The sequence below is a fragment of the Pan paniscus genome, chromosome 8 (genome assembly GCF_029289425.2).
Source record: "Pan paniscus chromosome 8, NHGRI_mPanPan1-v2.0_pri, whole genome shotgun sequence".
NCBI classification, from domain to species: domain Eukaryota; kingdom Metazoa; phylum Chordata; class Mammalia; order Primates; family Hominidae; genus Pan; species Pan paniscus.
In genome coordinates this window covers 55,280,478-55,386,229 of record NC_073257.2, presented here as the reverse complement: position 1 = coordinate 55,386,229, position 105,752 = coordinate 55,280,478, and the positions used below count along the sequence as shown (strand labels likewise).

Below are 105,752 nucleotides of genomic sequence, written 5' to 3'. Positions count from 1 at the left end.
AAAAGTGTTCCTATTTATCCACATCCTCTCCAGCACCTGTTTTTTCCTGACTTTTTAATGATTGCCATTCTAACTGGTGTGAGATGGTCTCTCATTGTGGTTTTGATTTGCATTTCTCTGATGGCCAGTGATGATGAGCATTTTTTCATGTGTCTGTTGGCTGCATAAATGTCTTCTTTTGAGAAGTGTCTGTTCATATCCTTCACCCACTTGTTGATGGGGTTGTTTGTTTTTTTCTTGTAAATTTGTTTGAGTTCTTTGTAGATTCTGGATATTAGCCCTTTGTCAGAGGAGTAGATTGCAAAAATTTTCTCCCATTCTGTAGGTTGTCTGTTCACTCTGATGGTAGTTTCTTTTGCTGTGCAGAAGCTCTTTAGTTTAATTAGATCCCATTTGTCAAGTTTGGCTTTTGTTGCCATTGCTTTTGGTGATTTAGCCATGAAGTCCTTGCCCATGCCTATGTCCTGAATGGTATTGCCTAGGTTTTCTTCTAGGGTTTTTATGGTTTTAGGTCTAACATGTAAGTCTTTAATCCATCTTGAATTAATTTTTGTATAAGGTGTAAGGAAGGGATCCAGTTTCAGCTTTCTACATATGGCTAGCCAGTTTTCCCGGCACCATTTATTAAATAGGGAATGGTTTTCCCACTTCTTGTTTTTCTCAGGTTTGTCAAAGATCAGATGGTTTTAGATATGTGGCATTATTTCTGAGGGCTCTGTTCTGTTCCATTGGACTATATCTCTGTTTTGGTACCAGTACCATGCTGTTTTGGTTACTGTAGCCTTGTAGTATAGTTTGAAGTCAGGTAGCGTGATGCCTCTGGCTTTGTTCTTTTGGCTTAGGATTGACTTAGTGATGCGGGCTCTTTTTTGGTTCCATATGAACTTTAAAGTCGTTTTTTCCAATTCTGTGAAGAAAGTCATTGGTAGCTTGATGGGATGGCATTGAATCTGTAAATTACCTTGGGCAGTATGGCTATTTTCAATGATATTGATTCTTCCTGCCCATGAGCATGGAATATTCTTCCATTTGTTTGTATCCTCTTTTATTTCATTGAGTAGTGGTTTGTAGTTCTCATTGACGAGGTCCTTCACATCCCTTGTAAGTTGCGTGAATCCCTTTTTTTACAGAAAATTATTTCATTTGCAATAATGACAGTTCTACTTTTATTTTACAGTCTGGACAATTTCTTTCTATCATAGAATTTCTTTGGCTAATACCTCCAGTACACTGCTGAATAGAGTGGTTAAAGTGGAAATTCTTGCCTTCTCAAACTTTCAGGTAAAGAAGCACAAGTCTGTCACTCTTAAGTATGATGTTAGCTATAGGTTTTTCATAGATACCTCTTGGTGGGTCTCACAATGTTAAATCTATTAGTAGTTTGCTGGAGGTTTTGTCAGAAATGGATGTTTGATTTTTGTAACTTTCTCTGTGCCTATTTAAAGGTTCATTTTTTGTTCTTTACTAGTATTGGGCATTATCTTGATTGAGTTTTAGATATTAAGTCACAACTGCATTTGCGAAACAATCACATTTGGTCTTGGTATATATTCATATTTTATGTGCCTGGATTTAGCTTGCTGATGTTTTCTGAGGATGTATGTGTCTACATGAATATGGCACATTTGCCCACAGTCCTCCTATTATACTTGTGTCTGGCCTTAGTATTACAGTAATACTGGGCTCTAGAATGAATTGGAAAATGTTTCCTCTTCTTCATTTTTTGGAAGTATTTTCTGCTGAAGAATTAGTATTAATTATTTATTGAATATTGGTAGAATGTTTTATACAGGTTATTTTGCCCTGGACTTTTCTTTGTGAAAATATTTTAAATTAATACTTCTGCTTTACTTGAGTGATAATTCATAATATATAAATATATATTTTATATTATACTTTTCAGTTTACTCTTATAATTTGTACATCCAAGATATTAATTTCTCAACCAGGCATGGTGACTCATGCCTGCAATCCCAGCACTTTGGGAGGCCAAGGCGGGTGGATCACGAGGTCAGGAGATCGAGACCATCCTGGCTAACACAGTGGAACCCCGTCTCTACTAAAAATGCAAAACATTAGCCAGATGCGGTGGCAGGCGCCTTTAGTCCCAGCTACTCGGGAGGCTGAGGCAGGAGAATGGCCTGAACCTGCGAGGTAGAGCTTGCAGTGAGCCCAGATCATGCCACCGCACTCCCGCCTGTGCGACAGAGCGAGACTGTCACAAAAAAAAAAGATATTAATTTCTAATTTGTAGTATTCTATGAGTAATAGATTTTCTAGGCTGTTAACATGAAAAAAATCAGAAATAATATAGAGTGAGGCTTCAGCCCAATCAATGAATGACCCAAAGTCTCTCTATTGTAGGATGGATCATTTAAATACAATTTATTTATTTATTTTATTTTATTTTTATTTTTTTATTTTATTTTATTATTATTATAGTACTTTAAGTTTTAGGGTACATGTGCACAATGTGCAGGTTTGTTACATACGTATACATGTGCCATGTTGGTGTGCTGCACCCATTAACTCGTCATTTAGCATTTGGTATATCTCCTAATGCTATCCCCCCTCCCCCCACCCCACAACAGTCCCCAAAGTGTGATGTTCCCCTTCCTGTGTCCATGTGTTCTCATTGTTCAATTCCCACCTATGAGTGAGAACATGCAGTGTTTGGTTTTTTGTCCTTGCGATAGTTTGCTGAGAATGATGGTTTCCAATTCCATCCATGTCCCTACAAAGGACATGAACTCTTCATTTTTTATGTCTGCATAGTATTCCGTGGTACATATGTGCCACATTTTCTTAATCCACTCTATCATTGTTGGACATTTGGGTTGGTTCCAAGTCTTTGCTATTGTGAATAGTGCTGCAATAAACATAACATGTGCATGTGTCTTTAAAGCAGCATGATTTATAATCCTTTGGGTGTATACCCAGTAATGGGATGGCTGGGTCACATGGTATTTCTAGTTCTGGATCCCTGAGGAATCACCACACTGACTTCCACAATGGTTGAACTAGTTTACAGTCCCACCAACAGTGTGAAAATGTTCCTATTTCTCCACATCCTCTCCAGCACCTGTTGTTTCCTGACTTTTTAATGATTGCCATTCTAACTGGTGTGAGATGGTATCTCATTGTGGTTTTGATTTGCATTTCTCTGATGGCCAGTGATGATGAGCATTTTTTCATGTGTTTTTTGGCTGCATAAATGTCTTCTTTTGAGAAGTGTCTGTTCATGTCTTTCACCCACTTTTTGATGGGGTTGTTTGTTTTTTTCTTGTAAATCTGTTTGAGTTCATTGTAGATTTTGGATATTAGCCCTTTGTCAGATGAGTAGGTTGTGAAAATTTTCTCCCATTTTGTAGGTTGCCTGTTCACTCTGATGGTAGTTTCTTTTGCTGTGCAGAAGCTCTTTAGTTTAATTAGATCCCATTTGTCAATTTTGGCTTTTGTTGCCATTGCTTTTGGTGTTTTAGACATGAAGTCCTTGCCCATGCCTATGTCCTGAATGGTATTGCCTAGGTTTTCTTCTAGGGTTTTTATGGTTTTAGGTCTAACGTTTAAGTCTTTAATCCATCTTGAATTGATTTTTGTATAAGGTGTAAGGAAGGGATCCAGTTTCAGCTTTCTACATATGGCTAGCCAGTTTTCCCAGCACCATTTATTAAATAGGGAATGGTTTCCCCACTTCTTGTTTTTCTCAGGTTTGTCAAAGATCAGATAGTTGTAGATATGCAGCGTTATTTCTGAGGGCTCTGTTCTGTTCCATTGATGTATATCTCTGTTTTGGTACCAGTACCATGCTGTTTTGGTTACTGTAGCCTTGTAGTATAGTTTGAAGTCAGGTAGCTTGATGCCTCCGGCTTTGTTCTTTTGGCTTAGGATTGACTTGGCGATGCGGGCTCTTTTTTGGTTCCATATGAACTTTAAAGTCGTTTTTTCCAATTCTGTGAAGAAAGTCATTGGTAGCTTGATGGGGATGGCATTGAATCTATAAATTACCTTGGGCAGTATGGCCATTTTCACGATATTGATTCTTCCTACCCATGAGCATGGAATGTTCTTCCATTTGTTTGTATCCTCTTTTATTTCACTGAGCAGTGGTTTGTAGTTCTCCTTGAAGAGGTCCTTCAAATCCCTTGTAAGTTGGATTCCTAGGTATTTTATTCTCTTTGAAGCAATTGTGAATGGGAGTTCACTCATGATTTGGCTCTCTGTTTGTCTATTATTGGTGTATAGGAATGCTTGTGACTTTTGTACATTGATTTTATATCCTGAGACTTGGCTGAAGTTGCTTATCAGCTTAAGGAGATTTTGGGCTGAGACAGTGGGGTTTTCTAGATATACAATCATGTCATCTGCAAATAGGGACAATTTGACTTCCTCTTTTCCTAATTGAATACCCTTTATTTCCTTCTCCTGCCTAATTGCCCTGGCCAGAACTTCCAACACTATGTTGAATAGGAGTGGTGAGAGAGGGCATCCCTGTCTTGTGCCAGTTTTCAAAGGGAGTGCTTCCAGTTTTTGCCCATTCTGTATGATATTGGCTGTGGGTTTGTCATAGATAGCTCTTATTATTTTGAGATACGTCCCATCAATACCTAATTTATTGAGAGTTTTTAGCATGAAGCGTTGTTGAATTTTGTCAAAGGCCTTTTCTGCATCTATTGAGATAATAATGTGGTTTTTGTCTTTGGTTCTGTTTATATGCTGGATTACATTTATTGATTTGCGTATGTTGAACCAGCCTTGCATCCCAGGGATGAAGCCTACTTGATCATGGTGGATCAGCTTTTTGATGTGCTGCTGGATTCGGTTTGCCAGTATTTTATTGAGGATTTTTGCATCAATGTTCATCAAGGATATTGGTCTAAAATTCTCTTTTTTGGTTGTGTCTCTGCCCGGCTTTGGTATCAGGATGATGCTGACCTCATAAAATGAGTTAGGAAGGATTCCCTCTTTTTCTATTAATTGGAATAGTTTCAGAAGGAGTGATACCAGCTCCTCCTTGTACCTCTGGTAGAATTCGGCTGTGAATCCATCTGGTCCTGGACTTTTTTTGGTTGGTAAGCTATTGATTATTGCCACAATTTCAGAGCCTGTTATTGGTCTATTCAGAGATTCAACTTCTTCCTGATTTAGTCTTGGGAGAGTGTATCTGTCAAGGAATTTATCCATTTCTTCTAGATTTTCTAGTTCATTTGCGTAGAGGTGTTTGTAGTATTCTCTGATGGTAGTTTGTATTTCTGTGGGATCAGTGGTGATACCCCTTTATCATTTCTTATTGCATCTATTTGATTCTTCCCTCTTCTTTATTAGTCTTGCTAGCAGTCTGTCGATTTTGTTGATCTTTTCAAAAAACCAGCTCCTGGATTCATTAATTTTTTGAAGGGTTTTTTTTGGTCTCTATTTCCTTCAGTTCTGCTCTGATTTTAGTTATTTCTTGCCTTCTGCTAGCTTTTGAATGTGTTTGCTCTTGCTTTTCTAGTTCTTTTAATTGTGACATTAGGGTGTCAATTTTGGATCTTTCCTGCTTTCTCTTGTGGGCATTTAGTGCTATAAATTTCCCTCTACACACTGCTTTAAATGTGTACCAGAGATTCTGGTATGTTGTGTCTTTGTTCTTGTTAGTTTCAAAGAACATCTTCATTTTTGCCTTCATTTCGTTATGTACCCAGTAGTCATTCAGGAGCAGGTTGTTCAGTTTCCATATAGTTGAGCAGTTTTGAGTGAGTTTCTTAGTCCTGAGTTCTAGTTTGATTGCACTGTGGTCTGAGAGACAGTTTGTTACAATTTCTGTTCTTTTACATTTGCTGAGGAGTGCTTTATTTCCAACTATGAATTTTGGAATAGGTGTGGTGTGGTGCTGAAAAGAATGTATATTCTGTTGATTTGGGGTGGAGAGTTCTGTAGATGTCTATTAGGTCTGCTTGGTGCAGAGCTGAGTTCAATTCCTGGGTATCCTTGTTAACTTTCTGTCTCGTTGATCTGTCTAATGTTGACAGTGGGGTGTTAAAATCTCCCATTATTAATGTGTGGGAGTCTAAGTCTCTTTGCAGGTCACTAAGGACTTGCTTTATGAATCTGGGTGCTCCTGTATTGGGTGCATATATATTTAGGATAGTTGGCTCTTCTTGTTGAATTGATCCCTTTACCATTATGTAATGGCCTTCTTTGTCTCTTTTGATCTTTGTTGGTTTAAAGTCTGTTTTATCAGAGACTAGGATTGCAACCTCTGCCTTTTTTTGTTTTCCATTTGCTTGGTAGATCTTCCTCCATCCCTTTATTTTGAGCCTATGTGTGTCTCTGCACGTGAGATGGGTTTCCCGAATACAGCACACTGATGGGTCTTGACTCTTTATCCAATTTGCCAGTCTGTGTCTTTTAATTGGAGCATTTAGCCCATTTACATTTAAAGTTAATACTGTTATGTGTGTACTTGGTCCTGTCATTATGATGTTAGCTGGTTATTTTGCTCGCTAGTTGATGCAGTTTCTTCCTAGCCTTAATGGTCTTTACATTTTGGCATGTTTTTGCAGTGGCTGGTACTGGTTGTTCCTTTCCATGTTTAGTGCTTCCTTCAGGAGCTCTTGTAGGGCAGGCCTGGTGGTGATAAAATCTCTGAGCATTTGCTTGTCTGTAAAGTGTTTTATTTCTCCTTCACTTATGAAGCTTAGTTTGGCTGGATATGAAATTCTGGGTTGAAAATTCTTTTCTTTAAGAATGTTGAATATTGGCCCCCACTCTCTTCTGGTTTGTAGAGTTTCTGCTGAGAGATCCGCTGTTAGTCTGATGGGCTTCCCTTTGAGGGTAACCCCACCTTTCTCTCTGGCTGCCCTTAACATTTTTTCCTTCATTTCAACTTTGGTAAATCTGACAATTATGTGTCTTGGAGTTGCTTTTCTCGAGGAGTATCTTTGTGGCGTCCTCTGTATTTCCTGAATCTGAATGTTGGCCTGCCTTGCTAGCTAGATTGGGGAAGTTCTCCTGGATAATATCCTGCAGAGTGTTTTCCAACTTGGTTCCATTCTCCCCATCACTTTCAGGTACACCAATCAGACGTAGATTTGGTCTTTTCACATAGTCCCATATTTCTTGGAGGCTTTGTTTATTTCTTTTTATTCTTTTTTCTCTAAACTTCCCTTCTAGCTTCATTTCATTCATTTCGTCTTCCATCACTGATACCCTTTCTTCCAGTTGATCGCATCGGCTCCTGAGGCTTCTGCACTCTTCACGTAGTTCTCAAGCCTTGGCTTTCAGCTCCATCAGCTCCTTTAAGGACTTCTCTCTGTTGGTTATTCTAGTTATCCATTCGTCTAATTTTTTTTCACAGTTTTTAACTTCTTTGCCATTGGTTTGAATTTCCTCCTGTAGCTCGGAGTAGTTTGATCTTCTGAAGCCTTCTGCTCTCAGCTCGTCAAAGTCATTCTCTGTCTAGCTTTGTTCCATTGCTGGTGAGGAGCTGCGTTCTTTTGGAGGAGGAGAGGCGCTCTGCTTTTTAGTGTTTCCAGTTTTTCTGCTCTGTTTTTTCCCCATCTTTGTGGTTTTAGCTACTTTTGGTGTTTGACGATGGTGACGTACAGAAGCGTTTTTCGTGTGGATGTCCTTGTCCTTTCTGTTTGTTAGTTTTCCTTCTAACAGACAGGACCCTCAGCTGCAGGTCTGTTGGAGTTTGCTAGAGGTCCACTCCAGACCCTGTTTGCCTGGGTATCAGCAGCAGTGGCTGCAGAACAGCAGTGGCTGTAGAACAGCAGATCTTGGTGAACTGCAAATGCTGCTGCCTGATCGTTCCCTCTGGAAGTTTTGTCTCAGAGGAGTACCCGGCCGTGTGAGGCGTCAGTCTGCCCCTACTGGGGGGTGCCTCTCAGTTAGGCTGCTCGGGGTTCAAGGACCCACTTGAGGAGGCAGTCTGCCCGTTCTCAGATCTCCAGCTGCGTGCTGGGAGAACCACTACTCTCTTCAAAGCTGTCAGACAGGGACATTTAAGTCTGCAGAGGTTACTGCTGTCTTTTTGTTTGTCTGTGCCCTGCCCCCAGAGATGGAGCCTACAGAGGCAGGCAGGCCTCCTTGAGCTGTGGTGGGCTCCACCCAGTTCGAGCTTCCTGGCTGCTTTGTTTACCTAATCAAGCCTGGGCAATGGCAGGCGCCCCTCCCCCAGCGTCGCTGCTGCCTTGCAGTTTGATCTCAGACTGCTGTGCTCGCAATCAGCGAGACTCCATGGGCGTAGGATCCTCCAGCCAGGTGCGAGATATAATCTCCTGGTGTGCCGTTTTTTAAGCCTGTTGAAAAAGCGTAGTAATAGGTTGGTAGTGACCTGACTTTCCAGGTGCCGTCTGTCACCCCTTTCTTTGACTAGGAAAGGGAACTCCCTGACCCTTTGCACTTTCTGAATGAGGCAATGCCTTGCCCTGCTTCGGCTCATGCACAGTCCGCTGCACCCACTGTCCCGCACCCACTGTCTGGCACTCCCTAGTGAGATGAACCTGGTACCTGAGATGGAAATGCAGAAATCAGCCGTCTTCTGCGTCGCTCACGCTGGAAGCTATAGACCGGAGCTGTTCCTATTCGGCCATCTTGACTCCACCCAATAATGTTTACATTTATTGTGTGAGGAAAATAAGGTAGTGATTCTAAAGGAAATTAGTAAAACTACCATTTAACTTTGGATTTTCTCAAGAGGGCAGACAAAGTAGACTTTCTAATTTTTTTTGATAATTATATAAGACATGAACACAGTTTTTAATTAGAACAAACAATATGCCATTTGAAGAATAGTATAAAGATGATAGTTTGATTAATTTGATTAGTACTTGCTTACTACATACAAATATGTTGGGCAAGATTGTAAGCCATTAAACACACACACAAATATATAGACATCATACATAATTGTTTAAAATAAGGAAACCACAGATTCATGAGCAGTGAAAAATTGACATTTTCAATCTTAGTAACTTTGAAACTATCATAAAAATTTACTATTTTGATTTATAATAACTAAATGTACATAAAACTATTAGAGAACTTTATTAGAAAGTTTGACTAGGCATGGAGATAAATGTGTTTCACAATTGAAAAGTAAACAAAGACACACCTTATTATCAAGTACCAAACAAAAGCATTTAAAGAAAGATTAAGACTAAAAGATGCCATGGAATTTGTCACAGCAAAAATACAACAGAGCACACTTTTAGGCTCTGTGATAGATTAATAGAAACTGTCAATTAATGTGTAAACACAGGCCAGTGTGCTCATCATTACATGAAAAAAATTTAGAACTGGTAAACTAAGGAATTTTGCGGGATACTATATCAATGTAAAGAAAATCAATTGCATTTTTATACTCCAACAACAAATATCCGGGAAAAAGCAAGAAGACAGTTACATTTACTGTAACATGAGAAAGAATAAAGTATTGGATTGGTAATGGCAAAAACCACAATTACATTTGCAGCAACCTAATACTTAAGAATAAATATAATAAGGTAAGAGATTTGTATAATGAAAACTGTAAAATATTAATGGGGGCAATTATAGAAAAGACAAATTTAAAAATACTTAGTGTTCATGGATCAGAAAAATTATTACTAAAACATTCATACTAAAATCGATGTATTATTTAAAGCAATCTCTATCAGAATTCCAATAGCATTTTCAACAAAAATTTTAAAAATCTACAGTTTGTATGGAATTATAAAAGACTCAAATAAAGCAATTTTGAGCAAGAGGGACAAAGCTAGAAGCATTACACTGCCTGATTTCAAGCTGTATAGCAAAGTTGTAGTCATCAAAACTGCAAAATATTGGCATAAACACAAAGACATAGACCACTGGAACAGAATAGAGAGCTCATATATATATGTATTTATATAGATCTATATCGATGTATATATATCTCAGATGTCTCCATCTGTATACAGTCAATGAATTTTCAGCAATGGCATAAAGATACACAATGGAAAAAGAAAAAAACTGCTCAGTAAATGGTGATGGGAAAATGGCGATATCCACATGCAAAAACAAATTGCACCCAGCCTTTACAGCATACATAAAATTAATTTAAAATACATTAAAGACGTAGACACTGGACTTGAAATGAAAAATCTTGTAGAAGACAACACTGAGGAAAATTCTTTGGCATTGGTCCTAGCCATAATTTTTTTGTATTTGACGCCAAAAGCACAGGAAAAAAAGTGGGACTTCATCAAAATAAAAAGTCTACTGCATAGCAAAAGACAGTTCAGTGTCTTTAAAAGGCTATTTACAGAATTGGAGAAAAATACTTGTACGCCAAATATCAGATAAAGGATTAGTATTCGAAATCTGCCAGAAACTCATAAAACTTAACCCCCCGAAATAAAAGTAACAATAAAAAGTGACACATTTTTTTGAAAAGTAGCCAAAAACTAATAGGTTATTTTTTTAAAGAAGCCATTAGTAATTATGAGAAAAATGCAAATCAAAACCACAATGAGATTGCATTCAAACAAAGATTAAGGTGATATTTATCAAAAATTCAAAAGAAAGCAAGTGTTGTCAAGAATGAAGAGAAAAGGGACCTTCGTACACTATCACTGGGAATGTAAATGGTAAAGCGATTATGGAAAATGGCATGGAGGTTCATCAAATAATTAAAAATAGAACTATCATATGAGTCATCAATCTTACATCTAAGTAAATATCCAAGGAACATAAAATCGCTATCTTGAAGAGATATTTTCACTCCTATGTTTATTGAAGCATTATTAACAATAGATAAGATATGAAAACAACCTAAATGTCCATTAACACAGAAGTAAGTAAAATATTATATAGCTGAGCATGGTGGCTCAAGCCTGTAATCTCAGTGCTTTGGGATACTGAGGGAGTAGGATTACTTGAGGCCAGGAGTTCAAGATCAGCCTGGGTAACATAGCAAGACCATGTCTTTACGAATTAGCTAGGCATGGTGGTGTACCCCTGTGGTCCTTGCTACTTTGGAGGCTGAGGTGGAAGAATAATTTGAACCCAGAATTCAGAGGTTACAGTGAGCTATAATCATGCCACTGCCCTCCAGCCTGTTGTATCTAACAACAACAACAACAAAAAGGAAATTATATATATATATATATATATATGTATATGTATATGTATAGGTATGTGCGTGTGTGCACGTGTGTGTGTCACAGTTCAGGTCTTGAAAAAAACCTTGCCATTTGCAACCACATGGATCATCTTGAGGTCTTTAGGCTAAGTGAAATAAACCAGGCACAGAAAGATGAACACGGCATTATTTCAATCATATGTGGAGTCTAAAAAAGGGTTTGAATTATAGTTACAGACAATAGAATGCTAGTGACCAAGGGCTGTGTCTTGGGGGAATCAGATATTGGTCAAATGGTACAAACCTGTTTTATAATATGAATAAGGACTGGAGACCTAATGTACAGCATGGAGGCTATAGTTAATGTATAAGTAAATTTCATTAATAAAGAAGACCAACTATTTACATGTAAATTTTATTTTAAACCCTTTAAAATAAATTATAGATTAAATGTAAAATCCAAATTAACATATTATTTCCAGTCAGGGAAGTTCTAATGAACAAGCTTAGTATAAAAGCTAAAATTGATATTTAGCTAAAGTGTCTTTCATAAATAAGAGTAAATTAAATTTTTTCAGAAGTAAAAACTTTTGAGAGATTTGATTACCAATAGAAGATTGTTAAGAGTATACTTCGAGAGAAACATTTTCTGCTACCAAGATAAAATGAAAATAAAAGTGTAAGAGACTTGATATGGAAATGTCTATCCATGGTAGACATTGGATGCATCAGTTTTGAAAGCATATAAATATTAATAAAAGTGTGATTCCATGCAATTTATTAAATAAGATAAAAAGAATTCCAAGGCTACTTGAACAATTTATAGGATAAGACTATTCTTTTATAAATGTTTTCCATTGCTAACTCGTTAAATCTTTATAGCACTTTGCATGTTTTGGAGAATGTCAGCTATCCTTTTATCAGCTGATTCGTACCAGTGGAACAACAGTGGCATAGACATTGCCCACAAGGTTCTGCACACTCAGGATGACTGGGTTATATGTCCACAGCAGGGTTGAAGAGCATGATATGATGAGGTCCATCCAGCACCCAAAGTAGCTCACTAACAGCAGGATGGTCTGAATGGCCCTTTTCTCTGGGAAGGCTCTTGGAGAGATCCTGGTGCTGTGAAGGTGCTGGGATTGCCTCTGATGCTGGGACAAAAAGATCACCATGTGTGCGATTGAATGCAGTGTGATTCCTATAATGAAGACATCCCCGGATAATGTCAGAGTAAAAAAAGGACTTCATGGGAGAAAGGGAACAGTATTTGCTGACCTTAAGTAGACTGGTATGCATCACATTGGAAGAAGCCACAGTGAAGAATATTATATCACTACTGAAAGACAAACTGACCAAAAAATAAAAACAAAAAAATAAAAAGAGATGACAGTGATAATGTTATTTGTGAATTTCTGTTTAAACCTTGCCAACTGGCAGTTGCTGGGGCTGATGGTGCTGGCTGGGTGTACACTCAGGAGACAGGTGTTACAGATACATAGGCCATCCTCACTCTGTTTATGTAGAACAAGGACTTAAGTTTGAACTCATTCTCTAAGTGCAGCGATTCAAGCATACCTGGAGACCAACCATCCACCACAGTGAGGAATATTAATGAAGGCCAAGTGATAGCTGATTAGGCCATGGTGCTTAGATTTGTGATCCTAAAGGAATGTGAAGATGTTGAAGAAAAAAAAAGGTGTTGGGTGAAAGTCCAGTGGAAGCTTGGGGAAAAAAAAGGCATTTTTAAGCATAACAGAAGCGGAAAGCGTGTTAGTCTTAATAACAAACCTATTTCTTGTATCTGGGAAAAACAATAGATCTCACATTATCAGTGTTCTTTAGTGTTCCAAATGATTACCATCTTCATATTAATTTTACCCACTTCGTGGTTAACTCTGATTATCTCATATACATTCTGGATAATCCAGCCTCCTCACTCATTTCCACATCAAATAACATATATAATATATATATATATTATATATATAATATCAACACATTCACAGTCATGCTGTAGAGAGTATACGATTTTGAAACTTTTGTTGTACCATCTGGATTTCAGACATTTTAATGTCAAAGCTCATTTTTCTATGTAGCTTCTGCCTAGTGGATTGTATATTCCCAGAAGTTGTCAACAAAGTATAACTCCCAATAATACAGCCTTCAAAATTAGTACAACCCAGTGTCACATTTCCTAATGTGTCCCTGTGAGTTCCGTACGGGTGATTTGTGGTGTTCTTTGTATATGTTCCTTAGTGGATTTTAGTTTTCAGAATTGAACTAGATCAAAATTACTTTGGGAGTCAGAAAAATCTTACTTCTTTTAAAGAAACATAGGAGAACTGCTCTGTCCTCCAGAGGACACATCTGTTGACACAGAACATGAGATACAGGGAGGAAAATGTAGGTTGCTTATTGCCTCTGCTCCCATCAGTTTGTCCAGGTACATTTATTGAGAACAGATGGATATGTTCATTCCAACCACTGTGAGTGTTGTGTCTTTTAGTGAGTCTGTGCCTGTGTTGTTATCTTAGAAAATGCTTCACATTTCCCATCCTCTTAGGTTTAACAGGAAGGCTAGAGAGAATGGGAGTTGGGTATGTCCCTTTGCTCACATGAAGGGCTCAAGTGGTCTGAAATTGAATATTTCTCTTCTTCCCAACTGAATACTGCAGCAGTTTGGTGATGGGTATTTCCCTTACCTCAGGTCATATAAACTCAGACAAAACCCCAGTAGGTCAGGCTTTGCTAAAATAGTTTAATGATGGCAGAGCTTGGTCAGAAGAACAGAATGCCCTGAGTGGCTTTTAGAAGGGTACATTTCCCTTCCCTATGCCAGAAAGAAAAGATTTTTCTATTTCTACTGTGAGAATCTGGTAAGGCTTCTGAAAATAAAACTCTCAAAAGTGAGGAGGAACTAAGACTGGCCTCCATGGAGATTTTAACTCTCAAACTTTTCCACTCTTAGGCTTCAGCAACTCCTCAATTACGGTGTAGGTTTTCTACCATAGTACTAATTGCTACTGAAGTTTTTTCTTACAGGTTTTTCTTCTGGTGAGTTGTCATTATCTTTATTTGTATGTCTTTCCATACAATTTGGGGACAGATGGTTAGTTTATGACCTCATTTTTTCCTTCTATAATTTTTTTTGAGACGGAGTCTCTATCACCCAGTCTGGCGTGCACTGGCATGATCATGGCTCACTGCAACCTCTGCCTCCCAGGTTTAAGCAGTTCTCATGCCTCAGCCTCCCAAGTAGCTGGGATTACAGACGCCTGCCACCATGCCCGGCTAATTTTTGAATTTTTAGTAGAGATGGGGTTTCACCATGTTGGCCAGACAGGTCTCAAACACCCGGCCTCAGGTGATCTGCCGGCCTAAGTCTCCCAAATTGCTGGGATTACAGGCATGAGTCACCGCGCCTGGCCTTTAATTTTGTTTTTAATTGACACAGTAATTTTACATACAGATGGAGCATAATGTGAGCATTAGATATGTGTATATATATGTAATAAATTATGGGATTTATCATGTTTGACATCTCATGTTATTTCTTTGTGGTGAGAACATTCAAAATTCTCTTTTCTAGCCGTTTGAAATATTTAATACAAAATTGTTCACCATTGTCACCCTACTGTGCACTTGAATATATTCCTACTATGTAACTGTAACTTATTGCCCATTGACCATTTTCTCCCCGTTTTGCACTCTCTTACACACTCTAGTTTCTAGTAACCACCATTCTACTCTCTACTTCAATGATACCAACTTTATTAGATTCTATAGATTAGAATGTGTAGTGTTTTGTTTTTTTTATGCCTGGTGTGTTTCACTTAATGTCCTCCAGGTTCATCCCTGTTGCTGCAAAGGACAGAATTTTATCTTTTTTAGTGACTGAATACCATTTCATTGTGGGTGTGTGTGTGTGTATACATATATATCACATTTGTAAAATCCATTTATCTATTGAAGGACATCAGATGATTCCATGTCTTTGCTATTGTAAATAGTACTGTGATGAACATAAGTATGCATGTGTCTTTATAGTTGAATGATTTCTATCTTTGGGGTATATACCAAAAAATTGGATTGCTGGGTCTAATGAAAGTTTGGTTTTAAATTCTTTGAGAAATCTTCAGACTGCTTTCCACAGTGGCAGGAAAAATTTACATTCCCACTGGCAGTGTATAAGCTTTTACTATTCACTACCCACCAGCATCTATTATTCTTTGCCTTTTTAATATGGCTGTTGTGACTGATGTGAGATGGTATCTCACGACTTCGATTTGCATTTTTTAAATAATTACTGATATTGAGTATTTTTATATGCTTGTCGGATACATGTGTGTCTTTTGAGAAGTGTATGTTAATGTTCTTTTTTCATTTTTAAATAAGGTTGTGTGTTTTTTGCTTGTTGAGTTACCTTTTTTATAGATTGTAGCTATTATACCTTTGCTGGATACATAAGTTTTTTCTCTCATTCTGTAGGTTGCGTGTTTACTGTTTGTAGTTTCTCTTGCTGTGCAGAAGCTCTTTAGCTTAATTAGGTCTCACTTGTCAATTTTGTGGTGGTGGTGTTTCAATTGCTTTTAGAGTCTTTGTCATGAATTCTTTGCCAGGGCCAATGTACAGCATGATATTTCCTGGGTTTTCTTCTAGGGTTTTTTACACTTTTAAATATTACATTTAAGTCTTTAATCCATCTTGAGTTAATTTTTGTATATGATATAATGAAGTGGTCCAGCTTCAATCTTCTGCATATGACCAGCCAGTTATCCCAGCACTATTTGTTGAATAGGGAGTCCTTTCCTTATTGTTTGTTATTGTTGACTTTGTGAAAGATCAGATGGTTTTAGATGTGTGGCTTTATTTCTGGGTTCTCTAGTGTGTTCCATTGGTCTATATGTCTATTTTTGTACCAGTACACATGCTCCTTTAGGTATTGTAGCCTTATAGTATAGTTTGAAATTGAGTAGTATGATCACTCCAGCTTTGTTCCTTTGCATAGAAAGCTTTGAATATTCAGCCTCTTTTTTGTTTGTTTCAAATAAGATTTTTCATTTTTAAAAAATTCTGTTAAAAGCGTTGTTGGTAGTTTGATAGGAATAACATTGAATTAAAAAGTAAATTTCTTTCGGTAGTATGGCCATTTTAGCAACATTGATCCTTCATATCCATGAATGTAGAATGTTTTTCTGTTTGTTTTGGAAATAATAGACAACTGTGGACTCCAAAAGGGGGGAGGGTGGGAAGGGGGTGAGGGCTCACTATTTGGATAATGTTGACTATTTAGGTAATGGGGTACACTAGAAGTCCAATCCCCACTAGTTCACAATACGCCCATGTAGCAAACATGCACATCTACCCCCAAATCTACAATCAAACAAAGTTAAAAACATGAAAAGTTTAATTACGCTAAAAATAACTCCCCCCCTCAAAGAAAAACAGCAAAAGCCCCCACTAAAACAAGAGAAAACAAAACTGGTAGGCTGAGTAGACTGTCTTCCTGATGTGAGTGGGCCTCATCTGGTCAGTTGAAGGATTGAGTAAAATAAGCCTTCTTACTGACACATTAGCTTTTTCCTGCCTTTGGACTTGAACTGAAACATCTGCTCTTCCTGCATCTCAAGCTTGCAGGCCTTCAGCCTGGAACTACACAATTGGCTGTCCTGGGTCCCCAAACATGGACTCATCATCCTTCAGATCTGGAGAGTTGTCAACCTCCATAATTGCAAGATTGCATAAGTCAATTCCTTATAATAAATCTCTCCCATATATGTGTGTGTGTGTGTGTGTGTGTGTGTGTATATACACATACACACATACATAAATATATACACAAACATATATGCAAGTGTACAAACACACACACGCACACACACAAACTTAGTTTCTCTGGAGAACTCTGATATAATACTTAAGCACATTTAATGAGGAATTACAATATTCTAGGTAGGCCTTGGGCTAGGAGCTCCTACATTTTATTTTCAGAACCCTGGGTGGTAGAGTAGATTGACCCAGTTTGAAGATGTCAAGAGTGAAAACCAGAGAGGGGAAGTTCCCATGCCATAGAGAAAGAGCCATGTTAGGTTGTCCCCTCTCCTGCTGTCCCAAATGTGAGTGTATGTATCAGGTTTGTGTTGTCTATTCTTTAAAATTATGAATTTACACTGTCACAAGTAATAGTAAAATGCATTGCCTTTTCATGTAAGTACAAAAGCTCTTTTGACCAGCGTTCCCAGTGTTGCCTCTTCCACAAAGATAATGACTGCTATCAGTTTTGTGAGGCTCTTTTCAACTTTTACCTTGTATTTTATCCATTATACATGAGCCTATAGAAAACATATATTCTCTCATATTTCATAAGAATTTAAATTGTCGTACTTTAAGGGAATTCTAAATCATGTTTGCAAATACATTCTCATGTTATGCTCAAAAGTTGAAATAGTTCAATTCCCTCAAAATTTTTGAAAGAGTCTTAGGAATTACAGAATTTCACAGTGTCAACAGTGGTTTGTGACCCATGTTTATGTGAAAGCTAAGTGGTGGTGCCCTTAACTTCATTTATGTCAAGGGCCTACAAATAAAGCATAGGCTTGTCTTATGTGCTTTGGAATCTTTTTTGGGTGAGCTAATGAAGCATTGTATTTTTAACATTTAATATCATTCTTTTTTTTTTTTTTTTTTTGAGACAGAGTTTCGCTCTTGTTGCCTAGGCTAGAGTACAATGGTGTGATCTTGGCTCACCGCAACCTCTGCCTCCCGGGTTCAAGTGATTCTCCTGCCTCAGCCTCCCAAGTAGCTGGGATTATAGGCATGCGCCACCACATGTGGCTAATTTTGTATTTTTAGTAGAGATGGGATTTCTCCATGTTGGTCAGGCTGGTCTCGAACTCCCGACCTCAGGTGATCCAACCGCCTCAACCTCCAAAAGTGCTGGGATTACAGGTGTGAGCCACCATGCCCAGACTAATTTTTATTTTTTTGAAGCAGAGTTTTGCTGTGTTGCCCAGGTTAGAGTACAGCGGTGCACATCTCTGCTCATTGAGGCCTCTGCCTCCCAGGTTCAAGCAATTCTCCCACCTCAGCTGCCTGAGTAGCTGGAATTCGAGGCACCTGCGACCATGCCCGGTTAATTTTTGTATTTTTAGTAGAGGTGGGGTTTCACCATGTAGGCCAGTTTTGTCTCAAACACCTGACCCCAAGTGGTCTGCCCACCTCGGCCTCCCACAGTGCTGAGATTACAGGCATGAGCCACCGCACCTGGCCTAATTTTAAAATTTTTATAATGATGACTGTAGGAAGGATAACAGATTAAGGAATTTCCTCCTCCTTCCTGTCTGCAGTATGCTCTTGTTAATCTCACCCCAGCAGTAGCCCTTTACTTTATCCATTAGGTCTGGTCTCCAGCTTCTTCTTTTAAAAAAGTATTTGGGCTGGGCGCAGTGGCTCATGCCTGTAATCCCACCACTTTGGGAGGCCAAGGTGGGCGGATCACGAGGTCAGGAGATCGAGGCCATGCTGGCCAACATGGTGAAACCTCGTCTCTACTAAAAATACAAAAATTAGCTGGATGTGGCAGTGCTTGCCTGTAATCCCTGCTACTCCGGAGGCTGAGGCAGGAGATTCACTTGAACCTGAGAGGTGGTGTTGTGGGACAATCAGAGATGGGAGAGACCGAATAGAGTTCGGGAAAGCCTTTATTAAGGTGACCGTCTGGCTCAAGTAGGACTAGCGTCAAGGAAATTCTGAGCTCCAGACAAAGAAACAGCCACATTTTAAGCAATCAGTGGCCGGGAGCTACATGATGTAGGAAGTGTACTTACAGAAGCGAGAACAAAGGCAGTTGATCAGTCTTTTACACTTATCTATACTACATGTTCCACATCCTTGGGAAACCATGTTTCTGTAACATATGCGTATCAACCTTGTAACTTTGCAGCTGTGCTGGCGAGGTGAAGCAGGAACTCGCTGAGCCTCAAGGAATATGAAACCGGTGAGTAGAGATAAGGCTTGCTGAGCGCAGAAGGAAAAACAGGCAGTTAGTATTCTTCTCTAACTTGGACTACGGGACGGGGAGTGGGGGCTACACTACACTTAGCTTTTGAGGGAAAAAGTGAAGATTTCTTGGTCTTTGATTATACTTGTAAAATTCATGAATTCCTTCTTCATCCCCCACCTTTGGTGCTCACCATAAATGTAGATTAATAAAGAGCACCACAATCATTTATCTCTTCCTGTGTAGGCTCATATTCTTCCTGGGGCACAGGTTGGTATTTTTGTAATGCCATTATTTTGGTGGTAGTTTTTCGGTCCACTATTGCTTCCATAGTAGACTGGATGCTTCTGTTGAGGAGAGGTAAAAGACAAGGCAGTATTAGACATCTTCCTACTATAGTTATAAAACCAATTATCAAGGTTTTAAAGCCTCCAAACCATGAGAACCAACCTCTAAAATGTGAGTTTGGGCTCCACCCAGACCAAGTCTGGACTGGGACATGGGCTAACTTCCATATTCTAGCAGTAATTTCCGTAACAGCTCTTCCATTATCATAGATTTGTAAGCAACAGTTGGTCAAATTAAACCTGCCACAGACTCCTCCTTCTGAGGCTAGGAGGTGGTCTAATGCTAGCCTATTTTGATATGTAGCATCTCTCATTTGAGTGGCCTGTATGGCTAACAGATCCAAGGCTCAGGCTGTTTCATTGACTATGATTTCTAGTACTGCTTGCAATCTTATAATTTGGTTTAACATGTAAATAGGGGTGTGGTAGCCCCATGATCTGTCTTGGGCCCATGTAGCTGGCCCATAGTATTTGATAATTCTTTCAGGAAGCCATTCTTTATCTTTCCAGCTACCTATCTCAATGTCCTTCTTTATGTTTGTGCTTATGTTTTCTACAGTACTTATCTGAGTAAAGACATTTCTTTTGTTCTTTCTTCATTATAGACTGGGTAACTAAAATCTTCCCCTTGTTTCAGTGGGAGCAAGAAGAAGGACGGCCTTATTGTCCCTAAAATACAGGCTCCGGTCCACTTCTCTGGCAATAGTTAATAGGCTTTTGTCCCATAGATCCAATGTAGTCCTGCCAGTGCTTTCCAAACATTTGGAGTGTCTAGTTAATGCTACGACTCATTTAGCACTGGAAACTGAGAGAGAGAGTTAAAATATGGTAGAGAAATTGTCTATAAAGCTTCTCCACTGTGTCTTGTTCTTAGACTCTTCAAAATACTGCTGACCTAAACAAGTCATATTTCTAAACAAGTCATATCTCCTACTTGAGTTTGAAAGTCTTTTCCCCATTGTGCTATGCAGTATCTTCCAATGATAGGGGTTTTTAATAGCCAGACACCTGGGTTTCAATTGAACTTTGTAACAAATTCTGGTATGGTAAAGTTATCTTGTGGTATTATTTCTCTAGCCTCCCAGGGCCATTGGTCACCTACACTGGTACCTCCACATATATATCATGAGATGACTCTAAGATTAGTAGCAATACTTTCAGCTAGCTGAGTGAATAGGTTCTTGGCTAACATTGGTGGAATCTGAACTTTTGGCTCCTTGGGGTTAAAATGTTTATTGAAGGATTTGAAAAATCTGAACTGTGACATTGGACTGACTTGAGCTTTAGCTCACTGTGTCTTTTTAATAATGATTAACAGAACACCCAGATTTGCTCCTTCTCGAGCACAGCTTAGCTCTCCTTGGTGTTCTTTAGTCCAAAAAGGCATGTTTGGCTTTAATATGGTCAGATTAAGGGGGTTGCATATTTTAGTCGCACAACCAATCTTTGCTTCTTGGCTGGTTAGCAGAGCTACTCTTCCTGCATAAAGGCATTGGCTGAACTCATGTGTGGTCCTTTGAATGTTACAATCAGGACATTCTTCTTCTGGTTCTCCTGTTACGATCTTAGCAGCCTTGCTGCTGAGTCTTTCTTGTCCTAAGTTCTTGCAGACTACTCCTAGATTGTTTAGGTTGCTGAGGTGTGCAGCCTGACAGGCATCAAAATATATAGAAACAGATCCTTTATGTAAATAAGGGAATACCTGTGTTTTGCTTATGAGTTTCCCAGTTCTAACATCTTTAGGATTGGCATATGAGGGTAATAAAGGTTTCCCTATTTTAATTTCAAACCAGAAGCCACAGGGTAGGAGGCCTGAATTGTAACATACTTGAGGTTGCCTATTTCCTGGGTTATAGATGGAGTAGCTGGTTTGATTATAAACACATGTCCCCAGGGGAGTTCCTGTACACTCATAATAAGTTTGATATAACAGGGTTTTAGTTATACCTTTACCAGACCAACTTTCTATCATACAATGACAGTTATCTTGATTTCCTCCCATGCCTGTTAACATTATTGTCATTAGTGTGATTAAGTTTATACTATGCACGGGCATCCTCCCGGGCAACAAGTTTGATAGCAATTGCAAAGATAGCATGACAGCAAGACAATCAGTATAAGCAATAGTATAACTACACTTGCAAATTCAGTCTACATTTACTTATCTAGTGCTGGCTTCCTCAGGCTTTGGCCGTGCATAGGCTAGTCAGCTTACAGTTGTGTGACTAGAGCAGGACTTGACTTTTCCTTAAGCTTCAGCCATGCGTAGACTAGTCACCTTCCAGCTGTGTGACTAGAGCAGGGCTTGACGTTTCCTTAAGCTTCAGCTGTGCATTGACAGACCAGCTTCTGGTGTGGTCGGAGCAGGGTGGTCGTCTTTTCCTACTGTGCCTTGGTTCCTCTGCAAGATCAGTTGAGTTGGATGATCTGGATCTTGCTGACTCGTCCACAGGTCTTGAACTGAGGCTGCAGGTTTCAGTCAGCTGTGATGGATCTAAGGTGTAATACCTGCAACTTTAACAGCAGTAGGGGTAGACATGGTCACAATATGGGGGCCATCTCATAAGGGCCCAAGGGTGGTAGGATTCCAGCATTTAACCCATACGAAGTCCCCAGGTTGAAAGGAATGTATTGCATCTGTAAGGCTAACAGGTATTCTTTCTCTTACTCACCCTTGTACTTCTTGCATTACCTCACCTAATATACCTGCATTTGTCTTCCTAGGGTCAGTTCTCCAATTTCCTTTAAATCTCCTTTTACTTGAGATATAAGTGGGGGTGGTGGGCCATGCACTATCTCATAGGTGAACACCCAGTTAATTTTGTAGGGGTACACCTGACTCAGAGAAGGACCATGGGCAATACCTGGTCCCACCTTAAATGAGTCTCTTGGCAAAACTTCTTCAACAGTTGTTTCAGTGTCCAGTTCATCCTTACAACCTTTCTAGATCTTTGTGGATGTTAGGCTGTATGCAGTTTCCATTTAATTTTTAACATCTGAGTTAGTTGCTATACTACTACTGCCATAAAATCTGGTCCATTTTCTGAGCCTAAGGTTAGAGGCAGTCCAAATCTAGGAATAATGTCTTTTAATAATATCCTGGTTACTTCTCGTGCCTTTTCTGTCCTGATGGGGAATGCCTCAACTCACCTTGAAAAGGTGCAGACAAACACTAACATGTACCGATAGCCTCCAGCCTGAGGCAGTTCGGTAAAGTCTACAAGTAGGTTTTCACATGGCACTGCTCCTGTTTCCTGAATTCCTTGAGGCCAAGTAGGCCCTTGCCTTGGGTTATTCTGGGCACAAGTAACACACTGCTCGTAGATGGCTCGAGTCATGGCAGTTAGGCATGGCACAATGAAATACCGCCCTATGAGAATCTTTAAATCTGTCTTCCCCATGTGTGTTCCTTGGTGAAACTGCTTTATAAATTGGGGGGCAATGGCTTCTGGAATGGTAAGTCTCCCATCTGAAAACTTCCACCAGCCTTCTTTCTGATAACTCCCGTTTTCCTGCACAAACGATGCCTTCTCATTGGACGAGTAATTAGGAGTGTCTGCAAGGGGAGGCTCTAATAAGGGCATGGCATAAGTCTCTTCTTTCTTTGTTTTTTCTGTCATTGCAGTCTTTCTTGCTTCCTTGTCTGCTTTGCTGTTTCCTGTAGCCTTATCACTTCCTCCTGTTTGCTGTCCTTTACAATGGATGACTGCTACTTCCTTTGGAGCCCACACAGCCTCTAGGAGCTGCTCTATTTCCTTTTTGTTCTTTATTTCTTTTCCTTCAGTAGTTAACAGTCCTCTTTCATCGTAAATGGCTCCATGAGCATGCAAGGTGGCAAAAGCATATTTTGAGTCAGCATAGATATTGACTGACTTTCCCTTCACTAGAAATAGTGCTCTTGTGAGCGCTATTAGTTCTGCCTTCTGCGCTGAGGTTCCTACTGGTAGGGGGCAGGCTTCAGCCACCAAGCTTAATGTGACTACGGCATATCTGGCCTTTCTGATACCCTCAGATATGAAGCTGCTTCCATCAGTAAAATATTCAACATCTGGGTTTCTTAAGGGTTGATCCTTTAAGTCTTTCCAGCTTGAAAATACTTCATCCACTGTTTCTACACAGCAGTGGTACCCTGGGGCACATAACAGGGACTTTCCATGTTCTGCACATTCTATTGGTAACAGTGTGGCCAGATTTAGGGTATTCACAGTCTCTAAGGTGATGTATGGATTCTCACATAGGAGTCCTTGGTATCTTAGCATCCTATGGTTAGAGAGCCAACAATGTCCTCTCTGTTCCATCAAGGTGACAATTGTGTGGGGCACCTGAATTATCAGCTGCTGCCCAAATGTGAGCTTGTTAGCATCTTTGGCTAACAAGGCAGTGGCGGCCAGCACCTTGAAACAGGGTGGCAATCCCATAGCCACCAAGTCTAGTTGCTTGGACAAATATGCTATAGGCTGATACTACGATGCTAGCATTGGCACTTAGACTCCTGTAGCCGTTTCTTTTCTTTCATGAACATACAGGTAAAAGGGCTTTGTCATGTCTGGCAGTCCTAGTGCTGGGGCCTGGATTGAAGCTTTCTTGATTTCCTTGAAAGCCATGTCCTGTTCTTTTCCCCAAAGGAGGGGCTCCTTTTCCCCTCCTTTGGTTGCCTCATATAAAGGCTTTGCTAGGAGCCAGTAGTCAGGAATCCATAATTGGCAAAAACCAGCTGCCCCTAGGAATTCCTGCACTTGCTGCCTTCTGTCTGGCTGAGGAATGCTACAGACAATCTCTTTTCGCTCCTGTCCAAGCTCACACCGTCCTTGGAAGAAGTAAAATCCAAGATACTGAACTCCTCAGCCACAGATCTGTGCCTTTTTCTTAGACACTTTATAGCCAGCTTCCCACAGCACTTGAAGGAGACTCTCTGTTCCTTGGATACATTATTTTCTTGTGGGTTTGGCTAACAGCAGATCATCTATATATTGCAGTAAGACAAGTGATCACTTGGTGGTGTGAAAGCCTTTAAGTCTGAGGCTAGTGCTTCTCCAAAGATAGTTGAGGAGTTTTTAAATCTTTGGGGAAGTCTAGTCCAGGTATACTGAGATGGGCCCCACTCAAAGGCAAAAATGTCTTGGCTTATAGGGGCTAATCAGATGCAGAAGAACACGTCTTTAATGTCCAAGCATATGAACCAAGCAGCACTAGCAGGTATTTGTCCAAGCATAGTGTACAGGTTAGGCACAATAGCATGCAGTGTACTGGCTACCTTGTTGACTGTCCTTAAATCTTGTACAGGCTGGTAGTTGCCAGAAGGTTTTAACACCAGCAGTAGGGGAGTATTCCATGAGGAGACACATCTCTCTATTATTCCAAATTCAGGGAGTCATTTTAAGTGTTTTGCAATCCCTTGGTGAGCCTCTATGGGAATGGGATACTGATGGATCCACACTGGGTAGATTCCTCGTAGTAGCTCTACTATGACAGGTGCTTGATTTACTGCTAACCCTGGGGGATTGTCCTCCACCCAGACTCCTGGTAACTTAAGGAGTAAGTCTGTGAACAGTTTTTCTTTCTCAGCTGTACTCCTTTCCACACTCCTGACAACTACTTTCATAAAGTCTCCACTCCTCTGCCTTGGGTACTGTAAGAGTTAGTACCATAGCCTTCTTTTGCCCTAGGCTCAAGGTCATATCCGCATTCAGTGTGAAGGAGATTTGAGCCTGCAGCTTCTGCAACAAGTCTCTCCCAACAACGGCACTGGGCAGTTTGGCAAGTATAAGAACTTGTGTTGGACTTCTTGGTTTCCAATTATACCTCTCTTTGATGTGAAAAAAGGTGTTTTTTCTGTGATACCTGTGGCCCCAATAATATTAGCATAGAGTTTTGATAACACCCTAATTGTTTGAGTCACAGCTGAGTGTTCAGCACCTGTGTCTACCATAAGGTCTATTTTTCGGCCCCCTACTACCATTGAGACCATGGGCTCCTCAGGGCCTAATGAGATGAAGCCCAGTCTGTCTCAGTCTTCAAGGTAGTCACTGGCTCCTGCCAGCCCAATTAGATCCACATCGCATCCTACTATGCCCTGCCCAGCAGCAGAAGGAGGCCTTGTCCAGCCATTCTGTCCCTGCTTGTAGCCTTTATTCTTTTCTTTCTCTGGACATTCATCTTTCCAATACCCTCTTTGCTTGCATCTCGCACATTGATTTCTCTCTAGTCTAGGCCAACCTTCCTGACCTGTCCTGGTCTCCTGACCCGGCCTAGCCCTAGCTTGTCCTTTACCATGACTGCATCCACGACCATGTCCATGTCCTCTTGCAAATCCAGCCTCTCTTTCAATCAGGGCTGCAGCCAAGAACTCTGCCTTTTCCTTCACTCTATGCTTGGCCTCCCACTTTGCTTCTTCATCTTGATTTACAAACACTTTAGTTGCCACTTGGATAAGCTGGGAAATGTTCATAACTTCAAACCCCTCCAGCTTCTGCAACTTTCACTTAATGTCATTTTGTGCCTGACTCACAAATGCCGCATTAACCATGCACTGATTCCCTGCCACTTCTGGGTCAAAAGGTGTGTAGAGCCGGTAAGCCTCACAAAGCTTCTCATAGAACTCACTGGCACTTTCATCTGGTTTCTGATGACCTCTGAAACCTTTCCAGTGTTTGTTGCCTTTTTCCCTCCAGCTTTTATTCCTTGTATCAGAGCCCCTTGGTATCTCAGCAAGTTCAGCAGCCCTTAGGCCTGATTTGGGTCCCAGCCTGGGTCAGTTTCTATTGGCAAAGCCTGCTGAGCATACTTTCTGACATCTCCTGTGCCTACTGGAGCATTGCTTTCTAGTCACTGATAAGCCACTTGTATTACTCTGCAGTGTTTTTCTGTATTGAACAGTGACAGAAGGAACTGCTTGCAGTCAGCCCAGGTTGGGTTGTGAGTTAAGAAGATGGACTGCATCAGGTCGATAAGAGCCTGGGGTTTTTCTGTATAGGAGGGAGTATGCTGTTTCCAGTTGAAAATATCTGTAGTAGAGAAGGGCTGATAAACATAAAGCCGTTCTCCTCCTTGAACCTCATTTTGTGCATCTAAATAGATCTGTCCCCTAGGTTCTCTGAATGGCATCTGCAAGGCTCGGGCGTGTCCTGACCGGAGATGGCCAACGTCATCCTGGAGTTCCTCCTTTGAATTATCGGGCAGTGACCTTGGCTCTTCCCTATGTGGTGAAGTTTGAAGGGTACTCTCCTCTGAGTCTGACCCTCCACAGGCAGCTGCTGGAGTGACTTCCTGCCTAAGCCTTGCCAGAGGCGGATAAATTGGAACATAAGGGGGTGGAGTCTCTAGCTCTTCTAGTGGGGCCTGTAGGACAGGTTTTTCCTGTTTTCCTTGCTGTTCTTTCTCCTGGGCCTACACTTTGTGGGTCTTTTCTATGGTTCCTTGTTTTGTACGAGCCACTAGAGTCTTACAATAATTTTCAAAACAGGCCTGTAGCCATTTCAGATGGGTTTGAATCACGCTCAGCTAGGAGTCTATGTATGGAAACTGATCAGGTTGTCCAGGCTGTTCTCCAACCCCAGTGACCACCCTAAATACTCGGCCAATTATTTCCCTATCTATGGTTCCCTTGGCCGACCTCCCTACATTGAAGGAGAGGCAGTCAATTTCACAAAGTGTTCTTAGCCTCTGCGGTGTTAACTTCATTCCATAATCACCATCAGAGCCTTTCTTAAAGTTCTTCAACATATGTTCTAATGGAGTTGGCTTCAATACTTTTCCTCCTATTGCCTCCCTCATGGCACACTTTCACTCTCACTTTCACTCTTGGATGCACCAGACAGGGTCCTATTACAGGAGGTTTGGATGCTGCTTGGCCAGGTCACAGCCAACTATTGCTGTGAAGCTACCATGAAGTGAATCTTGTCGGTCTTATGCAGTGACCTAGGTCTGGCTTGTCCCACACTCACCTTGAGGGACACAGTCTGCACTAAGATCTGCAACTCCCCACATCACTCCCCGTGTTGGCTTCTCCGAGACCACCTCTTTCACACACTTTCACACACCTCCCCTGCCCCAGGACTCCTCATCGGATGAAACAAGCCTCTCTCATGTCCCGAGTGAGCTTAGTTAGGCTTCCACATTCACACACATACACAAACCACTCCTACCCCAGGACTGATCAGATGAAAGAAGCCTTCTTTATGTCCCGAGTAGGTTCACACACACCAAAACACTCCCAGTTTCTGTCTCCAGATCCAGTGAACCACTTTCACTTGTGTGGGGACACGAGATTCATCCAAATTGGCAGGCCACTCCTGCTGCCCCCAGCCACTCTGGGTTGGATAAGTGATCGTTCCGGGGAAGGTGATCAAGCTCCCCTTCTGTCCTTATGGGATGGGTTTTTCCAGGGCCCAACCTTATGGCGGTTCAGTAGTCTGCCAGCGCACTGCTCCTGTGACTGTCCTGCAACTCCTGAGTCGGTTCCGTTTGCGCTGTCAGGGCGAGGCTCCAATACATGGGAGCCGTTCTCCTTCTGGGCTAAGTCTTCCCCAGTGGCACCAAAGTTCCCAAATCTCCCGCGTCCTGTGGCTTTAGCCCACAGGCAAAGGAGACAGAAACCTGCCATCTCCAATCCCAGACAGGCCCCCAGAAATGTTACGGGACAATCAGAGACGGGAGAGACTGAAGAGAGTTCAGGAAAGCCTTTATTAAGGGGATCACCTGGCTCAGTAGGACTAGCGTCCACGAAAGTCTGAGCCCTGGATAAAGAATGCAGCCACCTTTTAAGCAGTCAGTGGCCGGGAGCTATGTGATTCATGAAGTCTACTTACAGAAGCGAGAACAAAGGCAGTTGATCAGTCTTTTACATTTATCTATACTACATGTTCCACATCCTTGGGAAACTATGTTTCTGTAACATGCATATCAACCTTGTAACTTTGCAGCTGTGCTAGGGAGGTGCAGCAGGAACTCGCTGAGCCTCAAGGAATGTGAAACTGGTGAGTACAGATAAGGCTCACTGAACACAGAAAGAAAAACAGGCAGTTAGTATTCTTCTGTAACTTAGACTATGGGCAGGGGGTGCTACACTACACTTAGCTTTTGAAGGAAAAAGTAAAAATTTCTTGGTGGTCTTTGATTATACTTGTAAAATTCATGAATTCCTTCTTCAGTGGAGGTTGCAGTGAGTCGAGATCATGCCACTGCACTCCAGCCTGGTGACAGAGCTAGACTCCGTCTAAAAAAAAAAAAAAAGTATTTGTAACATTGGCATACAATTTACATACAAAATTTACTCCTTTAAAAGTGTGTAATTCAATAATTATAGTCACAAAGTTACACAACCATCACCACTATCTAATTCCAGAACATGTTGATCACCCTCCAGCTTCTTTTAGCTCTCCCAGAACTCTCCACATTGATCCCACTCTGGCTACCAGCACCAGCTGGACAGTAACGACTTTCAGAGCTGAACACAATGTGCTTCAACATGCCTTCCTGAAAGTTCAGTTAGCAACTGGACAGCATCTGAATTCCAGTTCTGCAAAGCTCTTCTCTGAATACCTGAGGTACCAGCATGATCCTGGCACTGCCCCTGCCTCCGCTGTCTTGTCTAATTCTAGCTCTCTGGGGCCACTCTTGTGAGTTTCTAGGTTCCGAGAACCTTAATCTTTTCCATTGTTTCCCAGCCCTAGACAGGTAGCTGCTACCTGATGTTGTCATCCTGTGTTAGCTCAGTGTTCATTTTTACCATTAAAACACCTGCTTTAAATAATCTTCATCAAATTCTCTCAGTTGTAATACTTGAGTGATCTCTCTGTTACCATTTGAACTCTGATTGATGTAAATATACTTGCACATATATCAACAATAATTTATTTTATTATTACAAAGTCATATAAGTGGAATTATAATATTATAAGTCCTTTAACGTTTAATTAAAATGCCAAGAACGTACATTGTGTAAAGGGCCACCTGTTCAATAAATTGTGCTGGGAAAACTGGATATCCATATGCAGAAGGACAAAACTTGATCCCTACCTGTCACCGTATACAAAAATCAACTCAAAATGGATTAAAGACTTAAACATAAGACCAAAACTGTAAACATACTAGAAGAAAACCTAGAGCAAACTCTTCAGGGCATTGGCCTAGGCAAAAGTTTTATGACTAAGACTTAGAAAGCACAGACAGGGCCAGGCATGGTGATGCACTCCTAGTACTTTGGGATACAAAGGTGGGTGGATCACGAGGTCAGGAGATTGAGGCCAACATGGTGAAACCCCATCTCTACTAAAAATACACACACACACACACAAATTAGCTGGGTGTGGTGGTGCACACTTGTAATCCCAGCTACTTGGGAGGCTGAGGCAGGAGAATTGCTTGAACCCAGGAGGCAGAGATTGCAGTGAGCCAAGTTCAAGCCAATGCACTCCAGCCTGGCAACACAGTGAGACTCTATCTCAAAAAAAAAAAAAAAAAAAAAAAAGCACAGACAGGCCAGGCATAGTGGTGTACGCCTGTAATCCTAGCACTTTGGGAGGGTGAGGTGGGCAGATTCTTGAGCACAGGAGTTCAAGACCAGCCTGGGCAACATGGTGAATCCCCATCTCTACTACAAATACAGAATTTAGCCAGGCATGCTGGTGGGCATCTGTAATCCCAGCTGCTCCGGAGGCTGAGGCAGGAGGATCACTTGAGCCCAGGAGGTAGAGGCTACAGTGAGCTATAATCACACCACTGCACTCCAGCCTGTGCAACAGGGTGAGACCCTGTCTCAAAATAAATAAACAAATAAATAAAAGCACAGACAACAACAACAAAAAGAAGTGGGACTGTATTAAACTAAAAAGCTGCACAGCAAAGGAAACAATTATGGAAGTGAAGAGACAACTTGTAGAATGGTAGGGAATACTTGCAAACTATCCAAAAGGGACAAATATCCTGAATATACAAATAACTCAAACAATTCGACGGCAAAAACAAAAACAAAAGTAATCTGATTAAAATGCAGGGAAAGGATCTGAATAATTATTTCTTAAAAGAAGACATACAAATGGCTAACAAATGTATGAAAAATGTCCAGCATCACTAATCATCAGGGAAATGCCAATCAAAATCACAATGAGGCATCATCTCACCCTAGTTAGAATGTCTATTATAAGAAAAATAAATAAATAAGTGCTGGTAAGGATGCATAGAAAAGGGAACTCTTAGACACTGTTGGTGGGAATGTAAATTGGTACAACCACTATATAAAACAGTGTGGAGGTTTCTTAAAAAATAAAACGGAACTACCATACAATCCAACAATCACACTGCTGGGCACATATCCAAAGGAAGGGAAATCCATATATCAAAGGGATACCTGCACTCCTGTGTTTATAGCAACACTATTCACAATAGCCAAAATATAATATCAACCTAAACATCCACCAACACATCAATGGAAAAAGAAAATCTGGTATATAAACACAGTGGAATATTACTCTGCTATAAAAATGAAATCCTGTCATTTGCCACAACATGGATAGGCCTGGATGTCATTAAGTGAAATAAGTCAGACACAGAAAGATAATTACTGCACATTTTCACTTATATTTGGGAGCTAAAAAAATTGGGGCTCATAGAAGTAGTGAGTAGAATTATGGGCATTAGAGGGTGAGGGGGTAGTGGGGAGGGCAGGATGGGGAAAGGTTGGTATATGAATACAAAATTACAGCTACATAGAAGAAATGAGCTCTGGTGTTCCACAGCCCTGTAGGATAAATATAATTGACTGTAATTTATTGTGTATTTTCAAAAAGCTAGAAGAGAGGATTTTGAATGCTTACAACACACACACACACACAAATGTCTGAGGTGAGGGATATGCTAATTAACCTGATTTGATCATTATACATTTTATACACATGTCAAAATATCAGTCTATATCCCCTAAATATGCACAATTATTAGGTGTCAACTAAATGTAAAAGGTACAAAAACCGAAGAAGAAATGAGAGGAAAAAATGAGCCTCCAGAGTTAATCAAATTCACCATAAAAATGAATAGCTGTGGCCAGGTGTGGTGGCTCAGGCCTGTAATCTCAGCACTTTGGGAGGCCGAGACTGGTGGATCACCTGAGGTCGGGAGTTCGAGACCAGCCTGAACAACATGGAGAAACCCCGTCTTTAGGAAAAATGCAAAAAATTAGCCAGGCATGGTAGCACATGCCTGTAATCCCAGCTACTCGAGAGACTCACTTGAACCCGGGAGGCAGAGGTTTCAGTGAGCGAAGATCATGCCATTGCACTGCAGCCTGGGCAACAAGAGCAAAACTCTGTCTCTGTCTCAAAAAAAAAAAAAAAAAGAATAGCTGTGATGGTTAATGGTTAATTTTATGTGTAAACTTGACTTGGTCACAGGGTATCTGGATTAAACATTACTTATGGGTGCATCTATGAGGGTGTTTACAGATGAGTTTAGCATTTGAATCAGTAGACTCAGTAAAGCAGATTGCCCTCCGTATGTGTATGGACATCATTCAATCCCCTAAGGGCCTGGATAGAACACAAGGCAGAGAGGAGGAATTCACCCATATTTTCTGCCTCATTGTTGAGTTGGGACATTTCATCTCATCCTTTCCTGTCCTTGCACTGGGATTTACACCATTGGCTTCCGTGGTTCTCAAGCCTTTGGACTCATACCAGAATTACACCACCAGCATTCTTGGATTTCCAGCTTGCAAATGACAGATTGTTGGACTTCTTAGCCTCCATAGATATGTGAACCAATTTCTCATCATCAATGTCTCTTTCTCTCTTACTCCCTCCTATTGGTTCTGTTTCTCTGGAGAATCCTGATTAACACACTGGGAATAAACATTTCCCCAAGCCCATACCATAGGTGTATATTAGTGTTTTTTACAATCTTTTCAAATCTTAAACTTAAAAATATTTTATTTATTTACAATTTCCCCCAATTGGAAACAACTTGCATATCCCTGGACTGGGGAATGGACAAGGAAGCTGGTAAATCCATACCAAGAAATAGGAGTCAGCAGTGTCAGAGTTGACAAATTACTCTTCAAAAAGCTTTAGTTCCCTGTTGTTTGTTGCTTAAGACCAACTTCCTTGTACTTCCTTGTCTCCTAGCTACCTGTTCTGTAAGCAACCTTCCCGCCTTTGCCATGCCCAGACAAGTCCGGATATGCCTTCCTGCTTAGTAATGGACAGTCCCCCTTCCTTCCTGCCTAATAGACCCTGTCAACTTTAAACCTTAGCCAATCGAGTTAGCTTTGATTGTGAGGTCTAATCCCAGCCAATGGGGAAGGGACACAGAAGTGCTAGGAACTGCATCAGGGATAAAAACCCTTGCCCTACCCTTCTCGGTGTTCTCTTGTGATCATGACTGGCATAACCTGCACCCTTCTGCAGAATTAAATTTCTCTTGCTGAGGAATTTTCTGCCTTTGTGCTGGTTTTCTCTGCGGCACCAGGCACTTGTTTCTAACAGCAAGAAAAACAGAAGTATTGGTACACAAAACAACACGGAAGGATCTCAATTGCATTGTGTTAAGTAAAAGATACCAGATTCAAAGACTGCATATTGTATGATTCCATTTATATAATATTCTAAAAAAGGCAAACATAGAGGCCCAAAGACTAGATAGTGGCTGCAAGAGGCTAAGAGTGGTTAGAGAATCTGACTTTCAAAAGGTAGCATGGAGGAATTTTATTGACAGGTGAAATAATTTTGTATCTTGCTTGTGGTGGTGGTTACACAAATCTATGCATTTGTCAAAACTCATAAAATTATGCAACAAATAAAGTGAACTTTTCAGTATATAAAGCATAAATTTAAAAATGTAAATTTCAATAAATATTTCACATTTTTACTCAAATATTTGCATTTCTTTTTTTTTTTTTTTTCTTTTTTGAGATGCAGTCTCACTCTGTCACCAGGCTGGAGTGTAGTAGTGCGATCTTGGCTCACTGCAACCTCCACCTCCCGGGTTCAAGCGATTCTCCTGCCTCAGCCTCCTGACTAGCTGGGACTACAGGTGCGCACCACCACGTCCAGCTACTTTTTGTATTTTTAGTACAGAAGGGGTTTCACCATTTTGGGCAGGATGTTCTCAATCTCTTGACCTCATGATCTGCCCGCCTCAGCCTCCCAAAATGCTGGGATTACAGGCGTGAGCTGCCATGCCCGGCCATATTTGCATTTCTTTCAATTCTCATAATGGACTTAAAAAGTTTTGCTGGAATGGAGCTGCTTATTTTTCTCTAGATATTAAATTTATAGTTTCTGTCTTTGGTATCACATCCCTTTTTGTTTTTTTTTTTGAGACAAGGTCTCACTTTGTCACCCAGGCTGGAGTGCAGTGGTGCCATGAAGGCTTACTGCAACCTGGGGCTCAAGTGATCGTCCAACCTCAGCCTCCTGAGTAGCTGGGATCACAGGCGCCTGCCTACATGCCCGGCTAATTGTTATTTTTAATTTTTTGTAGAGACAGGGGTCCCAGGCTGGTCTTGGACTCTAAGGATCAAGTGGTCCTCCTGCCTCCACCTCCCAAAGTGCTGGGATTACAGGTGTGGGCCACTGTGCCTGGCCCACATGTCAATTTTCAAAAATTTATACTCGTTTAAATGTTTCAATACTGTATACATGTGAATTTTATCACGTGTGATCTATATATATCTCTATATTCCAAATTGTTAGGAATGACATGCTCTTTGGAATACTCCATTCTTTCCCTCACTGTTTTGAAATGCTGTATTTACTACACATTAAATAATACTCTCAATCATGGTGTCTTATTTCCATGGAGCAGGTGCCAAACTACTTTGAATAGAGCAATATTATGTATATAGATAGATATAGATATTTCTCAGGCATTTTTTCAAGCTTTTTAAAACGTATAATGGCTGTTCATTTAGTTTTTTACTCTGGATAAAGTTGAGAATGCTTTTGTAAAGTACACAATACACTAAAGATCAAAGAGAAAAAATACATAAAAAAATTTGTTGATATTCTTTTAGGAATTTTGTCTTCCTAAGAAAGGTACAGATAGACTAAATGTATTTCCATTTAGTCAAGCAATTTTAATGTCACAGGGGAAATCATGTGACATTTATTTTCTTCTTTCGGATTATGTCTATTTTCTGACTTTTCAATTTCCGTTTATTGCGTTAACGATTTTGATGAAGTAGCTTTCCTGTGGCACCTCCCCCATCCCCGCTCTCAAAGAATCGCTGATAGTGTCAAAGTCTTTTAAAGTGTATCAATGAGATCTACTTCCTAACATTTAAAGTGAAACTGACACGCAGCTGTCCTTTCCTTGAGGCATCTGTGTCTAACCTGCACACTTGCTGCACACAGACCTCCCCTGCAGTGCATCCCTTTGGGTCGCCCCGGGAGAGCCAGGGCTGATGTCTATTTTCTGACTTTTCAATTTCCGTTTATTGCGTTAACGATTTTGATGAAGTAGCTTTCCTGTGGCACCTCCCCCATCCCCCCCATCCCTGCTCTCAAAGAATCGCTGATAGTGTCAAAGTCTTTTAAACTGTATCAATGAGATCTACTTCCTAACATTTAAAGTGAAACTGACACGCAGCTGTCCTTTCCTTGAGGCGTCTGTGTCTAACCTGCACGCTTGCTGCACACAGACCTCCCCTGCAGTGCATCCCTTTGGGTCGCCCCGGGAGAGCCAGGGCTGCAGGCAGTTCCCACACCAACTCAGACCGCATCTGTCCACTGCCTAGCGGGGCACCTCTCTGCCAATCCCGAAAGGCTGCTCTCGCGTCCTCACGGGAAAGGTAGTTTCCAGGTTGGGCGCCGACAGCGCCAGGCTTTGAGCGTGGGCTCTGCGCATGCCTCATCCACTGGCTACCTCTGCGTTTCTGCGTTTCCGCCTTTCCTTTTGTTTGTCTCACGTTTTGCGTGGGAGGCGGTACCGGGATTTCAGGGGTCTACGGGCTCTCATGGCGAATGCAACCCGAAGAGAGAGTGAGGTAAGCCTCCGCGGGTTGGGCAGGGACGGAGAGGGGGCCCCGCGCGACTCCAGGAGCAGGCAGCCGGGGGCCAGTGCCAGGTGGTGGCGAGGAGTCCTGGGGACCTCACGGAGAAGCCGGGGACGGCGGGGCTGCAGCATGTCTGCCAGGACGCTACGCCAGTTCCTCAAAGGCGCAGCCTCTGTAGGGAGCGGGTTACGCCGTGTGCGTTGCCCTGTTTGTAGGGGCCGCGGAGGAGGGCATGTGCGCTTGCGCGGTCCCAGCGCTGAGCCTTGCGGGAGGGGCAGTTCTCTGGTTGAGCGTGTTGCCCATGTGCTAGGGCGTGGCCCTACCTGGGTAGGGAAGGGCGGGTGCAGTCGCCCGCCCGACCTACGGACTCTTGTTTCCCGTTCTGCGTTCATCCTCTTTAGGTTTCGAACTGCCGTGCAGTCATGTCCATCACCCCATCTTGTTATTTGCTGTTCCTCTGTCGTAACTTGATCTTGCACTCAGGAAGGATCTTCAAGAATTACATAATTTTGGCCTAGCGCGGTGGCTCTCTCCTGTAATCCTGCACTTTGGGAGGCCGAGGAGGGTGGATCACCTGAGGTCAGGAATTCGAGACCAGCCTGACCAACATGGCAAATCCCCGTCTCTACTAAAAATACTAAAAGTAGCCATGCGTGGTGGCGTATGACTGTAATCCCAGCTACTGAGGCAGAGAAATGCTTGAACCCGGGAGGCGGAGGTTGCAGGTAGCCGAGATTGCACCATTGCACTCCAGACTGGGCAACAAGAACGAAACTCCGTCTCAAAAACAAACAAACAAACAAAAAAACAGAATTACCTAATTTTGCCTCATTTGTTAGAAGAAAAAATAATTTTTTTGTTTTTTGTTTGTCAAGGTTACTGACTTGTTCAGGATCAAAGTTTGTTAGTAGGGAGAACTAAAAGTCACTTCTCCTGACCCCTAAGCCAGTACTACTTTTCTACACACATCAAAGCAAGTTTAAAACATCCTTTTGAGAAATAGCAACAAGGTTAGATGAAGAAATTAAAACGGATTTTTTCTTTGAAGCACTGACGCTTATGGTTTTCTGTGGACTAACTCATCAGAGGTTAAATAACATTACTGGGAAAATCGATAGCCTAGTCCTATTCTTTACAATGGTTTTAGTGTTAATGTTTTTTCATTAAATGTATTGTTAACTTGTTTGGCCAATATTGTCATTATACATTTTTTGTGAAGACCGAGGGAGATTGAAATCCTTAGGAAGCAAATATTTACTTTCACCTGATGAAAAATCTTGTGCCCAAGAGCTACATGGTTATGTTGGAGTTGTATTAGGGTGTTCTTTCACCATTTCTACCCCCTATTCCGAAGTGTCAGAGGACACTGATATTCTCCCAGAGGGAGCATTTTACCTAGTGGGTGTGTATGGCTTCTTAGGGCAGAAGAATCCCGGAGTTGCCAGGCAGGCCAAATCTTTCATGACCCCATTCCTCTTTTTCTAACTCAGCTGTATCTTCAGAGTTGTCTCCGTCTTTCCAAGAACAGAACAAAATGAACAAGGTAAGTTGTTTATTAATTCCCTACTTTATTTTGCGGTGGACTTTGTGAGATTTGTAAGAGTCAGTATGGTTTTTTTGTTTTGTTTTGTTTTGTTTGTGACATGGAGTCTCGCTCTGTCGCCCGGGCTGGAGCGCAGTGTCCCCATCTCCGTTCACTGCAACCTTGCAACCTCTGCCTCCTGGGTTCAAGCAATTCACCTGCCTCAGCCTCCCGATTAGCTGGGACTACAGGCACAGGCCGCCACGCCTGGCTAATTTTTTGCATTTTAATAGAGATGTGTTCACCGTGTTGCCCTGGCTGGTCGCAAACTCCTGAGCTCAGGCAATCCGCCCGCCTCGGCCTCCCAAAGTGCTGGGATTACAAGCGTGAGCCACCGTGCCTGGCCAAGAGTCAATATGTTAAGATGAGAAATTAGTAATAGATAAAAATTGAACTTCCCAGAAAATATAAAGTAACAGATCAATAGCAGGGCCAAGTTAGAGTCAATAAGTTGAGCTTCATGTGTTTCTTATGTTTCCAACAACCATGGCAGAAAGGAAGACACTGGATATGGATACAGACAAACTGACTCCTCTGAAGACACAAAGACTTCCTGGCAGATACCTTTTTTGGTTATAACATAGGGACCCATAGTGAATAACCTTCCAGTGTTAGCCCTGAAATGAGTGCAGCCTATTGAGTCAAACTGCTTTTTTAATTTTTATTTTACACAGGTTCCAATTTTCTTTTGGATGTACTGTTTGATCAGTAAGTTAAAATGTATTTTAATTTTAAATTTTTTTTTTTTTATTTTTTTGAGACAGAGTCTCGCTCTGTTGCCTGGCTGGAGTACAGTGGCACGATCTTGGCTCACTGAAACTTCTGCCTCCTGGGTTCAAGCGATTCTCTTGCCTCAGCCTCCCGAGTAGCTGGGACTACAGGCGTGCACCACCATACCTGGCTAATTTTTGTAGATTTAGTAGAGACGGGGTTTCACCATGTTGGCCAGGATGGTCTCGATATCTTGACATCGTGATCTGCCCTCCTCGGCCTCCCAAAGTGCTGGGATTACAGGCGTGAGCCACTGTGCCCCGCCAATAAATTAAAGTGTATTTTAATTTTTTTTTTTTTTTTTTTTTTTTGGATACAGAGTCTTGCTCTGTCGCCAGGCTGTAGCACAGTGATGCAATCTCGGCTCACTGCAACCTCCGACTCCCTGATTCAAGTGATTCTCCTGCCTCAGCCTCCCAAGTAGCTGGGATTATAGGCATGCGCCACCATGCCCAGCTAATTTTTGTATTTTTAGTAGAGACAGGGTTTCACCATGTTGGCCAGGCTGGTCTCAGTCTCCTGACTTCGTGATCTGCCTGCCTCGGCCTCCCAAAGTGCTGGGATTACATATTTTAATTTTTAATGAATCTTATTTCTACATGTGTAGCAGATAGATAGAAAAACCCCTACACTTTAAATATAGAACTTAATGAATTATTACAAATCCATGGCGCAAATAATGAATACATACGTCAAAACAAACATTGCCAGCCCTCCTGCAGCTGCCGTCTTGTCCCCCTCACAATCCTGACACCTCCCTGCTCATTCACTCATTTACATTTAATCTGTGGCTTCAGTGGCAGAGTTGACTAATTGTGACAGGAACCTTTTGGCCTGCAAAGCCCCAAATATAATGATGTCTGATTTTTTTTTTTGGAGAATTTCTCACTCTGTCACTCAGGCTAGAGTGCAGTGGTGCGATCTTGGCTCACTGTAGCCTCTGCCTTCAGGGCTCCAGGGATTCTCCTGGCTAAGCCTCCCCAGTAGCTGAAATTACAGGCACATGCCATCACACCTGGCTAATTTTGTATTTTAATAGAGATGGGGTTTCACTTGGCCAGGCTGGTCTCAAACTCCTGGCCTCAAGTGATCTGCCTGCCTTGGCTTCCCAAAATGCTGGGATTACAGGCGTGAGCCACCATGCCTGGCTAAATATTTAATGTCTGATTTTTTACAGAAAAAGTTTACCAACCCTAGATTAGTTTATTAAGTTTATTTGTTGATGGTGTGTGCTATTTTAGATGACTTTACCTACTTTGAGGTCATGAAGATAATCTCTTTTGTTATCTTTTAAAATATTTATTGTTTTGGCATTCACATTTACCTCTCTTTCATTGGAATGGGTGCCTACTTTTGTATGAGGTGGATGTCAGATTCCTGTTTTTCATACAGTTAGTGTAGAATTATTTTTGAAAACACCATCCTTTCCCCACTGTTTTACATTGTGATATTTGTCATCAATTATGTGTACATATATGTCTGTGTGTTTTTTTGGACTGTGTTCTGTTGGTTGGTTGTGCCAGTACCTCACTTGGTGAAACATCTTAGTGTCTAGTAGTGGGTTTAACACATTTTTTCTTCAGCAAATCCTGGCTCTTCCTAGTTCCTTGCATTTCCATACAAATATTGTTAGTATTCTTAAAATAACTTGCTGAGACTTTCTTTGGGGTTGAATTGAACCTATATATAAATTTGGGAGGAATTTCTTACCTTTTTTTTTTGAGACAGAGTTGCCCAGGCTGCAGTGCAGTGGTGCGATCTTAGCTCACTGCAACTTCCACCTCCTGGGTTCAAGTGATTCTCCTGTCTCAGCCTCTCCAGCAACTGGGATTACAGGCACCCGCCCCCACGCCTGGCTAATTTTTTTGTATTTTTAGTAGAGACAGGGTTTCTCCATGTTGGCCAGGCTAGTCTTGAACTCCTGACCTCAAGTGAGCTGCCTGCCTTTACCTCCCAAAGTACTAGGATTACAGATGTGAGCCACTGTGCTTAGCCTCCGATTCCATTCTTGATTATTTTCTTTCCCCAGTTTTCTGACATCCTTCTGATTTTCTCTTGATGGCTTTGAGCACCACTATATTATAAATGTCTCTGTAGTCGTTGTTTCATTCTTGATCTTCATATTATGCTTCATTTTTTTTTTTTGAGATGGAGTTTTGCTCTTGTTACCCAGGCTGGAGTACAGTGGTGCTGACCTCGGCTGACTGCAATGTCTGCCTCCCAGGTTAAAGGGATTCTCCTGTCTCAGCCTCCTGAGTAGCTGGGATTACAGGTACCTGCCACCACGCCTGGCTAATTTTTTGTATTTTTAGTAGAGATGAGGTTTCACCATTTTGGTCAGGCTGGTCTCGAACTCCTGTCCTCAGGTGATCCACCCGCCTCGGCCTCCCAAAGTGCTGAGATTACAGGCGTGAGGCACTGCACCCAGCCTGTGCTTCAAATTTAATATATTTAGGACATTATTTGCTAGAATACCGTGTCCAACCTATTTTGCCCTAACTTTCCTGGTTTACATTGTGGCCCTAGTATCTGAGCAGCTGTTCATGGGGATAGCCAGAGGAAACATTTTTTTTCTTAATGAATTAGTGACCACATTTTGTTGCTCTGTCTCCTATTATCCGTGCCCTATTTGCATCCTGGTTTCTTCTACAGTAGTTTATGTAAATGTTGTTTTGTCCTTTGCCGCTCTCAATAGAATTGGTTCTGTAAACAAAACCTGGTCACATAATTGCAGTATATGCTCACATCTCATCTTTGGCTCTCCCTTTTTCACAGCAGTGATCCCTAAAAGATGTGCCCTAGAGGATATCCAGAACAATCCAACTGGATGTCTTCTCCTATGTACTCCACAGAGGTTTCAAGTATAATAGTTCCAAGATCTTTCCATTTTCTACACATCCCTATTATTGTCTTTGAATTAAAGGATTAGAACCCAGAATATGTACTGCGATGAAGAAAATGTCAGGCTTTCTACATTTTTAAATCTAAATGAGAATTAAATTAGAATTCATAATAAATGTACTGACAATTTATTTCTGTGATTTGTAAATATAAATCTGTAGTTCTCAGTAATATTCTTGAAAATGGTAAATGATCAAATAGTTTAGAGACCATTGGTGTAAAATTACTCTGTAACCCATTTCCTTGGCTTTTCTTCTCAAGACAGCACCAGGCCATTTCCTGTGCTGTCTGCCCTTTTGTTGATGTCTGCAGTGTGTTGGAGGCCCTCACCTTTGCTTGTATCATGGCCCCGTGCTTATGAAGGACGTAATAGAGTGTTCTTCATAATTCAACCAACAGCTATACTTCCTCAGTGAAACTCAAAGCAGAGCTAACTTTGCTCCTAACGTTAGTCTGTTGGGTTTGTACTTTCACCTTAGTACTTGCAACATGTTACCATGTATATTTTCTTACCACTCTGTGTGTGCTTTGAACACAGGAAGATTTTTATTAATCTTAGTGTTGCCAGGAGTGATGATAGTTCCAGGTACATTGTGGGAACTTGATAATTTTCTTGCATGAATTAATATCTTAATGCATTAATGGCAGAATATTTCTGTTATGATTTCTTTTTTCCCTAAAAGTATAAAGCAAAACAAATATTCTGTGAATAATAATCATGGTAAGGATTAGCCCATACTTCTTTTTTCATGCCACCTAATTCTGAACATTTCAGGTAGATCAGAAGTTCCAGGGGTCAGTATCATTTAAAGATGTGACTGTGGGCTTCACCCAGGAGGAGTGGCAGCACCTGGACCCTAGTCAGAGGGCTCTGTATAGAGATGTGATGCTGGAGAACTACAGCAACCTTGTCTCAGTGGGTAAGGTCTGTTCACTGTATCATTCTAAATAGCATTCGTTTATTTTGATTATAAAACATATAGGCAGTCTGTCTAGTTTAATGACATTATTTAGGCTTAGGTTAGGCTTCAGGAGTCAGTGTTGATTGAGCACCAGAAGATACTTGTGTTCACCTCTCCAGTGAAAATGTTCCACTGGCAACTTGAAGCAGCCCCAGAAGCTTCTTCCTGCTTCAAAGGCCTGAAGTCTAGACTGCTTGGTCCAAATCCTAAATTATTTCCTGTTAACAGGGTATTGTGCTCACAAACCAGAGGTGATCTTCAGGCTGGAACAAGGAGAAGAACCATGGAGACTGGAGGAAGAATTCCCAAGCCAGAGCTTTCCAGGTGCGTTAATATGTACTGCACAGATTCACATCAGGGGATTTGTTGTTTCCCAGTAGTTAATTCAGGGTTTGGCAACTTTGGAACATTTTTCAAGAACATCTCCATAGGGGTCCTAACCTCTGGAAGTGATGGAGAATGCTGATTCCTAAATCAAACCTCCAGATACTACTCACAAAAAATTTTTCCTTTTAGAATCATTTTTTGAAGGTTTACCATTCTTACACCTGCCAATAGTTCAGTCTTTGCCCACCTCAACTTTACTGTTGTTTTTCTTGGTTATTTTTCTCAAAGCACTTTCAGTGTCCCACCTTAACCTCCATTGTTTTGTGTTTATTCTTCTGTCAGAATTTTTTATTCACTCATTTTTAAACTCAGCAAATAATTTTTGAGCACTTGGTGTGTGCTGAGGATATGATAATGAAAAAAATTAGGCCAGGCATGGTAGCTCACACCTGTAATCCCAGCACAGGTCGAGGTGAGCAGATCACTTGAGGTCAGGAGTTTGAGAACAGCCTAGCCAACATGATGAAACCCCATCTGTACTAAAAATACAAAATTAGCTGGGCGTGGTGGCAGGTGCCTGTAATCCCAGCTACTTGGGAGGCTGAGGCAGGAGAATCACTTGAACCCAGAAGGCAGAGGTTGCAGTGAGCTGAGATTGCACCACTGCACTCTAGCCTGGGCGACAGAGCGAGACTCTGTCTCAAAAATAAGTAAATAAATATAAAAAAATAATAAAATTATGTCTCTAAGTATATTATGTGTACTTATGTTTATGTATATTAAGTGTTCTGTGGTTTTAAAGACTATGAAAGAAATTAAAGCAAGTTTAGATTACTTTAAGGAACAGTCAGGGGAAACCTTACTGAGGTCAACATTAGAGTAGAAATTTGAATGAAATGACTGTGTGAGCCATGAGGATTCTGCCTCTTTTCAGCAGGGGTAATAGCAGCTGCTAGCCTTGGACAGGAATGTGCTTGGTGGTTTTCAGGAATAACCAAAAAGTCACAGTGGCTGAAGGGAGGGCTTGATTGGAGGAAGAGCAGGAGGTGAGGTGAGGGAGGCAGCTAGAGTCCAAAGGTGAGCCTATCATAAGCCTTATTTGGTTGAAATCTGTTTAGTGGTAGATTTTCAGCAGATGAGCAACATCTGATTTATATTTCTGTAAGATCTTTCTCACCTCTGTAGAGAAAATATTGGGTAGGGCATAGGGCATAGAGAGCTCATTAAAGTCCTGTGGTAGTTTTCCTTATGAGTGATTGTGGTAGCTTAGACAAAGCCGGAAGGCAGGAGGGAATGGGATGAGGTTTGATTCTTTCAGTATTTGGAAAGTGGGGCAATAACAAAAGAACTAACATTTGTAACATCAGAAGGAAGTGAAGGAGGTGTTTAAAGTGTATGAAGAAGTAATGGCTGGTCCTTCTCAAATTTAGCAAAAGATATAAAACTGCACATTCCCGAGTCTGAAGTAACATCAAATAAGTTAAGTCCATGGCAAACTCACACTATAATTAAATTTTTGAAAACTAAAGACAAAAAAAATTTCAAAGTAGCCAGAGAGAAACAACACATTCCCTGCAGGGAATGACTGTGGGTTTCTCTTCTGAAACTGTGGTGGCAGGCAGGAAGTAGTATATTTTCTCAAGTACTGAGGGGAAAGCACTATCAAATAAAAATTCTGTATCTTTTGAAACTATATTCATGAATAAAGGGGAACTAAAGGCATTATTAGACAGGGAAGCTAAGAGAAAATGTTGCTAGCAAACCTACCTTTAAAAATTGACTAAAAGTTCTCTAAATAGAAAGGAAATAACAAGAAGGCTTGGGATGCAGGAAAGAAAGAAGATTGGAGGTTGGCAAAAATGGGGATAAATACATTTTTCTCGTGAGTTTCTAGAATCATTTTTGATGGTTGGAGCAAAATGCTGTGTATGTAGGGGAAACACTTAAGACAATTATATTTTAAAAGTGGGGAGGGTAAAGGGGCCTAAGTGGAATGAAACTTGGTACATTTCACTTGAAGTGGTAAAATGCTTGATAGACTGTGATAACTTACATATGTACATTTTAATACCTAGAACAACTACTGAGAAAACTATAAAATGTGGTACACTTAGAAACACTATAAATAAACCCAGATGGAATCTAAAATAATATTTAGGTAACTAATCAGAAAATAAGAAAAAAGGAACAGATGAATGGAAAACAGAAAAGAAAACAAATAGCAGCCTAACAGAGCAGCATTTACCTTAAATGTAAATAATCAAAGTACACTGATTAAAATATAAATTGGCAGAGTGGAAAAAACATAAAATATGATCTAAAATTTTTAATTTTTGTGAGTACATAGTAGGTGTATTTATTTTTGGGGTACAGGAGATGTTTTGATACAGGCACACAACGTGTAATAATCACATTAGGGTAAATTGGGTATCTATTCCCTCAAGTATTTATCTTTTGTGTTATAAACAATCCAGTTACACTCTTTTAGTCACTTTAAAATGTACAATTAAATTATTTTTGACTGTAGTCACCCTGTTGGGCTAGCAAATATTAGGTCTTATTCATTCTTTCTATTTTTTTGTACCCTTTAACCATCCTCACCTTCCCCCAACCCCACCCCACCACCTTTCCCAGCCTCTAGTTACTGTCCTTTTACTTTCTACCTCATCTCCATGAGTTCAGTTGTTTTAATTTTTACCTTTCACAAATAAGTGAGAACATGCAAAATTTTAACATTCTGTGCCTCCATTTCTGTCTAGGTTGTTGCATATGACAGGATCTCTCATTCTTTTTTATGGGTGAATGGTACTCCATTGTGTATATGTACCACATTTTCTTTATCTATTTATCTGTGAATGGACACTTCGGTTGATTCCAAATCTTAGCTCTTGTGAACAGTGCTGCAGTAAACATGGGAGCAGAGATATCTCATTGATGTTCTGATTTCTTTTCTTTTGGGTATATATCTAGGAGTGGGATTGCTGGATTATATGATAGCTCTACTTTTAGTTTTTTCAGGAACTTCCAAACTGTTCTCTTTCAGCCATATGAAGTGAAAACCATGCTCTGTAAGTGCTCACCTGACTTTTGGTTCCTGTGAAACTGCTTATTTTGTGTAGATAGTTGCCAATGTTAGTCTTCCTGCGGGAGAGTGTGTATGATCGGTGGCGTTCTCTATTCCACCATCTTGCTCCACCCATCCTAAAAATGTTTTCTTAGGAAACTCATAGTGAACAACATAGGTTGATAAAGTATATAAAAAGATAAACTGTACAAACATTAATCAAAAACAAAATACAGTAGACTCTAGAGCAAAGAAAACTATTAGACAAAAAGAACATTATATAATGATAAAAGGATCAATCCAACAAAAATGCAATGATCCTAAATGTGTCTCTAGCAAACCTCAAAGTACACAAAACAAAACTGATTGAGTTGAAAAGAGAAAAGCACATTTTAATTGTAGTTGGAAAATTCATCACTTCCCTCTTAGCAATTGATAGAATTACTAGCCATATGATTACTAGCAGATATAGAAGAACAGGACAGCAACATCAGCCAACAGGACTGAAGCATCATTATAGAATAGTGCTCAACAAGGCCAGGTGCGGTGTCTCACGCCTGTAATTCCAGCACTTTGGGAAGCCGAGGCGGGCAGATTGCTTGAGGTCAGGAGTTCAAGAGTAGCCTGGATAACATGGTGAAATCCTGTCTCTACTAAAAATACAAAAATTAGCCAGGCATGGTGGGCGCATGCCTGTAGTCCCACCTACTTAGGAAACTGAGGCAGGAGAATCTCTTGAACTGGGAGGCAAAGGTTCCAGTGAGCCAGGATTGTGCTACTACACTGTAACTTGGGTTACAGAGTGAGATTCTGTCTCAGAAAAAAAGGAAAAAGAGTAGTGCCCAACAACAGCAAAATACAATTTTTTTCTCAAGTGTCCATGGAATATTCAGAAAGATAGACCATATCCTGGGCCATAAATAAGCCTTGGCAGATTTAAAAGAATTGAAATCATTCTGAGTGTGTATGTTTTCTGGCCATAATGAAACCAAACTACAAATCAGTAATAGAATGACAATAGGAAAATATCTAATCATTTAGAAATTAAACATCAGACTTCTAAATAACATCTGGAGTGAAGAAGGGGCCTCAAATTTAATAGTAGAAATGCATAGACTTAATGAAAATGAGACCATACCATATCAATATATGTGGGAGGTAGCTAAAGCAGTGCTGATAGAGAAATTTATAGTGCCAAATGCTAACATTAGAGAAGATGATAGGTTGCAAACCCATAATTGACTTTCTACCTTAAGAAACTAGCAAAGAGCAAAATAAAACCTCTGTTAAGTAGAAGGAAGAAAATAACACTGGAAGCAGAAAGCAGTAAAATTGAAAAGAGGAAAAAGTAGAGAAAACTAATGAAACATAGGGTTCTGTGGAAAAGAATAAAATTGGTAAACATCTAGCAATATTGATTAAAAATATAAAATGAGATGACAAATCATCAATATCTGGAATGAAACAGGGAATATCACTCCACCATCCATTTAACAGTATAATAAGGGAATCTTGTCAACAACTTTATGTTCATAAATATGACAACATAGGCCAGGTGTGGTGGCTCATGCCTGTTATCCCAGGGCTTTGGGAGGCCAAGGTGGGCGGATCACCTGAGGTCAAGAGTTCGCAACCACCCTGGCCAACATGGTGAAACTCCGTCTCTACTAAAAATACAAAAATTAGCCTGGTGTGGTGGTGCACGCCTGTAATCCCAGCTACTCAGCAGGCTGAGGCAGGAGAATGGCTTGAACCCAGGGAGTGGGAGGTTGCAGTGAGCTGAGATTGCACCATTGCATTCTAGCCTGGGCAACAGAGCAAAACTCTGTCTCCAAAAAAAAAAAAAAAAAAGAAAGAAAAATGACAACATAGAAGAAATGTAGCAGTTTTTCAGAAACCACAAACTATTGCAACTCAATTAGGGTGATATAGATAATTTGAATGACCCATAGGTTTTCATAAAAGTTGACTTAATTTGAATCAAATAATTTAAATTTTAAATAAAAAACCTCCAAAAAACCAATTTCTGAGTACTAGAGAGTTGTTCTCACTAGAGAATTCTACCAAACATTTACACAAGAATTAATGATGATTTTACACAATGTCCTCAAAAAATAGAAGCAGGAACATTTCTTTATTTTATTTATTTATTTATTTATTTAGATGGAGTCTTGTTTTGTCACCCAGGCTGGAGTGCAGTGGTGCAATCTCGGCTCACTGCAACCTCTGCCTCCCAGGTTCAAGTGATTCTCCTGCTTCAGCTTCCTGAGTAGCTGTGACTACAGGCGCATGCGACCATGCTCGTCTAATTTTTGTATTTTTAGTAAAGACGGTGTTTCACCTTATTGGCCAGGCTGGTCTCAAACTCCTGACCTTGTGGTCCACCCACCTCAGCCTCCCGAAGTGCTGGGATTACAGGCATGAGCCACTGCGCCTGGCCAAGAGGGAACATTTCTTAACACATTTAAAAAATTATTTTGATGTCAAAACCATACAGACAGTACAAAAATAATAAAACTACAGACCTATACTCCCCATACATTTAGTAGCAAAAATCTTTACCAAAATACTAGCAAATAGAAAATAGTCATGTAAAAAGTATACACTATAAACAAGTGGGATTTACTTGAGTTATACAAGCAAGGCTGGTTCAACATTCAGAAATCAATCAATGTAATTAACCCACCATAGGCTAAAGAAGAAAAATGATATAACATCAGTTAATATAGAGAAAGCATTTGACAAAATGCAGTATGCATCCATGATAAAAAATCTCCATACAAGACATTAAGAGGATCTTCCTCAGTTTGATAAACGAACATGCACAAAATATCTATAGCAGATATATTTGCTGGTAAGATGAAATGTTTTCTCTGTAAAACTGGGAACAAGGCAAGGATGTTTGCTCTCACCACTCTTATTCATTGTAGTACTGTAACTTCTTTCAAGCACAATGAGGCAAGAAAATGAAAGAGAAGGCATACACATAGAGAAGAAATAAAACTGTTTACATTTACACATGACATGACTGTATATGTAGAATATTACAAGGAATCTTAGAAAATAAAAACCTCAGGCCAGGCGTGGTGGCTCATGCCTATAATCCCAGTACTTTGGGAGGCCGTGGCGAGTGGATCACCTGAGGTCAGGAGTTTAAGAGCAGCCTGACCAATATGGAGAAACCCCATCTCTACTAAAAATACAAAATTAGCTGGGTGTGGTGGCACATGCCAGTAATCCCAGCTACTTGGGAGGCAGGAGAATTGCTTGAACCCAGGAGGCGGAGATTGTGATGAGCCGAGATCACACCATTGCACGCCAGCCTGGGCAACAAGAGTGAAACTCCGTCTCAAAAACAAAAAAAAAGAAAAGAAAACAAAATGAAAACCTCCCAGAATGAATGAATGATTTCCAAAAAGTTTCAGGATCCAAGATGAACACATATAATCAATTTCTGTCCACTAACAATGAACATATGCAAATCTAAATTAAAAACATAATACCACTTATTCCATAGAAAATTAAATACTTTGTTATAAATTGAACAAAATATATATAGGACCTTTGTGCTGAAAATTACAAAATTCTGATGAAAGAAATAAAAGAACACTGAAATAAATGAAGATACGTGGTCTCTTGATAGATTGGGAAACTCAACTTTGTAAGTAGGCCAGTTCTCTCCAAATTGACCTACAGTTTAATGGCATTCCTGTCAAGATTCCAGTAAGGTTTTTCTCAGCTTTAAATAAGCTTATTCCAAAATTTCCATAAACGGTCAAAGGAACTATATATATATATATATATATATATATATATATATATATATATATATATATAAAATATGAAACAATTTTGAGAAATTTTTTCTCAGAAGTTTTGAGAAAAAGAATAGGAGGAGGAATTATTGTATCCAGTGTTAAGGCTTATTACATTAGTCTCCCCTTTTCTGTGGTTTTGCTTTCTGCAGTTTCTGTTACCTGAGGTCAACTGTGGTTCAAAAATATTAAATAGGAAACTTCAGAAATAAGTAATGCCTAAGTTTTAAATTGCACACTGTTGTGAGTAGCATGATGAAATTTTGCACTGTCCTGTTCCAGGACATGAATCAACCCTATGTCCAGCATACCCAGGCTGTATATGCTACCCATGAGTTAATTACTTAGTAATTGTCTTGATTATTTACTGTCACTATATGTGTCCAAGTAACCCTTATTTTACTTAATAATGGCCCTAAAGTGCAAGAGTAGCGATGCCAGCATATTGTTATAACTTTTCTATTTTATGATGTTGTTAATCTCTCCCTGTCCCTAAGTTATAAATTAAACTTTATCATAGGTTTGTATATTTAGGAAAAAACAGTATTTATAGGGCTCAATACTATCTGAGGCTTCAGGCTTCCACTGGGCGTCTTGGAATGTATCCCCCTTGGATAAGGAGTGACTACTGTATGTATATATTAATAGCTATAATAATCAAGAGGACAGGATGTTGGTTGAATATACACATTGATAGAACATACACATAGAACAATGGAAAAGAATAGAAAACTTCAACATTGATTATGCTGTTATAGACTGTATGTTCATGTCTCCCCAAAATTCATATGTTGGAGCCCTCAACCCTAGTGTGGTGGTGTTTGGAGATGTGGAGCCCTTGGGAGGTAATTAGGGTTAGATTAGGTCATGAGGGTTGGGCCCTCACGATGAGGTTAGTGCCTTACAGGAAGAGGAAGTGAGAGCTTCCTCACTCTCCATGTGCGTAGAGGAAAGGCGATGTGAACATGCAGTGGCCAACTGCAAGCTGGGAAGAGGCCCTCACCAGGCCCTGGCCATGCTGTCATCCTGATCTCAGACTTCCAGCATTTGGAACCGTGAGGAAATAAACTTCTGTTGTTTAAGCCATACTGTCTGTGGTATTTTGTTATGGCAGCTGAAGCTAAGACATTTGACAAACTGTTGACAAAAATGCAAAAGAAATTCAGTCAGGTATTCAGCAAATGATGCTGGAGCATTTTGACAATATATTGTTTTGTGTGTAGTAAAATATATATAACATGAAATTTGCCATTTTAACAGTTTTTAAGTGTACAGTCTAGTGGCATTACACTCACAATGTTGTATAGCCATAACCACAATTTCTAAAACATTTGCATTATTTCAAACAGAAACTGTATTGCCATTAAGCAGTAACTACTCATTCCCCCCTCCCAACAGCCTATGGTAACCTCTTATCTAGTTTGTCTCTGTGAGTTTTGAATGTTGTGAATATTTCATGTCAGTAGTGTGACAACATTTGGCCTTTTGTGTCTGCGTTATTTCACTTAGCATGATGCTTTCAGCTTTCATCTGTATTGTAACAAGTATCAAGACTCTTTTCTGGCTGTTTAATCCATTCATCTGTTGATGTACACTTGGGTCGTACACCTTTTGGCTGTTGGGAATAATGCTTCAGTGAACACTGGCATATCATTATCTGCTCAAAGTTCCTGTTTTCATTTCTTTTGGATATAAACCTAGGAGTAGAATTGTTTTATCAAAGTGTATTTCTTTTAGCTTTTCGGGGTACCACTGAATTATTTTTAATGTGTATATATACACAGATATTTGTTTTTGAGACAGAGTCTCACCGTCACCCAGGCTGGAGTGCAGTGGCACGATCTCGGCTCACCACAGCCTCTGCCTCCTGTGTTCAAGTGATTCTCCTGCCTCAGCTTCCCGAGTAGCTGGCACTACAGGCGCATGCCACAATGCCCATCTAATTTTTGTGGCTTTAGTAGAGACGGGGTTTCACCATGTTGGCCAGGCTTGTCTTGAACTCCTGACCTCAGGTGATCACCCACCTTGACCTCCCAAAGTGCTGGGATTACAGGCGTGAGCCACCGCACCTGGCCTTACCTACTCTTTCTTTTGTTGCTTATCCATTTTATGTCATAGTTAAGAATCCATCACCAAACCCAAAGTTTTCCTTATGTTTTCTTCTGAACATTTCTTCTAAACATTTTATTGTTTTAGCTCTTATTTTCAGTTCATTTTTGTGTATAGTCAAAGTAGGGATCTAACTTTATTTTCTAACTTTATTTTCATGTGGAAATCCAGTTAACCCAGCATCATTTTTTTGGTCATTTGTCATCATTTCAAACAGAAACTCTATCGCCATTAAGCAGTAACTACTCATTCCCATTCCCACCAGCCTGTGGTAACCTCTAATCTATTTTGTCTGTGAGTATGACTGTTGTATTTCATGTCAGTAGCATGACAATATTTGGCCTGCATTAACTGAAAGAAAAGGCTTTTCTTTCTCCCAGTGAATAGAATTGACGCCCTTGTCAAAAATCAGTTGACCATAGGCAGTGTATTTTTGGGCTCTCACTTGTATTCCGTTTGTCTGTATGTCTACACCTATGACATGACCCACTGTTTGGATTATTGTAGCTTTCTAAGAAGTTGTGAAATTGGACGTTTTGAGTCCTCTGACTTTGTTCTTCTTTTTAAAAATTGTTTTGGCTATTCAGGGCCCTTATAATTCCATGTGACTTTAAGGATCAGCTTTTTATTTTGGTAAAAATGCTGATGGAATTTTGATGGGGATTGTGTTAAATCTGTAGATCATTTTGGATGGTATTAGCCTTTTTAAAATATGACATCTTTCAAACTGTGAACATGAGATACTGTTTCCTTTATTTATGCCTTCTTTAATATTTTTCATCAGTATTTTGTAGTTTTTAGTATACAAGTGTTGCACCTTCTTGGTTAACTTTATTTCTAGATAGTATTTTATTCTTTTAGATGGTGCTATAGGTAGAATTGTTTTCTTAATTTTCTTTTCAGATTGTTCTTTGCAGGTGTGTAGCAACACAACTGATTTTTGTGTGTTGATGTATCCTGCAACTTTGCAGAATTCATTCATTAGCTATAGTATCTTTCTTGTAGTTTCTTTATGATCTATCTTTAGGATTATGTCACCTGTGAGTAGACATAGTTTTATGTCTTCCTTTGCAATGGATGCCTCTCTTTCTTTTTCTTGTTTGGCTGGAACTTCTACTGCAGTGTTAAATAGCACTGGCAAAAGTGGGTATTTTTGTCTTCTTCCTGATGTTAAGATGAAAGCTTTCTTTCATCAGTGAATATGATGTAAAGCTGTGAATTTTCTATATATGCCCTTTATCATGTTGAAGAAGTTCTATTCTGTTTTGTGTTTTCTGAATGTATTTATCCTGAAAGGGGGTTGGATTTTGTCAACTGCCTTTACTGCATCAACTGAGATGATCGTGTCCTTTTTTTACTTGTTTTATTAATGAAGTGTATTACATTCATTTTCTTTTCTTTTTTTTTTTTTAAAACATTGATTTTCTTATGTTGAACCACACAGGCATTTCCAGGATAAGTCCCCCTTGGTCACTTGGTCATGGTGTATACTCCTCTTAATATACCATTAAATATATTTTACTGGTATTCATGTGTGTGTGTATGTGTTTGTGTAGCTTTGTATCTGTATTCATACGCATCATTCATTCATTGATTTATTCATTTGCATTTGTATTTTTTTTTTTAAAAGAGTCTCACTCTGTTGCCCAGACTGGAGTGCAGTGGCACAATTATGGCTCACTGTAGCCTCGAACTCCCAGGCTCAAGTGATCCTCCCAACTCATCCTCCTGAGGGGGCTATAGCTGTATACCACCATGCCTACTATGCCCAGCTATCTTTTTTTTTTTTTTTTTTTTGGTGGAAACAGGGTCTCACTATGTTGCTCATGCTGGTCTTGGACTCCTGGCATCAAGTGATCCACCTTGGCTTCCCAAACCTCTGGGATTACAGGTGCTATCTACCATGCCCAGCCTCAGTCTAAAACTATTAACTGTAAGAACTGTCAGTTTCTCCCTTGCATTCTGTCAGTGTTTGCTTTACATGTTTCACGAAGCTGCTTGGTACATATATAGTTATAATTTTTATATCTTATTGATGGAACGACCCTTTATTCATATATAGTATCCTTCTTTGTCTCTTGTAACAGCTTTTATGACTTAATCTATTTTGAGTGAAATTAGTATAGCCATCCCAGTTCTCTTTTGGTGGCTATTTTCATGGAATATCTTTTATCAGCCTTTCAGTTTTAATTTATTTGTGTCTTTGGATTTTAAGTCAGTTTGTTTTAGACAATGTGTAGTTTGATCATGTTTTAAAAAAATCTATTCTGAAGCTGGGTGGTTGACACCTGTAATCCCAGCACTTTGGGAGGATCTCTTGAGCCCAGGCCTTGGAGACCAGCCTGGTCTACAAAGTGAGACTCCGTTTCTACAAAAAAAATTAAAAAAAAAAAAAAAAGTTGGGTGTGGTGGTGTGCGCTTGTGGTTCCAGCTACTTGGGAGGCTGAGGCGGGAGGATCCCTTGAGCCCAGGAAGTCAAGGGTGCATTGAGTCCTGTTTGTGTCACTGCACTCCAGCCTGGGTGACAGAGCAAGACCCTGTCTAAAAAATAAATAAATCAATCAAATCCATTCTGCCAGCCTCTGTCTTCTGATTGGTGAGTTCAAGCAATTATCATTTAAAGTAATCACCAACAAGGAAACACTTCTGCCATATTGCATTCTGTTTTCTGTATATTGTATACCTTCTTTGGTCCCATATTCCCTTTATTACTGCCTTCTTTGTGTTTCGTGTTTTTTTTTTTTTTTTTTCAAGACCAAAGTCTTGCTCTGTTGCCCAGGCCAGAGTGTAGTGGTATGATCTTGGTTCACTGCAACCTCCTCCTCCTGGGTTCAAGCAATTCTCATGCCGCAGCCTCCCAAGTAGCTGGGACTACAGGCACGTGCCACCACACCCAGCTAATTTTTGTGTCTTTAGTAGAGATGGTGTTTTGCCATGTTGGCCAGGCTCGTCTTGAACTCCTGGCTTCAAGTGATCCACCCGTTTCGACCTCCCAAAGTGCTTGAGATTACAGGCATGAGCCGACCACACCTGGTCTGATTTTTATATTTATTCCGTTCTCATTTCCTTCTGTGTACATTTTTAAGATATTGTCTTTGTAATTAAACATGAGGATTACTTTCACTTTCTAAATTCATGACAATCTAGTTTAAATTGATTCACTCATAACTTCAATATCATATGAAAACCTTGCTTCTACCTAGCACCTTACTCATCCCCTTTATGTTGTCACAGATTATGTCTTTATACATTGTGTGCCCATAATGTAAATTTATATTTAGTTCTTATCCATTTGTCTTTTAAGTCCTGCAGGAAGTAAAAAAATGGAGTTACAAAGCAAACATAATGACCCTGGCTTTTATATTTGTCTATATAGTTAACTTTATTGGAAGTCTTTATTTTTTCCTCCAGATTTGAGTCTAGTTTCTTTTTATTTCATCTTGAAAGACACCTTTTAGTGTTCCCTGTATAGCAGGCCTAGTAGTAACAAACTCAGCATTTGTTTATCTGGGATTATCTTCATTTCTCTTTCATTTTGAAGGACAGTTTTACCAGCTAGAGAATTCTCAGATGATAGTGTTTTTCTTTCAGGAATTTATATATGTCATCCATCTGTCTTCAGGCCTTCAATTGATTTCTGTGGAGATATGAGCTCCTAATATTAATGAGGGTCTCTTGTAAAGTAAAAATGCCACAAAACTTTCCCACCATTTGAAGTCGCCTTTTTCCTGATTTAGTATTCACTTGGTTACTGTAAACCTTTAATTATTTTCCAGAGTTCTAACAAGGTTGGTTTTTATAGTTCTTTTTTTTTTTTTGGTGTTTCTGTGTGGAGACAGTTTGGAGCTGTGTACTCCACCATTTGATTATGTCACTCAACACTGTTAAGTGAATGGACCAGTTGTCCATTCGAGAACAACAACAAAATGAGATATGCAAAGAAACAGGAAAAATGTGACCCATGCACAGGACTATCAATAGGCAACACAATAATAACTGCCATTTTAGTTGGCAGAAACTGGGTTGTCTGGTGCAGATCAATGTATATTGTGTAATTTGAGGAAGAGCCAGTAAAATAATGAAAAATGAACAAAACCTTGGGAAACGGATATCATTAGGTGCACCAGCATACACAAATGGGAGTATCAATATGAGAGAATAGAAAGGGAAAGAAAAATTTTTTGAAGAATTTGCAGAAACACCCATAATTTGTTGAAGAAAACTAATATATTCATCCAAGAAGCTCAGCAAACTCATAGGAGGATAAATGCAAAGAGACTTATACCCAGACATGTCATAATGAAAGATGTTTTTATCATGCTCTTATTTGACCTGCCTTATAAAAGTGATAATACAAGTGCTGGTGAAGATTTAGAGAAACTGAATTATTCATACATTTTTGATGGTATGTAAAATGCTACAGTCATTCTAGAAAATAGTTTGTCAGTTCCATTTAAAACTAAAAACAAACTTAGCATGTGAACCACTAGTTACACTGTTAGACATTTATCCTTGAGAAATAAAAACTTAATGTTCCATCAAAAAAATTTTATAGCAGTTTTATGGGTCATAGCCCAAACCCGAATAATCCAGATGTTCTTGAATGGATAAATAATGTGTAGTGTGTCCATACCATGAAGTGTTACCCAGTATTAAAATGGAATGAATGACTAATACATGTAACATTATGGATGAATCTCAAGAGATTAAGCTGAGTTTTAAAAAACCCAATCTCAAAAATTTACATGTTTGTTCTGGTCCACCCCATAGAGTTGGGATGAACCCTCCTGCCCCCTACGCTTGGTTTAGGTATCAAAACTGGTAATGATATCAAGAGTGTAAAAAAGAGTTTATTACTTATACACACAGGTTTCTAGGGAGACCAGAGAAGGCTCCTAAGCAGGTCTAAATGTGGATTGAGAAAGAAGGGAGAAGAATGGCTGCTTGTCATTAGGAATTTGGGGTAGGGCGAGCACACACAAAAAGGATGGAGTTTGTGTGTTTTCAGTTTCCTACTGGCATTGAGGGAGGGACCACCTAGGCTTTATTATTGGCTTGCCCAAATGTAGGGTAAGAGGGGAGATGGGTGGGATTTGAAATCTATTAGCAGCCAATTATCACAAATGCAGTTAGGCTGTTTATCATAATACCTCATGATCTGTTATTTGTGTAACAGTTTTGAAATGACAGCATAGAGATGGAGAACAGATTCGTGGTTGCCAGCGTTAGGAAGGCAGAGAGGGTGGGAGATGGCTGTAGTTACCATGTGTGGGATCCTGGTGATGGGACTGTTCTGCATCCCCAATGTTGTGATTTTCACAAAAATCTATACCTGTGGCAAAATTTATAGAACTAAATATACACAACTAATGCATGTGAAACTTGTGAAATCTGAATAAGATTGATTGAATGAATCAGTGTCAGTTTTTGGTTGATATTGGACTATAGTTCTGCAAATTGTTACCATGGAGAAAACTGGGTGAGGGGTATACAGAATCTTCTCATTATTTCTTCCAGCTGCATGTCAATTTAAGAATTGCCTCCAGGCTGGGCGCGGTGGCAAATGCCTGTAATTTCAACAGTTTGGGAGGCCAAGGTGGGTGGATCACTTGAGCTCAGGAGTTTGAGACCAACCTGGGCAACATGGTGAAACCCCATCTCTACAAAAAGTAAAGACATTAGCCAGGTGTGGTGGTGCGTGCCTGTGGTCCCAGCTACTTGGGAAGCTGAGGTGGGAGGATCGCTTAAGCCCAGGAGGTCAAGGCTGCAGTAAGCTGTGATGGCACCATTTGACTCCAGCCTGGGTGACAGAGTGAGACCTTGCCTCAAAAAAAAAAAAAAAAAAAAAAAAAAGAGAAAGAACAATTTTCTTCAAATAAAGAGTTTTGTAAATTGCTTACCAACTATAAATAATTCAGCTTCTTAATCTTTAATAAAGATAATAGACAGGCTGGGTGCGTTGGTTCATGCCTGTAATCCCAGCACTTTGGGAGGCTGAGGTGTGCAGATCACGAGGTCAGGAGATGGAGACCATCCTGGCCAACATGGTGAAACCCTGTCTCTACTAAAATACAAAAAATTAGCCGGGCATGATGGTGCGCACCTGTAGTCCCAGCTACTCGGGAGGCTGAGGCAGGAGAATTGCTTGAACCCGGGAGGCGGAGGTTGCAGTGAGCCGAAATGGTGCCACGACACTCCAGCCTGGCGACAGAGCGAGACTCCATCTCAAAAAATAAAATAAATGTAATGGACAAAAACATATTGTACACTATTTGTTGAAAAATCACAGCACACTTTCTATATGAGAGATGCTGGATCTCTTGTATCACCAGTTTTACAGAATCACATAGAGGATCGACTGTCCATTACACAGACAAGAAAAAAATAATAAAACATAAAGGTTGGGAAGTCAAATTTTCATTTTGTGTGCAGACGATTTGATTATCTGTACAAGCAAAAGTAAACGTTACATAGAAGTGATTTAAATTACTAAAAAAATTAGTGAGGTGGTTGGCTGTAAGAACAATGCATATCAGTTGTGTTATTTATACACCACAAAACAGGTATATAAGAAACAATTTTCTTGAGAATTATATGAGATATAATTCACATACTGTACTCTTCACCAATTTTATGTGTATAAATCAATCACTGTTAGTGTATTTGCAGGATTGTGCAACCTTCCTGACAAATTCTTTTATTTTTTTTAATATGGAGTCTCACTCTGTCACCCAGGCTGGAGTGCAGTGGCATGGTCTCAGCTCACTGCAACCTCTGCCTCCCGGATTCAAGCCAATTCTCCTGCCTTAGTCTCCTGAGTAGCTGGGATTACACAGCCTCCTGAGTAGCTGGGATTACAGTTGCATGCCCCCACACGCAGCTGATTTTATATTTTCACCATGTTGGCCAGGCTGGTCTCAAAACTCCTGACCTCAGATTATCCACGCACCTCAGCCTCCCAAAGTGCTGAGATTACAGGCGTGAGCCACCGCACCCAGCCGACAATTGTTTTTTTGAGGCAGAATCTTACTCTGTCTCTCAGGCTGGAGTGCAGTGGCGCGATCTCGGCTCACTGCAACTTCCACCTCCTGGGTTCAAGCGATTCTCCTGCCACAGCCTCCCGAGTAGCTGGGATTGCAGGCGTGCACCACTATGCCCAGATAATTTTTTGTATTTTTAATAGAGACAGGGTTTCACTGTGTTGGCCAGGCTGGTCTGGAACTCCTGACCTCAAGTGATCTGCCTGCATAGGCCTCTCAAAGTGCCAGGATTATAGGCGTGAGGCACTGCACCCAGCCGACAATGTTTCTTAGAACATTGTCATCATCCCTGAAACAAAGCCAATATCCATTAGCAATTACTTTCTCTTTCCCCTTTCCTGTAGCCCTTGGCAACCAAAATTGAATTTTCTATCTGTGTGGATTTGCCTAATCTGGATGTTTCATAAAAATGGGACTGCATGTGACCTTTTCTGCCTGGCTGCTTTTTCTTAGCATAACATATTCAAGGTTCATCCATGTTGTAGCATGTATCAATATTTCACTTGTTTTTTATTACCATATAACATGGTATATAGGTATACTACATTTTATGTATCCATTTGTCAGTGGATGGACATTTGGTTTTAGTTCTACTTCTTGACTATTATGAATAATTCTGCTGTAATTGTTCATGTATAAGTTTTCACATGGACATGTATTTTCAGTCATTTCAGATATATACTTAGAAGTAGAATGCTGGTTATATGGTGTCTCTGTGTTTAACTTTCTTGGGAACTGCCTGATTGTTTCTCATAGTGGCCACAATACTTTACAGTCCTGCCAGCAATGCATGAATTTTCCAGTTTCTCCAGTTTGCCAACACTTTTTATTAATATTATTGTTATTATTTATTATTCCAATCCAGTAGTTGTAAAGAGGTATCTCATTGTGGTTTTTTGCATTTCCTAATGGCTAATGATGTTGAATGTCTTTTTTTTTTCTTTTTGATATGGAATCTCGCTCTGTTGCCCAGGCTGGGGTACAGTGGCACGATCTCAGCTCACTGCAGCCTCTGTCTCCTGGGTTCAAGCAATTCTCTGCCTCAGCCTCCTGAGTAGCTGGGATTACAGGTGCCCACCACCACGCCTGGCTAATTTTTGTATTTTTTGTGGAGATGGGGTTTCACCATGTTGGCCAGGCTGGTCTTGAACTCCTGACCTCATGATCCACCCGCCTTGGCCTCCCAAAGTGCTGGGATTACAGGTGTGAGCCACTGCTTCCGGACTGGTGTTGAACATCTTTTTATGCACCCGTTGGCTATTTATGTATCTCCTTTGTCTATTTAAAACATTCACTTTATTTTATGACTTACAGAAAAATTGGGGAGGTAGTAGAGAGAATTGCCATTAACCCAGTTTCTGCTGTTATTAACATATTAGGGTGGTATGTTTGCAACAGCTGTTGAACCAACATTGGTACATGATTATTGACTAAAGTCCATATTTTTATTTAGTGTCTGCTGATTTTTACCTAATGTCCTTCTTTGTTCCAGGATCCCTTCCAGGGCACCATATTACATTTAGTTGTTATGTCTCTTTAGGCTCCTCTTGGCTATGGTGGTTTCCCAGACTTTCCTTGTTTTGGATGACCTTGACAGTTTGGAGGAGTCCTGGTGAGGTATATATAAATTCCACTTATTGGAATGTATCTAATGTTTTTCTCAAGATAAGACTGGAATTATAGATTTTGGGGAAAAAGGCCACAGTGGTAAAGTACCTTTTTTGTCACATTATATCAAGCATGCATACTGTCACCATGTTTTATGACTTTTGATGTTGGCCTTAAATGTCTTGGCAAACATACAGTTTGTCCACTATAAAGTTACATCTTCTTCCTATTTTCCATATTGTACACATCGGAACAATGTTACTCTGCACAGCTCACACGTAGGAAGTGGAGATTTATGAATTTTGTTGCTGTTGTTTTTTAGAGCACTTTCTTTCTGTCGCTGCAAGATGGTCCAGGCTTATCTTATATATTTCCTTTCTGAAATCAGTCACCATTTCTTCAGGTAACCCTGATTCCTTTTATTTGAGAATGGTATTAGAAACCAAGATAGGGGCTAATGGTGTGCTTACAGCAGTAGGGTGTGGCTGTCTCAGCTGACAGAACAGGGAAACACACATGTGCATAAACCATGTAATATACTTACTTATATAGTTCTACATGTAACCATCTGTATCTCTCTTAAGCTAAACATGTGTTTATACTTAAACCTTCAACTCTTTATTACCACATGGATCATTTTAGCTTTCTTCCCTTGCTTCAGTGTAAATTGCCATACCCAACAGTAAGAAATCTGGCTCTAACTATCCATAATCTATTTAGTTTCTTCCTATTTTTTTTTTTTTTTTGAGAGAGAGTCTCGCTCTGTCACCCAGGTTGGAGTGCAGTGGTGTGATCTTGGCTCATGGCAACCTCTGCCTCCTGGGTTCAGGTATTTCTCCTGCTTCAGCTTCCCAAGTAGCTGGGGCTACAAGTGCTTACCACCATGCCCAGCCAATTTTTGTGTTTTTAGTAGAGATGGGATTTTGCCATGTTGTACAGGCTGGTCATGAACTCCTGATCTTTTAGGTAGTCCACCCACCTCGGCCTCCCAAAGTGCTGGGATTAAAGGTGAGAGCCACCATGCCTGGCCTTCCATTTACCTTCATTATTCTTTCCCTGTATACATGTATAGCACTGCCAGAATTGTTAATCATACCCATGTGGAAAATAATTTTATAATTTTATCAACTAAAATATAGTACTTATGTGCAGACCTGCCTTTAGTCTCACAGACTTCTATCTCTTTCCAAAGCAATTAAGGTCAAGACTTCCTCCTGCATTGAAGGGGGTCCTTCATTGATACTATTTTTTGCATTTGTAATGCAATTAGATGGTTTTGGTACAGGATGCCTTTATTCCTGGCTTCTTCTTAACCCATGACTTAGGTGAAATGGGTAATTCCTTGAAATACACAAACTGCCAAGACTTACACAGAAGAAATAAACCATTCAAATGGACCAATATCAGTTAAATAAATTGAATCCATAAAGCTTTCAGAAAAGAAAGAAAGAAAATAAATTATCCGACTCTCTTGGTTTCATTGGTGATTTCTGTGCAATATTTAAGGAAGAAATATACCAGTTCTCTACAGTGTCTTTCAGAAAAGAGATGCAAAGGGAACCTTCCTAACACTTTTTTAAAAGGCTATTTTTTCTCTAATCCTAAAAGCATATGAAGACCTTGTGAAGAAGAAAAACTGCACACTAATATCCCTTATGAATATAGATGCAAAAATCCAAGTAGAATCCAACATCTTATAAAAATAATTAGATGCCATGACCACTCAAGGCTGGTCAGAGTTTGAAAATCAATTAATCTGGCTGGGTGCAGTGGATTACGCCTGTAATCCCAGCACTTTGGGATGCTGAGGTGAATGGATCACCTGATGTGAGGAGTTCGAGACCAGCCTGGCCAACGTGGTAAAACCCTGTCTCTATTAAAAATACCAAATAAGCTGGGCGTGGTGAAGCACGCCTGTATTCCCAGCTCCTCTGAAGGCTGAGGCAGGAGAATCGCTTAGAACCTGGAACGCAGAGGTTGCAGTGAGCTGAGATTGCATCACTGCACTTCAGACTTGGTGACAGAGCAAGACTATGTCTCAAAAAAAAAAAAAAAAATCAATTTCTGTAACCTGCCACATCAACAGGCTACAGAAGAAAACTGTATCATGTCAATTGATGGACAAGAAGCATTCAACACCCATTCATGATAAAACTGAGCAAACTAGGAATAGAGAAGAACTTCCTCAACTTGATAAAAAAAAAAAAAAATCTGCAGGAAACCTACTGCTAAGATCATACTTAGTGGTGAGACACTGGATACTTTCTCCCTAAGATAAGGAAACAAGATGTCCTGTCTCTTCACTCTTACACAACATCTCATTGGAAATTGTAGGTAATGCCATAAGACAACAAAATAAGAGGCATACAGATGGGAAAGGAAGAAATAAAACTTTCTGTGTTTGTACAGGCATGATTGCCTAAGGAGAAAATTCTAAAGAACTCCCAAAACTATTAAGTCTTTATAGCCAAGTTGGAGGATAGAAGCTTAATAGAGAAAAATCAATTCCTTTTTTCATTATGTAGTTGTGTTATGTGTCCTTTTATTGTTGAGTTGTAAGAGTGTTTTACATATTCTGTGTACAAGTTGCTAATTACATATATTATTAGCCAGTATTTTTCTCCCATTTGTGGGTTGGCATTTTGCTGTCTTTACTTTGTACTTGGTAGCAAAAGAGTTTTTCATTCCATGAAGTCTAATTTGTTTTTTCTTTTGTTGCTTGTATTTTTGGTACTTTATCTAAAAGGGCTTTGTCTATCCCTAGGGCATGAAGATCCACTCCTATATTTTCTTTAAGTAATGGCTTTTGAATGTAGACCTGTGATCCATTTTCAGTTAGTTTTTGTATATGGTGTGAGGAAAGGAATAATTTTGGTTGTTTTTCATACAAATATTCAGTTGTCTCAGCATCATTTCTTGAAAAGGTGATTTTTCTTTTTTCTCTTTTTTTTTTTGAGACGGAGTCTCACTCCATCACCCAGGCTGGAGTGCAGTGGCATGATCTTGGCTCACTGCAACTTCTGCCCCCCAGGTTCAAGCATTTCTCCTGCCTCAGCCTCCCAAGTAGCTAGGATTACAGGCATGCGCCACCACACTTGGCTAATTTTTTTTGTATTTTTAGTAGAGATGGGATTTCACCATATTGGCCAGGCTCGAACTCCTGACCTTGTGATCTGCCTGCCTCAGCCTCCCAAATTGCTAGGATTACAGGCGTGAGCTACCACGACCAGCCGAAAAGGTGATTTTTCAGCATTAAATTTTCTTGGCATCATTGTTGAAAATTAACTGAACATAATATATTGTAGTGTTTATTTATGAATTCTCAATTTTATTTCACGTTTACTTCTATGCCACTATCATGCCATCTTGATTATTGTAATTTTGTAGCAAATTTTCAAATTGAGAAGTGTATGTCTTCTAACTTTCTACTTCTTTTTAAAGATTGTTTTGATTATATTCAGTTCCCTAAATTTCCACATGAAATTTTAGACCAGCTTGTTAGTTTCCTCAAAAAGGCAGATGGGATTTTGGTAAGGATTGTGTTGAATTTAGATATTAATTTGGCAGTTATTGCCATCTTAACCATATGAATGCAATTCAGTGCCTTTCCATTTATTTAGGCTGTCTTTAATTACTTCCATCATTGTTTTGTGGTTTTCAGACTACAAGCTCTGTATTTCCTTGATTAAAGTTACAAGTATTTTATTCTTTTTGATGCTATTGTAAATGGAATTTACTTATTTATTTATTTATTTATTGAAACAGAGTTTTGCTCTTATTGCCCAGGGTGGAGTGCAATGGCACGGTCTTGGCTCACTGCAACCTCTGCTTCTGGGATTCAAGCGATTCTGCTGTCTCAGCCTCCCAAGTAGCTAGGACTACAGGCACATGCCATCATGCCTGGCTAACTTTTTTGTATTTTTAGTAGAGACAGGGTTTCACCATGTTGGCCGGGCTGGTCTCAACCTCCTGACGTCAGGTGATCCAGCCACCTTGGCATTCCAAAGTGCTGGGATTACAGGCTTGAGCCATTATGCCTGGCCGGAATTCTTTTTAAAATTTCATTTATGATTTGTTTGTTGTTAGTGAACTTGCACCCTACAACATTGTTGAACTCTTTTATTAGTTTTAATAGTGTTTTAGTAGATTCTTTAAGATTGTCTATATGCATGAGCAGTCAACTGCAAATACATATAGTTCCACTTTTTTTTTTCAATCTGAATTCCCCTTCCCCTTGCTTGTATTGACTAGAATCTCCTGTGTGATGTGTAACTGGCAAGACAGCATTCTTATCTTGTTTTTGTTCTTAGAGTAAAATCATTGTACCTTTCATTATTTAGTATGATGTTAGTGGTGGACTTTTTGTAGATGCCTTTAATCAGGCTCAGGAAGTTTAACTCTATTCCTGGTTTGTTGATTGTTTTTATAGAGAAGATGGGCATTGGATTGTGTTAAATGCTTTTTCTCTGTATACTGAGATGATCATGTGGTTATTGTTTCTTTTCTGCTTATGTGATGTATTAATTGCTTTTGAAATGATAAACCAAACTTGCCTTACTAGTATAAATCCCATTTGATCATTGTATGTAATCCTTTTTATATACTACTAGATGAAATTTGCTAGTATTTCGTTGAGGATTTATAGGTCTGTAATCATGACACATGCATTTGTAGTTTTTTCATGTCTGATTTTGGTACCAGGGTAGTAATGGGATCATAGAATGAGCTGGCAAGTGTTTCTTCTTATTTTCTTGGAGTTTTTGAGTAATTGATACTTCTTTTTAAATGTTTGATAAAATTCTCCAGTGAACCATATGGACCTGGGTTTTGTTTTTGTTTTTGTAGTGGGAAGTTTTCTTGTCTGTTTTTTGTCTTTTTTGAGACAGAGCCTCACTATATTGCCCAGGCTGGAGTGCAGTGGTGCAGTCATGGCTCACTGCAGCCTGACTTCCCAGGCTCAGGCAATTTTCCCACCTCAGCCTCCCAAGTAGCTGGGACTACAGGCATATGCCACTACATGCAGCTAATTTTTTGTAATTTTTTTGTAGAGAGGGGGTTTCACCATGTTGCCTGGGCTGGTGTCAAACTCCTGAGTTCAAGTGATCTGCCTGCCTTGGCCTCCCAAAGTTGTAGGATTACAGGCATGAGCCACTGCATCCCACCTGTAATGGCGAGTTTTAAATTTACAACTTCAATCTTTTTACTTGTGTAGGTCATTTCAGATTTTTCTTTTTCTTCTTGAGTTGGTTTTAGTCGTTTTTGTTTTATGGATTTTTCCATTTTGTTGAAGTTAAATAATTTGTTGACATACATTGTTCATACCATTCTTTGTAATTATTTTTATTTCTGTAACAGTACTAGTAATACATCGTTAATCCCTACATTTGGTAATTTGAATCTTCTTTTTTTTTTTTTTCAATGTCAGTCTAATTAGAGGTTTGTATATTTTGTTGATCTTTTCCAGGAATCTGCTATTTTTCTGTTCTCTAGTTCACTAATTTTTACTCTATAATCTTTCTGCTTTCCTTCCTGCCTTCTTCTTGCTTTGAGTTTGTATTGCTGCTCCTCTCCAGTGTTTTAAGGTGGAAAATTAGTTTATTGATTTGAGATCTTTTTTAATATGGTTATTACAGCTACAAATCTCTCTCTAAGCATTGCTTTATCTGTGTTCCATAAGTTTGAGTATGTCTTCATTTTTACCTCATAGCATTTTTTCTAATTTGCCTTCTTGTTGCTTCTTTGACTTTCTTTTAAACTTTGGAATGTATTATATAATTTGCGCATGTTTGTGCATTCTCAAAATTCCTTTGTCTTACTGATTTGTAATTTCCACTGTGGTCAGAGAATCATTTTAAATTTATTCTGGGGAATGTTTCATGTGTACTTTTAAAGAATACCTATTCCACTGTTTTCAAGTGGAATGTTCTGTCTATATCTCTTAGATCTGGTTGCTTTAGAGTGTCATCTATATCTTCTGTTTCCATGTTTATATTGTGCCCAGTTGTCCTAACCATTATTGAAAATGGGTTATTACAGTTTGCAATTAGTATCATAGACTTGTGTATTTTTTCTTTTAATTCTGTCAGTTTTTGCTACGCGTACTTTGAGGCTCTGTTAGTAGTACATATGCTTAGAATTGTTATGTCTCCTTTATCGATTGACCCTTTTATTGTTATATTAATAAAATTCCCCTCTTTATCCTTAGTAAAATTTTTGTGTTAAAGTGTATTTTGTGTGATATTAGGATAGCTACTCCAGCCTTATAGGTGCCATGTGCCTGATATATCTTTTTCTGTTTTCAAATTTTCAGCCTGTTTGTATCTATCTCTTATAGATAGCACACGTTTGGACTTTCACACTTTCAACAACCTGAGAATTGTTGCTTTTTGATTGGATTTTCAAATCATTCCCTTTTTCCTGTCGTTATTGCTATACAGATGGTTTCTGACTTACAATGGTTTGACTTATGATTTTTTAACTTTTCAATGGGTTTATTGGGTTTGAAACCCCTTTGTATTTTCAGGATTTACAAAGGTTCAACTTAACTATTTTTTCTGACTTTACTAGAATGTGTTCCCATTTTAAGTGGAAAAACAATATTTTCAACTAATTTGACTATTATCAGGATGTAACTTGATCATAAGTCAAGGAGCATCTGTAGTTGGATTTACCTCTGCCATTTTTGTTTTTGGTCTCATGCTTTTTTGATACTCTATTCCTTTTATTTCTGCTTTCTTTTACATGACATGAATATATTTTATTATTTTTATAGGTTTTGAGGGTACAAGTGCAGTTTTGTTACCCAGACATATCACACAGAGATGAAGTCTGGGCTTTTAGTGTGGCCATCAGCATAATAGTATACATTGCACCCATCAGGTAATTTCTTATCCTTCACCCACCTCCCCACCCCTCCAAGTCTCCAGTGTCTCTCATTCCACTCTCTATGTTTATGTGTACACAACGTGAAATGAATATATTTTAGTATAACGTTTTAATTTTTAAAATTACTATGTCTCTTTGAAAATTTATTTACCTAGTGGTTGCTCTAGAACTTACCTAATAAATCTTACCTTATCAAAATCTACTTCAGATTTCTACTACCTTAACTCTAGTAAAATACAGAAACATTACCTATATATAGCTCTATTTCCTCTTCTCCATTTGTTATTTTTATATATATTGCATATATATTTAAAACCCAACAATACATTGTTATACAGGCTGAGCATCCCAAATCTGAAAATCCCAAATGCTCCAAAATCTGAAACTGAGTGCCAGCATGCTCAACATGCTCAAAGGAAATGCTTGTTGGAGCATTTCAGATTTTAGATTTCTGGATTTGGGAAGCTCAACCAGTAAGTATAATGTAAATATTCCAAAATTTGGAAAAAACTCTAAAGTCAGAAACACTTTTGATGCCAAGGCTTTCAGATAAGAGATACTCAACCTGTAATTGTAACTTTATGTCATTTGATGTCTTTTTTTTTTTTTTTTTACTTTAAGTTCTGTGATACATGTGCAGAACATGGAGGTTTGTTACATAGGTATATGTGTGCCATGGTGGTTGACCCATCCTCTTAAGTTTCTTCCCCTCGCCCCCAACCCCTCAGTAGGCCCCAGTGTGTGTTGTTCCCCTCCCTGTGTTCATGTGTTGATGTCTTTTAAAGAAGCTGAAAAAAAGATAGGAAGTATCTATTTGTAGAGTTTGGTATACTAACTTTCTTATTCTTCATTTCTGCTTTAATTCATTTGTTTGTGTGGATTCAGACTTAACATCTAGTGTAATTTCCTTACTCCAGTACAGATCTGCACCTATTTTTTTTCCCCCTGAGATGGAGTCTCGCTTTGTTGCCCAGGCTGGAGTGCAGTGGCACGATCTGGGCTCACTGTAACCCCTGTCTCCTGGGTTCAAGTGATTCTTCTGTCTCAGCCTCCCGAGTTGCTAGGATTACAGGCATGCGCCACCACACCCAGCTAATTTTTGTGTTTTTAGTAGAGACAGGGTTTCATCATGTTAGCTAGGCTGGTCACGAACTCCTGACCACAGATGATCTGCCCGCCTTGGCCTCCCAAAGTGCTGGGATTACAGGCATGAGCCACCACACCCAGCTGCTCTGCTTATTTTTTTGCTTTATTCTTTTTTTTTTTTTTTTGCTTTATTATTTGTTTCCTTGTTTATCAATGTATTTCTTTTTTTTGAAACAGGGTCTCTCTGAGTCCTTGAGGCTGGAGTGCAGTGATAGAATCGCAGCTCATTGCAGCCTCAACCTCCTGGACTCAAACAATACTCCCACCTCAGCCTCCTGAGTAGCTGAGACTATAGGTGTGCGCCACTATGCCCGGGTAATTAAACACATTTTTTTTTAGAGATAGGGTCTCAGTATGTTGCCTAAGCTGATCTTGAACTCCTGGGCTTAAGTGATTCTCCTGCTTCAGCCTCCCAAAGTGTTGGGATTACTGGCGTGAGCCACCATGCCTAGCCTGCCTTATTGTTAAATATATTGCATTTCTATATGTTATAGGTCCAACAATACAAACATTGACTTATACATATTTGCTTATTAAATTGGGTAGGAAAAGAAAGGAGAAAAAGTGTGCCTTTTTTACTCTCTCGTATCATTGCCTTTACCCACAATAATTGTGGATTTGAACTAGTGTTTGGAATCACTTGTTTTCACCCTAAAGAACTTCTTTTCTTTCTTTTATTGTTAGTCTACTAGCAATGGATTCTCAAGTTTTTTTGGTTTCTATTTGTTTTTTAATTTGAGGATTTTAAATTTTCACCCTCTGTTTTGCAAATAGTTCTGCTATTTTAGGTGACAAGTTATTAACAAAAATTTTTTTTCAGTACACTGAATATGTCATCCTGCCTCCTTCTGGCCTCTACTGTCTCTGAAGAGAAGTCATATGTTAATCTTAGGACATTCCCTTCATGTGAGGAGTTGTATTTCTCTTGATGCTTTCAGGATTTTCTCTTCGTCAACAGATTTGCAAGTTTTTGGACTCTTTTTTTTTTTTTTTAATTTAATGCAGCACTTCATGAACTTCTCTGTCTTTCTTGTGTAGCTACTGTGCTAATCTTCTTGGTATTGTTCCAGTTTTAGTGTATGTGTTGCAAGGTGAGCATAGCCATTCGTTTGAATATTTTTTCTGCTACTTGATATTTTTCCCCTCCTTCTGGTACTTCTATTATGAATATATTGGTGTAGTTAATGGTATTCCTCATTTTTTGAGGGTTTCTTCATTTTTCCTCACTCTTATTTCTCTCTGTTCTTTAGATTACTTAATCTCTATTGATCCATCTTCAAGTTTACTGATTATTTTGCCAGCTACAACCTTTCTTTTCTTTCTTTTTTTTTTTTTTTTTTGAGATGAAATTTCACTCTTGTTGCCCAGGCTGGAGTGCAATGGCACTATCGCATCTCACTGCAACCTCTGCCTCATGGGGTCAAGCGATTCTCCTGCCTCAGCCTCCAGAGTAGCTGGGATTATAGGTACATGCACTACCACACTCAGCTAACTTTTTTGTATTTTTAGTAGAGACCCCGGGGTTTCACCATGTTGGTCAGGCTGGTCTCGAACTCCTAGACCTCAGGTGATTTGCTTGCCTTGGCCTCCCAAAGTGCTGGGATTACAGGCGTGAGCCACCCCACCTGGCCAAGTCTTTTGTTGAGTCATTCTAGTGAGTTTTCCATTGCAGTTATAATTTTTGAATCCAGAACTTTCATTGTATTCTTTTCTGTCTTCTTACTAATATTTTTCTGTTTGATGAGACATCATCATACCTCCCTTTTCTAAATAGTGTTTCCTTATGAACATATTTATTTTTATTTTTATTTTTAATTTTGATACAGTCTTGCTCTGTCACCCAGGCTGGAGTTCAGAGGCATGATGTCAGCTCACTGCAACCTCCGCCTCCCAGGTTCAAGCCATTCTCTTGCCTCAGCCTCCAGAGTAGCTGGGATTACAAGTGCTGGCCACCACACCCAGCTAATTTTTGTATTTTTAGTAGAGACAGGGTTTTACCATGTTGGCCAGGTTGGTCTTGAACTCCTGACCTCAGGTGATCCACCTGCCTCAACCTCCCAAAGTACTGGGATTACAGGCGTGAGCCACTGCACCTGGCCTGAACATATTTAAAATAAGTGCTTTGAGGTCAGCTAAGTCTGATATCTGGATCTTCTCAAGGACAGTTGCTGTTGCCTGCCATTTTTCCTGTATATAGATGACAGTCTCCTGTTTCTTTGTATGTGTTGTAATTTTTTTGTTGAAGAATAGACATTTTAGAGAATACTTTGTACTTTCTCTAGATACTGATTCCTCTATTCTCTCTAGGGCTTGTTGTTTCTTATTTATTTAGGCAACTTGACTACTATTTGAGAGAAGCTTTTTCACTCCCATTGGGTTCTCACTGATGATGCTTGTCAGAGGGTCCTGCCTTAGAAATGCACACTATCTTTAGGATGGCAGTGGTGTTAACAGTGATCTCTTTGAGTGAATCTTTCTGTGATTGCTGTGTTAGCCTGTCTGCCTCTGTTGCTGTTACACTTTGCTGATAGCCGCTACTGATTGCTGACATATTGCTCTATTGTTCAACACTGTCCTGGACTGTATGTTGCTCTTAGTTTGTTCTTGTTAAATTTGGGTTCCTTCTAGAGGGTTGTCTTTGAGGCTTTGAGTTTGCTTTTTATGTTGCCATTCTGAAAGTCACCTCCTAGAAAACATAAATTTAAAAATCATGACTGTGGAAAATCTGTGTATGTATTTGTATGAGTGTTTCTGGTAGATAGGAAGACATCTAATTGCCCTGGATGTCTCTTCTTAGGCATCTCTTTCCCTTGCTCTCTCCAGTAAACTTTCAGTTGGTCTGTGGTTTAGCTTGTTGCTGTCATAGAACTGCTACCCTCTTCTTAATTGGTTATCATTGAATTTCCATTCTTTTTGAGGGTGATCTTAGGCTTGCACTCACCCAAACTCTGTTCTGAACAAAGTGAGTTTTCTGGAGGAATGTTTTGGAACTCTCTGTCCTTACAGCTGGCCCTAGGTGAGAGTCCTGCTCCATTATTCGGGATCTGGAGGCTACAGCAGTGTTTTGCTTTTCTCTGGGTGGGTGATACTGTGCTTTATGATCAGGGATCTGGATTGGGGCAGTAGTCTCTGGTCTTCTTGGTTTCTTTTGGAATCTCTTCTCAATGACCTAGGTAGGCATTGTACTCCACTATTCTCAGACTGCCATGACTGGGCTGGATATTTTAATTGGGGTGGTGGAGTAAGCTGGCTCAAGGCCTTTTGGCAGTTCTTTCCTAGAATTTGAAGCTGTGGGGGTTGAGGAGCACTGGTGGCTTGCAGGAGATAGATGCACACAGAGAGAGGTCTGGAGATCTGTAAAGGGGCCTCCATGAATGTTCAGCAAAGTACTAATCAGCTCATGTATATGAGGAAATGCGTGAAATAACTTTTGAAAAGAATCAGAGGGAACAGTACACAGTACTCACATAGGGCCTGGAGAAGGACTGATCCTGCCAGCCAGCGTGGAAAAACTCATAATTCAGAGTATTGGGTAGAGTGTTCAGAAAGGTCTTTTCTCCGTGGTGAGGAGTAATGTGCCCCAAACTGAGCACTGCTCCAGATTTGCCTAAGAAATCATAAAAGCAAGACCTGAAAGTGTCACATTGTTTCCAAGTGACTTAAGTGCATCCTAGAACAAAGCACAAAAATACTTACAGGAAGCCAAAAGTACCCAGCATCCAACCAAGTAAAACTCTCAGTCTTCCATCCATTGAAATATTTCCAGACTTACAGACATATGGGAAAACATGAGCTTTCTCAAAGAGACTAACCAGGAAATTGAAATGGACTCAGAATTGCCATAGATATTAGAATTAACTGACAGGTTCATTGAAAACAGTGCTATAATTTGGTTCCATATGTTCTAAAACTTAAGTAGAGACGCGGAAGATTAAAAAAAAAAAACAAATCAAAATTCAGTGTAACAGAAAAGATAGAAATCAGATTTCCAGAAATGAAAACTATAATGCTTGAGATGAAAAATACATGGCCAGTCATTGGTGTCTCACACCTGTAATGCCAGCACTTTGGGAGGCCAAGGCAGGTGGATCTCCTGAGCTCAGGAGTTCGAGACCAGCCTGGGCAACATGATGAAACCTCATCTGTACCAAAAATGAAACAACAAAAAAATTAGCTGGGTGTGGTGGTGCATGCCTGTGGTCCTAGCTACTTGGGAGGCTGAGGTGGGAGGATCACTTGAGCCTTGGGAGGTGGGTGTTTCAGTGAGCCAAGATTGCACCTCTGCACTGCAGCCTGGGTGACGGAGTGAGACCCTGTCTCCCCCCCCAAAAAAAAAAAAAAAAAAAAGAATATTACATAGAGCAAGAATTAATGGCAGTTTAAAGATTGCAGAAGAATAAGATTATTGAACTTAAAAACACAGTAATAGAAGCCATCCAAATGAAACAGAGAAAAAGCATATTTGAAAAATAAGCCCTTGGGCCAGTTGCAGTGGCTCATGCCTGTAATCCCAGCACTTTGAGAAGCCAAGGTGGGTGGATCACGAGATGAAGGGATCCAGACTATCTTGGCGAACGTGGCAAAACCCTGTCTCTACTAAAAATACAAAAATTAGCCGGGTGTGGTGGCAGGCACCTGTAGTCCCAGCTACTCGGGAGGCTGAGGCAGGAGAATCACCTGAACATGGGAGGCAGAAGTTGCAGTGAGGCTGAGATTGCACCACTGCACTCCAGCCTGGTGACAGAGTGAGACTGTGTCTCAAAAAAAAAAAAAAAAAAAAAAAAAAGCAAGCCCGTGTGAGCTTTAGGAGAACTTCAGGTAGTCTCTTAACACACATGGAATTGGAGTCTCTAAAAGGAAAGTGGGAAAAGAACAGAAAACAGTATTTTGAGAATAATGAAAAAATTTCCAAATGTGTTGGGAGCCTACCAATCTAAGAAGCTCATCAAACCCTGAGCACAAGAGGCATGAAGAAAACTACACCAAGCCACATGAATCATAACCAGAATGCTCTAAATCAGTGTTAAAATGAAGTCCTCAAAGCAGCCAGAGATAAAGGACATGTTTTATGGAGGAACAAAGGCAAGGATGATAACAGATTTCTCCTTAAATGAGGCAACAGAGAAAATAGTAGAACATTATTTTTAGTTTTAAAAGCAAAAAAACTCAATGTAGAGTTATATACTTGGTAAAAATAGCTATAAGAAACAGTGAAGAAATAAGGACATTCCAGTTAAACAAAGCTGAAAGATTTCCTCTCCAGCAGACCTGCATCGCAAGACATGTTCTGATGTCTGATGGAAATCTGGATCTACTCAGGGGGATGAAGAACAGGAAATGTTGACTACTTGGATATGTATACAAGATATTTTTCTTTATGTAAGTCTCTAAAAAGGATATTGACTTTATACAAAAATAACATCAAATGTATTGTGGGGTTTATAACATATATTGAAAATACATGACAATCACAGCCTGAAAAGGCTATGAAAAAGAAGTAAAGTATATACTATTGGAAGATTCATATATATACTGTTACTGAAAAGTACACTGATTAAAGCTTTTATAAACTGATGATCACAGAAAATATAAATGGTATATAACACCCCATTTAAAGGCAGAGATTTCTGGATAAGATAAATAAAAATAAGATCCAATCATGCTGCCTATAAAGGAAACATGTTAGATTCAAAGACAAATAGATAAACAAAAAGAATGGGAAAAGATGTAGAATGGTAAAATTATTCACAAGGCTGCAGTGCTGTGACAGCCAGATGAAGTAGCTTTCAGAGCCAGGAATACCAGTGATAAAGATTTTTTTTCATATTGATAGAGATCATTTCATCAAGAGGATTTAACAATCCTAAACTTAGTAACAGATTTGCAAAATATTTGAAGCAAAATCTGATAGATCTGGAAGGAGAAATAGATCCACAGTTATAATCAGAGGCTTTAGCATCCTTTTAATAATTGATAAAACAGGAAATGGAAAAGGAGCAAAGATATAATAGACTTAACCCTAAATAACTTAATTGACATTTACAAAATATTCTTCTGCACACTCCTCCCCAAATAAAACAGTGGAATATACATTCTTTTCAAGGGCAGATGAACGAATATATTAACAAAGGTAAATCACATCCTGATTATAAAGCAAATCTTAATAAATATAAAAGGATTGAAGTCATATAGAGTATTTTCTCCCACCATAAGGGGTTTAAATTTAGTTAAATTAAAAATCAATAACAGAAGTATCTATTAAATCCCTAATAGTTGGAAACTGAATATAAGTCTGTGTAATGGATGCTTCAAAGAAGAATTCGAAGAGGAAATTAGAAAGTGTTTTGAACTTTGGGTTAATGAAAATGGAATTTATGGGAAATTTACATATAGGAAATTTATAGGAAATATAAAATACATACAATACTCATTGATTTCATTGTTTTCCATTTTGATCCTTAGTCCTTTTTGCTACTTACTTTTGGGTTTAATTTGCTTTTTTGTAGCTTTTTAAGGTGGAAGCACCTGAGGTCATTGATTTGAGATCTTTCTTATGCGACACAAATAAGCATTGTGTGTGTTTGTATTGTGTGCATATATATCCACCATATGTAAATGCATATATGAAGTAGTTTCCACAATATGTAAATGCATATATGACGTTTGTCATATATGGGATATAATGTATTATGTGTAATATATATTAAATATATAATGTGTAAATTTCACATAGAGGGAATTTCATGTGTATGCATTTATACAAAGGTATATATGTAATATACACATGTATGAAGTTTAACTTGTGTTGGATAAGAAGAAAGGTCTAAATCAATGGTCTTAGCTAATTCCACTTTGAGAATGTAGAAAAGAAGACAAATCCATATAATAGTAGAAGAAAGGAAATAATAAAAAACAAAATGGAGAACAATATAATCTGTAGAACCAGAAAAACAGTTGAGAAAATCGGTGAAACCAAAAGCTGTTTCATTGAGAAGATCGATAAAATGGATAAACTTCTAGGTGGAACAGATTATCAATATCAAAAATAAGAATGATGTATCACTGAAGATTCTATAGATATTATGAAGGAAGTGAGGGAATACTACACCTGTAAGTTATCAGTTTGACGATTTTGATGAAATGAACAGTTTCATTCAAATAAACAGCTATTACGGCTTGCTCCAAAACAAATAGATAACCTTTCCACAAAGAAAACCCCAGGTCCCTAGATGCTTCAGTAGTGAATTCCAGCAAACAATTAATAGTACCAATTTATAAAGACTTTTCCAGAAAATTCAAGAAGAGGGAATACTTCCTAAATCATTCTTTGAGTCCAGCATTGCCCTAATAACAAAACCAGACAGAGACATTGCAAGGAAAGAAAACTGTAGACCAGTGTCCTTCATGAACATAAATTCAAAAACACTAGTGATTAGAAACCAGTGGTATATAACAAGGTTGTTAATACCTCATGACCAAGTGTGGTTAATCCCTGGCAGGCTTTTTCAACATTTGAAAAGCAGTCAGTGTAATTCCCTGTATCTCGGCCAACTTCATGGCTAGGTGACCTGTGCAGTCACACGTTGCTACACTCTTGTAAGAAGGGATCCTGTACTTCACTTAATGCCCTGCTGTTGCCATCTTGAAGTTCTTCACAGTTTTATCTTTGAACTCGTGATTTGTATGTGAAGTCTGATGGACACTGGACTATGTGTGCAAGTAGACAGGATACTTGAGAGGCAGTGCCCTACTCAGCTGTTGGTCTGTGTAGTATGGCCTGGGAGTGTTCTGGAATTGTGTGTGGGTGGCCAAGGCCATGACCTTTGTCTGCATTGGTTGCAGCAGCAGCAAACTCATGAACATTTGCAACCCAGAGAGGACCCACAGCATGAGGCTGGTTTGTCCCTCCCCTAAGTCTGTCCCTCTGACATTCTTAGGAAATACTAATTTTCTGGGCTGAGTACTGGGACAGTAACCTCCAGCTTTCAGGCAGTCATCATGGTCAGTAAAGTATTAGAAAATAAAAGCATACTTGTGGACATTGTGTTAAGGCACACTAGGCAGTTACTAGAATTCTTTGGAGTGTAGATTCTCTGGTGTTAAGAACTGCTGCAACATTGCAAAGCAAATATCCACAGGCTTAGAAATAGGAATTTCATTTGATGGGAGAGAACATTATTTTCATTTAAAATTTTGGATGAATCAAGTATTAACAAAGAAGTCAACTTTAAAAATAGTTTTTTTTTTGCATTTGAAAATACAGCAATATACTGCATAAACAGATGTTTCCAATTATATGCAAATCATGAAGCCATTTTTGGTTTCTTGTACAAGATGTAGGAAATGTCAGAGGAAACATTAAAATGCCGTTGTGTAAATTTACATGTAAAATTGAATTCAGTTTTGTACAAAACTAACATTCACGAAGAATTAATTGCAGAGAACTGCTACTCCAGTCTTTGTCTATATATACCAAAACTTGTATTTTTTTAACTTTTATTGTGCAGTAATATATCAGAAATCAGAAATTTAGCCCATATTGTCACAACGTATAAAGAACCAACAGGTCCCTAATGATTGCATCAGCTGAAAAATCAACCTTCTCAAAATTAAAAATTAGCAAAAATTACTTATCTTGCATTTGCCAAGAATACATGTTACTTTCAATTATATATTGAAAATGAAGTTGCTAAAAATATAAATTTCGATGACTTAATAAATGAATTTGCAAAAAGAGTGCCAGAAAATCTTATGATCAATCAAGGTATCATATTAACAAACTATTAGTAATTATTGTATTATTTAAAGTTTATTACAACAAAACTGTTTTTTGTGATTTGTAAATTTATGTTGTTTTATGTTACTATTATACCTATTACATTTTACAAGTAGTAAAATATGTTAAAGGAAAAAAGCATAATTTATTTTACCTTTTACTATACTTCTTTTTATACATTCTGAGTAACTGACCTCACATTTTTATTTTGCACTGGCCCCATCAATTATGTAGTCATCTCTGCCCTGTATTAAAATGAAAAAAAGAGAAAAAAAGTCAAACCCGTATGACCATTTCAACATATGCGAGAAAGCATTTGACAAAATTTAGCATCCATTTCTGATTAAAACTCTCAAATGAAGAATAGAAGATAACTTTCTTTAATCTAATAAAAGTCATCTATAGAAAATGTACAATTGACATTGTATATAATTGTGAAAAATGGAATGATTTCTTTCCAATATCAGAAACATGACAAGGATGTACACTCATACTTGATAGTATAATATATGCTATCTAGTATAACCAAGGAAGAAAAAGAAAGGAGACTAGAGTGGAAAAGAAGTAGAAATGTCTTTATTCACAAAAGATATGATTATCTACGTAGGAAATCTAATGGAGTCTCCCAAGATATGGGAAAAAGAATGACTAGAATTATTAAGTGTAGCTAGGTGACAGGAGAAAAATATGTAAAAATGAATCTTCTATAAGAAATGATCAATTGGAAATTGCAATTTTTAAGTTCTATTTGCAATAGTATCAAAAATTTTTTTTTACAGCTATGTCTGGCAAAAGATGTGAAAGACCACACTAGAAACAATAATCCACTGCAGAGAGAAATTGAAGACCTAAACAAGTGGAACTCCCTGCTTATGTCAGAAAGCTCAATATTGCTGACATGTTTTGTCATTAAAATGACTTATAGATTTAAAATAATATAATTCCATGTAGCAATTAGCAGGATTTCTTGTAGTAATTGAGTATGTAATTCTAAACCTTATGTGGAAATACACAGGAACTACAATAACTAAAACTTTGAAAAATAAAAGCTGAGACATATGTATAATATTACCTGATTTCAAGACTCATTATCAAAGTAAAAGTTTGCTGAGACTTGGTCTTTTTGTCCAGAGTACTTTTTCTTCAATTTTAACATCTAGTAGTTTTATTAAGATATGTTTTAGAGAAAACTGTTGCTCAACAGTTTTCCCAGGTTCATGATGGTTCTTTTGAATAGGAACCATCATGGATCAGGTCTTTTATTTTTGGACAGTTTTCTTAGATTATACTTTCTAATATTAGATTTATTCCATTGTTTTCTTTTTTCTTCTTTAAGGACTGCAATAACATATATACTATATTATAATTTTATTTATTTAATTGTAGACCAGCTTTATCCAGAACTTTCTTTCTGATCCAATTTTCTTTTTTCTTACTCTTTTAAAATTATTGTTTCTTCTCTTTTTTCTGTTTCATTCTCCTTTACAATGCTGTTTATTCAAGTTTCAGTCAAGTGTAGTTTCCCCTTTGGCTCTTTTTTACTTTACTCAGGCTGCTGTAACAAAATTCAACAGACTGGGTAGCTTAAATAAATTTTCTCACAATTGTGGAAGCTGTAAGTCTAAAGTCAAGGTGACAACAGCGTTGGTTTCTGGTGAGTTCTCACTCCTTGGTTTGCAGATGGCATTTTCTTCTGGTGTCCTCACACAGCCTTTTCTCTGTGCATATGACCAGTGGTCGGGTGTGGTGGGCAGGGGGAGAAAGAGAGCTCATGCATGTGCTTTCCAGTCTCCTCCTCTTCTTATAAGGACATGAATGCCATTGTATTAGTCTTACCCTTATGACCCCATTAAACCTTAGTTAATCTCCTTAAAGTCCTCATCTTCAAATACAGTCACACTGGAGGTTGGGGTTTTAACATACACATTTTTGGGGGGCACAGTTTAGTCCATGACAGATTCCTTAATAAGGAATGTCTTTAATAAGTCTTTAATAAGACTTGAATTACAAGTCTTATTTTCTGTGATTACTCTGTCCTCTTTACAACTTCATTCCTGAGTTTGATTACCCTTTGCCTCTTTAGTTTACATACAATCCAAGTCTCTTCTCTTGGATTTCCCAGTAGCCTGAGCTTTAATCTATGTGAATTCAGACATCTTCTGAGCATTTTCTCACTCATAGTAAAACTTTCCCTTTCTGGGAGTAGTTTTGTGTTTCATCCTCTCTGGGCTGTCTGTCTCCTCTATTCCATGTGATCACCACAGTCTCTGGCTGACTCTCTTTGTAGGCATGGGCTGTCACTTTTTGCTGTATTTGAATATCTATTGCATAGTGGTGATTTGAAATGAGTAATATTCTCCATCTCCTAGTTATGCTAAAGTCATGGGTTGTTATAGATAATATTATTTGCTCCACTTATGCTGACCTTTATAGTTCTTGGGGAGATGCATGGGGAAATGCAGATGTAAGCAGTTGCTATTATTCTTCTTACATTAGAAACCAAGTGTGTGCATTCAAATAGTTAATTTCCTCTCTGTTTTTCCACTAGCCTAGGCCTTTTGTTTCTGGTTTTTGTTTTTGTTTTTTCACTCCAAACTCATGAAATACAAAAAAATTTGCACTTGCAATTATGTTCATCTCTGGAAATTGGCCAAAAAACCAGAGTCAGCTACAACATAGGGCATTTGTGTAGAGATTTCATTCCCTAAGAGATGTTTTGGTATTTATATGGTAAGATTAATTTTGTTTGTTTGTAGAAGTCTGGACAGCTGATCACCTGAAAGAGAGGAGCCAAGAAAATCAGTCTAAACATTTGTGGGAAGTTGTATTCATCAATAATGAAATGCTGACTAAGGAACAAGGTAATGTAATAGGAATACCATTTAACATGGACATAAGTTCTTTTCCTTCCAGAAAAATGTTCTGTCAGTATGACTCATGTGGAATGAGTTTCAACACTGTTTCAGAATTGGTTATCAGTAAGATAAACTATTTAGGAAAAAAGTCTGACGAATTTAATGCCTGTGGGAAATTGTTACTCAATATTAAGCATGATGAAACTCATACTCGAGAGAAAAATGAAGTTTTGAAAAATAGGAACACTCTGAGTCATCGTGAGAACACTTTGCAGCATGAGAAGATTCAAACTTTAGAGCACAATTTTGAATACAGTATATGTCAGGAAACCCTCCTTGAAAAGGCAGTATTCAATACACGGAAGAGAGAGAATGCAGAAGAGAATAACTGTGACTATAATGAATTTGGGAGAACTTTCTGTGATAGTTCATCCCTCTTGTTCCATCAGATACCTCCATCAAAGGACAGTCACTATGAATTTAGTGATTGTGAGAAGTTCTTATGTGTGAAGTCCACCCTTTCTAAACATGATGGGGTACCTGTGAAACACTATGATTGTGGTGAAAGTGGGAATAATTTCAGGAGGAAATTGTGTCTGTCACAGCTTCAGAGAGATGATAAAGGAGAGAAACACTTTGAATGTAATGAATGTGGGAAAGCTTTCTGGGAGAAGTCACATCTCACTCGACATCAGAGGGTGCACACAGGAGAGAAACGCTTTCAATGTAATCAATGTGGAAAAACTTTCTGGGAGAAGTCAAACCTCACTAAACATCAGAGATCACACACAGGGGAGAAACCTTTTGAATGCAATGAATGTGGGAAAGCCTTTAGCCATAAGTCAGCCCTCACATTACACCAGAGAACACATACAGGGGAGAAACCCTATCAATGTAATGCATGTGGGAAAACTTTTTACCAGAAATCTGACCTCACTAAACATCAGAGAACACACACAGGGCAGAAACCCTATGAGTGTTATGAATGTGGAAAATCCTTCTGTATGAATTCACACCTTACAGTACACCAGAGAACTCACACAGGTGAGAAACCTTTTGAATGTCTTGAGTGTGGGAAATCCTTTTGTCAAAAGTCACATCTTACACAGCATCAGAGAACTCACATAGGAGATAAACCTTATGAATGTAATGCATGTGGGAAAACTTTCTACCACAAGTCAGTACTCACCAGGCATCAGATAATTCATACAGGGTTGAAACCTTATGAATGTTATGAATGTGGGAAAACCTTCTGCTTGAAGTCAGACCTCACAGTACATCAGAGAACGCACACAGGGGAGAAACCCTTTGCATGTCCTGAATGTGGGAAATTCTTTAGCCATAAGTCAACCCTCTCTCAACATTATAGAACACACACAGGGGAGAAACCCTATGAATGTCATGAATGTGGAAAAATCTTTTACAATAAATCATACCTAACGAAACATAATAGAACACATACAGGGGAGAAACCCTATGAATGTAATGAATGTGGAAAAACCTTCTGCCAGAAGTCACAACTCACTCAGCATCAGAGAATTCACATAGGGGAGAAACCCTATGAATGTAATGAGTGTGGAAAAGCTTTCTGCCATAAGTCAGCTCTAATTGTACATCAGAGAACCCATACACAAGAAAAGCCTTATAAATGTAACGAATGTGGAAAATCTTTCTGTGTGAAGTCAGGACTTATTTTACATGAGAGAAAGCACACGGGGGAGAAACCCTATGAATGCAGTGAATGTGGGAAATCCTTTAGTCACAAATCATCACTCACAGTACATCACAGGGCTCACACAGGAGAGAAATCTTGTCAGTGTAATGAATGTGGAAAAATCTTTTACCGTAAATCAGACCTTGCTAAACATCAGAGATCACATACAGGGGAAAAGCCCTATGAATGTAACACATGCAGGAAAACTTTCTCTCAAAAGTCAAATCTCATTGTACATCAGAGAACACACATAGGAGAAAAACCTTATGAATGAATTGGATATTAGAAATTTCCAGCCACAAGTCAGCCTCCATAATGCCTCAGAGTCTTCACACTGTGGAGAAAGGCCTGTTGACATCCTGAATGTTCAATAACTATCCACAAACTCGCCTTATGTTACCCCAAAGTAACAGTAGGGGATAAACCCATAGACTACAACAACTATAGGATGGCTTTTGTTAGGAAGTGATATTCTGTTGAATATCAGATGGTTAATACTGGCATAGAACCTCACAGATTTTTTTGAATTTGTGAAAGTTTTTGGCAAAACTACAAATAGGATTATGTTGGCATTTACACTGAGGAGAAAATTGTCAATTTAAGAAATCTAAAGTGAAAATTTTGCTTAGAAATAAAATATGACAAGTTCTGTTTTGAGTTTGATGCCATAATAGTTTTTAAGGTACCTAACAATAATTTATAGATGTACATTGTGGAATATAAAGCTTTAAGAATTTTTTAAAAAGTAATAATTAAAATAACCTCACAAGAAGTTGTAATAAGTACAGAGAATTCCCATGTACCCTTCACCAAGCTTCCTCTAAGGATAATATATAATCATAGTATATGGTCAAGTCCAAGAAATCGATGTTACCTTGCTAGTAGATGCAGACTTACTCAGATTTTGCTATGGTTTGCGTGCACTCTGTGTGTGTGTGTACGTGTATGTGTGTGTGTGTGGTTATAACAAACTTTTACCACTTTTACATTTGAGTAACCATCAACACAATTAGTTTACATAATGGAAAAGGAGTCTGAGATCTGTATTGTTTCAGGATTACAAAGGAATCAGGATTTAGCCTCAAGTAGTTCCCTTGTTGTATTAATAACCACACCCTTTCTGCATCCCTATCCCTGGCATCCACTTGACTATGAAGCTTTTTGTAAAGCATAGATAAATTGAGTAATCAGGGCAATAGCATTAAGCACATCTGTGAATTATCCCTGAAGTTCATAGGACTTACATATGTACAAGTGGTATGTGATATAAATCGTGTGTTTCATATGCATAATGGTATTTAACGTAATTGTGAATAGGAAGTAGGTATCCTAATTTAGTAGTGGTTACTTCATCAGGCCCATCCAAGGTGTTTGTCGTGTCCTGAAACAATTTAAATAGAGACCCACAGAGCTAATGTTTATCCATTTAAAAGTTATAAATCAAAATAACAAATTATCTGAAAAAAAAATCTATCCTGTACGTGTGAAGATCTAGGCCTGCCTCCATGTTACTCCCTTTCTCTTACTACCTGTGGCTCATCCCATGCCATGAACTGCCTGGGGTACATATGTGAACACTCCAGCCTTCAGCATAAGTGATAGTCCAAATTTTATTTAAGCAGCTGCTCTCCAAGACAGGGCCCTGGAAAGAGGCCCACACATACAGCCCAGTTGCTGCCCAGGGCTGTTGGACTGTCATTTCATTGCTCATTGTACCCAGACAGGGATCTGGGCCTTCAGAGACTTTTGAGAATATGAAGAGGAGGGTTGAGGCTGGAGAAGAGCCAGAATCAAGCTGGCATGGGGCTTTTATTGACAGTGTGAAGATTGTACACTACATTACATGATCAGATCATACAAATAATCTAAGATTTTACAGTCTGGTGACCCTAGATTACACAAGTAATCTAAGCTTCCACTTTGGAAAACTAGAAAAAGAAGAGCAAATTAAATCCAAAGTAACCTGGAAAAAAATTAGAGTAAAAATCAGTGAAATTGAAAAGAGAAAATCAATAAAACCCAAAACTGTTCTTTGAAAAGGTGGGTAAAATTGATAAACCTCTAGCTAGATTAAGAAAAAACAGAAGACAAATACTGCTAATATCAAAAGTGAAAGAGGCCATCATAGCTGATCCTATGGTCACCAAAAGGATTAGAAAGAAATATGGACAACTCTGTCCATAAATTTGATAACTTAGCTAAAATGGATCAATTCCTTGCAAGATACATTCTCTCAAAGCTCATAAAAGGTAGATCTCAATAGGCATATATATCTATTAAATAAATTGAAGCAGTAATTAATAACCTTCCAAGACCAGGCGCGGTGGCTAAAAATACAAAAAGTTAGCCGGGCGTGGTGGCATGCGTGTATAGTCCAAACTACTCAGGAGGCTGAGGCAGAAGAATCACTTGAACCTGGGAGGTGGAGGTTGCAGTGAGCCAAGATTGTGCCACTGTACTCCAGCCTGGGTGACAGAGTGAGACTCCATCTCAATAAAATTAATAATAATAAAACCTTCCAAAAAAAGTGCCGGGACCAAATGGATTCACTGATGTGCATTTTTCGAGATACTTAAGGTAGAAATGATACCAAGTCTGTACTGTCTCTTTCAGAAAATAAAAGCAGGGATAACACTTCCCAAATCATTTTGTGAGGCCAGGATTACCCTAATACCAAAACCAGGCAAAAACATTACAAGAAAGGAAAACTACAGATCAATATTTCCAGTGAACACAGATGCAGAAATCCTTAAAATGTTAGCAAATCAGGAATGCAAGCCTTGTTCAACATTTGATATTCAGTGCAATCCATTGCATGCATTAGCAGTTCAAAGATTAAATATGATCATATCAATAGGTACAGAAAAAGCATTTGACAAAATCCAATATCCATTCATGATAAAACCTCTCAACACAGAAGGAATACAGGAGAACTTACTCAATTTGATAAAGAACTACTACAAAAAACCCTACAGCTAGCATCATCCTTGATGTTTCCAACTAAATGCTTTCCTACTAAGATCAGGAACATGGCAAGGAACACCACTGCTTTTCAGCATTGTACGGAAAGTGCTATCTAATGCAGTGATACCAAAAAAAAGGAAATAAAATGCACATAAATTTGGAAGGAGGAAATACAACTGTCTTTGTTCTCAAATAACATGATTGTCTTTGTAGAAAATTCTAAATAAACAACAAAAACCTGCTGACATTAATAAGCAATTATAGCAGGGTTGTAGAATGTAGTCCTCAGGTATATGATAAAAAAGAATTAGACATCAAGTCATTAAAAGACATATAGGAACCCTAAATGCTTATTGTTAAGTGAAAACCAATCTGAAAAGGCTTTCTATGTTGTATGATTGCAATTATATGACATTCTGGGAGAGGCAAAACTGTCGAGCCAGTCAAAGGACCAGTGGTTGCTGAGAGTTGAGGGGAAAGGAGGGATGGCAGGTAGGTGATTTTTAGGACAGTGAAAGTACTCTGTAGGGTATTGTAATTTGTCAAAATGCAGAGAATGGAAAACAGTGAACGGAAAACACAGAGTAAACCCTAGTGTCAACTCTGGGCTTCAGTTAATAACAGTGTACCACTATTGGCTCATCAATTGTAACAAATGAACCATAATGATGCAAGATGTTAATAATTGGGGAGCCTGTGGAGGATGGGAGGGGTAAAGGTTTATATGAGAATTCTCTGTACTTTTTGCTCAATTTTTCTGTAACCCTAAAGCTGCTCTAAAAAATGAAGTGTATTAAGTAAATAAATAAGTAAATAACCAACCAACCCTGAGGAACATCTTGTTTCTGTACTAAGATGTTCTTTTGTTAGTCGTGTGTTTCTGACTGAACCTGTAAATCACCGTTAATGAACATTTGAATTGCTTTTATACATCCTTGATATATTTTAAATTATGGTAACTGTGACCTGAAATTAAGGACTAGTATTCTTGGTTCTCTTGACATCTGAAGCCAAAAGGACCTCAAATGACCTAAACTCGTTTCCATCCCCACTCTGCTTCCACAGGTGAGGTACCTTAGCAGACAGTCCTCCCTGTCAGGGGGGCCAGGCACAGTTCCTGCTTATTCCTAAGCAGTAAGATCTGCTTCCCTACCAGCTCTTGGAATTATTCACCAAACCCCTCACATCCTCCCACAGCACACAGTGGTCACTGTACTCTCTGGATAGTACAGCTGCTCACTACACCCCCTTCTTTTCCACTTTGCTCCCAAGTGGAACCCTTTGTGGCTCTGCCCGGCATGTGGTGTCCTCCTCACCTTTCTGAGAGTTGGTGCGACTGACAAACTCACCTAGATCTTATCTGTCCAGTGTCGGGTATTCAGTGTTCAACCTTTCTATAGCATCAGAGTGGGGAATCCCTCCTTCACCATCAGGGTGAAAAGGAAGCAGTTACAACCACTGGCATAAACAGGATGGCCCATCCAAAGCCAGGGTCGTCTAGTCCAATTTTAACTAACTGCTCTTGGCTAACTGACAGGTTCCATATTATGGCAAAGGCTTCTTGGACAGAACCACCAGTTGCTGGCAGGTTTGCACTTGGCCTGTGCTGTAATGCACTTTTCTTAGGGGAGGTGAGTGTCACATCTCTTCCCATCCTAAAATGCTCTTGTGTGCAGGACAAGAGTGCTCTCCCATTGGCTGTATCCCTGCATGACTTGACTTGGGCTCAGCCTGTTTGGCAGGTGGTCTCTGAGGCTCCCACCTGTAAAGGTAGTGACCACACTGCACACAAACTGATCAGCACTTGAGCCCCACTTTCCAAAGGACTGGCTGGAGCTCTCTGATTATCATCACTGGCTGCATGGAACATCCCTATAGACTATTGTTTGTTATTGCACACCCCTGGGTTGTGCATGCAGATGGACTATTGTGAGGTTTGTGGAAAGGCAGGAGACAACTGAGAGAGGTGAGTGTGGCACTCCAGTTGCCTAAGGAGGCATTCAGGAGGGGTAGTACCTGCACCCTGTGCTGCGCCTTCACTTGCTGCCACTACACATGATTTCCTGACCGCTAAGAATGTCAAGATGCACATGCATGGTGGCCCATGGTCCAGGTGCTGATGAGAAGAGAAAAAGGTACCAGTTCTCCCCAGATTACCAGAGGAAGTAATTCTCCTGCTCTCCCAATACAAAACCCTCGCCAGTGTGCCTGAGCATGGTCTGGCACTGGTACCTGCCAACATGCCACAGGGTGAATTTTGGAATCACGGGGCCTGATGGCCTGCACCTGAGCCACAGAATATATGACATTACCATTATCATAGGGAGAGTGACTGTGACATCCACTGTGCTTTGAGTGTTTGTGTCCCCTCCAAAAGTCATGTTGAGGCCAGGTGCAGTGGCTCAACAAATCGAAGCACTTTGAGAAGCCAAGAACAAATCCCAGCACTTTGGGAGGCCAAGCACAAGTCCCAGCATTTTGGGAGGCTGGGGCAGGAGGATCACTTGAGGTCAGGAGTTCAAGATCAGCCTGGCCAATATGGTGAAACCCCGTCTCTACTAAAAATACAAAAATTAGCTGGGTGTTGTGGGCACCTGTAATCCCAGCTACTCAGGAGGCTAAGGCAGGAGAATCACTTGAATCCAGGAGGCGGATGTTGCAGTGAGCCAAGTTGGCGCCATTGCACTCCAGCTTGGGCAAGAGAGCAAGACTCCATCTCAAAACAAAACAAAACAAAAAGCAAGTCATGTTGAAACTGAATCCTCAGTGCAACAGCTTGCAAAGGTTTGGCCTTTGGGAGGTGGTAAGGTCATGAGAACTCCACCTCATGAATGATTAGTGATCTTAGGAGCCAGCTGGAGAGAACACACTAGGCCCTTTTTGCCCCTCTCCTTTCTGACATGTGAGGGCCCAGTGTCACTCCCCTCAAGAGGAAACAGCAAGGAGGGGCTGCCTTGGAAGCCGAGACCTTGTCCCCACTGGATACTCACCTTTCATCTTGGCACTTTCATCTTGGACTTCCCTGCCTCCAGAGATGTGAGAGGTAAATTTCTATTGCTTATAAACGACCTAGTCTCAGGCGGTTTGTTATAGTACATGGTTCACACAAATGGATGAAGACAAAATGTCTCTTGGAAATTTGGCATTTGGCCATGCTACACTCTCATCTCTGCACATGAGGAATATGTTGGGACGCTACTGAAAAAATCAAACTCAACACCTAATGGCATGGTCCCAATGCTGCTTAAGACATTTGTCAGATTATTTTCAGGGGAAACTGTGAGACTATTATGACTGTGTGTGTGTGTGCATGCAGCCTGTGTGTATGTGAGGTGGGACTGGGAGAGAGATTTATAATACCCCAGTTAATAGTTAATCTGAAGGTTGGATTGAGCCCGGGAATTCAAGGCTGCAGTGAGCTACGGTGGTGCCACTGCACTCCAGCCTGGGTGACAGAGTGAGACTTCGTCTCTTTGAAAAACAAAAGGCCGGGTGCTGTGGCTCATGCCTGTAATCCCAGCACTCTGGGAGGATGAGGCAGGCAGATCATGAGGTCAGGAGATCGAGACCATCCTGGCTAACACGGTGAAACCCCGTCTCTACTAAAAATACAAAAAGCCAGGCGTGGGGGCAGGCACCTGTAGCCCGAGCTACTCGGGAGGCTGAGGCAGGAGAATGGCGTGAACCTGGGAGGTGGAGCTTGCAGTGAGCTGAGATGGTGCCACTGCACTCCAGCCTGGATGACAGAGCGAGACTCCGTCTCAAAAAAAAAAAAAAAAAAAATCTGAGGAAAATTATCCTGTGCCGATCATCTGGAAGTAAACAGTGGGTTTGGAGTATGCACACCCTAGAGAAACCGTAAAGCAAAATGCATCTGTGTCTGTGTGTAGTAATAACAGACTGGCATCTGCAGATTCAAGCTATGAACTAGAGCAAGGCATCCTGACTCTGGTCCCACAGGTTCACATGGAAAGAGACAGCACAAATGAATGAAATAATTGTGGGAAAGAGAGCCATCTTGATAAATCACATTTCCTTTTTAAGGATAGTTTTAAGGCACCAGTGGAAGCAGACATAGCTTGGTAATCCATGGGTACCACTTGAATGGAAGAGAGGAGACACAGACAAAGACAACCAAACTTGCCAAAAAATTTATTTATAACAAAAAGGGCAGCAAGGTACATGTAAATATATACATAATGCTAACAGTGTCAGAAGATGAACATCCTGCTTTGTTCAGTGATTTCATGGAGTTGCTGTTTTGCATTTCCTTGTCATGTTCTCTGTCTACATGTTTAAAGGGAGGATTACATGTGAACACTATTCATTATCAGTATTATGCATCTAAGCTGGTGTTATCAATCATTGGTAGGTAGATAGTGAGATAACTTCTAGTTCCCATCTCCTCCAGTAAGAACTAAGATGCAAACCCTTTGTGGTGAACCCACATCAAGATGAAATATAGCACCCCCGTTTTCTCTGCATCAGCCTGTCTTCAGGCTCACCCTGTGAACTCATCAAAGGTAGTGAAGTGTGGATGTGTCTCTTTTACCTATTTTCACCTTGGTTCAGTTCTAGTTTGTGCATTGTCCAGACTGCCCAGGATGTGACGATCACAGGAAGGAGGTCGTGTTCATTATAAAAACACTTTGGCTCCTTAGGATTCAGCAAAGGTATCCACTGCCTGGTGTCCGTGGTGCCTGCAGGACAGTGTGGAGCTTAGAAACAATCACGTAGGCCATGAAGTGAGGCCAGAGACTAAAGTGGTGTCCACAAGGCAGAGAAAAGATGCTCCTTTTGGGTTTCCAAGTGGTCAGTTTCCTCTTGCATTAGTCTTGTCCCAGGACATGGTGTCTCCCCTCGTTTATCCTCCTGTGGGTCACACTACTACTTCATCGTGAGGAGGAGCCAGATGGGATGGTGAGAAAGACTCCTTCTCCCTCCTAAACCCGAAGCCCTAGTGAGCTCTGCAGGGCATCGAGCAGAGCCTGAAACTCTTCCTGGCTGCAGGCCATGGAGGGTTCTCCTGTCCTAATCCTAACTGATGATGGTGATTTCTGAAACTCTGAGGTTGTCAGGAGTTCATCTAAAAGGGATGAGGTGAGGCCAGGCACAATGGCTCACGCCTGTAGTCCCAGCACTTTGGGAGGCCAAGGTGGGTGGATCACCTGAGGTCAGGAGTTCGAGACCAGCTTGGCCAACATGGTAAAACCCCGTCTTTACTAAAAATACAAAATTTAGCAGGACATGGTGGTGGGTGCCTGTAATCCCAGCTACTCGGGAGGCTGAGGCAGGAGAATCAGTTGAACCCAGGAGGTGGAGGTTGCAGTGAGCCGAGATGGTGCCATTGCACTCCAGCCTGGGAGACGAGCGAAACTCTGTCTCAAAAAAAAAAAAAGCTCAAAGGAAAGGGGTGGCCCCTTGCTTGGCCATGCCCTAGGCTGCTGCAGGTGTGTCCATGTGAGCACGTTGTGGAGCAGCACCCTGTCCCCAGGTGGCAATTTGACCACCACACCCTGGGGCTGCTCATGGCCACCATTGCCTAAGGTGGGCTGTGTCTTGCAGACCTTGTTGTTGCGATCCTTGCTCAGGATGACGAGAAGGAGGCTGAGTAGTGTCCTTGAAGGGGAGAACTCCCAGGCTAGTGCTGTCACTGTCCTTGTCATTCTGGCAATTTCCTTGGTACACATTCCAGAAACGAGACTAAGTGGGTGAGAGTACCCCTCCAAGAGTTGGTCCTGTTGACACATGGGTCCTGAGAGGAGAGATCTCCTGGCACAACTCAGGTGGACTGGTGCAGGATGGCCCTTGGTGCCTGGCTCACACAGCCTCCACAGACCTGCTTAGTAGAGGAAGGGCTGGTACAGATGACCAATGGCTGCTGGGGGAGTTGGAGGGAGGCCTGTGCGCAGAGCTGCTTGGGCAATGCACAGGTTGCTGTGCTGCAGCTGAGCAGTAGGGTGAGTTCTGTGGCTGGGGCTGCCAGGGAATTCACGGGGCTGCCTCTGCTCTGGCCTGGGGGCCGAGCTCTTCAGTTCTGAGCCCACATCTAAGAGAAAGGGAAACAAGGATGTCAGAAGACGTAAGAGGTTCCAGCTTCATTCCCTCATCTGTGAGGCAGAAGTGACATCTGTTGGGCTTTATCTCGGTGATTCTGTCTGTACATAACATTTAGTCTGCAAAATATGGATGAGTTAAGGGAAGTATTGCACTGGCCCGTGAATGGATGCCACATTGATTTGCTAGAATGGCAAGATTTTCCCACAAAAGTGAAGACCCTAGACTATTAGATTATCACACCTGGGGGTTAGTTGAGGGGCAAGGTCTATACTGGTGTCTAGTGCCTAGAAGCCTGGGATGGAGATAAAGGTCACATAAGACATAAGGCACATATGACATAAGACAAATAAGACACATGACAGCACCCTCATAACAAAGAACTCTCAACTTCTTTGAAGATACCAGCTCCCATTTATCTAGTACCAACCCAGCGGGCAATACCACTTCCAAATTTATGGGACAAGTTGTGCACCACAGACAGAAAACTTACCTAGATTCTGGATTCTGGAATGCCTGTTTGTTTTGCCAGCTCTTCCTTGATGGCAGTTCCAGGGAATCGGTTCCTCTGAAAAGCTTGAAGGAGGACACCTGTCTGTGGTTTAGTGATGGCATCACTTTTGTCTCCCTCCTTTGGTTAAGCATTCTGTAGGAAAACACAAGAAAAGAGGGCTTTCAGGCCATCTTCACATCAACCCTAAGACAGACATTTTCAAATATTGTTCTCACCATGCTTACTCCCTCCCAGGCCCCTGAGGTGTTCATGCACTGATCCTGGACCTTGGATTAAACCCCTGCAGTGCTGGAAGAAGAGGACTCTGCACTGCCTGCCACACCAGGACTGGAAGATCCATGGCCTTCCCTTCTTCCAAACTATCTTCCCATGAGGTGGGGATGGTGGTCACATCTCCAACACTGGCGTGCTGTGGAAGAGACATCAGCATTCTCTGCAACAAATTTGGAAACAGCCTGAAGAGACGTTTCTACTTCAAAGAGATGCACTGAGGAAGTGCACTGGCACTGCTGGGGACTCACCTGGGGCCCAGGGCTCAGGCTTCTCATGTCCTTGGAGCTGCTGTCCTCCCGAGGAGCGTCCACACTGCCGCCAGCTCAGCCTCAGGTGTCCTATCTGGTTTTGAAACCAAATCTAAGTGGGAAAAGAAGATTCAAGTTTTATCCGATTTAGTCTACATAATTTTAAGTATCTATTTGAGCTCAACACCAAGAATCACTTCCTTCTCTGTCCCATCTGTGGTCTCCAAAGGAAAGGTCCCTGGGTTAGGAGACACTGGCTAGCATCCTAAAGCCAGAGCTGGCCGACGGGTGTGTGTCCACTCTTCCTTCACCTCTTCCCCACCCTACAGTTGTTTTTGTCTCATGCTCACTTGCTCTTTCTGCCTCCCTCTCACTCTTTAGGTCTCACAAAGGCTTTGGTCAAGGACTGACTGACTTTCCTTGGCTCTCTGTCATCTCCCCATAATCAAAGGCATTTCATAACACACAATCCATGTGAAGGGACCTCTGATCAAAATTCACTTAAAGAGGAGCTCACTAATTACCAGTACTTACTGCTGAGCCTGGAATCATTCGTATATACCCCAGAGTTCATTCATTCCAGACGCAGTACTAGATAAGGAGACTCCTATGAGCCAAAAACCTAACTCTGAATAGACTGTGACTGTCATAATCAAACCCTGTGGCTGCCTCCTTCTTACTGGAGGGCATAGAGGAATGCAGATTTTTGTTTGTTTATTTGTTTGTTTTGAGACAGAGTGTCGCTGCAATGCCCAGGCTGAAGTACAATGGTGCGGTCTCGGCTCACTGCAACCTCTGCCTCCCGGGTTCAAGCAATTCTCCTGCCTTAGCCTCCCGAGTAGCTGGGATTACAGGCACGCACCATCATGCCCTGGCTAATTTTTGTATTTTGTGTAGAGACGGGGTTTCACTATGTTGGCCAGGCTGGTCTTGAACTCCTGACCTTGGGTGATCCACCTGCCTCGGCCTCCTAAAGTGCTGAGATTACAGGCGTGAGCCACCATGCTCAGCCAGGAATGTGCTTTTAATCATTTCTTAGTGTTTCATGTGGGGACTTGATAACTCACAATAAGGATTCCATCCTAAAAGACAAGCAATACCTGTTGACCTGCTCTTATGTCCCAGGCAGTTTGTAAAACTGTTTCATCTATTCTCTCAATATGTCACTTCAAATACGATCAGGAAAGAAGTCTTAAACATGGCTGGAAATGTGGGGGCAACAAATACATTAGTGAACACCCTGGCGGATCCAACCTCATTCTACATGGTTTCTTGTGCTTTCCTTCGGCACCATCAATTCCAGTGGGCTGGTTGCCAGTGCTCCAGCCAATCTCCATGTCTTCCTGTGGACACACTTTTTTGTTTTTTGTTTTTTTTGAGACAGATTTTCACTCTTATTGCCCAGGCTGGAGTGCAATGGTGCGATCTGGGCTCACTGCAACCTCCACCTCCTGGGTTCAAGTGATTCTCCTGTCTCAGCCTCCCGAGTAGCTGGGATTACACGCAGATGCCACCACGCCTGGCTAATTTTTGTATTTTTAGTAACGAGGTTTCACCATGTTGGCCAGGCTGGTCTCGAACTCCTGCCTCAACCTCCAGAAGCGCTGGGATTACCAACATGAGCCACTGCCCCCAGCCCGGGCCACACTTTCATTCTTGGATTTGATGTAGCACTCTGACACCTGGACTGGGTGCATAAAGAAAAGGAAATACGTCTTCACTTGGCCTGCCTGAAACTCAGATCCCTGTATCCCAGAGCTTACTCAGGATTATAGCATTTGATATAAAACCCTGACCGTAGGCTTTTCTTCAACAGAGTCCCTTTTACTTAGTTGTTGACAGTCTGGATACACTTCTCCTGGTGTGATTGTGATCTTTCCAGCTATTTCTTAACTGGAGAAACAGAATGGTTTTATTTATTTATTTATTTATTGAGACAGTCTCGCTCTGTTACCCAGGCTGGAGTGCAGTGGTGCGATCTTAGCTCACTGCAACCTCTGCCTCCTGGGTTCAAGCAATTCTCTGCCACAGGGTCCCACTACCATACCTGGGTAATTTTTGTATTTTTAGTAGAGACGGGGTCTCACCATCTTGGCCAGGCTGGTCTTGAACTCCTGGCCTCATGATCCACCCACCTCAGCCTCCCAAAGTGCTGGGATTACAGGCATGAGCCACCGCGCCCAGACACTTTTATTTTTATATCCATTTTTCCACTGAAAATATTCCAAAATGGGATCAGGCACTAAACTCTCCAGTGTGTAAAGCCCACATAAAAACACTTAGTAGAGGCCAGGCACAGTGGCTCACTCCTGTAACCCCAGCACTTTGGGAGGCCAAGGTGGGGGGATCACTTGAGGCCAGGAGTTCAAGACCAGCCTGGCCAACATGGCAAAACCGCATCTCTACTAAAAATACAAAAATTAGCCAGATGTGGCACATACCTGTAATCCCAGCTACTTGGGAGGGTAGGGGATGAGAATGGCTTGAACCTGGGAAGTGGAGGTTGCAGTGAGCTGAGATTGCATCACTGCACTCCAGCCTGGGTGACAGAGTGAGACTCTGTCTCAAAACAAAACAGTAGAAAAGAAACAAAAACCATGGGATGAGAAACGGGACTTTATGGCAGCCCTGACCTCACTGTCCTCAATATTACCTATTATCTGAGCATTCTATAATATTGGTGCCAGGTATCAATGACAACTTATCATGATCATGGTGACCATATTACCTATATTCTCTAGAGCATGCAAATATGATTTAATTTCCTCCTACCAGGAGAAAGGCCCAATTTAACTTCCTTCCTCCATCAGTGAATACACCAGACCACATTTTCCATGATTGGTAAAAGGCAGAGATAGGGGTCTTAGTTTTCAGTTCATTCTTAACATGGTATGATTGGAGACTGCTTAGCCCAGCTTGTCTTTTTTCTTTGACTCCAAGGAAATGAAATGGAAATACAAGCCCACCTGTATCCTAGACTCCAGACTGCCGATTTCTTTGGCCAGTTGCTCTCTGGTTGGTATGCCAGGGTAGGAGTTCTGCTTAAACGATGCTTGAAGGGCATCTTTTTGACTTGAGTTCAAAACAATTCTTTGTTGAAATTCTCTTGGGAGAAAGCCTGGTTTAGAGAAATGGGTCAAAGCCATGGGAAGGATTTGTTGTGGATTCACATCTGTGATGCAGATACAGACCTTCTATTGATACCAGGTTGAAGGTGTTGAGTCCCAGTGGTCACTCTGTGTTTGTACTTTTTGGATGCACACTCCATGATTAACTGGGCGCAGGGCATTGCACAGATTAGAAAGGGTGATAGCCTTCATCCAGAGATCCACACCAAAAACTGAATCTCATGCCATTCATAACATTACACACAAACAACTCAGAAACCAGTTGAAAAAGGGGACATTGAATGAAACATTAGTTTCAAAATGTGAAAACCAAATTTGGACTTTCTGGGTTAAACATACATAGGGCAAGGGTTGAAAAACTACCTGTTGCGCTCTATGCTCACTACATGAATAACAGAATCAATCGTTCCCCAAGCCTCAGCATCACACAGTATACCCACGTAACAAAACTGCACATGTACCCCCTGAATCTTAAGATAAAAATAGAAATTGTTTTTAAAATTGTCAAAAAAAGATGAAGGTGTTGTCTTCAAAGGGTGGTCATTAGGATGAACCATGATGTGGTAGGAGGGTGGCATGTAGCTGAGTCCCAGTGTTTATATCTGAAGAGGAGAGTGAATGGCCTTGCATCCCCCGTGCAGAGACAATGACCAGCAGGGGTGTCAAGATCTGTTGTAATATTTGCAGCATTACTGAAGATCTGTGTAGCAAACTGGTTCCCAGGGAACTCTTGGCAGGAATCAGAATGCATCTATGTTACTCCTTGTAAAATTGAAAAGGAAACAACAGGAACAACAAAAAATCCACCAACATTTCCTAGAATTTATGACACCAGACATTTTCTGAGAGCTGTGTGGCAGCCTTCGTAGTGGAGAAAACAGTTTTTGTCCCACATCTCCATTCATCTGGGTCACTGTGCTTCATTCACATGGCATTGCAGTGCTGTGAGATACACCACAGATACAGTCAGCTTTGTCCTGGGACTGGATGTTAGAGATGGTTAAGGAGTGGTCAGCCTCAGACCTGGAGCCTGAGTAGTGATCAGGGATCCCATCCCTCTTGCCATGGTTTCCATCACTCTTAAGCCACATCACACACCAAGGGGCTTCCCTGGCCATGCTACCATGCAGTGGTGTAGGTCCTATGCTTACTGCTCAGTGTGCAGGTGAGCTTGGCTGAGACTCCCTGGCTGGGAGAGGGAACCTGAAAACAAACTCATTACATCCTGGAGGAAGGAGAAGAGGGGACAATTCCATCATGAGTGAGCCAGGGATCAGGATGCCGAGGACCATGTTGGCCTGTCCCATGAAGGAGGAGGATGAAGAGGAGGAGTAGGGTGTATGCCACTGTCCAGATACCCCAGTGCTGTGCCGAGGCAGCCATGCTGCAGGCCTCTTATCCACCCTCCAGACCGTGGAGAAACAGGGGCCCTTCATGCAAATTTTTGGCCAACCAAAGCCTCGCTGGGTCTTTCCTGCAGCCCTGTGGCTGGGTGTCATTTCTGGGAGGCGTGGGCCTGTGCTCAGCCTGGCTTGAGGCTCTGCAGGGTCCCAGGGAGGACTCAAGCTGCTAGCCCAATGAGTCCTGAGCGGAGGCCAGGATCAGTGTCTGTTTCCTCATTTCCCCAGCTGAGAGCCCCAGAGGTCCCCTCAGGGCAGGCCCACTGGCTATCCTCTCTGTGACTAGAGGAGGGGTGGTTTTCACAGAGGCTCCTGCTTCCACCTAGGCCAGGACCCCTGCCCACTCACTGCCTAATGACACAGTGAGGTTCTTCCTCAGGGCAGCCGCCTGATGTCTCAGTCTTTAGTTTTCTATGTAGGCCTCCTCAGTGGGAACAGGGTGCACAATTCTCACTTTATAGGGAGTTCTTAAGGGAAGGGTTATCTCATATACAAATTGCAGCTGAAATAAGCATACATTATCTACAAGCAGGGGCGATTCAGCCCTGAATCCACTTGCCAGGGTACTCATGAAGCCAGGTTTCTCTCTCCCCTCTTGATTGCTCAGGAGATCAGCACATAGTAAGCAGTCTGGTGAGTGCTGGGGAGGACAAATTCACCTGATTGATAGATCCACTGAATTCTCTGTCAAGTGAGGAGAACCCCGGGAGTAGAAGGAGAAAGTACTGGAGAATCAGAAGCCTTGGGGCTTTTTCTGAAGTGAAGGGTTAGAGAGATTCACTAAAGGAAGGGGATGCAAGTGACAACTTACAAGATCTGAAAAACTTCCCATGGCTGTTTGGACATAGAGAACTTGCTGACTAAGTGAGGAGGTCACAGGGGAGAAGGAGATGGTAGGAAAGAGAGACTGGAGAATCAAGACAGGAAATTGTGAATCAGAGATAAGGAATGGGAGAGGGTGAGGATGTTCCACACTTTATCAAAGACTGGAGGAGGCACCAGTGGGGAGATTGAACAGGAGTCAGAGGGGAGGTCAAGGTTTGGGGTGTGTTTACTTTCATTTCTGGTTTGTTTCTTAAAGTGGCACCTCTGTCAGCATCTCAGCTGTCCTCTCTAGCCATCTTCCAGCCTGGACTGGGAAATTTTTTTTTTTTTTTTTTTTTTTTTGAGATGGAGTCTTGCTCCATCACCCAAACTGGAGTGCAATGGCATGATCTCAGCTCACTGCAACCACCACCTCCCGGGTTCAAGCAATTCTCCTGTCTCAGCCTCCTGAGTAGCTAGGACTACAGGCGCCTGCCACCACAGCTGGCTAGTTTTTGTATTCTTAGTAGAGACAGGGTTTCACCTTGTTGGTCAGGCTGGTCTCAAACTCCTAACCTCAGGTGATCCAGCCGCCTTGGCCTCCCAAAGTGCTGGGATTATAGGCATGAGCCACGGCGCCCGGCCCTGGACTGGGAAATTTTTAAGTCAAAAGTCTTTAGTTCTCTCTGCAAGAGATTACTCTTTGGTTTCTGTCTGCTCATAGCTTTCCTTCTTGTTTTCCACCATTCTTATGAATTTGAGGATATTAAAATATGTATGGGAAAAATTGGGGGAAAGGACCCCTTAGAAATGCAAAGTCAGGTCCTATTCCAGACCCACGGAATCAGAATTCACACTTTACAGGATCTCAGATGATGTGTGCGCACAGTAACATCTGAAAAGCTCTGGTCTGACTCAGGCATGAAAGCACTGGTGGGTGTGGGTGACAGATTGTTTCTCTTGCCTCAGTCTAGTCTCCCTCCTGCAAACATGCCCAGCAAGCTCCCTGCCTGCACTCTGTCTTGAGCAGGAGATGCCAGGCATGTTGCACTTGAGGCTTCCCACTGCACACGGAGGCATCTCCCCTGAGCTCACAGATCCATAGAGCTTCAATAACAAGATCTGCATATTTTTATTGATATTAATAAGCAATTAGAATTAGCTAAAAATCAATATGTATTAGTACCTATGATAAAAATAATATTGTGGCCGGGCGCAGTGGCTCACACCTGTAATCTCAGCATTTTGGGAGGCTGAGGCGGGCAGATCGCCTGAGCTCAGGAGTTCGAGACCACCCTGGGAAACATGGTGAAATCCTGTCTCTACTAAAATACAAAAAATTATTGGGAGGCCAAGGCGGGCGGATCACGTGAGGTCAGGAGTTCGAGACCAGCCTGGCCAACATGGTGAAACCCTGTCTCTACTAAAAATACAAAAATTAGCTGGGCATGGTGGCAGGCACCTGTAATCCCAGCTACTCAGAAGGCTGAGGCAGGAGAATTGCTTGAACCCGGAGGCGGAAGTTGCATGAGCTGAGATCGTGTCATTGCACTCCAGTCTGGGGGACAAGAGCGAGACTTCATCTCAAAAAAAAAAAAATTAGCCAGGCGTGGTGGCGCTTGTCTGTAGTCCCAGCTAGTGGTGAGGCTGAGGCACGAGAATCGCTTGAGCCCTGAAGCAGATGTCGTGGTGAGCTGAGATTGCTCTAGTACACTCCAGCTTGGGCTACACAGTGAGACTCTGTCTCAAAAAAAAAAAAATATATATATATATATATAATTATGCAGTCATTATAAACTTATAATATCTTCATGACCAGGGAAATTAAATTAACCTAAAATGACACTAGTGGTATATAAAATATAGAAAGATAAACACAAAAATCATCATAATTGTGGAAATATTAGGGGCATACATGAAAGAAATGAATGCAAATTCAAAATAGAGGTATATTGATTTGTCTTAGTGTATTAGCTTCCTAGGCCTGAAATCACATGGACCATAAACTGGGGGGTTAAAAAAACAGAAATGTCTCAGTTCTCGGAGCTAGTAGTGCAAAATCCATAGGCAGGGCCAGGTTCCCTCTGATGCTTCTAGGGGAAACCTGTCCTTCTTCCAGGCTCCTGGTGGTTTCTCATTTCTTTCCTGCTGCTCCTCTTTGCCATCCTTCCTCTACCCTGGAGGATGGCCCTGTGTCAACTCAGTCCATGCATGTGAACCAACCACCTCCACGCGCCACATTAAGCACAGCTCCCTGAGTGATCCATAATCACCAACCTCCAGGGCACTGATAGTCACTCTGTGTCCTCCTAGCTTTTGGAGAAACTTTTGGACAAGTTATCTCCAAATAAAGAAGACCTTGTCAATGTAAGACCATGCTTCTTTCTTATACAGAAATTTTGCTTTCCTGGTTTATTTCTTTACCAGTGAAATTTAGAGATAAAAATCTGAAAATGTACATTATGGGAGACATGTAATACCCTTGGTTGAGGTGGTATTAGGTGGGCATCTCTTACCAACTGACAGTTTCCATGATAAACTGTAATGTAGAGGCATCTCCCTCAGCACCACTTTTCCCTTTTGAATTAAGGACTGTGCCACTGCTAATCTAAATCAATTTGAAAGATAAATGTGGCAGGAAAAGGTGTTATCTTTTCCACAGGTATCCTCTGTGCTAGTTTTGGGGAACTTTGATTTTTGACGTAACCACTGTACCCCTTCTAGGTTCCTAAAGTCAAGAGAAAAAACAGACCTGTGTGAAGTGCACAGCATAATATAATCCTCACAGTGCTTTTAAAATATGATTGCAGATGTCATCAGCCTCAGGAGAGAGTGGTATGTACCTTGAAATAACTCACCGAGACACAAACTTGCTGACTTCTTGTCCTCCATCTCAGAGAAGATATGGAAGATATGAAGGATGGAGAAAAAGAGGAAGAGGAAATGTGATGGTGGAGTGGGTAACATAAAAAAGGGAAGGCAAATAAGTGTATGTGTTTTCAGCGGCTTCTCACTTTCTTTTGGCCCATCAAGGAGACCAACACATCCGAGGAGAGTGCTGATAGGCTGCTCTTAGCCGGGACCACACTTGTGCTTTGAAAACAACCCCCCAAATCCCTGCAGGCAATTGAAGGATGTCCCGAGAACATCCTCCCAGGGAGCAGATACCCATTCTGCAGAAGCTCTAAGCCTGCTGGGCTAAGCCCTCCACAGGCCACTTTAATGAGGAGGAGAGGCTGTAGGTGGTGGTAGGACCACCATGTTGCATGACTTTTCTGTGTGCACCGTCTTTTGACTCTGTCTCAAAAAAAAAAAAAAAAATATGTTGCTTTGAAACACAAGTGCAGATGCTTAGCAGCAGCCTTTGCCTTTGTGGGAGTTGTAAACTAAAAATAAAATTCTAACCTGCCACTGACTGAACAGGCCCTCCCTTGGTCAAAGAGACCCCAGAAAAACCTTAAAACTGAGTTTCTGGCCATAATGAGATGGGAGGAGGTTCAGACACATCTCATTATACTCCCTCATGTTTATGGTTTAGACACAACTGCCCAGCATTACTGTGAAATTAGAGATCATAAGACTGACATAATGGACTATTTGTGGCAATGAGATACCGAATTATAAACAGGACTGAAGGCCACAACAGGTAAGGGTTAAGTCACGCACCCTAAACTTAAAGAATAAACTGTGTTCTAACTGCCACAAGTTAATTTTTCTCTAGCAGCTAAATAAGCACTGACCCTCAAGATAAGCAATATTAAAATAATTGTAGCTCAACACCAGATACAGACTAACCTCCAACCCCTGTTCCACAAACCATAACTGCAGCTTTGATTGGACAAGAGACTGATTTCAGTAACTTTCTCCCGATAAGAAGACCACCTACAGTTTGTCAAGCTCCTGAAGGGCCAACATAACCATGGCAACCCTCAGTAGTATTTGAATGGTTGCAGGCCCCTTGCTGGTCTGTGAGAAGTCTAATTTCAAGTACAACAAGAAATGAAGCCAGCATTTAATGGAGAAGTAACGTCGCCTACACTAACATACGATACAAATATTGATAAAACTGTTGCCCTCCTACCAAATGGGAAATTAATCACTGGATACATACAGCTATGAAAAAACTGGACATCAAGATTGTCCATCTCTACCTCTGTGCCAAACTCTAGACTTTCATTAATAAGAATGTATCAATATTATTTCAGTCATTGTAACATTTACCACACTCATGTAAGATGTGATTACAAAAAGGATGCTGAGGTGGGGGAAGGGTGTATGAGAACTTTCTGTACTACTTCATCAGTTTTTATGTTAATTCAAAACAGTTTCATATAATGTCCATTAATTTAAAAAATATGGCAGCATTGTTCAAGAAGTGTTTCATTTTAGTTAATGTTTAACAAGCAGCTAAATATCTAAATATTACATTGAGATATTCTATGCTATTAAAACTGAAACAATTTTGAAGTTGTAAATATATCTTCTGTAGTTGTAGCACTAGTGATTGACTTAATAAACTTAAATTTGCACACATGAAATAAAGAATATGGCATAGCAATTTTAGAGTTGTCTGAAATATGGGACGCTGAATAATCTAGAATTGTTATCCTTGAATGAACTTAACAATTTAATTTCCACAGTACTTTCAGTTGACTGCTTTCCGGGGTGCGCCTAGTTATGAGGCCAGTGGCAGAGTATTCTCTTCCTCAGCTTGGTGTGGACAGTAGATTCCCTTGATCCCTGAAGATCTACTGTCATATCCTGGAGGCAAGATGCTGGGAAATGTACTATGAAAAAGACAGTTTTTGACATCTTCCTGCCAAAGACCATAGAGAAATGAGTAATCATTTATTGACAGTTTAAATGTTTGACCCATTGTTCACCATCTCCATAGCGAAACCCCCTGAATCTCAGTTGGATTTTAACAAGAACCTGCAGTGTGAGTTGCACTCATAACCAACAGACTGACTATGTAGGCAAATACCTGTATTGAGATGAGACAATATAGAAATATTGGAGTGACCAAGAACACTGGGCCTGGTGCATAAAGGTGTGGGTTCAAGTCCTACTTAGAAGATGCACAAACCTGACAAAGTTATAGAGACCTCTCTGTGCCTCAGTTCCCTGTTCTGAGGTATTGAAATGTTAATATGGCGTATGTTATAAGGCTAAAAATGGTGAAATGGAGGTAAAGCCTTTAGAAGACTGGCAATTCATAAGTGACCTAAAGTGTTCAATCATTATATGTCTAGAAGAATATGCCAGAACCTTGGTAGTTGTTGAATACAGAGAAGAAACGTGGGTGGCTCCAGGGGAGTGGAGGATGGGATTTTCTTCTTTTTTTCCATAGGTATGATGCTTTACAGCTCATGGAGAATATCTGTTATTTCTTGTGATGCTTACTTCAGCCTGGAGGAATGCACAGAGCAGGGGCTACAACCCATATTTGACAGCTCAGGGAAGTGAAATGGAGAGATTTGAAGTGGTCTGCCCAGAGTCACAGCACTGATGAGTGATGGATCTGGCACAAGAAGGTAATTGGTTTTCTGGGGACTGAGGTCTCTGAAGACCCAAGACCTTGAAATAATTCCCTGAACCCTGAACAAAGGGCTATTTTCACTTGCTTTCTCAACTGCTCCTACCCCAAAGTTGCTCCAGGAATCTGATGCCCTGGAAGAGGTGGCTAAGTCAAAAGAAGAGCTGAAACAATAATAAAAAAAGAATCTTTCAACCTCTAGGTTTTAATCCCTGACCTCACCTTGCAGTATAAGCCACCTTATAATCAGTTGACCATCCTAAGGGACCATGGTCTGCTTGGCCCCGTATTAGTCCATCCTTGCATTGATATAAAGAAATACTTGAAACTGGGTAATTCATAAAGAAAAGAGGTTTAATTGGTTCATCATTCTGCAGGATGTAGAGGAAGCATAGTGGCATCTGCTTCTTGGGAGACTTCCAGAATCTTCCAATCATGGTGGAATGTGAAGGGGAAATAGGCATCCCATATAGCAGCAGCAGAAGCAAGAGAGAGTGAGAGCAAGATGCCCCACACTTTTATGCAACCAGATCTCATGAGAACTCAGTTTTGCAAGGACAACACCAAGGGGCTGGTGCTAAACCATTCATGAGAAAACTACCCCCATGAGCCAATCACCTCCCATCAGGCCCCACCTCCAATGCTGGGGATGACAATTTAACATGAGATTTGGGAAGGGACACATATCCAAACTATATTATTCCACCCCTTGCCACTCCCAAATCTCATGTCCTTCTCACATTTCAGAATACAGTTATGCCTTCCCAACAGTCTCCCAAAGTCTTAGCCCATTCCAGCATTGTCTTAAAAGTCTGAAGTCCAAAGTCTCATCTGAGACAAGGTAAATCTCTTCCACCTGTAAAATAAAAAACAAGTTAGAGTTACTTCCAAAATACAATAGGATTACAAGCATCGGGTTACAAACCCCATTCCAAAAGGGATAAATAGGCCAAAAAAAGGGGGCTACAGGCTCCACGCATATTCAAAACTCAGCAGTGCAATCATTAAATCTTAAAGCTCAATAATAATTTTCTTTGACTCCATGTCCCACATCCAGGCCATTGGTGCAAGCAATGGGCTCCTGAGGTCTTGGGCAGCTCTGCCTCTGTGGCTTTGCAAGGTTCAGCCCCCAAAGCTGTTCTCATGGGCTGGAGTTTAGTGCTTGCAGTTTTTCCATGTGCAAGGTGCAAACTGCCAGTAGATCTTCCATTTTGGGGTCTGGAGGATGGTGGCTCCACTAGCAAATGCCCCAGTACAGACTCTGTGTGGGGGCTCCAACCCCACATTTTCCCTCTACACCACCCTAGTAGAGGTTCTCTGTGAGGGCTCCACCCCTGCAGCAAGCTTCTGACTGGACACCCAAGCTTTTCCACACATCCTCTGAAATCTAGGTAGAGGTGCCAAGCCTCATTCACTCTTGCATTCTGTGCACCAGCAGACTTAACACCATGTGGAAGCCACCAAGGCTTATGATTTACACTTGTCAGAGCAGCAGCCCGAGCTACCCCTGGCCCCTTTAAGCCACAGCTGGATCTGGAGTTGCCAAGAGGCAGGGAGCAGTGTCCTGAGGATGTGCAGGACAGTGTAGGTCTGGGCCTGGCCTCCAAAACCATTCTTCCCTGGGCCTCTGATCCTGTGTTTGGATGGGCTGCCTCTGAGATCTCTAAAATGCCTTCAAGGCTTTTTATTGTCTGGGCTATCAGCACTTGCCTTCTTTTTAGTTATCAAATTTCTCTAGCAGGTGGTTACTCAGCAGCCCACTTGAATTCTTCTGACGATGGGCTTTGGGTTTTTGGGTTTTTTTTTTTTTCCTACTGCATGGCCAGGCTCCAGGATGCAAATTTTCCAAACTTTTATTTGCTGGTTACCTTTTAAATAGAAGTTCCAACTTATTTCTTTGCTTCCACATCCTAGCATAGGCTGTTAGAAGCAGTCACACCAGTTTTTTTGTTTTGTTTTGTTTTGTTTGTTTTGTTTTGTTTTTGAGACAAGGTCTCACTCTGTCACCCAGGCTGAAGTGCCATGGCATAAACATGGATCACTGCACCCTAGACTTCCCAGGCTTAGGTAATTGTCCCATCTCAGCCTCCTGAGTAGCTGGGACTATGGGCTCATGCCACTAGGCCAGGTATTTTTTTTTATATTTTTAGTCAGAGATAGGTTTTTGCCATGTTTCCCAGGCTGGTCTTGAACTCTTGGGCTCAAGCTATCTGCCTGCCTTGGCCTCTCAAAGTGCTAGGATTACTGGCATGAGCCACCATGCTTGGCCCATGCCACTTCTTGAACACTTTGTTGCTTAGAAATTTTTTTTTGCCAGATACTCTAGGACATCACTCTCAAGTTTAAACTTCCATAGATCCCTAGGACTTGGATGGAATCCAGCCAAGCTCTTTGCTAAGGCATAACATGCGTGACCTTTGCTCTAGTTTCCAATAAGTTCCTCATTTCCATCTGAGACCTCATCAGCCTGGACTTCACTTTCTATATCACTATCAGCATTTTGGTCACAACCATTTAACCAATTTCTAAGAAGTTCTAAACTTTCCCTCATCTTCCTGTCTTCTTCCAAGTTCTTCAGACTCTTTCAGCCTCTGCCCATTACCCAGTTCCAAAGGTGCTTCCACATTTTCAGGTACCTTTATACTAATGCCCCACTCCTTGGTACCAATTTTCTGTATTCGGCCATTCTCACATTGCTGTAAAGAAATTCCTGGCTGGGCACAGTGGCTCACGCCTGTAATCCCAGCACTTTGGGAAGCCAAGGTGGGCAGATCATGAGGTCAAAAGTTTGAGACCAGCCTGACCAACATAGTGAAACCCTGTCTCTACTAAAAATACAAAAATTAGCTGGGCATGGTGGCATGCGTCTGTAATCCCAGCTACTCAGGAGGCCAAGGCAGGAGAATCGCTTGAACTCAGAAGATGGAGGTTGCAGTGAGCCGAGATCATGCCACTGCACTCCAGCCTGGGTGACAGAGTGAGACTCTGTCTCAAAACAAACAAAAAACCCCCCAAATAAAACAACAACAACAAATTCCTGAGACTGGGTAATTTATATAGAAAAGAGATTTAATTGGCTCAGCGTTCTGAAAGCTTTACAGGAAGCATGATACGGACATCTGCGTGGCTTCTGGGGAGGCCTCAGGAAACTTAGAATTGTTACAGAAGGCTAAGTGGGAGCATGCACATCAGAAGGCCAGAGTAGGAGCAAGGTAGGAGGAGGTGTCACACACTTTTAAACAACCAAATCTCACTGTTGCAAGAGCAGCAACAAGGGGATGATGCTAAACCATTTATGAGACTTACACTCTCATGACCCAGGCACCTCTCAACCAGTTGTCTCCAATATTGAGGATTACAATCCACCATAAGATTTGGGCAGGGACACATATCCAAACTGTATCAGCCCCCAGGCTGGCTCAGAACTCAGGACATTTTAAACCAATTGCCACTTGAAGGCTGTGCCAAGAATCAACTTCCATTCAACTACCCAACCCTTCATGAGCAGCTAATTGAAATTAACTGAAAATATGGCTATCTGGGCTGATGCTTTAGTGGCTTAATGAATTAAATCTGTGACCCCAACCATCTCACTGGCTTAATCTGAGCAACTATCTGAACAACCTGGACTAAGGCATACTTGAGAATGGGAAGTGCCTAAGTAAAGTCGGTTTAAATAACTTGGAAGTCAAACCTGATGAAAAAGATACTTGAATTTAATTAGACACAGGCACAATGTATTCAAGGTCATGAGTGAACATTGTATTATAGAAGAATGTAAACATGAAAGCTAGCACCTTGAGCAGGTGGATATATGGCTCCTAGTATTAGGTTGGTGCGGTAATTGCAG

The 105,752-nt window shown here is 40.5% G+C and overlaps 1 protein-coding gene, 1 long non-coding RNA gene and 1 other non-coding gene across 3 annotated transcripts; 1 reads left to right on the top strand and 2 right to left on the bottom strand.

Annotated features, from left to right (window-relative positions):
- Window positions 1–24,349: 24,349 nt before the first annotated feature.
- On the bottom strand, window positions 24,350–35,636 carry LOC117974451 (uncharacterized). Its single transcript, XR_008619915.1, has 3 exons — window positions 35,049–35,636; window positions 32,782–32,906; window positions 24,350–28,652 (listed from the first exon to the last, which is right to left on the bottom strand). It is a non-coding gene; the product is annotated as an uncharacterized LOC117974451 (long non-coding RNA).
- ZNF33B (zinc finger protein 33B) lies at window positions 35,319–82,915 on the top strand. The gene is given in 6 exon segments (XM_034930349.3): window positions 35,319–35,414; window positions 36,914–36,966; window positions 41,453–41,597; window positions 41,868–41,963; window positions 79,166–81,237; window positions 81,239–82,915. Coding segments are annotated over 5 exon segments (2,436 nt in total). The 5' UTR covers window positions 35,319–35,414; window positions 36,914–36,957; the 3' UTR covers window positions 81,353–82,915.
- On the bottom strand, window positions 68,627–68,732 carry LOC112441057 (U6 spliceosomal RNA). Its single transcript, XR_003029039.1, has one exon. It is a non-coding gene; the product is annotated as a U6 spliceosomal RNA (small nuclear RNA).
- Window positions 82,916–105,752: the final 22,837 nt, after the last annotated feature.